Genomic DNA, 131,735 nt, shown 5'->3' with positions numbered 1-131,735 from the left:
GAAGCCAAGCTGGCATCACATTTGAAGGCTTCAACTGTCACCACCAAGCCCCTCTCTGTGGACTCCTTCCTGGATTTCAGGCAACAAGCTTTATCTTTTCTCTCTTGTTGCTTGACTCTCCAGAGTGTTATGAGAAACGTGAAGGGTACTTGTCAATGTTCTGTTTGGGTGACTAGGACCCCTTAAGTAAACAATTTGCCTCTGTAAGCCATGCACGACGTGGTTTAGTTTTTAACAGAGGCAGCTATGCACCGCAAGGTATTAGGCAAGGACGATAAGAATATATGACATTTTAATTACAAGTAGGAAATAATGTGTTTTACTATAGCAGACTGGACGAATTTAGGGTTATAAAAAAGGATGTGAGGTTTATATTTTTAAAAATTACTAAAAATGCCTTTGATATGCTACTGTATTTTTAATTCTTCCCTGCTTTTATTTATGATTTTACTTCTAATTTTATAATGTCGTGTTCCAAGTTTAACCAAAGCAAAGCAACCTCTTTATTTAACATCTCTGATGAGTCATGAATCACGAGCAGAAGATGAACCAAAACTGTTTTCCTGACCGATTCTTGCACGTGACAACAAATAGAGGCCACAGCAACTACACCTACCCAGTATTTTAAGATCAAAGTGTAATTCATAGAAAAAAAATTATTTCACATATTTTTCTTTTGAATGATGTTTTTAAGATTTCTCTCAAAACTACTTTGACAGAATCAGAAAAAGTGAAAGACATAAAAGAGGTCTGTTTATTTCACTGAAAGCAATAAAGCAACTTCCCAAAGGATCAGATGTAGAGCAGCTGGCAGGAATTTACTTTTTCCTCAAGGACACTTCAGCGGGGTAGATGATTGCCAACAAGAGTGCCTGAATGCTGGTGTTCTAGTTGCAGTCGCACTGATGTCACGAAGCCAAACCAAACATTATCACAAAGACATCAAATAACAGCAGAGCTCTCACAGTCTTACAAGATCTGAACCCTATTTTTTGCAAAGACTAAGGGGGCCCTCTCAAGAGCTTCATACTTTTTCATTTGCATGCTTCCTGCAGTCACAGCAAGCGGATATTTAAACAAGGCAGCAGTCAGGCTTTAAAAAAATCTCCTGTAAATATTCATTTTCCTTCCCAAACAGATGCCGCCTTGTGTTAATCTGAGATTAGTTGATTCAAGCTGAATTTAGAGTGAATTTCAAAGCAGCATCAAGCTGAAAACTGAGCTGGTAATAACTGTGTCTATCATTGTCTTACATATGTGCTGTCTCACAAGAGTCAAGACATGAAATTTGAGCTACTCATACACGCACACATGCATACCAGAATGCCAAGAAAAACTGGAAAGCTGGAAAGGCGGGTTATGTTTCTGCCAAATCCATCAATATACAACAACGAAAAAAAGGAAAAAGTGTATTTTAAAGGAGGTAATTTGTTCGAAATATAATTTAATAAAGTATTAGTACCTCTGCTTTTCTGTTCTTAAAGGCATCATTTATATAGAAACATGTTCTTCTGCCATGAATCAACAAGTAAAAGTACTTTGTGTGCATAATGATCTTGTCTTTGCTTCACTGTTGCATGACCTGAGCTCAAAGGGGATCAGTTATGCTTTTTCTAATTTTGTTACGCAGTGTTGTGACTAAGTATTTGCACCCTTCCTGATTTCTTATTTTTCTTGCATATTTGTCACACTTGCATGTTTCAGATCATCAAATACATTTTAGGTTAGACAAAGATAACCAGAGTAAATATAAAAAGCGGTTTTTAAATCATGATTTCATTTATTAAGGGAAAATAAATAACCAAACCTACCTTTCTCCCTAAATCTAAGAAGTGGTGATGATGACTGGCAATGACTCTTTTGCATCACTGTGGAGAAATTTTGGCCCACTCTTCTTTACGGAATTGTTTTAACTGAGCCACATTGGAGGGTTTTCAAGCAGGAATGGCCTATCTAAGGTCATGCCAAGGCATCTCAATCAGATCTAAGTCCAAACATTGACTTGGCCACTCCCAGACCTTATTTATTTATTAATATTCAGAGGTGGACTTGCTCGTATGTTTTTGAATCATTGACCTGCTGCATAACTTGAGCTTCAGGATGCAAGCTGGACCAGGTAGGTTTGGATAGTTGTTTTCCATTAATAAATCATCATTTAAAAACTGCATTTTGTATTAAGGTTATCTTTGTCTAATATTAAAATTTGTTAGCTGATCTGAAACATGTAAGTCTGACAAATATGCAAAAAGGTAAGAAATTAGCACTGTATGTACCAAAATGGATTTGGTATCTGTCAAAGAAGGCCAAACATTCAAATAATGAAGTTAGAATATTTAGTTATTCCTGTGCCAAAAGCTCAGGCTTTCATATGCCTCTGACTATGTGTGATGTCAGTAAGAAGACATATCCTTTATATGGGCATCTTGGACACATATCAGGGGCTGTGAGCACCGCTGCCCCAGCCTCTGGCTGTCCAAAGGTTCTGTTTGCAAGGAGCAGCCAATCAGAAGAAGGTTGACTCAAAGGAGAGGAGCCAAATGAGCTTCAGATAAAGAATGAACTGTGGCGCTACACATGAATAGAAAAAGTGAATCAGTCATGTGCTGAAATCTCTGGAAGAAGAAAAAAAATTCACTGGATAAACAGAAACTTGATTCAAACAAATGTTACACAATTAGTCAATGAATGGAAATAGGTGTGTATTTAAACCCACAAACTCTTTTTTCCTCATAATCAACAGGACGGCATTAATTGGTTTGTGGCCTTGCTGTTTGTTTTAACAGAACAGCACATGAACAAAGAATTCCAACAGTGTGACTGTGCCTGACAATATGTTCACATTTACTCTGATTGCTGTGGAAAAACACTGGGATAGCTTCCAGTATGTTTGATAAGATAAAACACATTGCCCCCTACAGTTAGTTTCCATGCATGCATGCACTTTCTATTCCCTTCACTGCACCCTCTTTCAGTCTCTGACTTCCTCTGTATCATTGAGCTCCAGTGATCCTGGACACCATGAAAGTTGGGAAGCATCTGAGGGAGTCTCCTGGGGTCAACAGTATTCCAATCAGAAATGCACACTTCACAGGAACAGAACAGAATATGGGTAAAAATGGTTAATTCCCCCTGCTCTTAGAACCTTTGTACTCTACTTGAGCACTCAAAGCGCTTTATACGGCATACCTCGTTTACCCATTCATGTGAGCACTTTTTTTCTACATCTAAGTGCTTTCTATCTAACATTCCCACTCCGATGAACGCATCAGAGTTCATCGGAGGGGTTCAGTATCTTGCCCAAGGATATTTTGGTAGGCAGAGTGGAGCAGCCAGTGATCAAACCACCAGCCTTCCTATTAGCAGGTGATCTGCTCTACCTCCTGAGCTACAGCCACCCCTACATTTCTGCATACTGGCAGGAGGGGTCTTTAATACTTGAATGCACTGTTAGGATACATTTACAGTCTTGTTTGTTTGTGCTGATATTTTCAGTCAATATTGGCTGAAAAAAAAAATCCCCACTTGTATTTGATTGGGCCCTATTCATTTTTTGAGCTGAAGTTTTGTTTATATAAATCTGCTTCACTTTGATAGTTGGTTTTCTCTTATGTCTTATTTCATCTTTTACTCCCTGTCTGTCTATCTTCACCTGTATAGAGTAAATGCACTTCCTCTTCCCTTCCTGTTTGTAATCCCCAATTAGTCCTCAGTGATATATAGTCCATTTTACCCTTTAATCTTTGTTGTTGCTCTTCTCATGTGCTCCCTTGGGGCTCTGATTTCCCTGGTTCCTGGTGCTTGTTCTTGGATCCCTGATTGTTTCCTTTATGACTCCTATTTACAGCCTAATAAAAAGGCTTTTCTTTCATCTTTGAATCTGCCTGCATCCTGCATTTGAGTCCTCAGCACATCAACTCTGGACAGCTACCTATGTGTCACAATTTTCAAAAAAAAAAAAATGTTGCTAGCTTTTTGAATAAATAGCAGATATCAGCCCACTATTGATTTTTAAACTTTAAAATATAGATATCAGTATCAGCCTTAAAAGTACATTATTACCCTAGATATGGTGTAATTATACATGGACAATAATTCTCTCCATTATTAATTTAATGTTAACATAATGTTTTCAACACATTACTGCTTAGACTCAAACTGCTCAGTATTGGGTGATCAGAGTTAAAAGTTACTTTGACCTCACAAAAAGAACCCAAATATTTTTGGCCATAATTCAAGACTAGTCATTATCACACATGATAATTGAGAAAAATGTTTAAAAGGATAAAAAGAATGTAACTTGCAGCATTGGGTGGCACAGACATGCTGGTAATTCAAGTTTGCCATGTAGAGTGGCCACCGGGTTCCTGTGTGCTGCTCTGTCTGTTTGAAACAAGTCTTTAGGCCATGTAATTTGGTACAACCGCAGTGAGAGCTTGGTCTGTATAGCTGGTAATAAGTCGGATTTGTTTCCTGTGGGTGTTGGACTCCGTCAGGGCTGCCCTTTGTCACCGATTCTGTTCATACTCTTTATGGACAGAATTTCTAGGCGTAGCCAGGTGGCGGAAGGCTTCTTCCTTGGTGGCCTCAGAGTCTCATCTCTGCTCTTTGCAGATGATGCGGTCCTGTTGGCTTCATCAGGGGGTGGCCTCCAGCTCGCAGTGGAACGGTTCGCAGCTGAGTGTGAAGCGGCCCGGCATGAGAATCAGCACCTCTAAGTCTGAGGCCATGGTCCTCAGCTGGAAAAGGGTGGAGTGCCCTCTCCGGCTCAGGAACAAGTTCTTGCCCCAAGTGGAGGAGTTCAAGTATCTCGGGGTCTGGTTCACGAGTGATGGGAGAAGGGAGCGGGAGATCGACAGACGGATCGGGGCTGCTTCTGCAGTGATGCGGACACTCCACCGGTCTGTCGTGGTGAAGATGGAGCTTAGTGTAAAAGCGAAGCTCTCGATTTACCGGTCGATCTACGTTCCTACCCTCACCTATGGTCACGAGCTTTGGGTAGTGATCGAAAGAATATGAGTTTCCTTCGAAGGGTGGCTGGCCTCTCCCTTAGAGATAAGGTGAGGAGTGTGGCCATCCGGGAGGGGCTCAGAGTAGAGCCGCTGCTCCTCCACATCGAAAGGAGCCAGTTGAGGTGGCTCAGGCATCTGATTAGGATGCCTCCTGGCCGCCTCTTGGGTGAGGTGTTCCGGGCATGTCCCACCGGGAGGAGGCCCCGTGGTAGACCCAGGACACGCTGGAGAGATTATATCTCTCGGCTGGCCTGGGAACGCCTTGGGGTCCCTCCGGATGAGCTGGAGGAGGTGGCTGGGGAAAGGGAAGCCTGGGCTTCTCTGCTTAGGCTCCTGCCCCCGCGACCCGGCCCCGGATAAGTGGAAGAGAATGGATGGATTAATGGATGAAAATATGTTTGTTATGTGCTCATCACTATAAAAATGCATCTACTCAAAATGTAATATGTAGACAGAGGTGTTTGTTTGTTTGTTTGTTTGTTTGTTTGTTTGTTTGTTTGTTTGTTTGTTTGTTTGCTTGTTTGTTTGTTTGTTTGCTTGGTTGGTTGGTTGTCCAAGTGTCATGAAGCATTTGAGGCTACTATGCAAGTAAAAAAGAATCCCAATAAATATGTTATGAGTTATTTTATTTATTTATTTTTTAAAAAGCGAAAGACAATAAACAAAAAACAAAAACAAAAAGAATTTTTCAATTTTACTATTTTGGGGGGGTTGTTATTATTACTTAATCTCCATATACTGCTGAGTTTTCAGGTCTTGTTTTTTCATATAAAAACTAATGTGCTTTATTACCAGTAAACAATATTCATATTTATCATGATGGACCAAAACAAATATACTAAATACCCCAGAGAAACCTGTGCAGATATCTATTCAGCTAGGTGTTAAGAAAAAAAAATACAATATCATAGAGACCGACAAGGCCCAGGAAAATTAATACAATTAACTTGACAGATGAGTCATTTATTATGGTAAGTCTATATTAACCTGGTAACCCCGTTAGCTCCTTCTTGTTTCATAGAGACACTTTCCCTTCATTAATCGCATCATATAATTCATCAGTGACAGGCTCATAACGTCCAGCACGACTGTTCAGAAAATAAATCTCTTCACTTGTGTTTTGTGGCTTGTATCCTTCCCTCTGCAGCCGTGTCTTTTGAATTTTGAAAGTACCTGAGAAAAAAACAAAATAAATTTTTGTGTAACTTTATGAAATCACATTTCTCTTTCAACGTTTTTTCATTGTTGTTCACCTGTAGTATCAACAGACGGCATGAGTCGAAGGAAGACGGGGCGTGCGTAGGAGGGCAAAGCTTTTTGCACAGCAATCAAAAATGCATCAAGGTCCAACTGGTTTCCTGCATGAGCTACTGCCGCCATGCCAGCCTTTCCTTCTACACCTGAACACAATGAGATACAAAGTACTTATTTCTAGTCTTTGAGTCTGTGCATTTGCATGAAATGTGCAAATGAAATGACTGTCTAAATTCATCTATACCTGGCACACACACTCCATAGACGGCTACATCAGTGTGTCTCAGCAGTTTGCTGAGGACTCCTTCCACTTCTGTTGTGGAAACGTTCTCTCCTCGCCAGCGAAAAGTGTCCCCACTACGGTCCATGAAATACATGTATCCATATTCATCCATCACCAGTATGTCACCTAAAGAACAAAAAAACAGAACAACAAAATGATCATCATTCTGATCCCTGGAAATTAATATACAGTCATGAAAAAGAACATTTTCACAGCACTCTATCTAGTGAAACACTAAATGCCCGGAACACCTCACCCAAGAGGCAGATGCCTGAACCACCTCCACTGGCTCCTTTTGATGTGGAGGAGTAGCAGCTCTACTCTGATCCCTTCTGGAATGACTGCAGTCTTTGCCCTATCTCTAAGGGAGAGGCCAGCCACCCTTCGGAGGATGCTCATTTCTGCTGCTAGTATCTGCGATCTCATCATTTCTGTCACCACCCAAAGTGAGGGTAGGGATGTAAATCGCCAGGATGAGCAAATACCAACACATACTTGAACATCTTCGAAAGGCTAAAGAGCTGTTCCAGCGTTTCACGACCAGGACAAAAATAACATTGTTCCTCTTAAATCCGAGTTTTGACTAACAGAAGAACTCTCCTTTCCAGCACTCTGGCATGGACCTTCCCAGGGAGGCTGAGGGCTGTGATCCCCTGATAGTTGGAGTGCACCCTCTGGTCCTCCTTCTTGAAGATGGGGACCACCACCCCAGTCTGTCAGTCCAATGGCATGCCACCAGATCTCCATGCAATGTTGCAGAGACATTACAACCAAGATAGCCCTACAACAACTCCGCCTGCTCTGTGTCATATCACGTATGACAGACAGACTCTTTTTAATATCAGAATACAGCACTCTGGCTGTATTCTGACACCTTTTTCTCCCGACCCGACTTGGCCTCGGGAGATACTGCGTTTCCAGTGGGCCAGCTCAAACAAAGGACCCAGGTCACGGACAAGGCCCCGAGGGAAAAGAGCCGGCGTAAGAGAGAGGCTGAGGCGCAGAGCGCACCAAACGCCACTGCCGAGCATCCTGTTGGCTAATGTCCAGTCACTGGATAACAAGCTAGGCGAACTCAGGGCCAGGATACAGTTTCAGAGGGACATAAGGGACTGCAACATCATCTGTCTCACGGAGACATGGCTGACTCCCCTCATACCGGACCACGCCGTACAGCCGTCGGAGTTCTTCAGTGTTCATCGCACGGACAGAACGAGTGAGTCTGGAAAATCAAGAGGAGGAGGTGTGTGCCTAATGATTAATAACAACTGGTGTGACAGTAGGAATGTTGTCCTTCTGAAACAATCATGTTCACCTAACCTGGAGCTCCTAACCCTGAAATGCCGTCCCCACTACCTGCCCCGCGAGTTTACTTCGGTCATCTTCAGCGCCGTCTATATTCCACCTCAGGCGGACACAAACACTGCACTATCCGAGCTACATGAGGCAGTGACGTGCAGTCAGGGGAGGCAGGTGAGGCACGGCCTCACCTGTCATCGTGGAAATATAAAATTAAAAAATAAATTAAATGGTTATATTCATTCAGTGATTTGTATTTTAAAGTTCTTTTCCATTTAACTACACCATTTTTAGATTAGTTTTTTCAAAATCGCTGAATTTTCGCATTTGCCGGTCAAATACTAAGAGACGAACGGTGAGGCACCAGCCCGGCGAGCCGCACCACGGATTGCGCAATCCGTGGTGCGGCTCAGTATAGTCATTGCCAATGACTACTAACTGTGCTGGCATGCTATGCAGTGAGACCGGATTACTTTCCGGTCTCACTGCACTTTTACTATATGAACTAAATTTCCATATTTTAGCTGGTGTATATAATGCACAGTTTATTTTTTGTTTTTTTCATTAACAACTGTATGTGTGTGTAATGCATTCTTGTGTTGAGCGATCATGAAACTGCTGCGAAGAGACACTAGGTGAGGCACGCAGTTCTCGTGCCTCATGGTAGGGGGCGCTGGTGATCCCAGGGACTCTACGACTCCTCGGCGGCAAGCTACCATAAACAGTTAGCAAGGCCAGTTAGTTTTTCCTGTTGCTTGGCCTTATGTTCAACATGGAAGATTACATAACTCAACTGAAAGAATTTTCTAAACTGGACTTTCAATCGAAGCAGAAGATAATAATTAAAGGAAGACCAACACCGGAGCTAAAAGGTTTGCTTCAGACTATGTTAATGTTAAACAAAACAACTGTTGCCAATCAAATGGTGAATAAGCTATATGTTTGTAAATCTGATGTGATGACGTCAGTGCCTCACCAGTCACGACAGGAACCCCCTGCTGTGAGAGAAGTGACACGGTGGTCTGATCAAACAGAGGCCGCTCTGCAGGGTGCGTTGGATTCAACCGACTGGGACATGTTTCGCAGCAGCGCGGGCGGAGACATCGAGGAGTATACGGAAACTGTTGTGGGATTTATTGGGAAAGTTGTTGAAGACACTTCACTTAGGAGGACCATCAGGACTTTTCCCAACCAGAAGCCGTGGGTGGATAAATCTGTCCGCGACGCCCTGAGGTCCCGCACCGTTGCCTACAACTCCGGCCTCGCCTCTGGGAACATGGAGGACTACAAGGTTGCATCATACAACGTCCGCAGAGCGGTGAAAGAGGCAAAACATCGCTACGGCTGCAGACTGGAACAGCAACTACAACAGTCTGACCCCAGGGGACTGTGGCAGGGACTACGCACCATCACACTACAAAGCACCACACACACACCCGGTGAGTGCCGACGCTTCTCTGGCTGATGAACTCAACATCTTCTTTGCGCGCTTTGAGTCGGGAAGCCGACAGCCCGCTGCGCTCCCGGCCGGAGGGGCGGAGACACTCACTGTGACGGAGCGCGACGTGAGGAGGGCGTTTAGACGTGTAAACACCAGGAAAGCGGCTGGACCAGACGGTATTAGTGGACGTGTCCTTAAGACCTGCGCTGACCAGCTGGCACCTGTGTTTACAGTGATATTCAACCTCTCACTGAAACTGTGTGTGATTCCCACCTGCTTTAAAAAGTCCATCATAGTCCCTGTCCCAAAGAAACCACACCCCAGCAGCCCCAATGACTTCAGGCCCATAGCACTCACCTCTGTGGTGATGAAGTGTTTTGAGAGACTCATCAAGACATTCATCACCTCCTCACTGCCCACCACCCTCGACCCACTACAGTTTGCATACTGGCCAGACAGATCCACAGATGACGCCATATCCTTCCTCCTCCACAAGACCCTTTCACACATAGACACTGGTAAGGGGAACTATGTGAGAGTGCTGTTTGTAGATTACAGCTCAGCATTCAACACCATAGTTCCCTCCAGGCTGGTCTCTAAGCTGCTGGACCTGGGCCTGGGCCCATCCCTGTGCAGGTGGGTTCACAGCTTCCTGACCAGCAGACCACAGGTGGTACGAGTGGGTCACCTCACCTCATCCTCCCTCACCCTCAACACTGGATCCCCCCAAGGCTGTGTGCTCAGCCCTCTGCTGTACTCACTGTACACCCATGACTGCGAGGCCACATCAGAGTCCAGCGTCATCATCAAGTTTGCTGACGACACTGCTGTTGTGGGACTAATCTCTCACAATGAGGAGACAGCCTACAGGAGAGAGGTCTCCCGCCTGGAGAACTGGTGCCAGGAGAACCACCTCCTGCTCAATGTCAGCAAAACAAAGGAACTGATCGTGGACTTCAGCAGGAAGCAGCAGAGGGACTACCATCCACTTGTCATCAGTGGTGCTGAGGTGGAAAGAGTGGACACCTTCAAATACCTGGGAGTGACCATCTCACAGGACCTGTCCTGGACTCATCACATAAACATCACTGTGAAGAAGGCCAGACAGCGTCTCTACCTCCTCAGGCGGCTGAGAGACTTCAAGCTCCCACTCAAGGTGCTCAGGAACTTTTACACCTGCACCATCGAGAGCATCATGCGTGGGAGCATCACCACCTGGATGGGAAACTGCACCAAGCAGGACTTCATGGCCCTAAAAAGGGTGGTTCGTTCAGCTGAACGGACCATCAGAACCACCCTCCCCAACCTGCAGGACATTTACACCAAGCAGTGCAGGCTGAGGGCCATGAAGATCCTAAAACAGCCCAGCCACCCCGGACACTCTCTCTTCTCCCTGCTCCCATCAGGCCGGCGTTACCGCTGCCTGAGGGCTAAGACTGAAAGGTTGAAGAAGAGTTTTTACCCACAAGCCATCCGTCTGCTCAACTCTGAGCCCTAACTGGACCATTATTGCACAGTGTAAATATTATAATTTAAAAAGTGTGTATAGTGTATAGTATATAGAGTATAGTGTATAGTGTGAATTACTTTTTTTTATTTTTATTCTTCTTATTTATATGTGTGTGTATATAAGGTTGCAGGTACAAAATACATTTCACTGTGCATTGTACTGTGTATAACTGTGCATGTGACAAATAAACACTATCTTATCTTATCTTATCAACATTCAGAGCCTTCAGGAACTCAGAGTGAATCTCATCCACCCCAGGGGCTCTGCCACCAATGAGTTGTTTAACTGATGGGCGAGTACTCCCCCTTGTCCCCAGACTCTGCTTCTGCTACAGAAGACGTGTCAGTGGGATTGAGGAGGTCCTTGAAAAATTACTGCTTTCCCCTCCCAAGTTGCCTGATGGTTTGCCAGAATTGCTTCTATGTAGTTCAAAAGTCTTTTTCCATGGCCTCACCAAAGTCCTTCCACACCTGAGTATTTGCTGCATCCATAGCCTGAGCCACATTCCACTTGGCCTGTCAGCTGCTTCCAGAGTCCCACAGGCTAACCACACTTGATAGGATTCCTTCTTCAGATTGATGGCTCCCTTCATTTCTGGTGTCCACCATATGGTTTGGGAATTACTACCACGACAGGCATCAACCACCTTGCAGCCGCAGCTCCATGCAGCAGCAGCAGCAATAGAGGTGTGGAGCATGGTCCATTCTCGAAAGTTCTGCTGGAGGTGGGAGTTGAAGATCTTGCAGACTGGGGCCTCTGTCAGGCATTCTCAGCGCACCCTCACAATATGTTTAGGTGTCTCAGACCTGTCCAGCATCTTTCCCTGCCACCTGATCCAACTCACCACCAGGTGGTGATAAGTTGACAGCTCAGCTCCTCTCTTCACCCAAATGAACATATGGCTGCATATCTGATGAAACAATTACAAACTCGATCACTGACCTGCAACCTAGGGTGTATTAGTACTACATGCACTTATAGACATTCTTATGTTTGAACATGGTGTTTGTTATGGGCAAACTGTGGTTTGCACAAAAGTCCAGTAATAGACCACCATCCTCCTCCAAAGCATCTACAAAGAATATGGCAGCACACCTTAGGTTTGCAAAGTTGCATCTGAACAAACCACAATACTTCTGGAATAATGTCATTTAAACAGATGAGACCAAAGTAGAGATGTTTGGCTATAATGCACAGCACCACATTTTGGCAAAACCAACTGTCAAGCACCTTGGTGGAGAGGTGATTTGGGATTTTTTTTGGCAGCCTGGGCACCTTACAATGACAAAGTCTTGAAAACTGTGGACTCTTCAGCTAAAAACTGCTGTTTGGTCTGTAGGTCTTAGCCAGGGATCAAACTTTCAATACGATTAATAATCCTTGACACTGAAGTTGATGAACATCTATGGTGAAATTACAGATGCACAAGTGAAAGTGTTCAGAAAAGGACTTAAACTGCTGAAAAAAAAATAGCAGCAGTACTGGAAGCTGTCCAGTGGTGCATAATGAGGTGAAGCTGAAGGGGAATATAAATCAAGTATTGTTTTTGATTTTCATGGATGTCCTTTAACTTTATAACTGCACCTCATAAATAGTGTGATTGTTACTTTTCACTGTTTTTGCCACTTACAAAGACTGAAGCCAATTAAAATGTGAGCTGCATGTAGTAAAACCAGTAAAGAAAATGGAAAAGTTCACATGTACACCCACTGGCAATTTAAAGTTTGCAGCTTTCTTATTCTGGGTACCTTTAGACTGTGAGATGAAGCATAAAATAGCTGGAAATCAAATGCAGTCTGTCATTATTATTCTGACTACTGTTAAAGAGAATAAAACATGCCTGAGACATAAGCAGAGTCTCCCATCTTGAGTACATTGTGAGCTATTTTCTTGTTGGTGGCATCCTGATCAGCGTAGCCGTCAAATCTTCTGAGCGGATCATTGTGGTTGATGAGTCCGACTAACATACCTGGCTCTCCTGCAAAGATGAAAGTTTTTTGTCTTATGATAACATTTTATCTAACCTTTTTGTGGCTTTATGTGTGTGTGTGTGCACAGTGTTACCTGGCTGACAAGGTATACAGAGGCCTTGTGAATCCCTGAGTAGCTCTTTGCCATCCTGCTGCACCCTGACCAGTCTGATGGGATAAACGTTTGGCAGTATGCAGCTTTTGAAGCCACACGCCCCAACCTGGATTTGTAAATACAGGTAGATACATACATACATAAAGGATATTGTCTTTGAAATCATTTAGCCTCCCAAGATATTAGTCAAACAATGTGTATGCAAACATACCTTTCCATCTATGTTAATCAGGCTACAGTTGCACTCTGTGGCACCATAAAACTCTCCAATTCTTTGGATTCTGAATCTCTTGACAAACTCTTCCCACACAGAGGGACGGAGTCCATTACCGATGGCAACACGGACCCGGTGTTGAGCCTCTGATTTACCAACAGGCTGGGCCAACAGATAACGGCAGGTCTCACCTATATACTGGATTACCTGTGTATGCACACAGACATAGAGGAACAATTACACACTAAAACAGAACCGCTCATCTTGTTTATAGAACTGTCTCAAGAAAATCAATAAGACATCTGGCCTGTGGCTAGGCATGCTTATTGTAGCAGTGTGTACTCACAGTGCAGTTGTATTTGACACAGTCATCCCAAAAGCGACTGGCTGAGAATTTCCTCCTGATCACAACAGTCAAACCAAAGAGCAAACCTTGTCCTAAACTCATGATATTACCTGTAAACATCCACATCAACCCATGAGCACATACAACAAAAATTTCTGCAAAACAAAAAAATATACTAGTAAACTTATCCTTTTTTTTAATGTATTCTCAGAAGGAATGTCCCCACCCAGTCAACTTTACCAGACATTCAAACAATGTTAAGATTTGTTTAAAGAGTGAAAAGTGAAAAGCTTGTCAGAAATTTAAAGACATCTAGAAAAAAGATTTCTCTTTATGCCTACATTAGGAGGCAGAGAAATCATTTCAGAAAGTCGACCCAGAGCAGCATGTAGCTGTGTGTCTCAGGTAAAATTGTATTATTTTACTGTTTGCACATCACTGTGTATTCAGTGTATCAGTGTGCATTTTGTGCCATAAGCGCATGTTGCTAAATGCACTGCTCTGATTGGTCAGATCTGTTTGTTCGCTTGCTAAAGTCAGAAAAATCGAATTTAATTCGAAAAAATAAATGCCACAAATTCGTCCTGTGAAAGGACGCGGTCGGTGTTATCGGCTCCATTAAGAACAGGCAAGTCTGAAAAATATTTTTAACACATGAAACATTGGCAGGAAATTTACCATCCGGTGTGTAAAGGCCTTGAAGGCCTTTAGTCTTCATGTTTTATTTATACATTTCTCATTTCACTTCCTGCTTTTGTTTCTGTTCCTCCTATGTCATTATCTACCTGCCCTCATTTGTAGCACCTGTGTTTATTATTTCCACCTGTACCTCCTTCACACCTGTGTCTTACCGCCAGTCACCCTATTGTCCATTTGTTCAATGTGTCTTCATGTTGTTCCTTATGGCTCAGTCAAACTACAGTAAAAATAGGACAGCCTTTTTATTTATTTGCCTACCTGCAGAATGATAGAGAGGTAAGCAGTTGTACATGATGTCATCACGATGCAAACCAAAGGAATGAAAACCAAAGGCTGCGATGCGGTAATACCTGACAAAAAATGAACAGCAAACTGACAGAACTCATTACCATTCCTCAGCGCATTGTTTAAACAGTTTTCTTATAAGTGCAATTTGGTGATTCAGATGTTGTAGTGACAACTTAGAACCTAAATCTTTCTAGATTTAGTGTAAGTGTTATTAACTGTTGTGGACTGCATCACCTTTGCTGATATGCCCACAGATAAACCTACCGACTGTGCACCACTACAGCTGCCTTTGGCATTCCTGTTGTACCAGAAGTGTAGATGTAGAAAAGCCTGTCTGCACAGAGAAAGACAAGAAATTTTGATACTGCATGCTCAAAACTTTCTGACAGTATTTCCACATGGGTGGCATGCACGATGACTCTCCCGCCATTCTTTAAATATTTTTGTCCCTCCATCCTTTTCTTCCCAGTGTCATACAGGCTAATCAAGTAAAGACATGAAAAGTCTCAACACAGGAATGTCATGCAATAACAAAGTCAAATACAATATCTTTTTTAAAAGATAAGGAAGTCAATAAGGACACAAATGTACAAAGATATAAATTATTAAATCAAACACGGCCAAAGTTTAATGTAAATGCACTATATCAAATAAAAGACAAATATTGTTCACAGTGTTGAACTTTGAAGTTGATTGTTTTTTTTCCCCCCTTTTTTGATGATGTGTGCACATGGGCTACTTTGAAAAAAAAAAAGAGTCAAATTTCGCCGTCAGCCATTCACTCTAGCAGGTAAAAACTTGCTAAGGACAAGAATGTGGTGCACTGAAAACCTAGTAAAATGTAACATAAGAAGATAACATGGGAATACGGTCTTACCCCTACCCACATGCACAAACACTGCAGAACCTCACCGTTAAATTCTTTCCTTAGCTTGTAGGGCGGTGGCTGTGTGGGTGAATGGGCCAGCTGAGAGTCCAAACTCTGAACCTGAAGCTTCTCCTTATCTTCCTGCATACCTGTGCTGAATAAAACCATGCTGGGCTGCAACATGCCACTGACTTCTGACACAGCTGGAAAACAATCGAAAGTGTGAAAAATGTAAAGCAGGCAAACCAGTACATGTGTTATTATCTCAAAACAGATGATTCCATTTGTAAGCAAATAAGATGAACTCTGTATTTATCTTTAAAATACATTTGGTTCCCACCTCCAGTCATCTCCGATCCAAACACCATCGCTCGAGCTCCAGAAACACAGAGACAGTGCAGCAATGACTGCTGTCTAAGGTTGTAGTTGATAAGAGCAGCCTCTACACCTATCATAGCAAGACCCAGCCATAAAGCCACCATTAAAGGCTGACTTTCCATGTACAAAGCCACTACATCACCCTCAGTCCAGCCCTGAGCCAGTGCCCAGTGAGCCACAGCATGGCATCTCTCCTGTAGCTCTCTAAAACTCCAAACCTGAAATGAAAGGAAAATGTAAAATCAGTAAGCTTAATTCAGCTTGTTCTCCATTTTAATTAAGGTGCCAATATAGTTTATGCTATATTTCTTTCTATTTGTTATTCTTAATTAGAACTCACCTCTCCTGTGGCCTCATATATCAAGGCAGGTTTGTCTGGGTGCAGTGTCACTACCTGGGCAAACAGGGCAGGGATGGTTCTTCTGTTTCGCTGATTATGATACATGGAAAGTCTCACTTTAAGTATAACGACTAAACACCTTTAAGACAGAAAGAAGGGGAAAGGAGACCAGTGAAGGGCATTTGCAAACAGGAGTGGACCAGCATAGAAGATAAGTGAGTGACAAATGGGGGACAGTCGCATATAAATTATCTACTTACATTAGGTCTCTTTTGATGGTATGTAAAGCTATATGAATGTTTTTCCAAGATCCCACGTGGGCCAAGCAGAGCCCCAGCCCCACCCACAGGCTGCAGAGCCATGGGAAGGAACAGAACCACACAGCACCCAAACCAATGATGCTTAATATGACACAGATCTTTTGCTCCATTATCTTATCTCTGAGGATACAAACAATGACTTCAGATACAAAAAATAAATAAATAAATAAAAACACACAACTAAAATTTGGTGCAATGAGGCTTACCTCTAAAAGAATCTTAATTATGGTGCTCCAAAAAACCAAACTAAAACAAACAAACAAAAAGGATTCAGTAGCAATGGGCCCTAAAGAGCTCCTCCACAAGTCCAAAGAAATGTTAGCTTAACTGTTGAGTTGAGTCACAGCATTAGAAGCAGCTCAAAGAGCTGTCAGATGTTTGCAGAGGCAGCAGTGAAATGCCTGATAAGAGGCAACACTCAGCAGAGAGTTACGCAGGTTACAACCCATACTGCTCCTGCGTCACTGCGCAGCCAGGATGATTCATTACTCCTGAGGCAAAATGCTGCGAGCCTGATTTATAAAATTATACATGTACGATTTCATGGGGGAAATGACTTAATGGCCTCCATAGAATATAAACCATATTCTGTGTTGGCATGAGGCCACCACAATGGAAAAATTACTCAAAATTACTCAATTACAATCAAAGAATAGTCTAATCAGTACTTATTACTTCAAAGGCACCCCAGAAAGGCAAATCATCACTGAGATTTTAAAAGCAGGGTGAAGTTTATTTTTATCAACTGCATAAAAGTTTTACAGTTGTGCAGATAGAGTTCATCTTATGTTGGTGTATTTCTAATATTTAAATCCATAAAGTACAATAGTTGCTAAATCAATGCATTTTTTTTTAAACTTTTTTTTTTAACCCATTTCTGCATGTGTTGCATTTCCCATGTATTGGAAATGTCACAGCATCTTGTTACAGTCTAGGCTTTCTTTTATTCCCTACAGAAATATAATATAATATAATATAATATAATATAATATAATATAATATAATATAATATAATATAATATAATATAATATAATATAATATAATATAATATAATATAATATGACTGTTTATTTTGTCTTAATATCAGCAGGTTACTTCTTGATCAAAGCGTTATTGACTAATGCTAATAAACCACCCATTTCTTTTCAGATAAAGTATAAACTTTAATACACTTTATGGTGCATATTCTTCAAAGAAAACAGTACCAAATATAAACAAAAAATGTAAAAAAAAAAAAATATGTTCATATAACAGAGATTCTTACATTCACAATACAACACAAAATGCATGTAGCTATTTTCACATTAAAATCCATAGCAATGTATGAACAAAAGAGTTTTGATGGCCATAAAAAAGTGCAATCACACTTACAAACCAAAGAACAGTTTAGTTGTCAAAAGCAACATAAAGGTGGCGTTTGACTGTGTTGTAACACCAATCACTTAAAAACACTCTTTGAAATCTAAATGTTTCCTTATAATAATAACCAAGACACTTCTGATGAAATTCTATATAACTGGAAATATTAAAAAATATATTTTGTTACTGTTCAGGGTCTGTAAGTGAGCCCGTGCACTGTGCAAGTGAAGAGGTGCTGAATCATCATATTTATGATGGAAAAGTGCAACAAATTAAGCAAATTCAGGTCTGTACAGGTCCCATCACTGCTGAAGCTTTCATTTCAAGGATATGACTTTAGCCTTACAGTAAATAAGAGTCCATAAAGGCGCACTGAGACACCGTACAAGCTTGAACACAGTGTGTTTGCAGGAAGCTGCAGGCTTATCAGTAGGGTGGGTCTATTTTTGTGAATTGCCCAGTTATTTTGGGCCAGATTTGGAAGTTCAAGTCCACAATTTCAAGAGCAAAACAAAACCCTTGAAATATGTTCTTATGGGGAAAAGGGCATAGCTCAGCTGTTAATCAAGGGAGATTCTTTAAAAATAGCCACAAGTGATTTTTTTAAACAGTCACTCATTTTGTTTGTAATCAAAGAAACAGACATAAAATCCTTGCAGGAACCCGCATGGGAGCGAGGGGAAAAGCACTTCATGGGTAATTTGCATCATTGGTCAGTTGTTTCCGTTACAGCATACTGGTAAATACAGTACATGGAAACAAATATCCCATTAACAAAAAGCATAGCCAACTTTATATACAAACAGCCATTTATGCAAAAATTTATGTAAAATATTTATGTAAAATAGAGCGCAAAAAGTTTGCTCATGCTCATTTTTTCTTGTAGTCTACATAACATAGAATTTAGCATCTGCACTGAAAATAAATATATCTATATTAATCTCATTCTTTATCGCTTTGACAGGAATACAGCTTATATTATTAATGTGATATGTTCTGGATGGACCAATTAGCCAGTCAAGCAGCTTTACTTTCACTTACCGAGCTCCTGAATAAACACTTTTTATAGCTGGCTTCTTCCAGCCTCCGACATTAATGACATGTTTTTGCACTCAGTGATGAGAATGAGTCATTACCAGTACACCTTGCTCTATAAAAAGTGCTACAGCACACAAACAATGAGGAAAACAACCTAACCCAGGTGGTAAATCAGACCGAATGATCCTGTGAGTACCAGGGCTACTGGACTGAGTTGAAATTTGGTCCCATTAACATTACTTAGGGCTGAAAGGCCTCAGAGTTACCTAAGAGGAATAATCTGTGCTTAATGCGAGGTCACTATTTTATTTCTAACTGCTCTATTATGTGACACTTTTAAAGACAAATCATAAATGCTTGCAGCTCAGTACCAAAGAGTCATATTTCCTTTAGAAATGAAGGATTTTAAGAGGATTTGAATAAACTAAGACAGTATAACTTAATTGTATTAGAAATCCATTTTCTTTTTCTTCTTTCCCAAGTCGCCAAACGCCGGTGAATCAATCAACAACCCCTGAGATTTTGTAACCATTTGATGAGTCACTGCTTTTACAATTAATTGGAATCGGGTCTGAATTAGCCTGTACTGTAGGTGACAATATAAATGACTTAAATGATTCAAACATTTAAAAGTCTGGGCTAAATTAGCCCAAATAGGCTGAAAGTGTGGTGGTCATTAAGTCTTTGTAAGAACATGTAAGCTTCAGTTCTTCATATCTGCGATTCTCCTGTTTGCTGCCCACTCCGTGAACCCTAAAGGAAGACAAAACATGTTATTATAAACAGAGTAATTTTAATCTGAAAAGGTAATAATTACATGTCACTAGTGATATAAAAATAAAGTCTCTGGAGCTTGAAAAAAGGCGACTGGACTTCTTTTTGTTTCTTGAAGACGTTTCACCTCTCATCCGAAAGGCTTGAGAGGTGAGAGGTGACACATATGGGATTGTCATCCCATATGTGTCAGGCTTGTCAGAGAAACTCAGAAGAATTTTCTCCAAGCATGACATCTCAGTATACTTCAAACCAAGTCACACCCTAAGACAAAAACTGGTTCATCCCAAGGACAAACCCGCCAAACACAAGATCAGCGATGTAGTGTATGCTGTTCAGTGCAGTGAAGAATGCTCGGACCTCTACATTGGTGAAACCAAACAGCCTCTTCACAAACGAATGGCACAACATAGAAGAGCCACCTCGACAGGACAAGATTCAGCAGTACATCTGCATCTGAAGGAAAAAGGGCACTCTTTTGAGGATGCCAATGTCCACATTTTGGACAGGGAAAACAGATGGTTTGAAAGAGGAGTGAAAGAAGCCATCTATGTCCACTGTGAACAACCATCATTGAACAGAGGAGGTGGATTACGTCACCAACTTTCCCCCGCTTACAGTGCTGTCCTGAGCTCCCTTCCCAGACGTCTCAACCCCCATTCACACCTTTGTTCCAGTGACCTCAATAGGCCACAGGAAACAATGGAGCGGAGTCCTAAATTGGTTTCAACTGAAACCACTGATTAAATATGACCCACGCCCCCTTCACACCTGGGCACATGTGTTCAAGCACATGATCAATAGAGGGTCATAACCACCTCCAGGGGACTACGCCCACAGGGGTTTAAATACCTGGGTCTCTCCACCATTTGGTTGAGAACTGAAGAAGCCTTTCGGATGAGAGGTGAAACGTCTTCAAGAAACAAAAAGAAGTCCAGTCGCCTTTTTCAAGCTCCAGAGACTACTATGACCTGGATAACTGAGAATCTACACAGACATAAAAATAAAGTGTTACAAATGGGAAAATGCATTTCCATCATAAGGTGTGCTTGTGACAGATAAATATATGCAGTCGTATTGCTGCGTGCTTACTTGTGATTGACTGCTGGAGGGATTTGTGCTGCTCAGGTCTGAATATCTCTTCTTCTGTTGCGTGCAGACGCAGGAGAGGAAATGTGCGTATTCCTCTCTCACCTGCAGAGGGCAGCAGAACATCAGGATAAAAAGAGCTCAATGTCAGCTCTCATAACATTACAAAGACTTCTGCCCTTCTAATGGATTTTTAAAATATATATTTCTATATGCTGTGTTAATGTCTGTCTTAGCACCATGTTCACACCAGAATTCACACACACCTGTTTAGACAGCAAGCAGTGCATGATGAAGACCAGTGCGCCCTGCAGGCTGTTGAAGATAGTGAAAATATACGAGACCTCAATAGGAGGATCCTCTTGGAACAAGAAGACCCCAGACACCCACATCAGACCCAGAATACACATCTGGGCTATAGCTGTCACTGTGAAAGCTCTGCAGAGAGAACAGAAGGATGGGGCAAAGAGTAAGTCAATAAAAGAGAAACAGAGAATGATAAAGATTACACATGGATGACTCAGTTACTTTGACAGTATTTGGAAAGCCCCATGAAGAGTGAAAGAATACAACAAGAGATGTGTGCTCAGCAAAGCAGCTACAGAACAGATATTTTTTCATTAGTTTCCTGTCTACTGGAAGCATGTGGAAGAAGAAAAGCCTAAGGCTAGTGATAAATATAAAAGAGAGATTTCAACAGGCACTCTATTTTAAAAATATTTCCATCAATTTACTCTGCAGGGGTCCTTTGTTCTATTCACTGATCTAATCTAGCTGTTTTTATGAATAAGGAAATCAGTGATTTCAATTCCACAGAATTTTTTTTTTCTTGAGTTACCAACTTAGCCAAGCTTAATCAAACAAAAAGATCTGAAATTTGAAAAAGATAGACATTTTTTCCACTGACAGAAAGCGCCGAATTATACATTAATGCTTTCTGACTTTTTCTCGACTGAAAAAAAAAACAAAAAACATCTCACTCATCTGTTCCTGGCACAAGAAGTTCACTTTCCCAAGTCCTTGGATTAAACTACACATCATTCACTGATGGACTGGGGAAAGACAGGAGGGATTCTTTTTCATTTTAACTCTAATGCTTTTTGCAGCTATGAGTGGAGGGTCTGTGCACTAGGGATGAGCATACTGTAGGTAGACAGGCAAGAAAAGTCTATTAGTAGCAGCCCAGAACTATGAAAACATTCTCTCCATTCTTTCCCTCTCACAAAACTTAGTCTTTCAGTGAAAGCAATTCCTAATCCCAAAGCTGCCTTATTGAATGTATATACAGTAAGTTTTATAGTGTTTGGCCAGCCGGCGGAAAAGGTTTAACACATTACAGCAGCCACAGAAAAACCCAAAGCATTACACATTCAAATAATACACAGACTGACTTGATTTTGTGAAGTTTGGAGAGGTCTGGGTTGAGGCTGGTGAACTTCTGGGCAAGTTTCCATACGGTGATGATAAAGAAGAAAACGTTCACAAGGATGACTAAGCACACAGGCCCAAAGAAGCTCCAGATGAAGCCGTCATCCGTGGATAGCCAGCAGCTACGTTTGGAAGCAAGAAAACACACGTTCACAACAGGATGTTCTTTGCTTCACTGAGACTGTTAACAGCAAGTTTATGTAATCTAATGATGTCATTACTATGAAGTAAGTGAGCATGTAGAAACACATGTACAGACATCACTTTTCTCTTTATAACAAACTGACTATTTGAATTTTCATTTACTTTCTTAGAAGACTTACTATTTTTTAGTGCCGTATCCATTTGGTCTAACGCAGGCGGATAAAACAACAATAAGAAGAGGTGTCCCATAGCCCATAGCATATAGGTAGAGTGGCCGAATGGTGGCATTGAACACCAGGACAACCATGCGGTACAACTGCACTCCTTCTAACAGCATCCATGTGAACACCGCCAAGAAGAAGAAGTGGAGCATTGCTGCAACAAACTTGCAGCCACCCTGTGATGTAAAAGGACATGAAAATGAACACATCAGAGAAGATGGAGCACTGCTCTGTCACTGAGTTTACAGCAGTAAGCTACAGCACAATGCACAATAGCAACAGCACAATAAGAACTGTTCTCGCAAACATTTTTGATTCTCCAAATTTCAGATTGCAGCCATATTAATGAAATTAAGACCACCTCTTTAGGTAGAAGTTGTATCCTCTACTTAAACTTTAAGTTGCATTGTTATATATTGTCATATTTTATATATATATACTGTAAGTCTCTTTACTGCCAGTGTGTGAATGATTGAAGTTATAACCGAAATGTCAATGACACAGTAGCTCATCCGGCTTGTGATCCATTTCAATTCACAGGTTAATGCCTGTAAAAGCCTGTAGCATGTGTATAACGGCTGCATGACCGCAGACACCTGTCGCCCCTGTTTGGATGGGTGCTCTGGAATGTACTTTCCGCTTTATACTTTTGTACAATGATTATAAAGTTGAATCTAATCTAATCTAAAATTACCTTGAGTACAGTTTCAGTGAGTGAGACTGTGCGTAAGTTTCATTAAGTTCTGAGGGGCAGCAGTTCTTGTGAACTGTGAACAGACTGATTGCTCCTTCAGTCATATGAGTTAAAGATGAAACCTCTCACAGCCCAGAAACTACAAACTGACATTTGACATTTGTGAAAGGCACAATGTGTGACAAATTATGTCAAGAGCAACACTTCCATGATTCTGTGGCCACACTTGGCTGTTGTGTAACTTTGCTGCTGCTAGAGTTAATTAAGGCTTATGCCTCCGTGCCTCTCTGCTGCTGAACTTCCAGCACTCGGCTCAAATTTGCAGTAAAAATCAAAAGGATGTTTATATTTGCTCCCAAGTTCCTTGCGGTGTGTTCGCAGTACGACTGGAAAAGCAACCCGCCACAAGCCATTTTTAATAGAGACTGATATGAAGCCACAAACGGACACCTGACAGTTGTTGCTGTATGATAACACAGCGGTTGAGTGTTTTATAACTTTGTTGCCGTTAAGAGTTAACTAAGGATTATTCCTCAGTGCATCTTTTAGGCTGAATCCCAACATTGATCAATAAATTATTATGGAGAAAACTAAAATCTAGCATCATCAAATGTGCAAAACAAACCTCAATACAAGCATAAGGATAAAAAAAAAAAAAAACTTGTTCACATATTCTCTGGCAATGTTGAAAATTAAGGTTAGCCAGCTAGCCACTACTTTGCCTGCATTATCAGGTATGTGATTCCACTTGCCATAATTACCACAGTCTGTTATCCATGCATCAGCTCAAGGACACCCTGTATCAGAGCTGGCAGCTTGCTCCTGGCAAGGTTGAAATGTTGTCTGTTCATGGTTTCTTAAGCTCAGCACTGTTTACAATTAGTGCTTATTAATACCATATGAGCACAGAAAACAATCTAACTGCTAATGAGAAGATTCATTTTTGTACTTTTGAAGCATTAAAATGTACATATAAGGGCATTTTACACTTGCTAGCTAGCCTCTGCACTACTGTAACTTGTTCTCTGGTAGTATTCTGAGCTGCCCCCCTGCCTGACCAATACTTTTTCTGTTCTTATCCACATACATCTTTCCTAATTATAACATTTGTTACATTATTAGGGAGCATTAAACATTGCAGGTTCATGAGATTTTGGTTTATGAGGTTCTGTGTTTGAGCAGCTGTGACAACCCAGTCTGCTTGATCAAAACATATCCTGTTCTTAATCAGATCAATAAACAGCAGCATTAAAAGATAAACAAGCTTTTCTTTTTTTCTTTTTTTTTTTTTTTACAGAGAGCAGGGGTTGTGTGAACCACCAAATTCTAACAAAGTGTAATCGATCGTGATTGCATAAGCTAACAGAAGCCAACATTATTTCAAACAAAAATCAGCCCTCACTTTTAGCGTCATTGTTAGAGGCAAGTAATTACAAAGTAATTACAGTATGAAATGTATTGAATATCATTAACTACCACTAAATAAGCAAAGTACAAATTCCCCAAAACCATGTCTCTGTTTAAGACATATGAGGCAGGCCTAATATAGTTTTGATTCACTCTGGAGTTTTCTTTGCTACAAACTTCCCTACCCTCATGTTGTGATTCTCTGCTCCATTCAAAGCCTACTCCAACAATGTGAAGTAATTACATCTTAACTATGGTTTGATCCACATTCACAGGTACAGGCTACACCTGGTACAAGATGTACAAGCTGTGAGCATGCGAGCTTCTAACAAATACGGAACCACAGTAATCTTAACATTTTAAGATGGACAAGAATTACTAAAATGTGTAGAATTCGTAAACTTGTAAAATATTATATTCTTCTTAAGAAATGCAAACCATGTAACTGTTTCTTTTACAAACGTACCACAGGTTCGGTTTGAGAAATGCCAGCCAGGAAGATAAGATCAGCCATGAAGAGGCAGATGCAGAGGTGTAGGTGGATGGTGGTGCGGGTCCCTTGTATGGAACGGCAGAACTTGAATGTCAGGATGCACAGTGTGAGACACAGCAGGGAGATGATCAGTCCTATTTTAGTCACCAGCTCGAGTCCGTAAGTGTGCTAAAAGAGAAGATGTTAATTCTGGATGTGAGCACTACTGGTTACCAGTGAATAGCACTTTGTTGCATTGAGTGTTTTTTTCCCCCCAAGATTATAAAGTTACTTTTAGTGAACTTATAAGCTAGCAATATTCTAAGAGTAAATAATTTGCTCAGTATAAGACTCCCAACCCTATGTATTTATAAACAATTTCATATTTGTTCTCACATGTCTTGGTAATCAGGAGACTAAAAATGCCAAACTGACACACATCAAAAAACTTTCCCAAAAAAAGGCTTTTTTGGTTCTCTCCAAAATATAGGGTTAGGTTTAGGGTCAGGGTTAAGTTTTTATTTAGCTTACCTCAATGGGGTGAAGGGCCATGAGCACAGCAAAGCTGCTCAGATGGTCACATGCACAAACAGTGTGAGTGGCATTGGATTGCTGCTTAGAGCAACCGTCTGTGGACCAGGCCCCTTTCTCATTCCAGTATGCACAGATGTAGCTCATGTTAGGGAATTCCTCCATATCCTAAAACCAAAACCAGCATGTCAATGACAGAATGTATATTTTATTTACATCTCTAGATTATTTTACTCCTCATGTTTGTGATTGTAATGATCAAAAGAAGTAAATGACTGATTAAGTGAAGTGGATGTAGCACAGGTGGGACAACCTCAAGACGTCTGAAGATGATGTTGACAGAGCGGCTCAGTTTCTGAGTGGATGGATTTGAGACCACAACAGACACAACTTTAGAGACAACCTGGCAGGAGGAGTCCGCTCCATTTTTTTCACACTCTTTGACCTTCTCGAAAGATGTGTTCAAAGAGCTTTCAAGGTTCTTGTAGCTCAGCAACGCAGCCAAAGCAAAACCTGTAAAAGACACTCAGCGTATTAATATTATAAACTTATTATGACTTGAGATGGACAGAAGAGAACAGACACATACCAGGATATGGTCCCGTCCCGGCTGCTGTTGTCCAGTCCGTTTCAAGAAAAACATTTTCACTAGTCAAATGAATCTGTCCAGTTGGTCGGCTTGTTCCTCTTTGAACAGCAATCTCTGCATCTATTCAAGCAAATTATTCATTTTAACTCCATCTGCATCCTAACCATTAGCTCCCAAAACATGAATCAGCCTCATTGTCGTCTAGGGGACAGGTTTATTTTTCAATTTTTTTTTTCAGAAGAAATCAAAAGTGTTACCTATCTTATTGTTCTCCATCCTAGTATGGCTGTTTTTTAGCTGAGGTCCAATGAATAAAATAGAGTCCTCCACTGTAGTGAGCAGCCCACTCACACCTTCACTGCTGTCCAGGGTGGCAGGGGACAGGATCTTGTCAGTCTCTGTGAAAAGTTTCTGTCAAAGATACACAGAGAGGGCGTTGGGAATACTGTGTATATATTTGCATGTGGCATGAATATATGCATACTTGTATCTTTCTCTGACCTCCAGTAGCGCATCTCCATCAAGCTTTACTTTACTGCCAGCTCCAGACAGAGCCAAACAGCTGTTTTTCATCATGGACAAGATGTCTGCCAGGCCCCCGAGCAACTGGAAGACACAGAGAGAGAATAAAAACACTATTCAGCTTGCTCTATGCTGAAGTTCATGTATATTGAACCCTGCAGGGCCATAGGGTTGTCTAGAAGAGTGGTTCCAAATTGGTGTGTCAAAGCAAACTGGTGTTACTGTGTGCAAATCCAGGTGTGCTATGATATTTTTTTTGACAGCCATATATTGTTACTGCATAAAAATTTGTGAATGAATCATGACACTTTGTTTACAGTCATTTCCAAAGATAAAAACCTGCTTCCATTCATGGAGTTTCTGATGGGAATTGTGAGACAGTATCACGTCAAAGTCCCTGATAGGCAGCAACAGGGTTTCTTGTGTGAAGTAGACTGTATAACAAAAGCTAAGCTAAGTCTTATCACTTCAGCTGTCAATGCTCCTGAACTCCTCTGAGTATAGCATCTGTCGGGATAAGTTGGATGATGCCATAAGGGTCCCGAGCACATGGAAGCAAACCTTTGCCTCCTTATTTTGAAGTATCAAGAGAACATGAGCAAGATACTATTTATTTTTGGACTACAGCTGGCCGTACTCTTTATATCCTCTCTCTTTATGCAACACATCATATTTATTGTATGTATGATTGTTCGATTATGTTCATAATACTCATAATTTTATTTCCAAACTTACCTGTGTCGACTTTTTGTCAGCACTGAAGTTATCACAGTCGAGCTCTAGACAAAACAAAGCATTAGATTATCACCATACCAGCTGACTGGGATTCTTGGCTCCAGCACGCACTCAAAGAAGTGTGTGATAAAATCTTCACAGCAAAGCAGCAAGACCAAACAGAAACCTTACATTGTGTTGGAAAACATAAACCACAATTCCTTTAGAATTGGATTACCTCATACAGAAAGTACAGTAACGCTCGAGCGAGCCCTTTTTGGGAAAGAGGTCACTGAGGCCCAAAGGATAAGAGAAAGCAAAACCACATGCCATAAGACTAACGAGATTTAAAAAAAAAAAAAAAAAGTAGTGCGTTCTGGAAAGGCAGTAGATGAAATCTGATCTCTTTACTGCTTTAATAAATATGATTTAGCAAGAAAGTGTGAGAACATTTGCATCAGGAAAACTGCAAAAATGCAACGAGGGTGTGTTGCCTAATATGAGGAATATGAAGCTGTGAAATGCACTTTTTTATGCAAAACAAGTAAAAATGATGGGAGGTCACAGTTGTACACTTACTTAAGCACGGTGTCTTTTCGGTGCTGTAATTGCTGTATCCAGTTGAGCAATTGCACCAGTAACTCCCAATATTATTAACACAGTTTCCATTGTTTCCACAGAGTGCTTCTTTATTGTCACTGTCCGTGCATTCATTAAAATCTGCATAGGGATAGAAAGCAGAGGCAATACGTAATGACTCGCATTCCTCAAAAATAATGACTTTGATAAGGCAGACAGAAAGAACTCTGAATATAGAAGGTATTATTCCGGCCCATAAATAAATAAACATCTCTGAAATGTGAGTTTTGCAGTGCTGGTGAAAGGATCTGAAAGACAGATCTGAAGTTTCCCTGCAAGCAGTGTTGTGAGATGTGGTCTTGCATTTCGATATCGCCAAGACCTACAATTAGAACTCACAGGAGGCAGAAGATTGCTTTGGTTTAGCTCAGAGTACACTGTGCTATCATTTAAAAGGCATCTATGACCTTTTTTTTTTTCCTTTTTTTTCGGCACAGGCAGAGTTTTTGTAAGCTTTAATTTTCTCTTGCTGGCTGCACGCTACTGCAAGTCTGATCTCTCTCTCCAAGAATTCTGTCTTGTGTGTTTTTGTTATTGGAAATATACCGAATTCCCTTCTCTGCTTTTTGGTGTTGAGCTTGGTTTTACACAATGAGTGTACAGACAAATGCACCTGTGAAAATCTAAACTGTGAAAATCAAGGATTTGACACGGATGTTCAAACCCTTCTTTCTTTTATTTGCTCACACTTCGGGCCAATCATTCAATCAGGCCCCATTTATTACCAAATTTGGTGGGACCTAATTTTACCTTTCTTAGAACAGCACCACGCACACACACACACACACACACACACACAAAAAAAACACCTTTCACCTTCACAGCATTAGACACTGCTACTTATGCTGAAGTAGACAAAGTGGCAGGTGGCAAGTTTGTAGTTTATGAGAGCAGATACTGGCATAACTGTTACTCACTGATATCAAAAACTCGCTGTAAACAATGGTAAGAACAGACTGGGGGAATGCATGCCTCGCAAAGACTTACCTTGGCACTGTCCATCTGTGAAGCTAATGTTGGTGAATCCAGGCTTGCACTCACAGAAGTAGCTGCCAAATGTGTTGATGCAGTTTGAATACTTCCCACATATTTCATCGTTGCACTCATTTGTATCTGTAGATTTCAATGCAAAATCAAAAAGCCTGCTCATCAACAGATAATAAAATACAATATTTGAGTTTTTTTTTTTTGTTAGTTTATTTGTTTGTTTGTTCTTTATGTAGAAATGGAAATTATTGTTTAAATTTAAAGGAAACTTATGAGCTACTAGCTATCTTAGTGGTTAATTTTCTTTGTGCTCCTCTGAGACCACAGCTGTCAGTGTCTTATATTTCTTTAACTAGCTGCTATGACTTGTAGTGATCTAACAATTTGAACCTCCTCTACTGTTGTTTCCACTGTAATATGCTCTGGACATGAGCTAAAAGTCCTAAAATGGAAAAAACAAAGGCGACTGTCATTAAGAAATGCTACTTTTCCTGGTAAACTCTGCTAAGAGGCATTGCATAATAGTAGTAATAATCAGCCCTGTCTGAGTGTCTGAGAGTGCTTGCCTTGAGTGATGGAGGACAGAAACAGAAGAATGTAAAAGAACAGTCAAAATGATAGGTAAAGGCAGATTTACCAACACAATTCCCTTTCTGTGACTCGTAGCCTAGGGAACAATCAGAGAAACATTTTCCCATCACACACATTAATCCTGGGTAAACGACAGAGAGGAAAAAAAGAAAAAATTATTTAAATTACAAATTTTACAAGAAATACATCAAATAAATACATCCCATAATATGATATTTGATACGGAAAAAATAAAGGAAAAAGTTCAACTTAACCTCAAACCCCTCCACACAGTGAGGGTTCACCTATCCCTTAGTGCAGCTGAAACTATATAATGTCATCTGAAATACATATTGAGTTTTTAAATGATTGATTCTACTTTGCATAATTTTGGAGGCTACAGTTTTTGGTGTTAGACTTGATTTGTTTTTTCATGGCTTACAGTCATACTGTCCTGAATATGCCCGATCTCATCTAATCTCTAAAGTTAAGCAGAGCCAGGTTTAGTTAGTACTTCTTCGGGAACACCAGGTGCTCTAAGACTTTTTTTGGAATACCGTGGGCTGTGCAGTAGCACTGCCTCTGGGGCCTCTCTGTGCAGATTCACATGTTCTCCTTGTGCATGCGTGGGTTCTCTCTGGATAAACCAGCTTCCTCCCATAGTTCAAATACATGTTGGACTAATAAGTGATTCTAAATTGGTTGTAGGTGCGACTGTGAGCATGAATGCTTGTCTGGCTCTCTGTATTAACCCTGCAACAGATTGATGACACCGTGTATCTGGCCTCTCGCCCCATGGCAGTTGGGATAGGCTCCAGCATCTCCGAGACCCTGAAGGGACGAATCACTGTTTTTTTTTTTTTCATATATCAAAAGGTACCTGGCAGCTTTAGTCAGCTTTTATTTGCAATAGATAGATTGAGTCCATTCAGATCATATCAAAATATCTCAAAAACAACCTAAATAATATGGCAGTCATTTTTATTGCATCTAATGTCAGCTATATTTCAAAGCTCTGAAATGCATCTCTCAATGTGCACTAACACTTCCATATTTAATTATTTGTGAAATGTGAAATATTTGTGAAATATCAGCAGATAATATGTAAATTATGGACACTAGGCGCTGTCTCTGTTTTATGCTCACATGTACAAATATGTCTCATTTGTACTCTGTGATCTTCCGTAAATGCTGACATGCTATCAAATGCTGTCAACTAAGCAAACAGTATTATTTGCTTAACTCACAGTCTTAGGGAAGTGATTATGTATTTGTCCTCAGTCACATTTTTCTGACTAATGAGTCAGCGATAAGGCAAAAAGAAGCAACTCATGTGCGTGGTGTTTAATATTCCCAGATCCTTCCTCTGTGTTTTCCTCCTTCCATCACAATGAGCCTTCTGTCGTTTCACGATGTGGCTGAAAGGTCCCAAAGTAATGCCACAGGAAACACACAGTGGCATTAACAGTGTGAAAGAGGCTGACTTGTTCGTATTGTATGATGATAGAAACAAGACCTGAATTAATTCAGAGTAACTGTATGCTCAACGCTCAGCTGACTCCACTGACCAGTAAGAGCAGTGGCAAATGAAAATGTGTCACACACACTTTCCTAACTGCGAGTCTCTGCTGCCTCTTCTGTCATCTTCTATAAATTGGATTTTGATGATTTTTTTTCTTCTCTATTCCTGTGGCAGCATATTTCATTGACAAGAAGCGTTTCCCTCTGTGAGCTTTTTCAGCTTTGTAAACACCGGGACTTCTCTCTTTTTTTAACTCCATGTGACCTGAAGGACTGATTTACTGTGAAAAGTTACTAGTAGGTGTTGTTCAGTCACATGTTTACCATTCATTTTTGTGTTTCAAAAGGATGGGGATTTTTGAGTTTGCTGGAAAAAGTTCTGTTTTTTGTTTGATTTTTGTTGCAATAATAGCATGTGAACAGAGACGTGGGAATTAATCATGCAGAGCTAATTCAAGACAATTCAAAACACTGAACATAGCAGCATCCTTTATTAGAAATATTAGTCATTTAAAAATATTTGATGAAAAAACAGTACCTCACATTATGTTCAAAATGGTAATGTTTTAGTGCTAAACTGAACTATTTGACATTTGGTGCTATCATTCCTTCAGTTATTTAGACATTAGCTCCACTTTTATTGTTAGATGGGTTTTCTGCAGGCCAGAAATATAAAGTAGTCAATTTCTACTTTAAATCCATATTTGTCTGTCTTCTATATATTTTATTTTTGCTACATTGCAAACAGCAAACCACACTTTCACATGTGCAGTGGTTTTGTCTGACAGACACCAAGCAGTATTGGCATTTATAATTAGTCCTGTCACAAGAGGCGCGTTGAAAAGGTTGTAGTGTAAATAAACAATGTGTAAATTTAAGTTGCCATAGGTACAAGAATCGGTTACCATAACAGGATGTTAAACACACGTTTCCATGTTAAAAAAAATGCTAAATGTTGACTAAACTGTTGACTAAAAGAAGCAAAAATGCTAAATCTGCTGTATCAGGTGGTAATACCTAATGGGTTTGTTCTGACACAAGCAGCTTTATTAAGCCATGTTATATTAAATATTGACCAAACAAATTTGACTGGGCCAAGGAAAGCAAATTGAGACATGAGCAATAAATAAATCTGGAAATATATAGTAGTGTATAGCTTTATACAAGTGTATACAGGACATATTCATAAAGTGTATATAAAAGACAGATGCAGCCACTGTGAAGTCACCCATTGGTTTGTCAAGTCCTGTTTTGAAGCCTTGAGCTGAGCAGTTTGTCTGTGGCCGCCTTGGTCTTCAGAAAAGCTGAGTGACTCTTAACTTTGACGAAGCGGCGACTTGTCGATCACAGGGTAGCCTCATGCTAAAGTGTACCCTGCTCTATTATTTAACTGGCTTTAATGGGGACCAAAATTTTGAAAATGTGAACATCACACTGTATCAGTAAGACCTGAAACCACCAATATAGACACTCAAGGAAAGTCTTCACTGGGGTTATAGATTAAGTGCGCAGTACAAATAGTCATTTTCTCATAAACGTCTTTAAAGTCTGATGTCTTTCTGCAGCCAGAGGAGTCACCCTGTTACAAAGGTTTAAGGTGCTTTTGCATTGTCTTCGCTTTTCAAATGAGGAGTCTACATCCATATTTTATACACACTCTATGGCTATATTAAATTTGTGGCATGGTGTTACATGAATGTTTAGTTTAAACAATTGTGTTCTGGACATGTTTGTATTAATATTGTACAGCATCTGTATGAAGATGACGTGAAATACAGTCTATAATGTAAGTTTTACCCATTATATACAAATTTCACTCATGTGAGCTTGCGAAATCTGCCTAGAATAAATTAGCCATCAGTTCAGGTGTACCAACAGACAAACCAGAATAACCAACAGTAACGTTCTACTCTGATATCTCTGTGGTTTATTCGAAAGGAACTAGAAGATTCTTCTTCCTGTGAGTCACTTTGCCTGTGACATTTGCATATTTCAGTTATACTGAATTTTGGTTCAGTGTTTCTGAGGATGTGACAGAAACCACTCAAGAAAACCAAATTCCATGTAGAATGATTTACTTACAGTTTAGCTCAGTTTTATTTTCTATAAACAGTTGCCTCAAGGTGATTTATAGTATAAGCTTAAACCCCCAAAAAGAAAATCCCAACAAACTGACAATATGACCAAGCACTTAATAACTGTAGGGAGCAAGAACTCCTTTTTTTACACAAAGACCTCTGATAGAACCGGTGACGCACAGCCATCTGCTGCAACCAGCTGGGGTTAAGAGGAAAGGACCACAGAGACCACAAACAATAAACATGGTAAAACAGAAACTATGGGTGAAAAACGCATCAGAAAGGTGCCACTCACAGTTTGATGGGGTTACTGTTACCAGTGTAAGCTGGAATTAACTGAACTAGCTTCTAAAAAGAAAAAATTAATCATTTATTTTAAAATACATTATCACTTACACACACACACACACACACACACACACACACACACACACACACACACACACACACACACACACACACAAACACATTGGAAACTCGTTGATGAACTTACCGAGCAAAAGTAGCTCCTTCCCATACCCCATGTTGAACGTGTTGAATAATCCCACACAGAAGCTGATTTCAGAACTACCACGACTATGAATGAACTGCAAATCTGGTAGCTGCCCTCTCACAAAGGCTCAAAAAAGATTTTTCCAGTCCCAAAAAAAACTCAACAAAGTAGTTGAGTGAAAAACAAACATTAATCACCGAAAAGATTTGTCCTTTTGTGGAAGTTGTTTATATGTGAGCCAGGAAAAACAAGAATGAACCTTCACCAGCTTTCTTCCTCTCTTAGATTCAGACTCTACCCGAGCATGGCTCACACCCGCCTTGATTCCCCGCCCCTCCCTCTCTCTCTCTTTCGCGCTCGCTCTCTGTCTCTCTCTCTCTGTCCTTCTTTTCCTTTCTGTTTTCCACCCTTTTCACTTTATCAGTGTGGCCTTGTCTCCCTCGCTCTGCTCTTTCTTGCACTTTTCTTTCACTTTGTGTCTTTCCACATGAATGCTTTGCTCACACTGGCACATATCACATTGCTTGCACACACAACTCCCCCTCTGTCTACACCAGCTTTCACATTTCCCCCTACGCTCCAGTGGCCTCTATTTCAGGAGCTATTCACAACACTCTCATGAGAGACAGAGAAAGAGGAAAGAGAGGAGGGGGGAAACAGAGATTGAGGAGGGGGTGATGACTAACACTCAGCCTAAACAGCTGCTGCTATACTTGAGTTTTGCCTGTAAGTAATCTTATATCAGTTTTCATTCTCCACCAAGTCCTATTCTACACTTCCTCCTACTTTTCCTATTTGCCTCTTCAGCATTCAGCCCTTCACCCAGTTCTACTGGCAAACCTTCTGCATTTTCTCAAAACCCCCCAGACAGCAAGAAAACAGACTGGAGACAGATCCAGGGTGACCTCTATTAAAATGAAATCCACCATAAGACCATAATGGCGTGGTTCACAGAAAACAGGAGTTTGACAACAGCGTCACATCTGATAAAAAAAATCCTGTTGTTGTGAAGGCAGTCTCTTCCAGCTTGCAAAGGTTATGCTGTTTCTCTCCTGTGCTGACTTTGAGAAAGTAATTCATGCCTTCATTTCCTCCAGGCTTGATTATTGCAATTTATTTATTTGGACACCAGCCAAGCTCGACTTTCTCATCTGCAACTTCTCCGAAATACAGTAATTCGACTCCTGACAGGCAAATGCTGGCGAGACCATATTTCCCTTGTTTAGGCTTTTCTGTATCCCAGTGCATTTTAGAATTGATTTTAAGAATTTTATTGTTTGTTTTTTAATCCTTTAAAAGGGTTAGCCCCTTCTTAGCATTCTGATCTGTTAACCATGCACACTCCCAAAAGATCAGTGAAGTCAGCTCACCAGACGCTTCTGCTTATACTGACAAGTAGATTAAAGCACAGCGGAGGTCGAGCTTTTGCTGTAGCTGCCCTTAAACTTTTTAACAGCCAGGCCCTTCACATCAGGATCTCACCAGCACTCGACATCTTCAAAACCCATTTAAAAACTAATTTTTATTCCTTGGAATTTAAACCAGATTGAGTCTCAAATTTGTTTATTTTTTTTCTGTTTGTGCTGTTTCTGTTACTTTTATTGTAACATGCTTATAAATAAACTGACGTCACATTAAAAATGTATTATGTCAAGAAATAATTTCTTGACCTAGAAAATAAGTGAGGGCTTTTTGTTTAAAATCTTTTGTTGTCTTGTTTTGATGAGTGCTCTGTATCTTTACTAGCAGCTAGGTCAGTTATGTCATGTTTGGTTTGAACCCAGAAAGCAGTCTCAGACAGCAGTGCTTTGAGTGTTTATTTACAAGGAAGTGTGGGTGAAAAACTAAGGGGGGGGGCAGGGCCGGTGTACGGGAGTTCTGTGGAAGAGGATAAAGGGAATTAGTGATGGCAGGGACAGCAATGAGTATTTGAGGAATTGGCTGTGGAGAAGAGAATCTGTCTTACTTAGGTGAAGAATTGCTGGGCTCAGAGAGGTGGCTTGGAGTGGTAGGTGCGAGACCAGAGATGGAGCGGCGGAGAAGGTGGAGAGTGGGCAGGCAGGTGAGTGGGTGCGTCTTTTCTGTTGAGTTCCAGGTACACATAAGGCTGATGGAAATCCCCTTCCAAATCTGGAGGTCCAAAAACACAGAGGTATAGTTATCGCGTGTATCTGAGTACTGGAAAAGACAGAGAGAACAGGGGTTAACAGGCAGGCGACAGCAGCCAAAACAAGAAACAAGGTGGACCCAATCTTCACCATGATGGAGTGGAACGATCTGGCAAAGAGCTGCAGCAACCTTCAGACCTTAAATACCCATAATTAAGTGCAGGTGTGGAAGGGATGAGCCAAACAGGCTAACATTATTAGGTTTACTGGAGTGTAACATCTCAAACCAGCTTCCAGACACGTCACTGATCATGAAATTAATCTTTGTTAAATTAACCTGCAACTGCACAAACATATGCAGGTAACACTGTGCAACTTTAAACACTATCAGAAACTATTGCTCTAATGTTTGCAGTTTTGGAAATACTGAAAATAATGCACTTTCTTTCTTAGATCTAAACTATTGCTCTTCACACTGCTTAACCAACACATTCTTACTCCCAGCACATTACATACTGACACTCAGTCAGGAAAGCTTTCTTAGCTTCATTTTCCAGTGCATGGGGACAAAATGTTTCAGAAATCCACCTTAGGTGGCAGGTAGGTGGCAAACAGCAGACCACAAGGTTGTCCAACCAGTTTGACTTCTTTTTTTTTTTCCCATTTCCATTTCCTTTTGTTTTGGTTTTTGGTTTTTGACTCTACTGTTGCTGTATGATTAGGCTTAGGCTTTAAATTAGACATTAAAAAAATAGGCATTGAATTACATAATTCAGTGCCTTAGAACACCTGCATTACAGTTTGACAGGTGTACTGCCCCAGTCAAACTCCCCACCTGCCACTGTCCCCCAGAGCAGGTCATGCCCAGTGGGTGCCTGGTGCCCAGCGGGGCTCACCTCCCTGCCTCCCCAGGTAAATGAACAAAACAACAAAAACACTGTGCTGTGAAAAGGTATTCACCCCTCCTGAGTTATTTTTTTTATTATTATTTTGTATTTTTATCATGCTTCCATGTTTCAGATCATCAAACAAATTTTAAAGAAATTTTAAAGAAAACCTGAGTAAATACAAAATGCAGTTTTTAAGCAATGATTTCATTCATTAAGGGGAAAGAAATCACTCCAAACGTACCTGAGCCTGTGTGAAAAAGTAATTGCAGTAATTAATTGCAGTAATTGCAAAATGAATGTATTTGTTTGATGATCTGAAACATGAAATCAGGAAGGGGCAAATACTTTTTCACAGCACTGTACGTGGCTAGGTTCAAGGGGGAAAAACCATTCAAGCACACCCTTTCACAATGTAAACTGCAGCAGACTTCTCCCATCTGGAACACGCTTCTCTGATATTTCCTTGGTTACCTCAGGTACATGTCCTGCAACATCTGCAGAGCACATTTGCCCACAGTGTCACTGTATGTCTTTCAGCTCTACTCTACTAGTGACAAAGGGTTATCCAGTGCTTTATGTGACGCTTGTGGGTCATGACCGAGCCTTACAGAGTGAGGAGTTAGGAGTGAGAACAGGTTGTTTTAGCACGTAAACATGTCTGTAGTTTCCTACGACCCTCAGTTACAGTTGCTAAACTATTAGACAGTCACAGTTTGGCAGGGCATTGGTACAAACTGTCAGATAAAGTTCATTGTACTTCTTATTAAAAAATAAACTACTAGAGTCTATTACATATAATAATCTAATATATAATAACATAGTATATTATAATTATATACTGTGTAATTGCATAAGTACTCAGTACTCATGGCGTGGACCATAGCTACAGCTTTGTTTTGACAACAAAGTAAATTAACAGTGAACTCCATTTATTTATCAGTATCACTTTTTTCTAGACTTACGGAGCCACATTCACTGATTCACACTAACACAAAGTTTGTTGCTCTTGCTGTTTGTCTGGTTTGGTTTCACACATGTAGCTCGGTCTATGACGCACACACTCACTCAAAAAGATACATGCAAGCATGTTTTTGAGGTTCAGTATCTTTCCCAAGCACACTTGGCAAGCAGACCAGAGAAGCTGTTGCTCAAACTACATACACTTCCTCCTTAACCAAAGCTGAAACTTTAAAATTCTCTACAGTTTTGACTGCATCTTCCACAGCAACACTATTGTCTCGACAAAAAAAAAAAAAAAAAAGAGACAACCAGACAGATCAAAAGACATCTTATGCAAACATATGCCAATACAGGGTATAGGTCATGACAACACACACACACACACACACACACAGAAGAGGTGAGAAACACACAGTTGAAAGGGAGAAGGAAACACTGAGTAACTGTGAGTAGGAGGAGAGTGATTAGGGCAGTAAGAGTAACAGTATACTGACAAACTGTAGTAGATTTAGATTTGTACTGCAAATTATTTAGAGATAATTTTCATGGTTACTGTGCAGTTTACAAAAACAATCTCTGCTACTGATGTAATATCTGAGATGTAAGACTGAGTTCTTGGTCTCTTAAGTGTAAGGCACAGAGAGCAGTTGTTGATTGCGGGTTGTCTCTTCCTGCTGCATGCGCTGACCTACAGCTCAATTTCATGACAAGATGTGACATTTTTTTCCTCCCTTTCATCTCTTGTCTTCTCTCTCTCTGTCACAATCTTCTGAAGCATCATCTTGACTCTACGTCTTATATTTCCTCATATTCTCACAGACAAATGAAGAGACACATGGAGACAGACAAATCACGCACACATGTAGGCAGGAAAAGGATGAGAGAATTCAAGTTCATGTCCCTTCAGCATCTTTAGTAAATAAAAGCTTAAGTAGAAGCAGATGCAATGTGTGTTTGTGTGTGTATATAGGCTGGATGTGTGTAGGTGGGTTGCAATGGCCTATTTAACAGCTGTCTGTTTGTTCATGTCTGTGTCTCACAGACATGAACAAACAATGTCAGCCTATAGAAACTAACTGCAACTTTATCTGCAACTGCATTATTATTATATACTCTAGTGCTCCCATATGGAAGGACCCAGTCAATGTGTGTGTGTGTGTGTGTGTGTGGTTGTGAGCATGCGCTTGGAAACCACCAAACATTAATCCCACATGCACTTAATGGATGTCTGCCCATTGTGGCCATCAGTCATCCAAAAGGAGAAACTGTATGGGAAAAATGCAATCTGTCAGAGGGAGAGTGTTATTTATAAAAGAGAAGCAAGTAGCAATGATCAAATTACAATTTTGAGTAAGCTATGTGGTTACAGTAATCTCTCAGTGGGCCTTTTAGTCACATTTAGTGTGTGGCACATTTTCATTCGATCAAAAGAGTGGAAACTTAAACAGTCCCAACTACCTATGTGTACTGGTAGTATTTATGCAAGTTTAAAAACTGCTGATTCATGTGCTAATTTAAATGTATCTAAATGTGGGCAACTACGTCACGTTACACATGTGCAGAAGCATCTGTCTGGGACTACATAACTAGGAGGTTAGTTGCATTTGTGTGCTTTTCATGTATTTTGAAAAGAAGTTGCACACTTTAGTATGCTAATGCTAGTGACAGTGTTAGTTCACAAGCTGAGAATAAGTTGGCCTTAGGTTTTCACTAACATTATAAAACACGAAGGTTTTGATATTTAAAAAGTTTCAAGTAATAGAACAATATGACATCATAGCTCCAAAAATAACTTGTAATCGGCTGGAGAAGTGAGATTTGTAGACAGTAAACATGCCAGCGTTAATTTAACACCCACAGTGTTCATTTCAACAACCAACAAAGTGTCTATCTGTGTCCACACTAGCCGGTGTTAAAATAACACTTGTTCAAAAGTGTTCAAAGATTGACACCCATATTTTTGTTAGATTAACACGAGACATCGTTTAATATTCAACAATACCGGGTGTCAGCTGAAAACCTGTTTGTATATATTTGGCTGATAATATATCAGATCAGAGATGCAGATAACAGCAAACACATTATCCGAAAGATTTATTCTGAAAGCATTCAGATGATCATCAAAATACTAAATAAATAAGTAATAGAGTAAACATTTCTTTTGACTTTAGCAGTCAAAAGAAATGTTTCATCATCCTTTACTTTTTTGAAAAACAGGCATTTCATTTTCGGTACTTGTACAGACAATCATTCCAATGTGGTGTTCTGTTCCAAAGTTTCCCCCCATGAAGCTGTGGATACACAAGGCACATTCAATCTGGGGCAAGACCTTAAGACCTCACTGCAATCTAGTTCACTTATTGGTTAATCTTTAAGATGACCAAACTGAAACCTTTGAAAGTAAAAATTCACCCAATGAAAAGCCAGCTGCCTCTGGTGCTTCTTCTCAGTGTTAAGGTGTGTGAATGGATTTTCTATGTTCTCAAAACAGTCTCTGACTTTGTTTAAGGTTTGTTCATTCACCTCAGATGAAAGACACTTAAGAATGGCATCCTGCCTTTGAATATGGACATCATCAATAACCTCCTCCATTGAGCAAGTTAAAGACTGCACAATATTTTCAGAACCTCCAGCTGCTTGAATTTGGGCAATAACAGAGATACACATATCCATTAACTGCCTCTTTTTAGGAAGACTTTGTTGACCAACAAAAGTGCTACTCGATGGGTCATCAGCACAAACGTCATCTGTCTCAGCACTATCTGTACCAACATTATCCATATAAACAGAATATGTGGCAAAAGTGTCTCCATGTGCTTTCAGCAAGTGCTTCTTGAACCCAGAATACGTGTAAAAAAACAGATGAACAGCCATGTTCCCCACATTTCAAATGCGACGTGTGCCCTGGATACAAAGCATGACTAAATTTCAAATGCTGGAAAAGAGTTGAACAATTTCTGCGCTGAACCTTACAAATGTAACATGTTAGCATATTCAAGTGTTTGTTAATCCTCACTCTGATTTCCTTGACTGTGGGGCTCTCTTTTGTTGTTGTCATATCAATGCCACAAACTGTTGTTTGGATGAATGCGTAGAAGTTGAGGAGGATTGCATCATAGGACACAGCAAACACAAAGTGCGCCGTAAACAGTTCGCCAAAGGAAGTCACTGCAGTCTGTGCCATACAGGGAATGGGTTTCCTCCCTGAACCTGGTTCTGCTGGAGGTTTCTTCCTGTTAAAAGGGAGTTTTTCCTTCCCACTGTCGCCAAATGCTTGCTCATAGCGGGTCGTTTTGGGAGTAAGAATGCTCCATTTTGTTAAATGCCTGTTGTTTCAACTCTTCTCTGCTCATGTCTTCTTCACCTCCTCTCTTAAGAGGCTAGTAGAGGAAGCAAGAAAAGTAATTAAGGAAGTGCAATCTAAGAAATGAGAAGAGGGGACTCCCAGACAGGGTTATAGTAGTTTTGGATTTTTTTTTCCAGATTTCTCTTTTTTTTTTATTAAATTTTTCCAAATTGACACACATTAATTAACATAACAGATCAAATTCCCACCCATCCCTTACCCACACAAATTGGCACATCATAAAACTCTTACACAGTCAAGACAACATGGTCAATACATCACAAATTGATATACAAGATAGTAAGCAGTGGCGGGTCTGTCACTAAGTAGTTTTGGATTTTACATTATAGTTTAGTTTTAATTAGTTTTCAGTGGTTTTGCTCATTTTTATTAGTTTTTATTTTTGTTTAATGCTCAGTTTTAGTTAGTTTCAGTATTAGTTTTAGTATTTTCATACTTAATCAGGTGCAAGATTCAAGGCGCAAAAGTGATATATTCAACAACCAACTGTTCACAAAACAGCAGCACTACATGCTAAATGTGTGTACTATTAAGGACACACATGAACATCAACAGGGAGAAACAAAGAAAAATATGAACTCCAAAACTCAATAAATCCTACAATAAACTCCCAATAAATTTCAGCGTCAGTGCAGCAGATTAACAACAAATACATGTGGTGTTCAGAGGTGGGAAGTAACGAAGTACAAATACTTTGTTACTGTACTTAAGTAGATTTTTCAGGTATCTGTACTTTACTTAAGTATTTATTTTTCTGACTACTTTTTACTTTTACTCCCTACATTTTTACGCAAGTATCTGTACTTTCTACTTCTTACATTTTCAAACAGACTCGTTACTTTTTAACGTCAGAGAGAAGTTTGCATTTCCGGTCAGTGCGCCTTCAAACATAAAACGATCTGAGCCTAAATGGAGGAATAATAACATATAAGAGACAATCGTATCCTCCATCATCGGGGCTTATCTCGTACAAAGGGATTAAATACGCAAACCCATATAATTAATGTATCATTTATAGCGCTATAATCGGGCCGGACCGAGTCCGTAAGTTGCGCTGCGGCACATAAACAGCTTAGCTAGCGCTACTGAAGAGGAGCGAGCATAAAGGGAGTAACGTGTGGCAGGAAATGCAACGTTTCTAAATGCTCAACAAATATCAGCAAACACACAAAGTGTGTGCAGTTTGTCACACAGTGTGTCTGCTAGCTAAAAGAAGAGCTGCTGTATTTCAGGGAGAGCAAAGAGAGAAGTTCACTCAGAGATGGAGAAAGAGGACAGGAGAGGAAGAAGAGAGGTTAGATTTAAAGGTAAGGACTGGAAAACAAACTGAAGTATGCTGACTTTGTGTAATTCAAAGATTCTATGAAAATGCTGCAGTTTAGTGTGTAATAAATAGGTTAGTTTGTTGTACTGTATTTACAGTAAAGCTCTGTGTTGGACTGGAGCACAGTGTTTGTGTTCATGGTCAGAGTTACAGGTTACATCAGTGCAGCAGAGATGAGTTTGAATCAAAGCTGCTGATGCTGAGATTCATTCACTGAATCCAACATTTCTACAGCCTGTATGCTGTCAGTGTAGGGGATGGAGATCAGCTCAGATAGCTGTGAAATACTGGGTTACATCTTTGTGAGTTTAGTTCATCCACACAGAGCAGTAAACCTCAGAGCAGCAGCAGGTCAGCTGATCACAGCCTGCACACCAACATCATTTACTGCAGCTCACAATAGAAAGCTGTGATTCTTCTCCCCATGCAGAGCCACTACAGCTGATCCACCTTCTGAATCCCACTGTAACCCCTGAGTATCCTCATGTTTGTGTTTAGGTGGAGACACAGTCACCCTCTACTATGGAGGCCACAGAGAACAGAGCTGTGTTTAAATTCCCTTTCACAGTTTGTGTCCTACAGAACAGATTCAAGCTGAGTACATTCATTAGAATTAAAATTTAGATTGGAATAACATTTGTATTCTCATGTACTATTTTATATTATTACAATAATATATAATGAGATTCGGTTTGTTTTACACAAAAATAGCAGGTAGAAACATCCTCCAAAGAACTACTTTTACTTTCTTACTTTGAGTACATTTCAGAGCCTGTACTTTTTTACTTTTACTTAAGTAGAGAAGTTGAACCAGTACTTCGACTTTTACTAAAGTATTTTTTAACATAAGTACTTGTACTTCTACTTAAGTACAGAATGTCAGTACTTTTGCCACCTCTGGTGGTGTTTGACAAAAACGAACTTTTTGAAGGAGTCAAAGCTCAAATCGAGCTGCATCCTGATGTTCTCCACCACCTGCTGCTGCTTCTGTTTTGGAGCTAGCTTGGTTAGATGTGCGCCAATTACACTTGCAGGGTCTCTCCATCCTCTGTACACAACCTACGTAAGTGGCCGACCTTATGTCCGCATTTATGCTTGTGTAGCTGGATTGTGTGTGTTAATTACCTTGTGGTCGTGCTGGTGTTTTATATGCGGTGCCGGCTGGGACTTTTTTTTTCTTTTTGGTCCTTGCTCTTTGTGCTCAGTTTTTTTGGCTGCAAACATAAGTGTTTTTTCAATTTCTTCATACCTTCACGTCCATTCCGACAGTTTCAGCAGTCTCCCTCCAGGAATTTGCTGACATTTGTGAGTCCTTAAATTGATGCTTTGATTATTATTCCTGATTGTTATTCTCTCACTGATAAAGTAGCCGGCGAAAAGCAGCCGGAAACGCACAAGGACTGAACAGGTTAATCACAACATTGCGGGCTGCGTGGACCCGAAAAGTAGTCACGTTTCTCCAGAGGTGCATGCCAGGTTACCTCAGTTTGTAGCTGCCTTGTGTGCGCTTCTCAGGTGGACTTTGATGTTGGTGGTTTTTTTCCAGACTGAGACGTGTTCCGCACATTTTTCATCATCTACAACAAGACACTGGCTTATATCTGTGCTATTGTAGTCAAAGAAACTCCATATGGGTCTCTGCTGCTTTCTCTTCAGACCTGCCATTACTTTTCGGACAGCGCGGTGAGCACGCGCACGCAGGCACACAGTTGCCCGGTGGTGCTCCCAGCTTAAACTCTGAAAAAATGATTTCTCATATTTGCTATTTCAAGATGAGCTCTATAGGTTCTCAATAGGCTCTTCTTGTTGATGTTTTAACCCTTTATTTTATTTATCTGAGTTATTTTTAACATACAATGTAACAGCCAGAGCTGACAGGCTGAAGAAAAGGAAAATAAAGAAAAGAAAAAGGGAGAGAGAAAGAGAGCAAAAAAAGGAGAATAGAAAGAAAAAAAAAGAGGAAAGAGCACAAGTAAATTAATCAAATAGTTCATCACTTTAACATTAAAAATACTATCAATACTTGCAAAAATAAATTTGTGTGTGAAAAACAAAACTAACAAAGCATGTTACGTACACCAACAATTTTGTTGAGTTGTGATTGAGTGGGTGTTTGTGTCTGTGTCATGTTTGTGTCTGTGTCATGGAACGTACTTACCAATGAGGGCAAAACGCTGCAGCTCCACCCATCAGAAGCTAGAGGCAGGCAGAAAAGCCTCAGGAAACCCAGGCCACCAGCAGCCCACCAAGAGCCAGGAAGACCCGTGGCTACTCAATCCAAAGACAACCGCACACCCACCCCAGCAGACGGGAGAGGGTGGTCTCAGACGGAGCCCCCCCAGTCGAGGAGCAAGGGCCCCAGGGAACCCAAGGCGATGAGAAGCCAGTCCCCCCCCAGCGGCCAGCCCCCTGCACTGGCCGGCGGCAGGGCCCCAGGGCCCACGGCACCCAAGGACCGCCCGACCCTCCACAGAGCCCCCCCCCACGCCGAAGAAGCCAACGCAGCCCCGCACCGCACCCCCAAGGGGGACAGGCCAGCACCCACGCCAGAACGTCCAGCCCCACCCAGGAGCCCTGAGGCACCCCCACCCCAGGGGGGCAGGGGGGAGGAGGTACCCAGCAAGGAGCGGCCAGGAGGCAAGGCACAAGGCCCAGACCCAGGTCCAGCCATACATACAAACACACCCACACACCCGTGTACACATTTATGCACAGATACTCATACATGCCCATACATACTTACCCACATACAGATACGCCATATATACACATTCACTCACCCACCCATACTCACGGAGACAATGACAAATACACAAAGACACACATTCATCCATAGCTACCCACCCTCTGAAGACGGGGCAAGTGGAAACCACCCCAGGGCCAACAGCGACCCCAGGACGCCACCAGCCCGGTCCCCAAGGAACCACCCGACCCCTACCCTGGGCGAGGTGTAAGAAATCGGGGTGTGAGATGACCCATCCACCCCTCCTCCTCCCCAACTTGTAAGTGTATGTGTTAATGTTTGTGAGTGAATGAGGTGTATAGGGTGCAGTTAAAATTGAGGAGACAGTTGTGCCACAAGCACCAACTGTTGGTCGCCCACACTGTCCCCCCAAAACCCTCCATGTCTAAAGTGCAAATAAAATTTGGGGACAGATAATGACGAGGATCCGAGTGGGGCTACTTCAGCGGCCCAGGAAGAATCCTGGAAGAAGAGAGCCAGCTGTCCGCTGGCTCAATAGGCACCCCGACCCCCCACACCTCAGCACAGGGCAGGGGGAGGTGAGCCCGGGGCCGTGGTGACAGCATCCCGGAGCACTGCAGCACCTGAGGTTGGCGCCCCCGCCCCCACTGCAGAGGGCGGCCCGCTCCCCCTAGATGTCTATTCACTCAACAATAGACACAAACAAGCTTAAACTCGGAGAGCGGAAAAAATGATTTCTCATCAGTCCACAATGCTTTAAAAAAAATGACAAACAAGAAAATGAAAATCAGTTTATCTATAATTTCAGTTAGTTTTAGTTAGTTTTGTAAACTCAATTTTAGTTAGTTATCGTTTTTTCTTTTTAATTATAGTTTTTATTTATTTCAGTTAACAACAATGTTTTTTCAACTTCAGTTTTCATTTTTTCGTTCGTTTTCGTTAACTATAATAACCCTGCTCCCACATTTGGTGAGTGTGTCAGGAGTGTTATCTGTCAGCAGTGATGTGTGATGTGTATCATGTGATAGCTGTAACCAAGTTCTGTGAAAGTGGTTAGAACCAAAACCATAAAAGAGTGAACTAAAACCATAAGCTGCAAGAAGCTAACATTTTCTATAGCAGTGAAAGAAGCTGCAGTAAGAAGCTGGGTAATATTTTTTAATGAGTTAATATACTTTTCACTACAAGCAACTGCCTTAATTAATTATTTTAAAGTCATTTGACCAGAGCAGCTTTAATAGCCATAGTTATGGATAAATGATCAATATGAGCAATAAATAGAAGCCATTGACTAAACTTTATATTAAATATATGGCAGTTTATACTTTTTTGCAGGATATATGCATAGGGGTATATAAAAGATGGAAGTAGCCACAGAATCTCAAAAACATAATGACTATCATGTCAGCTTGTGTGTCAACAAGTCCTTCTCCATGACAACTGCACAAACATAGCAAGTGTGGTTTATAGATGGATAGAAAGACAGATAGGTCATAAGAAGATAATGTTTTCATTTATTTCATTTTTTTTGTCAGGAAATCCTGGCACAAAGGAGAAACTTGAAATTTTAGTCCACGCTACAGAAGGTATTTTCAATTTTAAAGTGGTTTGAAAGTTAATGCAACACACACGGGTCATGGGAATGTTTAATTTTCAAAGGGGAAACATACCTCAGAAGTGTATCTTTTGTACATTCCCCTAATGACCACAACTTTTAGAAGAAAGGGTCAGGATGCATTCAAAAAGAATGCAGCCAGAGAGTCTGAAAGTAAAAGCTGCTTCACTCTTACATCACCGTGGTGAGGTGGAAAGTTTCCTGTGGAAATGCAATGGTGTTCACTTGCTGCCACACACACACACACACACACACACAGAGGATCTTTCCATATTGAAGTAGAGCAAATAGATCATAATCACATAGCTGCAGTTGCTGTTTACATCCTAACCTACATCCCCATGTTTGTTTGTTTTTTATTTTCCACCAGTTCAGTAGGACAGCTAAAACTACCATATAGACTGATAACTATCAATATCCTCACAGTTAACACATTTTTTTCTGCCCTTCTCGTGACCTCTTTTCTGCACTCATTTTTTTCAGTCTCTTCAGTGTTGTAAGTTCTCCATCAATATTTTTGTCTCTGATTTGCCTTCATATATTTATTTAGCTTCCTGTAGTAAATTGTAACAAAAGTGGCTGCATAGTGTTTATACATTTACCAAACAAGCTAGAGATCACTGGTTTTTTTTGGTGACAGCAGCTTTTTTGTTGACAGCGTAGAGACAGGAAATAGAGTAAAGACACATGGGCAAATCGGCAACAGGCCAGGACCCGAACCCGCACTGCCTGCACCGCGAGGCAGCATATGCACGTGTTCGCCTGCTCCACCACTGAGCCACCCGGGCACCCAAAGAGCACCAGTTTGACACCAGAAGGAGACACAAACCTCTTTAGGGCTGTGTAAGGAAGGGCTTCTGGCATTAAAAAAAATCTGTCACATTAAATACACAAAGCTACGCACTGTAGCAACCCTTTGAGAATAAGGCAGCAGCAAAGAGTAGCTTTAGGAATAAAACAAATACTGTTGCATAAAACTTGAGTAAAGGCAAGTATCTGTTAAAGCAAAGATGAGCCAAAGATTAGGGGTATCAGAGTGTGCAAGTTGTTGCACATTGTAAAAAGTTTGGTTTAAATACTGTAAATGACCTGTTATGGGCAAATAAAAATGTTTTTTCAGGTGTCAGTGTTGTAGATGGTGGTTTAGAGCGAAGCCATTATTATAAGGATAAATATTCTGATAATAGCAGTAAAAGTGATTGCAAAGAAAATAGCAGATTCCATTCAGTTCTGATTTTAATGTTGGATTGCACTTGATAATCAAGGCAAATTATTTTAAATAGGTTTATTTCTGTCTTAAACACACAAACATCTATAACTGCGTGTTGTTTGGTTTAACAAATAGAAGTATGACAGTATGTCATGTACTGTACACGTTGTTCCAAACGCTCTGCATGTGAGAACTCCACTTCTTCTGCTTTTATACTCTGTATTTTTAACCAGAAGCGAAACTCAAGCTTTGTTCAAAGCTGTGGTTTCCTTTAAATGCCGCAAACACAAGTGGAAGGTTGCTAGGTATACTGATACATAACCACACATACACACAATCGTGGTGAAAATTTTGCACAATTGTTTGCCTTCGGTTGCTTGCAAAGATTTAGAAGTAACACGTTTTTGCAATGCGTAAAGAAAGGCAGTGTTGGGAAACTTTGAGATTCAGAAGACCTGGTATATGTTTAGAGTTTCAAATGAAGAGGTGAACGTATGATCACAGGTTTGCCTCGACACCGGTTTGTATTTATAGCAAGACCATCTTTACAGCCGCACGAAGCTGACTATGCTTTAATTTAAACTACCGCTGGCAGCTGCTGACAGCAGGCTTCTCATTTTGTGTTATCCCTATCTATAGATGCCATAGCATTAAAACTGTTCCACAGATATAATCTAAAAGAAAACTAGGATTATAATAAATTTTCACTGAACCAATATAGATATGAGGGCACCACAGTGGGTTGATGGTTAGCAGTGTTGCTTCATAGCAAGAAGGTTCTGGGTTAAAATCCGCTGGCTGCGACCTTTCTGTGTGAAGTTTGCATGTTCTCTCTGGGTACACTGGCTTCCTCTCACAGGCCAAAGAAATGTGGTTAGGTTAATTGGTGATTCTGAATTGCCCACAGACATGAATGTGAGTACGAATGGTTGTCAGTCACTCTGTGATAGACTGGCAACCTGTCCAGCCACCACCCCCGCAACCCTGAATTGGACAAGCGGAAGAAGATGGATGAACTGATAATACAGACCTGTTTTCTGTGTTATTGCACAATATCTGCTGCAGTCGGTCCACTGACTAAGCCGATAAGTGGGGTGATTATTTGTTTTACTCTTTATGAGTAAACAGAGTGAAACCACGTCATGGTTGGGCTTGAACAATCCTCAGTGCCATTTACTTTACTGTTACTCAGACGTGTGCTTGTAAGTCATGTCAAGTTTGAATTTGTGGTGAAGTGTAAAAGCAAACACCTTCAAAGAAAAAGAGAACAAAAAGCGCTAAAACCTGATGGTGACATTCTGGATGGAACCACTGCACATGCAAATTGTGATACAAACTAAAAAAGAAAAAAAAAACGAAAACTAGGTTTTGCAGAGACCTCAGCCTTCATCGAGGAGTCTACATTTATCAGTGTTTAGCAAAAACATCATTATTCAAAGTAACAGAATTACACTATACAGTATTTTGCAGCTACTGTACAGCCAGTTAATAAAAGCCTTTACCCCCCTAAAAACAATTGTGTAATGTAACACTGTGTGGCAGGCAGGATTGGACCACAACACAGGTGTGCAGAAACAGGACTTGAACTCAGAATTCAAAGCTTTATTTGCGAGATCTTACAGGGGAAGGCAAAAAAACATAAACTGCGCTTGCTGCGGGTCAGAGCAACATAAATTAGGACTCCTGGAAGAAACTTTAAATGCACAACACACACAGAGGGAACCAACAATAAAGAACTAAAATATACACCAGGTAATTAGGGAAGTGGAGATAGCTGGGGTGAACAGGTCACAGGTTCAGTTCAATTCAATTCAATTTTATTTATATAGCGCCAAATCACAACAAACAGTCGCCTCAAGGCGCTTTGTATTGTGGGTAAAGACCCTACAATAATACAGAGAAAACCCAACAGTCAAAAACGACCCCCTATGAGCAGCACTTGGCAACAGTGGGAAGGAAAAACTCCCTTTTAACAGGAAGAAACTTCCAGCAGAACCAGGCTCAGGGAGGGCGGCCATCTGCCGCAACCGGTTGGGGCTGAGGGGAGAGAGACAGGACAAAAGACATGCTGTAGGAGAGAGCCAGAGATTAATAATAATTAATGATTAAATGCAGAGTGGAGTATAAACAAAGAAAATAAAGTGAATGAAAAGAAACAGTGCATTATGGGAACCCCCCCCCCCCCCCCCAGCAGCCTAGGCCTATAGCAGCATAACTAAGGGCTGGTTCAGGGTCACCTGATCCAGCCCTAACTATAAGTTTGATCAAAAAGGAAAGTTTTAAGCCTAATCTTAAAAATAGAGAGGGTGTCTGTCTCCCGAATCCAAGCTGGGAGCTGGTTCCACAGAAGAGGGGCCTGAAAGCTGAAGGCTCTGCCTCCCATTATACTCTTAAGTATCCTAGGAACCACAAGTAAGCCAGCAGTCTGAGAGCGAAGTGCTCTATTAGGGTGATATGGTACTATGAGGTCTTTGAGATAAGATGGTGCCTGATTATTCAAGACCTTGTATGTGAGGAGAAGGATTTTAAATTCTATTCTAGATTTAACAGGGAGCCAATGAAGAGAAGCCAATATGGGAGAAATCTGCTCTCTCTTTCTAGTCCCTGTCAGTACTCTAGCTGCAGCATTTTGGATCAGCTGAAAGCTTTTCAGGTAGCTTTTAGGACAGCCTGATAATAATGAATTACAATAGTCCACCCTAGAAGTAATAAATGCATGAATTAGCTTTTCAGCATCACTCTGAGAAAGGATGTTTCTAATTTTAGAAATATTGCGCAAATGCAAAAAAAAAAAAAAAAAGGTGAACAGAATGAGACTAACAAGACAAGGGGAGCAAAACTAAACACAATGCACACACACTGCAAAAGACTGGCAAAATAAAACAGGAAATGACACACTGAGGAAATAATTAGGAAAATTAGAAAGGAAAATATTATACAGGTTTCAGCAGGTTTCCTTCCATGATCCGTTTAACTCACGTTCAGTGTAGCCCACTCTCTGAACAGAGATTGCTCATTTCTCCCCAGCAAACATTTCAGTTCATTTAAACAAGAAGATTTAGTATGATTTAGTTAGTAGATTTAGTAGCATATGTGATATATTGTTGCAACACCCTGTAGTACAAACAGGAATGTTTTATTGACATAGAGTGAGATCAGACAGCATTTGTTAGTCTGGTATTCAGCCCGACTCTGTAGCCAGCACAATACAGGAACTTTATCACCGAATAAGCCGGCCTTCCTACGTCCTGAAGAAATGTTTTTTTCTTTTTTTTCCCCTTTCCTACAAACTGCAGCCACGCCACAGCTTGTCCACATTCACCAGGTGGAAACCCTAGCAACAGACTTGACGGGCGCCCCTTTTCCACCTATCATTTCCTGGGGAAGCTCATTGGTTCCTTCCTGAATGAGTGGGTTTTACTGCTGCAACATTACATTGCTCTTTTTCCAAAACCAGAAACAGTTCTCATTATTATAAGGAAAATTAACATTTGGAAGTATTTTCTTCTCCTTATGGATTAATATATCACCTTATAGTTTTATCCTCTCCTTGGCTCTTAAGCTTAACATAAGCAATGTGTGGTCCAGCACAGATGTAGCACTGCTGTTCACTGCTCTTCTAATATAAACTATTCTGATGCTCCTTAAATCGTGACAAACTGTCTGTTTGAGTGTGTGCGCACAACCTTTTTCTGGGACGTCAGCTGGAGTCCTATGAACTTATCTGTTTATATCAGGCTCTATTAGGAAGCATACATCTATGTCTACATATCATCTGTACAAAAAAAAAAATGTACAGAGAAAGAGAGGGATCAGATTTTACACCTTTTTGTCCTCTTTTCCAACCAAATTGATCTTTATCATCCTCTATTTAAAAAAAAATCTTCTGCTATCATATTTAGTGCTTTCTATTTTGTCTTCATCATCATCCTTCCCTTCCTTGGCCTGTTTGTGAAGTGAGTGGGTGGAATGAGGTGACAAAGGGCAGATGTTTCCTCCCTAGCTTTGAAGATGCTTGTAAAGACCAAGAGAGAAATCACTGATGGGGTAAAGCCTGTGGGCGTGGAGGCTTGGAGGCTTGGTGTTTTACGAGGGAGCCCACAATCGCATGCAGCAGATACAGAGTTGGTTCTGGCAACAGTTTTGGAAATGGTAGCTCACTGCTCAATCTTCTGGTACAGCTGCAAACCCTAAATGTCGATCTAACACCTCATTAAGCCAGACCTGCTTTAACATTTTTGCAAAAGCAAAACCACTGATGTATCCCTTTGCAACACGTGTTTGAACACACTACACTGTGTTCAGGAGGGAGTGGCAGTACATCCGTACACAAAGAGCTGCCGCGATAAGGCTGTGGTTCCTGCCTTCTTGTAGCCAAATGGAAATTAATACTGTGATGTGCAGTGACCCTCCACTGGATAAGGGTTTGAGGCCTCAAATTGCTCTTGGTTCGCCTGAAGAGAATGCACGTGTGTGTGCTACAAACCTACATATTGCCACCATGTGGTAAAGGACCAAAACATATACAAGAGTGAAACTACAGACATTAAGGGAAATAGGCCCCAAACCCAGAACACTAAAACCACTAGCACACATTCAAAAAGCGGAAACACAGGCAAAAAGAAAAAAAAAGCACTTTCCTGGAAGTTCCATGATGAAAAACAATTTGACCTTGTGGCAACATGGATAGAAACTCTTGATAAAGGCTACTGTGCTGAGGTAAACTAATCTTAACTCAAAGGGTCAAATACAAAAATACAAATCAAAAAATGATTTTGTAATTGACAGTATATATAAAACATAAAGGCAAGCTAGTAGTGTCCCCCAGCGCGCAGGTCTTCACTAGTTCAGACTTAGAAATGGACACATTTTTTAACAGCTTTGTGTTAAAAATGTACGTTGAAGCTCTAAATGTTTACTTTCTTATATCAGTCTCAAAAGTTAATACAATGGCAAAGGAGCCATCTTAAAAAAAATAACATTGTGCCTCCATATTATTATTGGCATCCATATTAAGCATCATTCCCCCAGAGGTCCCAGAGGAAGGGATGTGGTAACAACGTTGCTGCATATTTATGGCTTCACGCCACAAATATGCAGCGACAGTCATGGATGACAGCATTATTTTTTTTTTTAGCAGTCTGTTTATTCTTTCCATCTTCATTAACATGGCATCTGTGGAACAACTGTGGGAAGCACTTTACATCTGTTTGCAAATCTGAACTGATGGGAATTGAGTAGTCAAAGGTCAAGAACATGTGACATTACAAAATATGCTTTTGCCCATTACTCATGAGAATTATGACAAATGTGTGGCAGTGGTCAAGTGGCTAAAAGGGTAAATAGTGATGTGAGGACTTTTTATATCCGAAAGGTCACAAGTCGGATTCTCTGTGATGTGATAATACTGTGAAAAAAAAAAAAAAAAACTTTTCTGTTCATTATTAAATGTCTTAACTCATTAACAGAAGGAATTGTGATCAGATTTAATATTTGGTCGGATATGAATTGGTGACATTTTTGGTGCCCACCTAGGAAATTTCTTCCGCATATATTGGTATGAGTCTGTACACACATAGACTGCATGACTGCTGGACCACAATTTTTATAATTTTTTAATGTTTTCTGTGTATTTGGGTAGTTTTGACATTTCTGGCTCTGGATCTGAAGTATGTTTCCTCCCATGTTTTTCTTTAGAAGCAACCCTAATGTCTACAAAGTCTTTTTTTTCCAAGAAATTTGTAAAAATTTACATAGCAAATGAGCATCATTCATATCTTCATACCTGTGGATTATGGTTGCATTGTTATAACCCATGATCCATCTGCTTTTGTTTTTTGTTTTTTCTCTCTTTCCTCTCCACAGTCTTCTTCCATCCTTTAATCAAACCCGATACACACTGTACATCCGTTGCACATAGTAAAGTACACCTTTATGGACCATAAGACACAATCCCAATTTCAGTGCACTTTAGAACAAACATTTTAAAACATTTTAATAACATTTTTTAGTCCAGATTTTGTTTAATTCTGTATACAGTGATTTGATTTTTAACAAAGGCTTTTATAATATTTCCAACATTGCATCAGGAACCTGTTATCTTGGATCGTTTAATTTCAATAGTGTAAACTAAGCAGATGACAAGAAGGGAGGAGGACAGTGTGCAGATGCATTCCACTGGGGAAAAAAAAAAAAACTCCCACATACATGCTGTTTGCTGTCAGTCGACGCAGATTTCCAGTAAAACCTTCCCGGAGGCCAATATGAGACAATGATAATAGCAAGCATAGTAATTTTTTTATAAAAGCACAAAATTTGCCCAATGTGTCCAGTAATACCAAACATTCAAACATCAGCATTGATTTGTTTAATCTTCAGGCATCAAAGTAAATGAATATTAAGTATTTTCTCTGCCTTCTTTGAATTAAACTCTTGGGCATCATCAGCATTGTAATCCAGGCTTGCAGAAGGTGTCAGCACTGCATAGATGTTTTATCAGTGAGATGCATCGGGTTGGCTTAAGCTGTAAAAAAATAAACAAAGAAAAATGGATAAGATTAGAATTTAAAAGAAAGAGATCATTTGTAGTGATGAAATTGCTCAACTTAAATCCAGCTCACGTCTTATGACGACTCTGGTCGTAGCCTCACTGGAGCCAATGTGGTTAGTGGCGACACATTTGTATGTTCCACTGTCACTTTGTTTAACTTTGGTTATCAGCAGCTTTCCACCCTTTGTGGTCTCTGTTCCCGGGGGTAGGCTCGGCCGACCCACCCGGCTCCATGTGAGGTCAATGGGATGAGTGCCGTGGGCAAGGCACTGCAATTGCAGGGCATCTCCAGGTTGGAGTCTCACCTGATCGGGCAGGATGGTGGTGTATGGAGGGGCTGCATGAAAAAGAAAAAGACAACATTTTTCTTACTATGAGCACTGACAAAGAATCTGGATGTACAGGATCTGTGTTTAAATATCTTTTTTTTCACTCACTCTCCACCTCCATGTCCGCGTAAGCCTCACTATAGCCGTGTATGTTAGTGGCATTACAGATGTACTGTCCTGAGTCTTGGCGCCCCACGCTGGACAGTGTCAACACTCCACCAACAACTGTGTGTTTCCATGGCAGTGGAGCTCGAAGCTTGGACCAGGTGATGACAGGAGGAGGGGAACCTAAAGGGAAGACCAGATATGAAGGGCAATGTGAAAACTGAGAAGCAAAACTATGAGCTATCTAAAATATAATCATTATAGGCATCTTACCACTGGCCTGACACTCTATAGTGACTATGTGCCCCTCCACTGCTGTGATTTCTGTAGGGCTCACTGAAGCCACTGGTGCTCCAAGCTCCCTCTCGACAATGATCTCAATTTTGGCCTCTGTCATCCCCTCAGTGTTCTCAGCCAGGCAAATATAAACTCCAGAGTCCTCTGGGCGTACTGCAGGCCACTGAAAAAACAGATTATTTTCTTTTATTTTGCTATGCTAAATATGACAATAAATATAAGTAAAACTTCAGCACATGTTTGTATTTCACCGTTATGGTGTTGACATCATTTGCCTCCGTGGTAACCAGCTGCAGGGTGGAGCCTTGGCGTTTCCAGGTCAGCGTGGGCTGTGGCCTGCCTTGGGCACGGCACTCCACTGATACAGGGTCACCTATCCTGACTCTCAGGGGCCCCGAAGGTGTCAGCCGTACTTTAGGTGCATCTAAAAGCAAAAGAGGCATATACTGAACACTGTAAACATGGCATATTTTTTATTAGGAAAAATGGTTGCTTGTGTATGCCCATATTTTAACATAGTGTTGCATAGCATTAAGTAGCAGAAGTTGAAGTAATTTCCATTGGATGAAGATCATGGCGGATTTGTGGGCTGTCTCTGTAATATGATCGGAGAATTTATGGAAGTAGCCACACCCATAACCCCTGTTTCCAACATTGGGCCTCACCATTTTGTGTTGGCACCAGTGTTGGTCTTTTTGTGGTTAAAACTGAATCATTTTATTGTTAACAGTAAACTATTTCCTAACATCTTTTTAACTCTCAATTTACCCTTCATCAACAATAGTTCTTATAAAATGTTACTGGGTTTTCTCTCATTAAAGACATCTGCAGCATGTATAAAAACAACATGTATGTATGTGTTTCCAGGGGACCCACACTTTCTGGTTTTGCCATCGTACATGCACACTTGAGGAAAAACTGCACTGTGAATACAAGCTCACATTTGACAGTCAACATAACGTTGGCAGTGCCTCGGCCGGCAGAGCTGGATGCCACACAGCGGTACTGGCCATGGTTTCCAGGGACAGCATTAGCAATCGTGAGCACAGACCCATCAGGACCAACTTTTACATTGTCTACAAGAAAACAGGAGGCTTTAGTGAGACCTTACAGATGTTGTACAACAATATTAATTTTTACATGTTGTCACTCCTGACCTGGTAATGCTTGGTTGTTGGCTTTCTTCCACTGTACCTCGAGTGGCCGTGAGTTAGAGGAGTCTGTCAGTTTTACGCTGCATCTAAAACTGACAGATTCTCCTTTGCGCACAGTAGCAGCCCGGGGCTCCACCGAGACGACAGGAGCCTGACCAGCCACTGCACAGAAAAACAGAACCATCAGCACACACTGCAAATGCAAAGCCTTTACTTAAATTAGTGCATTCAACTTGATATGTACAGACTTACACTATTTGTTTCTTTGCTTCTTTTACTTTGTGGCCATCAAGATATAAATTTAGTAGCACTTTGATTGTTAATTCAGTTATATTCTGTCTAGACATTTAATATAGTTTCCACTGTTTGTGTGGCTTTAAGGTCATATTAGCTAAAGGTCAGTGAGGTTGCTTTAGTGTTTCACGACTCATTAAGTGTTCATGTTCAGAGTTGCTGTCAAATTTTAATTAAACTGGTGTTCCTGTAGCTGTATTGAGTGTTTCTTGATGCGGTGCCAATTTATTGAACAAATATTCTCAATTTAAAAAAAATAAATAAATAAAAAATAAGTTATTTAAATTCACTTTGTATGAGTTGATTAATTATTAAGTCATCTTAACTAGTACAAAATGCATTTACTTTAAAATCAAGCAGAGCTCATTTACAGTACTTTGCCACACTGTATAAAATTCATGGTACTTATCCTTCATGTTAGTTTTACTGCTCAACTTAAGTGATGAGTTATTTCAGTTCACCATGTTAGGGTTTTCTAGGAACTGAGTTTGCACTCTTTAATTTTTTTTTTTTTATGTAAAGAAAAATTCTTGAGTTTCACAGTGCGTGCGAGAATACACGTACGTCTCTGTGAACCTTTTGACAGATCTGGGTAAAATACAGTGTAAACACCACCCCAAAGCAAACAAGCCAAGCAAATACACAGACTGAACAGACAGGCGAGTTGATGATGAAACCAAAATGTGCAAAAGATGAGACTTTTAACAATGAAAACGTTGCTCAAAAACAGCAAAACTATTAGATTTGTTTCATTTACCTAAATCACGTGTTGGGTTTGATATGTCCGGAGTCTGAGATAGCTGTAGCTTCTATTTCAGTCTCCATCACAGCTAAATGTAAGGGGATGTTAATGTGTAGGGGAAAACAAGTCTATTTAAAGAAACAATGCCCTTTTCAATATTTTGCTTAGGAAGTACTTTTATCATAGAGAACAGCCCCAGTGAGAGCAGTGCATTCTATGAATAATTCCCAGTAACCGGAAAACAGCAGAGACTGTTTCTTAATTTATTTTTTTAGTGCAACGGGTTCAAGCTTGTTTCAGCCAGGTATTTAAAGGATTTAAACAGAAAATAGCACAAGCTAACAAAGAAACTATCGAGAAACATCTGCACACAGTGTGTTACCGTCTTCCAACAGATGCTATTCTCATTTTTTGCTAAATCAAATTAACTGACTTACCTGAACATAATAGAGAGAACAGGATCAGAACCCCATGTGATAAATCCATGATGAACACAGAGCAGAGTGACTCACTCAGCTGTGCAACCTCTCTGTCTGCGTGTCCGTCTGTCTGTCTGTCTCTCTTATCACTTTCAACCTTTAACCCCTTACCAAACCCTTACCCTATTCAAATATCCTCTACTAATCTCAGTCAGGTATGAAATGGTTATTTTTTGCAGTCTTTTCGAGTTAATTATTTTCTGATTCTGGTGGCCTGAATGATATCACTTCTGAGCTGAGACCACAGCAACTAAAATAACTAATTTCACAAAGTTTACATGCACTTAACTTGCAGGAGATGTCTGGTGAAAAGCACAGAAATTAGATTTAGTGACGTAACAATCATTTACAAGTGTGCTGACCTATAGGATGACTGTGATTTTACTTCTTTCCTTCAGAGGATCGTTCCGCTTTCCAAGAAAATGACATCCCTGCAGTGAAAACCCCTCCATGTGTCTTTATTGATTGGTGAACCTGGTGATAGTGGCTGGTGAAACTGAATTTTGAGGACTGTGAAAGTGCAGCTGTCCTTGTTTTTGTACTGTCTGCAGATAAAGACAATCATTTTTTGTATAAAGATGGAAAAACTGTGCAAAAACATTAAGAATGTAAAGAACCAAAGCCACCGGAAATCATTCATAAGAACATTATTGTTTCTTGTATTAGGTAAGCTTTTAAATTTAATGTAGAACCCTGTCTCAGTGCATAAAATTTAAAATGCAATGTAGCAAAGAAAAAGGTACACATTTGCAGATAAACAAAATAAAATCATTACTGCAAAAACAACACTCCACTGAATTAACATGGAAATTTATCACACTAATTAATGATTACATTGTTACACTCACTCCACTACCAGATGCTCTGCAGCAAGAGTTCACCCTTGCAGCGCTCACTCATATCCCTGAGTACTCACTCTCAAATGTCTCACAGTTTAAGTACTGAGTTGTTAGTCCTGGTTGAAGAAATCTTAGTTAATTTTCTGCTCCTGATTTGAAATAAAGTAAAATGAGCCAGACATTAAAACCATGATTTCTCAGTTAATTCAGTCCTGCAGTTAATCATTCAGTATGCTTTATTTTGGCACCAAGTCAGGATTTCTTTTATACTAACTTGCATGTGTACAGTAATTTTACCCCTTCCAAAACCAAACTTTATTCAGTGTCCTCTGTAGTGGACAGCAGGACTTACTGCCTCACATTTTCAACCTATGTCCATACATCAAGAAGCAGAGGGCAGAAATGATTTTACTCAAAACTGTGGAAGGGGAGTCAGTCTTACTGCTGTCAGGAAGGCCAAACATTAGAACAGAGGTGAAAGCTCAGAGGAAGACATATCCGCTTTTGAGCAGCCTGAGCAGGAACAATGTGACGGCACCTCCCATCCATAATAAGAATTATTGTTTAATGTAGGGTGCTGAAGTTTTTAGGCATCATAAAATCTAGAAGGGGAAATAAGAACCTTTTCAGGTAAATTCACACACACACACACACACACACACACACACACACACATACATGTGGTACCGCTCCTGTCTTGTACAGGGAAACAATGTTTCTTTACTGTGCATATGACAATAAAGCACTGAAATCTGAAATCTTGAAATCTTTATCAATTAAATTTGAATGAGACTGAAATTGGGTTGAAGTTGTTTTTTTAGGATAAAACAGAAAACAGGACAAGGCTGCCCACAACCACAGAGACAGCGGGTCCTCTGATTTCATCAAATACAAAACAGGCAAACAGGTTTTAGAAAAAAATTTAATTATCTTTAAAAAGTAAATATCAAAACATTTTTTTCAGACCATTGGCTTTGGGTTTGTTTGGTTTGGTTTGGTTTTTGTTGGGGGGGGGGGGGGGGGGGGGGGGGGGGGGGGGGGGGGATGTTGTTTGGTTTTTGTTGGGGGGGTGTTGTTTGTTTTTTGTGGGGCTTTTAAAAAAATCCATGTACAAAGAATTCAAGGATTCTTTATTGTCATCCTTGAATCCTTGAACGGATCTCTGTTATCACATCTCATGATTTTTTTGATATTCACTACAATGACTGACTTAAAAAAAAAGATGTAAATGACAAAAAAAGAGGCACTGGGATACAATTTTGTGGAGTGCACATTTCTTGGCCTGGTTTGGGGGTTAAAAAAAGTTTCAAAGTCCGTGGAAGCCAGTTTAGATGCAGTAACACCACTCCACACTAGATGGCACATGTGAATGCCCTCTAGTGGTGTGGATGATGGGTTGAGCACATGAACCGCACTGAATGTTCTGGAATGAAATTTAATCATTCCGGCAACCTGATCGCGTTTCTTCAGAAGGGTCAAGTAAAAGTGATTATCCGTTTAAAGAATACTGAATTTGCATTTATTTAAATGATATTAAACCACGCTTGTGTCTGAAGCAACTCCACAGAATACAGAATTACTAAGTGACAATATCTTTATTTGTTTTGTGATGTTTGTAAAAAGAAAGAAAGAAATATACAATCATAGTTTCAAAACTTAAAAAGAACAACATGCATCTTTTGGTATTTTTTTTTTATATAGAGAGATAAATTGATGAATCCACATCTGGTTTAACAACACATGCAGGCTTCTAGTCCTTTTTTTTTTTTTTTTCCATAATTTATTTATGTATTTCAATCTTTTCATCGTTAAAAAAATAGTGGGGTCAGAATATTTGTTAAAATGCAAAAGGTTAAAAAGGAATCCCAGAAAAAGCTAAACAGAATAAAAGTTTTTGGGCCAATCCTGGTGTTTCCATTTGTGACTCCATTTATCACTGGCCTCGATAGGTTTCCTTTGTATTAGTCCAAGGAGGAAGACTGGTAGTGGGGAAGGGATAGTATGGGGGAAATTATTTGATCCCCTGCTGAATTTGTAAGTTTCCTCACAAAGAAAAGAAGACTCTAATTTTTATGGTAGTTTCATTTTAATGGAGAGAGACAGAATAGCAAGCAAAAATCCAGAAAAAAAAAAAAAAACTGATTTGCATGCCACTGACTGAAGTAAGTATTTTATCCTCTACAACCCAGCTAGAATTCTGGATCGCACAGATTGGCTATGCCCCCATGGGGCACACAGATTACAATCAGTGACAACGACCCAAACCGTACTGCCAAGGTAACAAAGGAGTGGCTAAAAAAGAAGCACATTAAGGTCATGGAGTGGTCTAACCAGTCTCCAGACCTCAGTCTTATAGGAAATCTTTGGAGGGTGCAAAGCCTCAGCCAATAAACCTAAAGGATTTAGAGAGTTTCTGTAAAGAGGAATGGGCCAAAATCCCTCCTGAGATGTGACCAAACCTGGTGACTAACAATAAGAAACATCTAACCATTGTGCTTGCCAACAAGGGTTTCTCTCCATTACTAAGTCATGTTTTGCTTGGGGAGCAAATACTTATTTCACTCAATGGCATGCAAATCAATTTATAACTTTTATGTAAAGTGTTTTTTTCTGAATTTTTGATTGATATTCTGCTGCTCTCCATGAAACTACCATAAAAATTAGAGATTGTTCATTTCTTTGTAAGTGAGCAAACTTACAAATTCAGCAGGAGATCAAATAATTATTTACCCCCACTGTACTATCAGTTGAGATGACAGAGCACAAGCTGCCTGAAGGTCTGGATGAAGAGTGTGAGCGCCACTGTATTTTCAGGCTCCATCAACCTAAAAAGGACAGTCAGAGTGAGTCAGGATGTCAGCTGTGAAAACACACGTTTTCCTAAATCAGTCTGTGAATATCACAGCATTATCATGTTGTTCCATCTACTTTCACTTCCATAAACACAGTAGCTCATCAGGATCACGATCCATCACACACATATCACATTTGTTGTTGCCCAAAGCACAACAAGGTCACATTTGTTGTGCTTTGGGCAACAACAAATGTGACCTTGAGCACAATTTAGGTGAAGGCGCATAAATCATGATCATTGTGTGAAAGTTTGATTAAACACTGAGCAATACTGTAGGAGGAGTAATGACAGAGAGATGGAAGGACGACTCTCCGTGACATAAGCTCATCGATGATCTAAACACCTCTCTCTACACGTTCAATAAATCTGATACTAATACATCAACAAGCCATGACTACTGTATGTCCGTAAACACCATTAGTTCACAGTTAAATCTACACATTTAGTGTTAAACTATGACATGTTTTTTTTTGTAATTTTGCCTCTTTATACTACCACAGTGGAGTTTAACATATACAGTCAGGATGTCACTGAGTGCAGACTTTCAACTTTAAGGAGGTTTAACAAACCCCAGGAATTACAGCCATTTTTATACGCAGTCCAAAAAGCAGCAAAGGTGGTCAGAATCACCACCGCTGCAAGAAGGACACTCAAGATTAGTGTCAGCAATTGATTATTAATTATTGAAATAATCTCACCTTCTCCTCCAAAGTCATGGGGATGAATAAATGTGCGGGGTTTGGAGTTTTTCTTTTTGTTTGCTTTTTTCCCCAGCGCATTAATGATGTCAAAGTGAAGACATTTGACGTGTGTAAACTTTTGCGTCTCAGTGACCTCCAGAATCATTCATACTCAAATCAAAGTGAATGTTTGTGCCAGGTGTAGTGAAATTTCCTGAAGGCATTCCTTATATTTCACACCAAAATTGAATCAGTTCATCTTTGATTCCAAGTAAATGTTTCCATTAAATCTGAAATTTCCCTCATGGACTGGACATCTGGTTTGGGTTTCTTCTTATACTTTATCACTTGTTAAACTTTTATTAAATAAATGCTCTGACTCTTGATCCAGTTGTAGCAGTAAAATGCAGCACTGTTGTAAATAAGACGAGATTAATGCTGCAGAAAATTATTAATCTTGGGATTTAAACACTTTAATTCAAGTTAATTGTTTTATCGCTGAGTGCGCTCTCAGTGCTGCCATTTGTTTCTAACATGACGGCTACAAAGTTTAAACTGGATACTTTTAAGCATTAAATGCTAAATAAAAGACGCAGTGAAAACGTGGTGTTCCCAGATGATTTTAAACTGATACTCAGAACATAACCTGCTCCCAACCGAGTTATGTGTTCAGCATAAACTTCCATGGTGATCCAGCCAGGATAAAAACAGCCACTTTGACGACACAGAAACTCTGACTTTAGGCTCAAGATAGCTCGCTAAGCTATTAATCTCACTTTGTGGTGCATCCCTCAGGCCACAGTGGCTATACTGATTTAGTTTTGGATCATTAAGTTGAAGATATTTCATTATTTTTATTTTGTCATCTAGTTAAATTGTTTTCCTAGCTTGGTTTTCTTAAGTCGGGCCAACTAATCCGTATTGTAAATATGGCACATTAATAATGTACTGTTGTGAAGAAAAGGGGAATAAAGAGAGACTGGACTGTCAACCTGTTCAAAAATCTCTTATTTCTGCCTCCATCACTCAGCCATCCTTCACACATCTACTAAACAATAAATAAAAAAATTAATCAACAACCAAAAATGAAGGTGCAATATAAATACCTAATTCCTTTGTAACAAATGAAATTTCTGCTTGAATGATTTTTCAGTCTTGAACAATAATTTCGTGTTGTTATTCAGGAGGTGAGTTATTCAGGTGTGCAGAATAATTATTTTAAATATATCAGCAGTGGCTACAGGACCGGGTCAACGTACCACACGTCTCTGCAGAAAGTGACTGGTTGTTCCTCCACGTTGTTCCTTATGCTACACCCAGCAGTTGAGGAACTTATTCGTACCACACGTTAACACAAGGGAAGAGTGTTGACCTTATACTCAGTTGCAGAGTGTGTAGCTAGAACAGCAATGTATAAAACTGACCACTCACATGGAGACAGGAGAGGATGAACGATAGCACCTCCAGTGACTCCTCAAAACCTCCCATCAGGTGTGTTACATATTGCAGGGTACCCTCCTGTTGGCAGGCAGAGGGACACATTAAAAAAAAGTTTTACAAGCACACACGCATGCATCCACACTTTTGTTTTTTGTTTTCCAACTGGCTCTACTTGAGCCTAAAAAGTTGAGGGCTTCCATATTATTATTTAGAAGAAGGTAACGTAAAACACAGCATGGTGATGGAACTGCTTCTCCTATTTGTTCTGACGACATAAATCACCTGTGTGTGTGTATTAGCAGCTGCATACCTGAGTTTGGTGTAGCTGGGGAGTTGGCTTGGCTGGAAAGTGAAGACACGCTTGCGGCTGTCTTCATAGTATAAACGTTAGCCTCCTCTTGCAACTTTGCAATATTCTTCTTATAGCGAATCCTCTTGTTTCCAAACCAGTTGGCCACCTGAGGGAATTAATGAAGGAGCAAGCCAAAAAAATTCACCTGGCTTCTTTACATTAAACCAAGTACCATCTCTGGTCTTTCTAACTTTGTTATGTTTGAAATGTTCTTTTTCTTTGACATCCTAACCTGAGCAACAGTAATGCTGCACTTCTTGGCCAGTTCCTCCTTAACTTCCTCATTAGGGTAAGGGTTGGCCAGATGGGAGTAAAAATATTCATTCAAAATCTCTGTTGCCTGTTTGCTGAAGTTTCTTCGTTTCCGCCTGACACAAAAAAAGTTCCACAAATTAAATGTCAGAAGACAGCAAATACAACATTATAAAAAAAAATAAATACAATTTAAGAAAACAATAACCAAATGCTGGCACAAGATTAACGTTAAGGAAGAGGAGGCAACAAAACAGATGTGAAAACCAACCTGGCATCCAGGAACCTGGAACGTAGGATCATGACAGCTTCACACGTGCTCTGCTTTAACTGCGTCTGGATAGCGCCAAACTTACGGTGGATGATTGAAACCATTCGTTCAATCTCTTTGGGTGAGACGGGTCGCGTGCGGGACTGCTCCCTCAGCAAGTTAATCACATGGTTGGTGAATTCATTGCAAGCCTGATCGCGATGAGGGCGGAGTTCAGGTAAAAATGGGACCAAGAGGGACAAAGAAAGAATTCAAGCCTTTTTTACTACAGTGTACCACAGTAGCTTAAAGCTGACAGCTTTGCCTGTTCACTGCAAAGGCTCTTATTTTTATATATTTATTTTTAATTATTTCCATGAATAACACACCTGTTCATATTTATCTAGTTCTGCGTGGTAAATCTGTCGTATCTGACCGAGCTTCTCTTTGTAATCTGCATGTTCTAAGCTCCCATCATCAGGCGTCCCTCCGGCTGCTGCAGCCACTGCTGCTGCAGAGGCTCCACCCTTCTCCGGACCAGCAACCCCCTCTGCTAACAGCATGGTGTCCAGTCGCATAATCTGAGGGTCTACAGGGTCTTCTTGTTGGACACCTTGGATGCTCAGGGCTGTGGAGCAGGACAGAAACTGTTATGGCCACATCAGATCAAAAACCACCCGATCACATTCAAGATATGCAGTATGGCAAACATTTAGATTCTGCTCCCTTCTTTTTAATTTTTCATATTCTTCCACATTTTTGCATAGTTTTCCAGGGGGTACTGAAATTAAAAACTACTTGGAATTTTCAGAGCTCATATCTTTATCCATGGAATGGCATAATCCATGGCAAAAAGAAATGGAAAAAAAAATGAAAAGTAGACACAATGGGTCAAAAGGAGCTGACATAATTGGAAGAATAACACTGCATATCCTGCTTATGCAATACTGCTCATTGAGAATTTATGCCTCCACCATGTAGAACAGCCCCAAAGACATTTAAGTTTTTAAGCATCATCTGAATAATGTAGTCTGACTAGGCCCAGACAAAGTCACACGGCTTTAAGGTTCAGTTTAGTTTCATTCATCTAGCACCCGTTCACAGCAGTCTTTACTTTGTATGAGAAAGACCGTACAATATTAGATCGATAACCCCAACAATCTGACAATCGATCACCTGTGAGCAAGCACAGCGACAGTGGGTCATGGACTCAGCGAGGCACAGCAACCGGTTGGCAAGTAGAGGGAAGGAATTACATGGGAAAACTAGTTTAATAATTGAGGAAGAGTCCACAATGTAAACACTGGTTGACACGAGAAAGCTCAGTTCTAGCTGTTTTTGTGTACATATTTCCTGAAGGCAGTAAAGTGATCTAAGTAAAGTGGCTGCTATTTTCTACACTGAAGCAGCAAGAAACAAGAAATATGACAAGACTGACAACACAGACCGACAGGAGGATGAGCTATATTAAAAAAATAACAGTGGCTGTTGCTATGGTAGTAATGTCAGCTTTCCTTATCAAGCTCAAGCTGGAAAAAAGAAAAAAAAAAACTTGTGCAACACACACGCACGCGCGCGCGCGCACACACACACACACACACACACACTCTTTCCCACAGGTAGTTCATTAATTAATGCCAGCTCTTAAGGAGCAACAAAACACTCAGTGAAAATTGAAAGCTCATTTGAGAGGTTGTTAATTTGCACAGTTATGCAAATCAGATGGTAATTACAAAACAGTTTCAGGTAGCATCTCACATTCATAATGTCTAACAAGTGCTATGACAGCCTCCACATCCAGCTTAACCTCTGCAGGAATCAAACAAACACACCTCAGAACACCAACGCTTTGATCAGCTTCATCAGACACACCAGTGAAAGATATATTACTGTAGCACAAGTACTAGGTGCCGTTTACACGAAGCCGTTTTCACTGGAAACGGTGTCGTTTTGATGCGTTTCAGCCTTTCGTTTACACGATGGCGTTTCAGAAACGATCCGCGTTTACACGAGGACATGTGAAACGATGAAAACGATGTAGTTCCCATGCCAGGCCACAAGTTGGCGTTGGTTTTCTCTTTGCAAAGTTTGTTTACGCAAGACGCGCATGCGTGGAGTGACACAGTAGGTAGTGCGGCAAATTGCGGCAAATTGTTCATTATGATATAAACGGCCAATGTGAGAGGTTTTGTGTGGACCGATGATGAGGTTGGATCGCTGCTGCACACAACGCTGAATTACAAAACGGTAAAAACACAGGAAAAGCATAAGAAGCACTCGTGAATCCGCGAGTACTGTTTATCAGTTTGCGCGTGCGCGAAAAACTGGCCGTCGCAACCATAGTGCGCATGTGCGAGTCGAGCGTTTTCAAATCACCCCGGTTTCAAGTGTTTACACGAAAACGCAAGCCGGTGCGTTTCTGAAACGCTCCACTCTGGACCCCGTTTCTGAAACACATCGTTTTCACTCTGTTGTCGTGTAAACAGAAGGGCGAAACGCATCAAAACGACACCGTTGTCGTGTAAACCCAAGGCCGAAACGCATCAAAACGACACCGTTTCAAAATGAAAACGGTCTCGTGTAAACGGCACCCTAAACTCGGCTCAGCCAATAATAGTTTTAAGATTTTCAATATTGCATAATTAAAGTGCACAGCATCAAACACTGATGTTCCAGATTAGCAACTACAACAGATATAACATAATCCATAAACTCACTATGTAACACATTTCTAATATAGCCCCCCAAACTGATCACAAACTATAAAGATGATCAGCACATGTTCACCTTTAGCCAGACCCAGCATCTACATTAGATGACCTCTGTGGCTGCGCTGCTGGATTATGGCCCTCTGTGATACTCCCTGATCTTATTATATTACTACTATGATCCAAAGAAACAAGATTAGGAATTCATACAGTATAACTGGTTGGTTATTAGTCTAAGCCACTGTTATTCTGTCCATATATAAAACAGCCATAAACACACATACTGTAGACAAGTATCTTATAGGGAGCTTGAGTATGAATATTTAATAGCACAATTCAAAGTACAAATTTTCTGTGCCTGCCCCGAAAACATCTTTTTGTTTCCTAACAACCCTGCTGCTAGGTCTGAACTCAAACCCACCGTTTTCCTCGCATATTTTTTTGAGTTTCACTTTCATTCCACGTTCCACTTGTGTAAAAGAGAACATTACAGATAACAGAATAAAATATAAGTAAAAAAAAATAAGTAAATAAAAGCTGAAAATAATTCACTTATGGTTCCAAGAGGAGCTGACAGGAAAGCCAAATGCATCTGATCACTCTTCCATTTTTACCATTTTCCAGTTTCTTCCAAACTATTTTTGTTTATATAAATTACACATCTTCCTTTACGTCATCTTTTCTAGCCTTCTGTTTTCCCCTCATGTCCAACTTTGTAAATTTGGGCAGCTAGGATGGAAAAAAGCAGGTGAGACAATCACTTACCTCGGAAACTCTGAATCCCTCCTGCTGCCAACCTTAAGCTTCCTGTTTCCAAGCTAAGTGAGGTAATACCAAGTGTGAGTTACAGCGTAACTCACACTTCTTTGTACTTTGTGTAAAAGCAGTTCTCAACTGAATTTAATTTAGGAAGCTTTACTGCCAAGTTAAATACAGGTTTTGTTCACTTACTACAAATTCAAAATCAGAGCCGTTAACTAAAGAGGTGGGAATAAATGAAGGATATGTAAGGCAGGAGTATTATGCGAGTCTAAAGTCACTAAATCAACCTTCCTGCTTCCATATAAATGACAAAAAATTAGACCTATTTAAACATTACATCACCTCAACCGCTGGCACAGATTCCTAATGTTAATCACCCAGATTAGACGATCCTGTTGCTCCCTTGAATTTCTCAGTCAAAAGCGTCTGTTGTTATGACGCTCCTCCTGCAGTAGTGCTTCTAGCTCTTTCACCATCTGAGCATTTGGAGGAAAGCATCACCAAAATTCATCAAGGCAGCCAGCAGAGAATCAATTTTAGAAAAGTCCCGTCACAAACTGTCAGAGTTAGTGTGACACACTGAGCACAAGACTAAGAGAGAGAGAAAGAGAGATGTATTAATGACAAGTTTCATGAGTCTGGGATGAACTAATGTGCATTCTGTATATGTGTCTCCAATCTCTCTCTCAGTCTCTGGCACAGATGTGTCATCATGTCACTATTTAAGATATGAATAGTAAATTAAATCTTCAAAAATCAAACAGTTAATTTCCATTCCTCTTAAAATCCCTTATCCTTATACCCTCAGACTGACTAAGAGTCATTGAAAGGTTAATTAAAATAACTAGTTAATTAACTTTAACTACAATCATAAATAAAATAGTAACAGTCTTGCATTAGCATGCAACACGTCAAGTTACATAATGCATCATACCTGTCTTTTCTTTGATCTCACACAGGACACTGAAGAGGGCGGGCTTCATTCTGTGGCAATTTAAAGCATGTTTCCTATCATGGAAAATCAGAGAACGAGACAGAGAGACACAGACTGTGCATTAAAAACAATTCTTTGGTAGACTCAGTCATTTACCCATGAACAACAGCTCTTACAGATAAAACCATTTCTCACAAATGAACTGCAATCCTGGAGTTTTCTAAGCATTACTCGTCAGACGTGAGAACGCAAACATTCTTTGTGCTGCAAAGTCTTTGTGATTTCTAATTGCAGACATGTGACCATAACAGTGATGATCATTTTTCAACAAATTCACAGTGAAACAGTGGACTTTTTGTGTCCTGGCTCTTGCTTGCTGCTCCCAGACATCAAAACAACAGTATTTCTGGTAGCGTTGACTCCAGTGTCCTTGATTCTCCTGATATTGCGGAGAGTTCATTTGTGAAAATAGTTATAAAGAGCAGACAGTTACACATTTTTGTTCTGAGGGCACTGCCCTAACAGAATAATAAAATATCAGATGTTACATTAAAATATCAAGTCTCAATTTTAATTTGGGAAAGTTTACATCAACACTATGGTGTCCAAAGTTCAGGCGTTCAAACACGATTCATATACATGAATTAAAACAAACTATACACATTGCACATTCACCCCAGTGGGGGCCGGGGTCACACTGTTGTGTACCAAGTTGTTTGTTTGAGGGATTTTTTTTTTTTTTGCTAGAAAATGGTAAGTCTTTAGAAGCTACTCATGGGAGAGGAGCTAAAACGGCTTGTTTCAGATGGCAGAAGAATGAAGAGCCTGCTCTGAGGTCCAGTATGGCCTGCATATAGATTGTTTTGAGCTGTGAATAATGAAAGACTACTCTGGAAAATTAGCACAGCAGGTCCGCTTTAAACTGTGACAAAGGGAAGACAGCACAGAAGGGGCGATTAGGGGAAGTGGAGACACGGCTGAACTGAATCACAGAGGATGAGACAAGAAGGGCGCAAAACTAAAAACAAAGCACAAGGAACAAGTAACTCACAAAACAGGAAGTGCAAAACTAAACAGGGTAAACACAGACCTGTGAATGAACTCAATACAGAACACTTGAATGGAACACTGAGGGAGGAACTAAACTGGGAACTTGGAGCAAAACTAAATAAGCTACGAGGAAAAAACACATGAAACAATATAAACATTAAACAAACCCAGAATCAAAGAGAATCTTTAAATAAACAACACTAGAAAGTCCAGAAACTCTGAATCACTGGGTCAAATGACTCAGTATCGTGACAGTATTATACAATCTGAAAAATAACAATTAATGATAATTTCCATATCAATGCATGTAGCACTAATGCAAAGAGAAGCAAAATATGTGAGTTAAAAGGAGCGTTGGAACAAACTGCTTGAGACCGTAGACTAAGTTCGTCTGAGTTCATTAGGATTACAAGCCTAATGCTAACTATTGCACTCAAAACTACAGAGCACTAACCTACAGGTCAGTATTTACTATATGGGAGCTAATATATGCCATAAAAAATGAACCTTTCTAATACAGACTTATGAACAGTCCTGTGTCACAGCAGTCCTATGAGCAATTTACAGCTGATACACAGTGAATACACTTGTATGACAAATACAGAATTTCAGATCAAGTGCCCCTCACTTAGTTCAAACCCTTTATTTTTCTCTGGTGTAATTAGTCATTATTTAGCATTACTGGTATGTTGGTCAATGAATCACAGGTGGTTTGCAAACTAATAGCTTTTTATTTATAGTGAGGTGATGGCTGCTGTTGGTCTGCTCTATGGGATAAAGATGGAAATATTTTGGAGGTGCAACAAGGTTCTGCAGTATTGGGGGTTGGCAGTGTTTCAGCCATGCAGGTAGGGATACCGAATCCCTCCAATGCAATGTCGCAAATCGATTTCACACTTTGTACCTCTGGTTATTACCTGGCCTGGGCCTCATCCAGACTCTCATCTGTGATGGCCATGATCTGCTGGAGGATTTCACCCATGTCTTGCAGCGGCTGGCAATGATTGTTGTGTTTCCTATTATCGTCTGGAGCACCCACATCCTCTCCAGTTAAACCATTATGACCCGCTAGCTGGTGGGCCCCGTTCTCCATACCTCCAATGTGGCACTAATGTGTGAGGGAGAGGTGGGAGGAGGGTAGCTAGAAAGGAGGCTCCTTCTCCAACTTTCTGCGCTTTCAGCAAACTGGAAAGTTTCCCACAAAAACGGAATACTAAGAGCGGCGTTCCCTCAGCAGCGCAGAAGACTCACTATTTACTAATGCAGGAAAAAATGAAGGGGAAAAAAAGCAAAAGGTCTTAACTAAAGGTCTTTGGCACGGGAGGACACAGTTCACTAAATATTTTTGCTGTTATTTTAATGAGCGGTGTGGCGCGCATAGGCTCGTTTTCTGTTCCCATCAAAAAGATAAAAGAAGGAGATTCTGGAGGTTGAAAAGCTCCAGGAGAAAGAAAGCAGTGTGTCTACACGGAGAGCGGTCTTTGCAACAAAATGACAACAATTGCCAAACTGGCTAACACACTGCTGCTTTAGAAGACTCGGTCCCTTTAAAAGAAAAAAAAATCGCTGTGTCCCGAAACGACAAAGAAATAATAAAGAAAACGAAAGAGATCGGCCAAAGGCTTTCCTTTGGTGTTAAACAGTGGTCTTTATTATGTTACAGCTTACTGTCTCGTAACCTGAGAGTCTGGCTTACGCCGTTGTCTCCGCCTGCTCTCCTTTTATCCCCAAACGCCTGCTCGGTCATTAAAAGTGCAAACCTACAGGGTCACCTAAAACACGACCATTCGCGATAAACTTCATCCATCTGGTTCAGTCCAAGATCCCCAGAGCCACGCTTGTATCATTTGTTGTTGGTAATTTCTGCTTTCTTTCCCCACACGGCTGTCTGCGCGTATCACCCGTCCAAGACAAACACTACGGAGCGGCACTGCCCACTGTCAAGTTAGACAGCAAGGATAAAGACGATTTCCGCTTGTAGCGCAGATAACATTTACTGTATTTAATCACTTTCAGTGCATCAGCTTCACGTGGCCTTGGGGCATTTATTTCTTCTGTTTATCGCCTGACAATGAAGCATTAGTATCATAACTTCAGCATAAACAGCGTATGCATATACTTGACCCCCAGAGCAGCTCGCAGAGCCGTATCTTAAGTTGCCATCCGCAGCACTGAATGATCGCATGTCACCTTTAAATCAGGACATTTTTAATGCATATTTCTTCACTGGTTGAAAAATGGTATTGTATTGCTGTGAAGCGCAGACCAAGTAAAAAGATAAATTGTTTTCAACCATCTTTTATATTATCTCATAATCTGAAAAAAAAATTAATTAATTAAAACGTAAAGATAGTTAGCCCACATAGAAAAGGGCTGCACAAGAAGTTCTGTGCTGCAAAACTTAAAGTCTTAAAAGTTTTCATTTGAATTCGATTATCTTCCGGACTCGTGCTGGCTCCCTGTGGCTGCCTTTACGCAGCTCTCCATCAGTATGTCGCGGGCTCCGGGGGAGTGCTGCTCTTTGATCTGAAACCGCAAAGAGGCCATCATTTCGTTTTGGAAACCTGGCTGGCACTGGTGGTGCTTAAGATAATGATGCTTCTATGGCTAATATCAACTAGTTTTGTAGCGCTTTGATTTTGGAATCAGTAAGTCATCGTGCAGCCTACTTTTACTGGCAGCAACACTACATATTTTTGTACTCTGCTTTTGTATACAACCAATAATATATTTAATAAAGGTAAATATGTTATTGATTATTGGAGGTCAGAACTTTGTGTGTGTGTGGGGGGGGTAAAGAGTGGACATACCACCCTTTACCACCCTTGAACTCACTCAGTCCATCATTCTAATATTTAGGTGGCTGCATGGACCCCCAGCATGCATACACGCAAATGTGCCAATGAAACACACACACGCACACACAGATGCAGTTTACGTCATCTCCCACTTGTTTAACTCTCAGCAGATTACAGCTGGCTCCTTCTCATTAATTAACTGGCCAATCAACCAATAAAGCTAAGTGCTCTGGCTAAACACTGACTACCTTCCTCATCCACAATCCACCTGACACCCCCCCCCCCCCCCCCCCCCCCCCCCCCACACACACACACATATACACAACTGCCGATGGTTTGTTCTGCATGTTGCCATGCCAACAGGGACTTAAGCCCCTCTGGTTGTTGCAATCAAGGGTCTTTTTCTCATTTTCACACATACACACACACACACACACACACATTACTTTAAAGTTGATCAAGAGGAGTGTCTGGCAGTTTTATCATTTAATTATTTATCTACTAGGTTAGTCACAGTTTGAGCTGCTCACTCACTGCTCAAACCATGAAAAAAAAAATCACAGAAACATTTTGGAGGAGGAAGAAGACCAGGGACCACCATAAAATATCTTGGAAGGAAATACAGCTTCTCTGGTTTTGATGCCTGCTGTTGAAAAAATTATTTAATGTCAAGCACTAACATTACAGAGGTACTTGATGACATTGGCTGCAATATATATTTTGTTATATTTTGTTTTGTTGAACATCAAAAGTGGTTTGGCCAGTCTATCAGTGTTTTCAGTTTTCCCTTCTCCCCATTATCCTTAATACAGAAATATTTTTAAAGGGTAAAAGATTTGATTTTCTTTCTTTAAAATGTTGATCAATTCCATTTAAAAACTGACAACACCAAATATGTCAGACCAGCTCTGTCAGGTGGTACTGCATATCTTCAACCTGAGCCTGAATCTGGAGAGGGTTCCTGAACTGTGGAAGACTTCCTGCATAGTTCCAGTGCCAAAGATCGCACAGCCCAGGGAGTCCAAGCACTACAGACCTGTGGCCCTGACTTCTCACCTGATGAAGACCATGGAGAGGCTCATCCTTCATCACCTCCGCCCACTGGTGAGCTCAGTGCTGGACCCCCTGCAGTTCGCCTACCAGCCCGGCATTGGGGTGGACGATGCCGTCATCTACCTGCTGCACAGATCCCTCTCTCACCTAGAGCAGGCAGGAAACACTGTGAGGGTCATGTTCTTTGACTTCTCCAGTGCTTTCAACACCATCCAGCCTGCACTACTGAGAGGGAAGATGGAGGGAGCCGGAGTAGACAGTCAGCTGATGGCATGGACCATCGACTACCTCACCAACAGACCACAGTATGTGAGGTGCCATGACTGTATGTCTGATGTGGTAGTCTGCAGCACGGGGGCGCCACAGGGCACGGTCTTCTCACCCTTTCTGTTCAGTCTGTACACCTCAGACTTCAGGTACAACTCGGACCACTGCCACCTACAGAAGTTCTCAGATGATACGGCCATCATTGGATGTGTATCAGATGGGAACGACCAGGAATACAGGGGTGTCATCAGTGACTTTGTCGGCTGGTGTGAGAACAACGCACTCCAAATCAACACCAGCAAGACGAAGGAGATGATCATAGACTTCAGGAGGAAGCCACCCCCTACAGCACCGGTGAACATCCAGGGAAAGCATATTGAGACAGTGGTCTCCTACAAATACCTGGGTGTTCATCTCAATAACAAGTTGGACTGGACTACAAACACAGATGTCCTGTATAAGAAGGGCCAGAGTCGACTCCACCTGCTGAGGAGACTGAGGTCCTTTGGTGTCTGCAGGACTCTGTTAAAGACCTTTTATGACACAGTGGTAGCATCTGCCCTTTTCTATGCAGTGGCCTGCTGGGGGGGTGGATGCACCGAAAGGGACAGGAGCAGGATCGACAAACTGGTGCGGAGGTCTAGCTCTGTGTTGGGATGTCCTCTGGAGTCTGTGATGGTGATGGGTGAGAGGAGGATGTTAGCAAAGCTGACATCCATCATGAACAACCCCCATCACCCTCTGCATGAGACCGTGGGTGAGCTGAGCAGCTCCTTCAGTCAGAGACTGAAACATCCTCGCTGCAGGAAGGAGCGCTTTCGCAGGTCATTCATCCCAACAGCAGTTAGACTGTACAACACTTCATAATGTCTTGAGTCACTTGGACACTTTACCTCCTCTGCCATCACTTTATCCTTACAGTCCAGATACATTTTATTTATTACACTCACCCATATAATGCATACCGTGTATGCTGTGTACCTTACCGGCTACAAATGTATATAATATTTTGATATCTTTATATAGTGTTTTGATGTGTTTGTATATGTGTGTATATGTACATGTGTGTATTGACTATATATTTTCTGTATATAGTGCTTATGTATATGTGTATAGTGTTTTTCTATTTTATTTTATTCTATTCTATTTTTAGTTTTCTGTACTGAGCTGCTGTAATGCGCAAATTTCCCCGTCGTGGGATCATTAAAGTTTTATCTTATCTTATCTTATCTTATCTTATCTTATCTGAATACATACTGTAATATTACAAAGTATTTTTGATACTGGTTGATACTGGTGGCGCTGTCACTTGGTGTTGGCTCTCACTGCGGTATTGTATCACTTCCTGTTCCTGTTTCGGAGCACAGTGTTTTGCTGTCTGTTAGCTGTTATATCTGTATAACTAGATTTATCTGGATAATAACATATTTTAGTGTAATCTTCACCTACTTTAAATAGCATACTCTTTGCTGAATCACCTGTATTCACATTACTCACTTTATTTGTTTTTAGAAATTCGCTAGCTTAGCTTAGCTAGTAGCTTAGCCCTTAGCCGACTCACTACCAGCATGGCTTCTTCTCCTGTCTCTCCTGCACTTTCCTGCTCTGGGTGTCACATGTTTAGTTACTCCTCGGCCTCCTTTAGCAGTAACGGTACTTGTAATAAATGTAGTCTGTTTGTAGCTCTGGAGGCCAGGCTTTCTGAACTGGAGACTCGGCTCCGCACCCTGGAAAATCCTACATCTAGCCAGGCCCCTGTAGCGGGTGCGGACCATGGTAGCTTAGCCGCCGTTAGCTCCCCCCCAGCAGATCCCGAGCAGCAGGGAAAACAGGCCAGCTGGGTGACGGTGAGGAGGAAGCGTAGTCCTAAGCAGAAGCCCCGGGTACACCACCAACCTATTCACGTCTCTAACCGTTTTTCTCCACTCGGCGACACACCCGCCGAGGAACAAACTCTGGTTATTGGTGACTCTGTTTTGAGAAACGTGAAGCTAGAGACACCGGCGACCATAGTCAAATGTCTTCCAGGGGCCAGAGCAGGCGACATTCATGGAAATTTGAAACTGCTGGCTAAGGCTAATCGTAGATTTGGTAAGATCGTTATTCACGTCGGCAGTAATGACACCCGGTTACGCCAATCGGAGGTCACTAAAATTAATATTGACTCGGTGTGTAACTTTGCAAGAACGATGTCGGACTCTGTAGTTTTCTCTGGGCCCCTCCCCAATCAGACCAGGAGCGACATGTTTAGCCGCATGTTCTCCTTGAATCGCTGGCTGTCTGAGTGGTGTCCAAAAAACGACGTGGGCTTCATAGATAATTGGCAAAGTTTCTGGGGAAAACCTGGTCTTGTTAGGAGAGACGGCATCCATCCCACTTTGGATGGAGCAGCTCTCATTTCTAGAAATCTGGCCAAATTTATTAACCCTCCTAAAAACTGACTACCCAGGGTTGAGACCAGGAAGCAGAGTTGCAGTCTTACACGCCTCTCTGCAGCTTCTCTCCTCCTGCCATCCCCCCAAAACCCCATCCCCATAGAGTCGGTGCCTGCTCCCAGACCACCAAAAACCAAAGCTAAAATCAGCAAAAAACTATTTAAGCATAAAAATTCAAAAACAATAAATAATACAGCTTCATCAACTGCACCAAAGAATAAAACAATTAAATGTGGATTGTTAAACATTAGGTCTCTCTCTTCCAAGTCCCTATTAGTAAATGATTTAATAATTGATCAACGTATTGATTTATTCTGCCTTACAGAAACCTGGTTACAGCAGGATGAATATGTTAGTTTAAATGAATCAACACCCCCGAGTCACAGTAACTGTCAGAATGCTCGAAGTACAGGTCGAGGAGGAGGATTAGCTGCAATCTTCAATTCCAGCTTATTAATTAATCAGAGACCCAGACAAAGTTTTCATTCTTTTGAAAGCCTGACTCTTAGTCTTGTCCATCCTAATTGGGAAAATCAAAAACATGTTTTATTTGTTATTATCTATCGTCCACCTGGTCCTTACTCAGAGTTTCTGTCTGATTTCTCAGACTTTTTATCTGATTTAGTGCTCAGTTCAGATAAAATAATTATAGTGGGTGATTTCAACATCCATGTAGATGCTGAGAATGACAGCCTCAACACTGCATTTAATCTATTGTTAGATTCAATTGGCTTCTCTCAAAATGTAAAGGAGCCCACCCACCACTTTAATCATACTCTGGATCTTGTCCTAACATATGGCATAGAAACTGAAGACTTAACAGTATTCCCTGAAAGCCCCCTCCTGTCTGATCATTTCTTAGTAACATTTACATTTACTTTAATGGATTACACAGCAGTGGGGAATAAGTTTAATTACAGTAGAAGTCTTTCTGAAAGTGCTGTAACTAAGTTTAAGGATCTAATTCCTTCATTGTTATGCTCTTCAGTGCCATGTGCCAACACAGTGCAGAGCAGCTACCTAAACTCTGCTCCCAGTGAGGTTGATTATCTCGTCAATAGTTTTACATCCTCACTGCGTATAACTTTGGATACTGTGGCTCCTCTGAAAAGGAAAGCTTCAAATCAGAAGTGCCTGACTCCGTGGTATAATTCACAAACGCACAGCTTAAAGCAGATAACCCGAAAGCTGGAGAGGGAATGGCGTCTCACTAAATTAGAAGATGCTCATTTAGCCTGGAAAAAGAGTTTGTTGCTCTATAAAAAAGCCCTCCGTAAAGCTAGGACATCTTACTATTCATCATTAATTGAAGAAAATAAGAACAACCCCAGGTTTGTTTTCAGCACTGTAGCCAGGCTGACAAAGAGTCAGAGCTCTGTAGAGCCGAGTATTCCTTTCACGTTAACTAGTAGTGACTTCATGGATTTCTTTACAAATAAAATTTTAGACATTCGAGAAAAAATTATTCATAACCATCTCAAAGATTATTCTTCATGTTCGGCTGCTTTCAGCACTGCTGGTATTTGTTTAGACTCTTTTGCTCCAGTTGATCTTTCAGAGTTAACTTCAATAGTTACTTCCTCCAAACCAGCAACATGTTTGTTAGATCCCATTCCTACTAGACTGTTCAAAGAAGTCTTTCCAATTATTGATGCTTCAATCTTAAAAATGATCAATCAGTCTTTATTAGTTGGCTATGTACCACAGACCTTCAAGGTGGCTGTAATTAAACCTCTGCTTAAAAAGCCATCACTTGACCCAGCTGTCTTAGCTAATTATAGGCCAATCTCCAACCTTCCTTTTCTCTCAAAGATTCTTGAAAGAGTAGTTGTAAAACAGCTAACTGATCATCTGCAGAGGAACGGTTTATTTGAAGAGTTTCAGTCAGGTTTCAGAATTCATCACAGTACAGAAACAGCATTAGTGAAGGTTACAAATGATCTTCTTAGAGCCTCTGACAGTGGACTCATCTCTGTTCTTGTCCTGTTGGACCTCAGTGCAGCTTTTGATACTGTTGACCATAACATTTTATTACAGAGATTAGAGCTTGCTATAGGTATTAAAGGTACTGCACTGCAGTGGTTTGAATCATATTTATCTCATAGACTCCAATTTGTTCATGTAAATGGGGAGTCTTCTTCAGACAGTAAGGTTAATTATGGAGTTCCACAGGGTTCTGTGCTAGGACCAATTTTATTTACATTATACATGCTTCCCTTAGGCAGTATTATTAGAAAGCACTGCATCAATTTTCATTGTTATGCAGATGATACTCAGCTTTACCTATCAATGAAGCCAGATGACACACATCAATTAGTTAAACTGCAGGAATGTCTTAAAGACATTAAGGCCTGGATGACCTCTAATTTCCTGCTTCTAAATTCAGATAAAACTGAAATTCTTGTTCTCGGCCCCACAAATCTTAGAAACACGGTGTCTAACCAGATACTTACTCTGGATGGCATTACTTTGGCCTCCAGTAACACTGTGAGAAATCTTGGAGTCATTTTTGACCAGGATATGTCCTTCAATGCACATATTAAACAAATATGTAGGACCGCTTTTTTGCATTTGCGCAATATTTCTAAAATTAGAAACATCCTTTCTCAGAGTGATGCTGAAAAGCTCATTCATGCATTTATTACTTCTAGGCTGGATTATTGTAATTCATTATTATCAGGCTGTCCTAAAAGCTTTCTGAAAAGCCTTCAGCTGATCCAAAATGCTGCAGCTAGAGTACTGACAGGGACTAGAAAGAGAGAGCATATTTCTCCCATATTGGCTTCTCTTCATTGGCTCCCTGTTAAATCTAGAATAGAATTTAAAATTCTTCTCCTCACATACAAGGTCTTGAATAATCAGGCACCATCTTATCTCAAAGACCTCATAGTACCATATCACCCCAACAGAGCACTTCGCTCTCAGACTGCTGGCTTACTTGTGGTTCCTAGGATACTTAAGAGTAGAATGGGAGGCAGAGCTTTCAGCTTTCAGGCCCCTCTTCTGTGGAACCAGCTTCCAGCTTGGATTCGGGAGACAGACACCCTCTCTATTTTTAAGATTAGGCTTAAAACTTTCCTTTATGATAAAGCTTATAGTTAGGGCTGGATCAGGTGACCCTGAACCATCCCTTAGTTATGCTGCTATAGGCCTAGTCTGCTGGGGGGGTTCACATAATGCACTGTTTCTCATTCACCTTATTTACTTTGTTTATACTCCACTCTGCATTTAATCATTAATTGATATTAATCTCTGGCTCTCTTCCACAGTTCTCTTCCCTCAGCCCAACCGGTCGCGGCAGATGACTGCCCCTCCCTGAGCCTGGTTCTGCTGGAGGTTTCTTCCTGTTAAAAGGGAGTTTTTCCTTTCCACTGTCGCCAAGTGCTTGCTCATAGGGGGTCGTTTTGACTGTTGGGTTTTCTCTGTATTATTGTAGGGTCTTTACCCACAATACAAAGCGCCTTGAGGCGACAGTTTGTTGTGATTTGGCGCTATATAAATAAAATTGAATTGAATTATTTTTCAACTAGTTAGTATTTTGGAGACCATTCATTCATTCATTCAGGCTTGTTTGTGCATAGAGGTTTGTAGCACAAAAAAATAAACAATATCAGGATTTGGCAGTGATACAACACTGCACTTGTTTATTGTTTGTCTTGCTCATGGGAGTTCCCTTTTCATCCCCCTTCACCTCTTCCCATTTGATCCATCTCCTGCCATTGGGACCACAATGGAAACAAGTGTTCACACTTTTTTGTGTAATACTGTTTTTTTATGCCATGTTTATATTATATTAAGTTGTGTTAAGTTATGTTAAACCTAATAAATCAAATATTTCCGTTATCCTCCTTTCCTCAGGCTCTGCCTGTCTGCCCCTCGTGTTCAAGTAAATGAGAAATGTTCTATCTATCCGTCTATGACGGACAGTGTTTCTTCTACTGTTAGCTGCAATACATTTTTTTAAAAAGGCAGCTATTTCAGTGAACGCTGTTGAAATTTGAGCTGTATTCCCATGCAACTGCTGCCATCTCGCGTTCAGAAAGTGAGTTTGTTTTTAACGGTGACGTCAAACGTCAAACACTGATGGGAGTTGGAGTTGGAACGGAGTCAGTACTTCCTGCTCCTTCGAGGACGAGCAAGAAAATTTCGGTTGATACCAAAAAGTTTTTCTTTTACCTCGCGAAGGACACCATTTCGAAGAGCCAAAAGGGAATACATATACAGAGTAAGTGCGTATGTCTTTTAGAATTATATGAGTGAGCTCACGAAGCAGTAACTATGTGGCCAATTTTAACAAAGAAGCAGTGAAGTTTTGTCAACGGAACAATCGCTAACTAATGCCAGAGATAAGCTAGTCTTGACAGGAATATGACTCAGCTACTGGCCTTCAGGTGTTGTTATTAATAACTATTTCAATAAACGTATGTCATGAAAGGCAGAAGTGTGGTAATGTAGGTTTTAACGTTGTTGAAAGAGAATTAAAGCAATTGTTTAAGCTACCTGCGTCTGGCTGGTATTGATTTCCCACCCTGTTACCAAAATAGATCTCAGGTTATAAAAATAGCAAGTATTATGTTATGAAGTTTTGCAAAGTAAATATGAGTTAGTGCCAAAAAAGTCATTTGTTAAATCATTAGTCGCTGAAACTTTTTTTTTTTTTTTCATTTAAAATATTTTTATGCTCGTTTGTTTCATTGTGAGTTGGTTTTATACAGTTTTAAATAATCAAAATTTGCAACGCAAATGCAGGGGAAGTACATACTTCTGCTGTTCAGGATGAATTCTTGCAATGAATAGTTTCATTCCCTACTTGAATATCTATGGACATCATCACTATTTAGCCTGAATAGGATCTTTCTGTTCTAAAGATCAGTTTGGGCCTGCTTTAGTTTCCACTTAGAGTCACATGGATGCAACAATTTGGTTGTGACAATGCCTCAGTTTTAGAGAGAACATGTTCTTGTACACACATTCAGATTGACAGATAAGGTTTGAGAAAGTTTGTATTAGAATGACATTGTAAAAACCTCCTTGAGCAATAAGAAGACTGGCAACATTTTATTTATATTATTTGGATATACAGTGTAATTTATGTTAGGATAAACGATTAAAATGATTTTGTACCTTCTGTACCTTCCTTGTTTATTGTACTTTTTGTTCGTCTCATCCTCAGATGTCTTTGATGGAACATGGAAACGTCCGGCCAGTGACTGCAGTGGCCTGGACCTCCAACACTGGCACCTGCCCCAAAGATTTCACTCTAGTAAGAACAAAGAAAAAGATCATATATGTACAAAATGAAACACTGTCAGATATAGGAACCAGATTTCATTTTACTCAACAGCAACCACAAACAGTTTGCATGAGAATTACAATAAATTTTCCCGTCCTTGTTTTGGGGTCACATAGGCCTAGAGACTGGCTAGCGACAGCCTGGTGACCACCAGTTGTTAGGAAAAAATTAGCAGTCCCCAATTGGGTGCAAGTACTTGATGGAAGCAGGGATCTAGCTGGGAAAAAAACAAACAAAAAAAACAGCCTGGCTGCATAAGTGTGAGAATCGTTTGATACTGCTAATAGTAGCCGTGCCCGCATGCTAATTGTAGTAACAGCAAACCTGTGAAATTCTCAAACCCAGCGCAGCGCCGGGCGATCAACCACTGGTTGCAACCCTGGGAGGTTGCTTGCAGTTGCTGTAAAATCAGTTGCTAAGCCCCAGTCATGCAGGCAATCATCCAGTCTGTTAGTGATAATACAGCAATTATCTGTGATGAATTGGTGAAAACGATGAATCTGTTGCTGTCTGCATACATAAGTAATTACATTCAGAGTCCAGCCAGAACCTTGTAGATTTGAAACAAATTCAGAAATTAATCCACAAATAGTGATGTGGTTGCTTTTTAACTACAAAATGACATAGGTGCTCACCAGCCTTGTTTTTAAATCAGAATATAACTAGAATGCAAACCAGTTGAATTGAGTCCTTTAGACACATCGCATACAAGTTGCGCTCAGTGCCACAAACTAACTCAGATTGTCAGTCAGTGTCTTTGGTGCAAACTATTGGCGAATGTGGTAATCACTAGGTTTTTCGTGACGCACCCTTTTTGTAACCGTTTTCACGTAATGACAGCCAGCAACCCCTAGGAATCACTTACCAACTAGTCAGGGAATACACATTATTCCCTATCAATGGGAGGTTGCAAAGGGGTTGATGACTGTCTCGAGGCGAATGAGGCCTTACTAACTGATAAGCTCAGAGACCCTCCCTTCTCTCTGTACGTGATCTACTGAGGTACCAGACACCAGTATAATAGGGTTGGATCATAGTAAGTAATTGCCTGGGGAGTGGGGTATTCAGAGAATGGAGTTTCTGCATTGCTCACCCTAGAACATGCAACATGACATATTTACATCCTGATACAAAAACAGCTTTGGTCTCTGTAGATCATAACAACTTGAGTGATGTTAATAACTTACATGTTAAAAATGTGTATTAAGGCTTAAAGTTCCAATGTTAGGGGTAGTTTGAGTGACAAGTAGATGCAGACTCAGCAGCTAGCCATCTGGCAGACTACACCTAAGATAATTTTTATTGTGCATGCCTTCTGGAGCACTTTTAATGCAGTTATTCTGGCACATAATATGACTTTCTCTATGGTAATTGTACATCAGCCCATAAGGAGAACTAGTGAAATTCCAGTATTTTATTTTTATTTTATTTATTTAGCAGGTATCTAAATGAATACACTATATTGCCAAAGGTATTCACTCACCCATTCAAATAATTGAATTCAGGTGTTCCAATCATTTCCATGGTCACAGGTGTATAAAATCAAGCACCTATGCATGCAGACTGCTTCTACAAACATTTGTGAAAGAATGGATCCCTTTCAGGAGCTCAGTGAAGTCCAGTCTGGAAATTTCCTCCCTAACAATCAATCAATCAAAGATCTTTATTATCCCCTAAGGGCAATTGTTTCCACAGCCAGTAGTACATTAATCCTAAAAACAGTTATACCATGAAAACATACATAAAAACAAACATTAAATCAGAACAGATCATTTAAAAACCTAATCGCTGTTGGGACAAAAGATTCCCTCAATCTATTTGTCTTACAACCTGGTACCCGATATCTGCGTCCAGAAGGAAGCAACTTAAACCCCTGGTGCAGTGGATGGTCTAAATCTCCATTCGCTTCCGCTTATCCTGTTCAGGGTTGCAGGGGGGCTGGAGCCTATCCCAGCTGTCATAGGGCGAGAGGCAGGGTACACCCTGAACAGGTCGCCAGCCTGTCACAGGGCCAACACAGAAAGACGAACAACCTTTCACACTCTCATTCACACCTATGGGCAATTTAGAGTAGCCAATTAACCTAACCCCAGTCTGGTCTAAATCTGCTAGGATAAATCTTGCCTTTTTCACCTTTTGTAGGTCAGTGAGGTTGCTTAGGGCTGTGCCAGCAATTGTTCCGCAAACCTTTACAACTCCTAGCAGTTTATTTCTATTCTTAACATTTAAAAAACCAAACCAGCAGATGAGATTAAAAGTGATAACCAACTCAATAAAACAAGAGTAAAACATTTTCATAAAAGTTGAATCCACATTAAAACCACGGAGCTTCCGATAAAAATACATCCTCTGATGGGCCTTTTTACAAAGTGAGTCTACGTGGGCTTCAAAAGTCAGCCTGTTGTCAAGGATCGTTCCCAGATACTTATACTGGTCCACGACCTCAACATTTTCCCCAGAAATAACCACAGGCACAATGACTGCACTGTGTTTTCTAAAATCAATGACCATCTCCTTTGTTTTAGAGACATTTATCTTTAAAAGGAGGACTCACACCAGTCAGTGAAATCCCTGACCACTGGTCCATGATCTGGGTCATCACTGCTGAGGAGGGACAGGATCACAGAGTCATCAGCAAATTTTAAAATGTGGCACTGTGGATACTGGCTGCGACAATCATTAGTATACAGAATAAATAAAAGGGGTGAAAGAACACAGCCCTGAGGAGACCCAGTAGAAGAAAAGAGGACATCGGAAAGAACGCCGTTGACCCTCACCCTCTGAGAACGTACAGTTAAAAAGTCAATCAATCAACATATGAGGCCAGAATCAATACCATAAAAAAACACTGTAATTTCTTAGCCAAAATGTGTGGTTGAATGCAGTTAAAAGCAGATGAGAAATCAACAAAAAGCAGCCTTGCAAACGTTTTTGTGCCCTCCAGATGTCTTAAAATCACGTTTAAAAGGGTTCCCGTTGCATCCTCCACTCCACTGCCTGACCGGTAAGTCAAATTGAAGTGGGTCCAGATGTTCTCTAACTCTAGATAAAAGAATTCCCTTAATAATCTTTTCAAATGTCTTCATTGCTAATGAGGTGAGGGCAACAGGCCTAAAATCATTCAAGGACTGAGTGTCCTTACTTTTGGGGACAGGAACAATGGTTGAGTCTTTCCAAAGCTGAGGGACCCTGTGAGTATTAAGAGACATGTTAAAAAGAAAACTAAAGATATCTGCCAGCTGCAGGGCACAGTTTTTAAGAATACGGCCTCCAATGCCATCAGGACCTGAGCTTTTTCTCTCCTTAGTCTTCCGAAAGAGATTAAAAACAGTTCCACTATCAATGTGTACTGTGACTGTGACATCTGAGGGCACACTCTTAAAACCAGGAAGCTCCTCTGTAAAATCATAAATATTAAAACGATTGTAAAAACTATTAAAATCATTAGACAACTTAAAAGCAGGCAAGGAATTAAAATTAATCCAAGTCCTTTTGGTTGGGATCCCCATCATAGATTTAACCCCATCCCAAGCCAGTCGAGAATTATTGAACCTAAACATATTCTCCACCCTCTCCTTATAATTCACCCTGGCTATTTTCAGTTCCTTCCTCACTTGTTTTTTGAGTAACTGATATTGAGCCATATCCCCATTATTAAAACTTATATTTTGCAAGTTAATTAAACTTTTTACTAATTTGGAAATCCATGGTTTATTATTAAGATGAGATGGTGTCTGTGAGCTCATCAAGGTCAGTGCATGCACTTTTAAACATTTCCCAGTCAGTGCCGCTGAAACAGTCCCGAAGACAGCGGATAGACTCCTCCAACCACACCGGAACCAAACGTCGCTCCGGCTTGTGTTTCTTCAGGACAGGTTTGTAGGACGGAACCAAATAAACAACACTGTGGTCCGATGAGCCGAGCGGGGCTCTGCTTAAGGATTTATAAGTGTCTTTCACCGTCCCATAACACAAATCCAAGGACTTCATAAGTCGAGTGGGGCACGTCACATACTGATAAAAGTTACCAAGTGACTTCCCAAGCCTGCAGTGATTAAAATCCCCCATAATAAAGTTCGGAGCATCTGGGGAAATTCCCTGAAGGCGATACACAGTCTTCCCAATAGCCTGAGAAGCTAAATCCACATTGGCCTTAGGATGAATGTAAACAAGGGTAATAAAAAGCTGTGGAAATTCCCTGGGCAGATAAAAACCACGCAATGACACATCAAGAAGTTCAATATCGGGAGTACAGTGCGTCTCCCTGATGACAATTGTGTTGCACCATTTTTTTATTCACATAAAGACACAAGCCTCCACCGAGTGATTTACCTGTCACCGTGGAGTCTCTGTCCAACTGAATGGGCTCTCCGAACCCCTCAATCTCTAATTCGGACTGCAAGTCATGGTCCTTTAGCCATGTTTCTGTCAGTGCCAAGACACAAGCACTTTTGTACTCTGCCAGATACCTGACATTTGCCTGAAGCTCCTCAGTTTTCCCACAGAGTGACTGGACATTTGCCAACATAATGGTAGGAAGTGGTATCCGACGGTGGCCCTGCCGCTTCAGCCTCTGACGCACACCACCACGTCTCCCCCGTTTTCTGACCCCAGACAACCTGTGCTCCCAACGTTGATCCTCCATGGAGTTTACAATCCGGAGAATATCCGTGGGAAAAACTGCAGAGGGTTCCACAAAGCCCACACCTGAGTCTCGCAGGAAGAGGAGGAAATCCCGGCTATACTGCCGACATTCTTGGTTCACACAGAGTCTGCCCAAAAAGTGACACAAAAGTGTCAAAACGATAAAAAAGTGCACTAAGCAAGCGTAAGTCATCATGATTGTTGCTTTTCTACCATTTGCCCTATAACAAAAATAAATAAAATAAGAAATGGTATAAAATACGAATACACAACACGCACACAACGCGCTCAACTACTGCTGCCTGTCGCCATTACCAGCGCCGTGAAATGACAGGCCACATAAAATGACAGAGCAGAGTCAACAGATGCTAAGACACATAGTGCACAGAGTTCACCAACGTTTTGCAGAATCAATTGCTACAGACCTCCAAACTTCATGTGGTCTTCAGATTAGCTCAAGAACAGTGCATAGAGAGCTTCATGGAATGGGTTTTCATGGCCGACAAGTTGCATCCAAGGGATGCAGTGTCAGATGCAGTAGTGCAGGGATCCTCAAATCCAGGCCTCGAGGTCCAGTGTCCTGCAGGTTTTAGATTTGTCCCTGATCCAACATACCTGAATTAAATGGCTGAATTACCTCCTCAGTATGCAGTCAAGTTCTCCGGTGTCCTGCTAATGACTTCTATATTTGACTCAGGTGTGTTGAAGCAGAGACATCTAAAATCTGCAGGACACCGGACCTCGAGGCCTGGATTTGAGGATCCCTGCAGTAGTGTAAAGCATGCCACCACTGGACTCTAGAGCAGTGGAGACGTGTTCTGTGGAGTGATGAATCACACTTCTCAGTTTGGCAGTCCAATGGATGAGTCTGGGTTTGGCGGTTCCCAGGAGAACAGTACTTGTCTGACTGTATTGTACCAAGTGTAAAGTTTGGTGGAGGGGGGATTATGGTGTGGGGTTGTTTTTCAGGAGTTGGTCTCAGCCCTTTAGTTCAGTGAAAGGAATTCTTAATGCTTCAGCATGCCAAGACATTTTGGACAATTTCATGCTCCCAACTTTCCAACATGTTCCAACATGACGGCGCGCCAGTACACAAAGCAAGGTTGATAAAGAAATTGATAAGCGAGTTTGGCGGCGAGTCCTGATCTCAACCCAATACATCACCTTTGGGATGAATTAGAGTGGAGACTGTGAGCCAGGCCTTCTCATGCAACATCAGTTCGTGACTTCACAAATGCACTTCTGGGACAATGGTCAAAAATTCCCATAAACACGCTCATAAACCTTGTGGAAAGCCGTCGCAGAAGAGGTGAAACTGTTATACCTACAAAGGGTGGGCCGACATCATATTAAAACCTATGAATTAAGAATAGGATGTCACTCAAATTCATATGCCCGTGAAGGTAGACGAGCAAATAGTTTTGACAATAAAGTGTACATTTCTCTGGATGTACCTTAAAAACCAAGCACTCTACCTTTTCATCCAAATATGGTTACGTCTAGCTTCAAAAGACCAAAATGGCATAATTCAGAATTTGAGTCTTCTGAATGAAAGGCCACAAATGAGTGGCTGGTGTCACAGTGGCTATCTCCATTTTTATATACAGTCTATGGTCTGTACAGTCTGCTGGCCAGAGACCCTATAGGAGAATAGTTAAATGAATATGTAAGGGTTCCTTTCTGCTCAAGCCAAAAGGCCAACTTTTAAATTTCTACTGACATACCTCTATTTGTCATGTTCCTTGCTTATTTTGAAATAAATCAGACACTTTTTTAAAACTGTGGCTGTCTAACTGTATCCCCTTTGTATCTCCCTGTTTTCTGCAGATCAACCTCACAGAAGACGGAGCATCAGCAAACTTTACACGCAGCTTTGCAATGAAGTCTGGATATTACCTCTGTTATAACAAGGTGAACAACAAGTGAATGAGAGAAATGCTTCCCTTAACCTATAAATGTGTTACAGTTACATTACCACAATATATCATGTATTTTTCTCACTCTTCCATAAATGCAGGACTCGACAGGTGGTATGGTAGTGTCAGACATTCGGATTATTTCTGATAAGGACTCACTTCCTCATGGTTACTGCTATATAGCGGAGCATCTTGAACCAAGTGAGCACATGCATATTTTACAAAGATTTTAGCAGTATTGCATCATATTCATTCAAATCTGGTTGTTTGTCCAGAGGCCACCGTTTCCAAGAAAAAACGCGTGTGTGTACGCATCGTCCCAGTGGGCAGTGTGGACACAGCTGTGTTGGATATTAAACTGACAGCCAAAAGCAAAATGATGTTGCAGCATTACACATTTGTGGGGTTGGTACCATTCAGATACATGGACATTTGTATTGCACCTGTTTTCTCAAATCATTTTATGACCTCTGTAAACACATTGGTGTTTAATGAGAAAGGATTCTTCAAACACTTTGTGGTATGTTGCATTCAGTATTTTATAAATATTATATAGCTCATAATTTGTGATTACATGCATCTTTTCCCCAGAGACATCCATGGATATGTGCTGTGGTACAGAAAGGGTTACTTTGCTAAACCCACGCCTCAAGCCAAACCCCGCAGTCTCAGCCTCGACGTCCACAGACTCTTCTTGGATGAGCCGTCTCCTCCTCTGCCCCTCAGACCCAGGTACAATGCTTATGTATATCTAAAATGGAAAGGTTATTATCATTATATCACATATGTCTCTCTTTAGAAGCATATAGTTAAAAATGAGGGAGTGTGATTTTGTGTTTTAACCCCACAGCACAGCTTGTCTCTTGGAGGTATTTTACTCTTGCAGTCAACATCTTATTTGTTTCTGCAGCAACCTTCCTCCTCCATTGCCATCTGGCAGACTTAGTCAAAGACGCTGTAGTCTCCAAAGGAAGGATAACGTGGACAAACCTGCTGATGGTAGCATCCAGGGAATTACAGGTACTCCAGGTCTCTCCTCACACTCAGGGATTCTTATTTGTTTCTTACCACTCACCTATTATATGCACTCTTACTCTCTGCAGCTCTAGATGGAGTTCCCTTTAGCCTCCACCCTAAATTTGAGATCCAGGCAAATGGGACGGTATGTTTAAAGTTTTCAGTATTCAAGGGATGGACTCCAAAGCAAAATACCATTATTTTTTTTTTCCTTTGTCAACCTAAGTCTCATACAAATGTGTTTTAATATTTCTGTCTTAGAACTCTCATTTGAATATTCTCATAAAGTCTCTCCAAGACATTGAAAATGAGGTAGGTTCTCATCTGATCCTTAACTTAAGGCATGCCAGTCTTTCTTCAGATTGGGTACATAAATCGAGAATATGCCCACCTTGTTTTGTCTGGAGCTTAAAAAAGGCGGCTGGTAAGTTTCTTGAAGATGTTTTAACTCTCATCCAAAAGGCTTCTTCAGTTCTCAAACCAAAAGGTGGAGAGAGCCAGGTATTTAAACTCCAGTGGGGGTTGTTCATCCATGGATGGTTGAGACCCACTATTGTTTATGTACATAATCACATGCACTAAGGTGTGAGAAAAAGGCGTGGGTCATTACAGTCAGTGGTTTTGGGTGAAACCAATGTGGGAAACCGCTCCATTCTATCAAGTGACCTATCGAGGTCACCTAAAGAAAGGTGTGAATGGGGGTTGAGAAATTTGGTGACGTAATGATTGTAATGACCCATGCCTTTTTTCACACCTTGGGTCACAACCACCTCCAGGGTCCCACTGGGGTTTAAATACCTGGGTCTCTCCACCTTTTGGTTTGAGAACTGAAGAAGCCTTTCGGATGAGAGTTAAAACATCTTCAAGAAACTTACCAGCCGCCTTTTTCAAGCTCCAGAGACTACTATGACCTAGATGACCACGAACCTACACACATACCCACATTGTTGTGATTTTTTTTTTTTTTTCCTTCCTAGTATAACTACACATTCAACGTGGAGGAAAATGCTGCCAAGAGGATCAGACCATCAGTACAAACAGGAGGGACCCTGTCAACTCAGTGATGCTTGCACTTTGTCAAAGTGACAAAATTAAACATTCTCTTATTTCTGTCCAGAGGGCGCTTATAAGATAACTGCCAAACATGTTACCAGTGAAAGATAATCATGCCTGCATTTAGGTTTACATTTTCAGGCTTTAAAAGGTCAAATTTGGACACCACTGTATTTAAGACTGACTTCAAAGCCATTCGTCTTGAAGGCAGTTTAGTTTTGATCCAGGATTGCTATCTTGAAGCATTTTAAGTTTCTGTCTGCCAACGAAAAGGCCTATTTGAGCAAGGTCCTGTAACAGCATAAAGATGTTGTGACTGAATGGATTCAGCCCAGTCTTTTCTTTTAGATGCTTAATTTCCAAATGTAGAATACTTCAATACTGACAAATGAAGATGCACTTTGACATTTAAGATGTTTTTCTTCTTTGATTGCTCTGTTTTGTGTTATCTGATACAGCTAGCTGTTACATATCTTTGTTTGAAGAATTGTAATATCAGGACGTTTTGGATGAATTTCTTCAAATGATGACTCATTACATACACTAACATATATAAATATAGAGTATAGTGCATTTCTTGTATGAAGAATACCATCAGTTTTTTTTTAATATATATATATAAATATCTTATTTAAAGGTGAATATTAGGGAAATGGGTAATTATTCAAACACGTTCCCTGTATGTTAGTTACAGGGAAAGTGTAACTAACATACAGTTAGTTAGTAAGGCTGAGTTAGGACCAAATATTTATCTATGTATAATGTTTTACCGTGTCTTTAAAATGTACTACATGGGGAAAATAAAAACCTGAGAAACAGTAAGGCATGTGTGTTGCTTTTATGTACTGTAACATAAAAGATGTCCTGAGGTATATGTGACAAGTTAGGCTTACAGACTTGAATATATGCTGTTTTTAGATGACATACATTGCCGTGGCTTTGCCTTAAAATTGTTCAAATGTAACGTACTTTAAGCAAAAGGCAACAGTCATCGGTGCATTTTCATTTATAAGCATTATATTATAGACTTTAACTAGACAACTATTAGGAATTTAGTGTGCAACTCAATCATGTTAATGGTCATTTCCACATTTTTTCCATGTAAATAAAACACCAGCTGTTGTGGTTGGGTGACTGTTACCTAGTGTAATACTGCCATCTGTTGTTCTAAGCTGGAGTTTTTATGCTGAGGCTCTGTCAGTAATCATTAGCAATCTGTATGAAGATTTTACTCAGTTCATCAGCTGTAAATTCTCGTTTTACTTTTCACTTTGCGTCCTTTGGGACCGTAGCAGACTGCAAAACTTTGTTTTCAAGGCAATAACTGAATATTAGTTAATAAAAGTTCTCAATTAGAACCCAGTTTTTAATAAAATAAATGTAGAAGTAAAATACATTAAATGTCCTTTATTTCATCAATTAAAAAAAATGGACTGATTATTTCTACAGTACTTTTTACTCAGATCCACTCTTTAGAAATGGATACAACTGCCAGTTTTGACAGTGATGGTGACTTTGTGAGCTAATTTATTTTGAGGGTTTTTTTTTTAATACTTTAGTCACTAGAAAATATTTTTTATGGCATAAGAAAAGTTTGAATGCCCTCCCGGTGCCTCCCTCCAGTCCCCCACCGGATTAGAATACTAGATGGATAGGACCAATAGGAATGGTTTAGGCTTAATGTACTTTAAGTATTCCTATTTTATGCTACATTATATGGACAAATGTACTGGGTTACCTGCACATAGGAGCTGGCGTACAGTTTTTGAGTTGATGTTAAAGCCAGTTACTGAGTCAGTTTTGGGCAATTTTTATGCACTATGCACCTCAGCACTGTAATTTTACATGGTTTACCACTTCGTGGCTGAGTTGCTGTGGTTCCTAAACACTTCCACTTTGCAATAATACCACTTACAGCTGATTTTGGAATAGCTAGGAGGGGAAAAAAGTTCACAAATTGACTTGTTGCAATGGTGGTATCCTCCAACAGTACCACACTCAAATGCACTGAACTCTTTAGAACGACCCCTTCTTTCACACATTTGTAAAGGCAAATTGTATGGCTAGGCAGTTGATTTTATACAGTTACTTATTTTGTGGATAAATTGTGTGATGGAGGCAGATGATCCATTGTGGTGACCCTTAAAAAGGGGAAGGCCAAAAGAAGAAGACAGATCAAGCTTCCCTGCAATATATAAGTAGCCTAATCCGATCTGATCATATATATGATTCTGAAAAGTGTCAGTCTACCTAATGAAACTGTTTGAAAGCTACTTTCAGCTGTTCCCTTGTTCACAAGGAGTTACCACAACAGGTAGTTCTACATTTTTGATTTGGCAGATTGTTATGCTGGTTGCCCTTCCTTCCTCAGAGGGATATATATCTCCTCCCAGGATCACATGAGCCTTAAACTCACCCCCAGTGTTTTATCTACTACGCTGATTAAATATCCTGATTTCCAGTCATTGTCATGTTGATCCTGTGTTAAATAAAACTGAAATGAACTGTAGGGCAGCTGAGAGAGAGAACTGTACAAAAGCTTACAAAATGACAAATATTTTAATTATCATAAACATGATATTGAGATTTCATTTTTATATGCCACAGTTATTGGCAATACCAACACTCGACAGTCAGTCGCTGAACTTGAAAAACAAGATGCAAACAGCTGCAGTTTAAAGTTACCTTTAACCCTGCTGATTGCTGTGTTATAGTTTGCCGTAGTTGAGAGTTTAAAGTCGGTATTTGGTTCCCTACTCGGACATTTGCAGCACTGCAGTCAGATTCTTACTGGTCTGTTTGTTCTGCTTTCCGGAAAACGAGCTCTGATTCCAACCAGCTGTTTCCCGCCTCACATGGATCAGCTGCACACACACACATTTGTAGTAGGCGGAGGCAAGAAGCCACACACACACACACACACACACACACGCGCGCGCGCTGGAGGTAGCCCCATCAGCTGGGGAAAGCAACACAGCTTGAATTATTATTTTTCTAACACTATTCCTCAGTCTAACCGAAGTTAAAGCGGTATTTTAGATGTAAGCTATTGGACAGTACAGTAGGAGCTCTGCGGGGGAAAATCAACCGAACATTTATTTATTTTAACAAGGAGCGCAGGGGAGGGAGAAGAAAGCAGCAATCACGGACTGAAGGTGGCTTTGAAAGCATGGAATATTTCATGATGCCGACAGAGAAGATACCGTCCTTACAACAGTTCAAGAAAACGGAGAAGGATGTCATTGGAGGTCTCTGCAGGTGCGTAAAAATGATAACTATCCGTGTTGATACCACACTGCGTGAATAAATAACCTTTCGTGCAGCGTGTGTATGTGTGCGCGCTGCAGTCTGCCTTCATGTAGCATGCTGTTAGCTTCGCTGCCATGTCTTGGCAGCAGGAGCGTGGTTTGGGGAATTAGCTGCCAGTGCTTGTGCCAGTTGATGTTGTTAGGGACGATAATATGTGGGTTTTTTTTTCCTGCCTTGTGTCTTTAAATATGCTGGCTGAACTGTTTGTAATAACTTATTATTAAGCTTGTTTGTAACCCCCTGGCTGAGGAATATGTAAATCAGTAAGGTGAAATCGATACATTGGCGTCCAGAGCACGTGGTAGTTAACCCGCCGCTTTGGTGCTACACAACAAATCACGTCAATTACCCCCAAAACTCGCCGTTTTAGCTAGATTACTCGTATTTATTATCTCTGTGTAGCTGTAATAAAGTAGGAAGTGTAAAACTGTGTTTCGGGTATAAAAAATGCGTGTTTAAATACTGCTCCGCGACGCGGTCGTCGTTGCGTCTTGTGCTAAATTAGCCTAGCGTGGCTAACTAGTTAGCTCACACTGCGCACTCTTTCTAGCCGTATGAAATGTGCACAGAAGCCTGTTGACTCGTATTTACTGACTCGTTTAGTTGAAACACACCATTTAATGTGTGATGCGACAGTTACAAGTGGTTATCCGTTAAAGGTAGATCAATAACTTAAGTTCTAGCTTCATGCTAATAGAGGAAAGCATTGTTCTCTATGATGCCAGGGGGGGCCTGCGGCTTCTGGCGGAGTCACGTTTCACGGCTGCTACCGTCCAGACGCGCCCCCCGGCGGCCGTGCTGGAGGCCCGCAGCTCCCGGCAGCGACAGCCGACAACAGCTGGTCTCTGAACTGCAAACCCCGGCGCGTTCAAGTTTGTGGGATAAATGTGGTTCCCTTTTCTCAGTCGTTTCAGATCAAACGCGCCAGTGATTTGTGTTTTCTTAATAGGAAGTTGAATGTGTAGAAATCATACCTGTATGAAACATGTCTATCAAATTACAGGTAACAAGCACATAATTATTTTTAATAATTAGCATAATAATTACATTATTTTTTTTATTAGACTTTAAATAGTTCACTTATTTGTATAGTTGGGTTTGTTTCAGTGGCACCTAAATAACAACAAAAATGAATGGGCAAAGAAAAGCCTCTGTCAGCTAAACATTGGTATAGATATCAGCACAGAATGTCTGAATGGTTTGCACCATTGTACAGACCAAACTATATATTTAACACAAAAATGACAGGCATATAGACAGTTTTCATAAATCGGTTCCTTGAAAAATGTCTTCCTCATGTCTAAATTTATAAAAGTGAAAATAAGTAATACATAATTAGCATATTTCACCCTAAAACCCCAGGAAAAGTCTAATACAATAATTTGTATTTTACTAATTAAGGAAGTTTACTTGTGAAAGGTTAGTTAATGTTCACCATAAAACTGTTCACTAACTACTGTTAGTGGCTTCTAAACGTAAACGTCTAAACATTTAAAACCTTACAATTTAATTGGAGCATGACTGCTATTCAGTCATGTTACAACCACATGAGCCGTGTTTTCTGACCTTTAGGCCCAGTAAAGACATTACAAATCTGGTTCTTCAGGTTTGTGGTGGCCAGCTTTGTCTTTAATGGTTCACTTATTTCTCCCTCTGAGTCAATATGCCAGAAGGTTTTGCCACCATGATATTCATACTCATGCTTTAAAGATGCTTTATAGGGCAATGAGTTCATCTCTATCAAACCCAAAGCCTCAGTGGAGTCAGTAAATGCCCTGGAAAGCTCCAGGTTGAAGGTTTAAAGAGATTCTCAGCGATTGCAGCCAGTTAGAAATCTTATTGTTCGAATATGTCTTTTTTTTTTTTTTTTTTTTTTAACTCACAATTGCAGATTTGTCTCAGACCTAACCTGAACCAAGACTTGAAGGATAAAATCTGTTTTTTGGGGCATGGGACTTAAACCTTCTCAGTAACTTCAGCACACAATCATGATGATCTTCTTTCAGCCTGGCCAACATCCCCCTCAGTCCGGAGACTGCCCAGGACCAAGAGAGGCGACTTCGTCGGGAAATCGCCAATAGCAACGAACGCCGACGTATGCAGAGCATCAATGCAGGATTCCAGTCCCTGAAAACACTCCTGCCACACACTGATGGGGAGAAACTCAGCAAGGTGCTGCAAGTACACAAACATTGAACTGCAGGCAATGTTTTTCAGATCCAGTGAACCAAACACTGGCATAGTGAGGAATATACAGTGACTCAGCACAAATGCATAAAGCAGTCAATAACATTTTAATTTGTACCTAAATGTGGACTTCTGTGAATGTCATGTGTCCAAAATTTGTTCCCAAGTTCAGCTTTTGATGTTTTTTTTTTTTTTGTTTTTTGTTTTTTTTTTTTCCCCTTCCAGGCGGCCATCCTGCAGCAGACAGCAGACTACATCTTCACCTTGGAGCAGGAAAAGACGCAGCTTCTAGCACAGAACAACCAGCTAAAGCGCTTCATCCAGGTAATGGCATGTGTTACTGTTTTTCACCATAAATTTGTGTCAAAAATCAGGTTGAATAAATGGTAGTGTTATACATATCATATACCTTACACGAGTACTGACAGTTCGTTTTAGAGCCAACACATTAATCCATATGGTGTCAGGTTCTTCCCTGGCTCAAATACGAAAATTAGAGAAGACTTAATCACAGTTAAGCATTCTTTTAGTTACAGCATTGTCTGGTTTGGAGTACAGTTAGTTTTGAGTTCTGTCAAATGATTTATTACATCACAGTGACATGTTTGTTCAAAGCGTATACCTTTGGAAAACATTGCTTGTTGTCCTGCAGGGTCGTCTTCATGTTCCTCAGTACTCCTTCAGTTAGAAACATGCACTCCTTTTTGCATTAAACTGACACAGAGAAGCTCTCTTAGTGTGTAAGCAATGTGAGTTGTATGTAACCATAAATTCCATCGTGGCCTGAATATAAATAATAGTTGATTAATCAGGGACTATTTAATTATGTGTTCACAGCATCAAATACTTTTGTAAGTAGTGAATACCAGTATGGCAGTATTATGCACCTTCTTTAATGCTCAATGTGTGGCCCAAACTGTAACTGGTTAACAGAAGTGTATAGACAGCTAAATGTCTTTTTTTTTTTTTTTTTTTTTTTCTGGCCACAGCAGCTTTTATGGGCAGTGGAGAGACAGGAAATGGGGGAAAGATACAGGGGAAGACACGCGGGCAAATTGGCGACAGGCCGGGACTCGAACCCGCGCCACCTGCACTGCAACGCGGCATATGTATGTGGTCACTGGCTTCACCACTAAGCCACCCAGGCGCCCTAAATGTCTCGATATTTTAATTTCTTACATTAGACCTGTAGTTCTACTAGGGACTATATCGTCCAATTTTTTTTTTTTTTTGCTTCTCTTCATTTTTTTTTTTTGGGGGGGGGGGGGGGTGTCACCTGTCTCTCCTGGGCTCTGCTCTGTACCCTCCTGAATTTTTCACTGACAAAAACAGAAGGTTGGAAAAAAAAGTTAGGCAGGATAGAAAAGCGTCTGCAGATGCAGTCACATTACGGTCCAATTTAAAGATCAGTCCAGCGGTCAGAAATATCCGCCTTCTGTTTATGTCATTTAATGATGTATCAGTGTGGCTGCCACACATTAATTTCAAAGCATGCAGAAGTCCCTAATGTCTGGCAGCTACACTGTGAACTTGTGTGTGGGCACCCATGTATATCCAGACATGTGTGTGGCTATGTGACAATGCAACATCAAACTATAACAAGGCAGACTCACTTCATTATTCTGATAAGTGATGATAATCTAATGCATCAAAGGGGAAATGAGCAATCATTGATCTGTAACATAATCGTCCATCAGCACAATCCTAGACTGCTCATTTTCTTCAAAGATATTAGTGTTTTTATTGTATGGTGTATCAGTACTATAAGGTCTTGGAACAGTATCAACATGGAAAAAAAAAATAGAGTCTAGCTAAATCTCTAAAGATCAATTAGTATCAGAAAATTTATTAGAATGTAGAGGTGAGAGGTGCTGTAAGTTGATTCCCTCCACCAGTTTCACTTACTTGAGTCACTATTTATGTCATGACAATATTCTGATTAGTTGTTAAGTCTTCCATCTTATGCACTTACCAATACAAACTTTAGTTTCATGTTAGGTCAGCTTGCAGGTGTTGCCAAACTCAGTAGATAATTTTTCATTCTTGGAATGTTAATGGTATGTTTACTGATGTGGTGTTTGTTTGTTTGTTTGTTTGTTTGTTTGTTTTTAGTCTTGCTGTTTTTTCACCTGGCAGATTGCCTGTTCGTTCAAGTCAGCATAGGCGCCATGTGTTGTTTTAAATGGAGAAGAATTTAACTGAATGTGGTTTCCATATCATTACAGGAGCTGAGTGGCTCATCGCCTAAAAGGAGGCGAGCAGAGGAGAAGGACGAAGGGATCGGGTCTCCAGATATGATGGAGGAAGAGAAGGTCGAAGAGCTGAGGAGGGAGATGTTAGAGCTACGGCAGCAACTGGACAAGGAGCGCTCAGCTCGCATGCAGCTGGAGGATCAGGTGAGGTTAAAAAAGGAATTTGGGAAAAATACCCCTTTCCTTCTATGTTAAGGCCTTTACACAGCAGATGCATAAAATTTGTGCGAGTGTTTTGTACTGTGTGAATCTATATTGAAATGTTTTTATCATAGTCTTTGTGCCTTTTGCCTTCATTCACAATGGGCAGAGGACGAACTGAAGATTTTGCCTGAAAATAAAATATTATTTATTAAAAAGTAGGTAAATTACTATATTTACATTTTTGAAAAAAAGGCATCTCACCATTGCCTGTGAAATGAAATTACTAAAATTTACCATAAGATCCAGATTAAAAAAAAAGAAAAATGCTCTGAACTCTTCATGTTCCTATATTCATTTTAAAAAATCAACAACAAAATGCCTTCTGAAAAGTATATTGTGCATAAACTCGTTGCTCTCATGTAACATATTATTTCCCGTGCTCATTATATCTATAGTGAGCACAACTGCAGTGTCTCCATAACAAAAGTTAACATAACAGAAAAGAACATGTTAAGTGCAAGACTTGCATATCATATCATAGTATCATAGTATAAATTTGAAAGGGAAATTTATATATCAAATGATTATATATTACTTAGGATACTACATAAATTCTGTTTTACTTTACAAGAGCATCTGGCCCTCACACTGTCTGTCGAGAAAAATTCCGGCCCTTGGACAAATGTAGTTGTGGACCCCGGCATATAGGTTACACAACAAGTTTGCATCCGAAAGATTCGGAATTTGAGGGGGGTGGGGTGGTTTGCCAACGCGTCTGGTTTGTAAAGGCCTTTACTCTACAGATATAACTCCTATTTCACTAGTATAGGAGTCATGTTATTGTTTGAAAACTTGTCTGCTGTCATTATATATAAGAGACAACATTTAATCCAAAAGAAAAAGTGCAAAAGAAGACCGTTCAGCTATCCAGATAATATAAATGATTTCATTTACACCTCAAAATGGTCTCAACTGCTGGTCATAATATCAAATTAGAAAATACCCAACTTGTGGTGCCAACAGATCTTCCAGTTTCTCATAAGCTCACATCCTGGATCAACCTGAAGAGCAGGTTAAGGCAAGAGAGATGGGACCAGTGGAAAAGACAAACAGGACCTTAATCAGGTTGTTTAAGTGGAAAGTAAACATCAATGAAATGCATGGCAGTTATATTTCTAAAGAGTCTAAATAAGACTTCCACTAATTCCATACTGTTTTTTTTTTTTTTTAATGTCTGCTAATAAAATGTAGTGAACACATCAGCAAATACAACTTCTGAGCCAAGTTTTCAAGAGACTTTAACCACATTTTCTTTTTCAGACATTCATCATCTGTGTTTTCAATAGAAACACTGTTATTATAGGGTTAAATTGAAATTACCTTTACAGTATTTATTTAACAAATAATCTGAAATATATTTCGTGTTGCTCTGAAATTGGTTGTGCGTCTTTGCTTGGTGTAATTAGTGCTCTGTGTGTATTGTGTAGGTGCGCTCTCTGGACACCCAGCTGCATCCAGAGCGTCTGAAGGTGATCACCCAGCAGGTGGAGGAGGAGCATGCACTCATCCAGACCCAGACGCTGTTACGACTGCAGCAGATCCACGCTGCAGACAGACAAACACATAGCCCACAGGTTAGAAACCAACATGCTCAAAAGCTAATGTATACCTGTGCTACAGTTTCCAAACCAAAGAGGCAGAAGATTGCTCAAACAACCTCTAAAGGGGCCAATAATGTATGTCGCTCAGCAGTAATGTGGACGTGTGTGTATCTACATCATGGAAAACACACTTGGATTTCTGTTTTATAAATAGTTTGTCTGTTCCTCTAGGTGTTGGCTTCTCCTACTCCCCCTGCCCCAACTCAACACCCCACGGTGATAGTCCCAGCTCCAACACTAACCCAGTTTCCCCACCATCACGTCACGGTGGTCACCATGAGCCCGTCAGCACACACCAGCACGGTGTCCACATCCAGACAGAACCTGGACACCATTGTGCAGGTTTGAACTTGTTTTACTTTAGAGGATCTTTGTTGAGTAGGCACTGACAGTAGGCCATTTTACACTGCAGGACTTCCTAGGTCTTAATGTGTGTTCCCAATGGAGAACCTCCCCTTTCAGACTTCTTTCAGGCCTTTTTTCAATGAAGAAAGAAGTTCTTGTTCTTATGAGCGGCCTGAAATACTCCTGTGTGGTGCTCAATGTTAATTGGGTAAACTCTTATGGCAGCCAAAACAAGTGTTAAAACAAGCGCTGTTGTTTTACAGCACTTTCTTTCTAATGGCTCAAATAATGTTTCTGCAGTGGTCCTATGGACAAGTTTGAAGATTGTTTACTATCACCAGGGGGCAGTGTCACAAACAACTGGTCTGTGGTAGGGATGGGTGCCGAAACACCAGGTTTTACATGAGCAAATTATTAAAGACTGGAGTATCAGTAAGTTCCAACATTATTGGAACTGGTTTAGGTACTGGAGAAATTATGAAAATAGAATTGTTATTGGGCAGCACGGTGGCGCGGTGGTTAGCACTGCTGCCTCACAGTTAGAATACCATCTGGAAGGCCTGGGTTCGATTCCACCTTGGCCCAGGCCCTTCCCTCTCTCTCTGTGTGGAGTTTGCATGTTCTCCCCATGTTTGCGTGGGTTTTCTCCGGGTACTCCGTTTCCCTCCCACATTCCAAAGACATGCACTTACTGGGGTTAGGTTAATCGGCCACTCTAAATAGGTGTGAGTGTGAATGATTGTCTGTCTCTCTCTGTGTTGGCCCTGCTGAAAGTTTGTCCCATTCAGATGGAGAAGTGCAGAGTTTTTGATTACTTACCTTGTAGTTCATCTGTCATGGCTCCAGGTATGTTATGCTAGCACCCTGGAGCATGCACACGGTTATCTAAATTATTAGTTATCATCTCTAAAATATGAAAATGGTTTAATGATTCAAAGTAATTATTAGCAAGTTGACTTTGGGTGCATGAATTCAGTCTGAGATGGTCAACATCTGGACTGTTGCTTTCAATTCCCAATTTCAGTTTCCGATCACTTAGCGATTTGGAGGCTGCAGTTAAGCTAACATTACAGCACAGTAAATGTCAGAAAAAGTCCTCAACATCTGTTCAAGGTGAAGGTTTTAATTCAGTATATATGGACTTCATTTGCAGTGCATGATTTAATGAATAATGTATCATGTTTTATATTTTGAACATTCTAGACAGATCATACATGACAAAAATCATGTATGCACTGATTTGAGTTCAATTCTGTTTGGAATTTGATTCTTTTCTTCTCCAAAATGTAACAGTAAGAATACTGTTAAAGTACCAGACCAGTAAGCAGTACCGCTGAGCAGTATTGTCTAGTCTGTGGACAGCTCTTGTTTGTGCTGTTGTTGATCTGTGCCCGCCATGGAGAAGAACGAAGTTATCCAAAAAGCTGAAGTGAAACTGACCATCTAAAAACAATGAAAAGTGTCCACTGCAGTCACCATCTGTACTTTCCCTGTTTGTGGTCAACTGGGCCATCACTACATTCCCTGTTCCAACCCACTTTTCCACTAGTCAGCCTTCGATCTACACATAGCATCATGCACGTCGAGCTACGTGCTGTTAGGTCCTTGGAGGATTGCCCCATAAAACCAGCATTAGCCTGATTCCCAATGTTAAGTTAAGCGAAGCCAGATTATTGAAAGATATCCTGGCTGAATTTTGGTGTTAGTACACAGCCCAGTTCTCTGCGATTTCCTTCATATGTTTAAAAAAAAGTTCAAGCAGACTAATTTGCCCCATCTTCATGGGACTTCAGTGAAATGGAAATGCAGGCAGTGTGAAGGAAGCTCCTTTAAAAAGTTCTGGGTACTTTGGATGGAAAATGGCTTTTATTGTTAATAATGTCAAGATTATTGTTTCATAACTTAAACATATACCTTTTTTTTCTTCTTCTTCTTTTTTAACCTTGTTCTCCAAGGCCATCCAGCACATTGAACGCAATCAGGAGAGGAGAGCCAGCGCTGAGGAGGAGCAGAGAAGAGCAGTCATCGTAAGCCCCGCCCACGTCGCCATGGACACCGCCTGCTCGGACACAGACACTGACACAGAGGGGGAGGACAGTTCAATGAATTGATCCACCCAGTGAACTCTCACACACACACACACATATACACACACACACACTTACACACTTATACCTTTTCACTGTAAGATTCCCTCCAGGAGGTTGACTGCTTTTTGACAAAAAAAAAAAAAAAAAAAAGTTAAAAAATCTTTGGCATTATCCAAACTCCTAAAATCCAATGGTTAAGCTCTTTGTCAGTCTTGTACTGTAAAATCTCTTAATTTTAGATAGGATGGTCAGCGTGCAGAGGAGGCTGATTTTCAATGGCAGAGTCGGTGTGCGACTAATTTAAAACTTGAGGGTCTTCTCATGTAAAACGCTATCAGCATCAGTCCACCCTTCATTTGTGTTTACGTGTTGCAGTTATCCATCATCACTGGCACATTAACAGTATTAATTGTGCTTCAAACTGATGGAGGCAGTGTAATGTAGAGCTGAATGTATCGACACAAAAAGCACGCGGCTCTTGATTCTGAAACTCTTAACTGCAACTAAAGCCTTTTTGAAATATCAGAATTTGGAATAAAATCAACCTAATTGCAAGTTTAATTTGAGGTTTAAAGAAATGTCTGATTTACTTGAAAAAAAAAATGCGTTTGATGTCTAATTACGCCCTTAAAATAAGCTCTTGATCAATTTACTTTGGTCGTCTTTTGGTTATGTTTTTGTTAACTTTGTCAGGTTACTGAATGCAGAAGGTGAACAATTTCTTAAATTGAAATTAACAAATTGGAGGTTTATCAGGTTTTCACAGGGAACCGGCGTCCCTGAGGGGAATTTCATAAAGGTCTGATTTCAGTTTTGAGTCGACCACCAACAATGTTGGTTCATCAAATGTTTACCAGCATTTTTTTTTTTTTTTTTTTTTTTTTTTTTTTTTTTTAAATGTCTGGTGTTAATTAATGATCGTTCCCAGACAATTTGACTGAATCAGATTTTTAGCTGATGGGATTTGGATCATTCATGTGCTTGTATTTCATGCAGGCTTCTGGTGTTCCTCCAAAGACTAAAGTCTATCTTTTAGTCCTGGTTTGTTGATTTCAGTGACTATGCACTAACGTTTTTTGGTATTTATGCAATTCCATCTTCATTACATTTGTTGGTGTGATTTATACATGAGGTGAAGATCTCTATGCACCGTTGATAGGTGTGTGTGTGTGTGTGTGTGTACACGCCTACGCTATATGTATGAAACTTGACGAGCTTGTGTCAAAGAATGTAGTCTCTACTTGCAAGGTGCTCTTTGTCAACCCTGGTGCTCTGCTGTTGAGCTGTGAGCTGAGGCCAAAACCTGACATGTAATCGTTAATCACATTTCCTACATGTCCTGTTTTTGATTTTTCTTTTTTTTTTAATATTTTTCATTTACACACTTTGTGGATGCTCAGAGTATAGAGCAGGATTGAGTTGTGAGGCTTGCTCACATGCAAAAATAACTAGGGAGAAAACTCTGTGATGGCAGTTGATTATGAGCAGCTTTAGATGGGAACACTGAGCATGTAATGAGATCAGTGTATGTTTTCAGAGCATCAAAATTTGCCATAAAAAGGGCAAAAACTGTTTGGTAAAATTTGCAGATCACCCGGCTACAATCCCTCCATTTGTCTGTCTCTATAAAATGCACCAAGTCTGTCCACCTCATGTTACATTGTTCATATTTTTTGGGAATTTGACTGGAAACCCCTGCTACGAGCCTCTCTCCTGTCATATTCGATTTGATACGCTGACTTGATGCTGTAAACATTCCTCTCTTTTTTTGGATTTGTATCAGTCTTTTGATCTCTTGTATGTTGTGCTGCCAACTGAATGCATATTACTAATTGCCGTTCTCTCTTGTCTAAAGCAATCTTTTGTTATGACATTTTGTTTATTTCTTGTGGTTTTCTTTTTCCCCCTTTCTTCTTTTCTTTTCTTCAACTTTTTTTTTTCTGAATCCATGAACACATGACTGATGCGTTCAGTGACACTTTCTTGCGTAGGATGTGTGGACACTAGTCACTCCCAGGCATCAGGTTAGGTTAGACCTGCATTTTCATGTCAAATGTGGGGTATTTTTCATATTTTGTTTGTGAAGCTTTGTTAAAGGATTTGGTGTTGTGCTGACACATGTTAAACCACAGCCTGATTTTAATCTGTGGTTTATTAGTCAGAGAAACACTTTTGCCCCCAAATGTTTCTGTATATTGTGTTGCAGCACTGCTGTCTTTTGGTGGAATTTGACATATTTGATATGAAGCACTTGCTGTTCTTTACTGCCTGAATCAGCTTTGAGGAAGGGTTTCTTTTTTTTTATTATTTTCTCTAAGCTCTTTGCCGTGACAGTTTAAAATTTTTAATTTGTCTTGCTTTTCATTTTTCAGTGACAAGCCTTTTATATTGTGATTTTAAGTTTTTCTTTTGGGGGGGGGTTTGTTCTCCATCAGTCCAGGTCGATGAGAAGCTGTTATATTTTGTTTATAAAAAAAAAAACTTGGGTAAACAGGCCTTTGTAAAGACGAAAAAAATAAAAATTTGTACTTTTTTATTACACTTCCTCTGTTTGTTTGACTTTAATTATACACATGACCCTTTCCGTCCACCAGGTGGTGATAATGAGTGACTACTGCTGCACAGTTCACATTGGTGATGGAAGAGGTGGCACATAAATGTGTGCACTGCAACCAATTGATGTAAACATTCATAAAAGATTTCACAGTAATGTGCTATTCATGTTGAACACTATATATTGATGCCTTTTGAGTGAAAACATTTTAGCACCAAGCTACAGTACGTTTTTATGATTGTGTTATTAAATTAACAACTGTCCATTGTGACAGAGCTCCGACCTGCATTCATCTTTTGGTTTTTAAAATGCATTTTAGAATACATAGAATACATTATTTTAGAATACAGCATCGTAGCATTATGGGTGCACGCCAGTAAGTACAAGAATCTTGTTGAGAAATTGAAGATTAAGCTTAAAACTTAGGGCTGGATCAGGTGACCCTGAACCCTCCCTTAGTTATGCTGCAATAGGCCTAGGCTGCTGGGGCGGGGGGGTTCCCATCATGCCCTGCTTCTTTTCATTCACCTCTTTTCACTCTGTTTATACACCACTCTGCATTTAATCATTAGTTGTTATTATTCATCTCTGGTTCTGCCTGGAGGTTTCTTCCTGTTAAAAAGGAGTTGTTTTTTTTTCTTCCAAGTGCTTGCTTAGAGGGGGTTGTTTTGATTGTTGGGTTTTCTCTAATTATTGTATGGTCTTTACCTTACAATATAAAGCACCTTAAGGTGACTGTTGTGATTTGGTGCTATATAAATAAAATGTAATTGAATGCAATTGTTCAGTTGCTCGTTAATGTGAATATCTAATAAGCTAGTGACATGGCAGTAACTCAGCTGCATTTGGGCATGTAGACATGGTCATGACACCCATGTCTACATGCAACTTGAGCATCAGAGGGGGAGGGACTTTAAGTAACTTTAAAAGTGGCATGGTTCTTGGTGCCAGACGGCCTGGTCTGAGTATTTCAGAAATTGCTGATCTACTGGGATTTTCCCACACAACTATCTCTTGTGTTTACAGAGACCGGTCTGAAAAAGGGGGAAAATCCAGTGAGCGGTAATTCTCTGAAAGAATATGCATTGTTGAGGTCAGAGGAGAATGGCCAGACTTTCTAACTGATAGGAAGGCACCAGTAACTCAAATAAATAACTTGTTACAACTAAGGTATGCAGAAGAGCATCTCTGAACACAAAACACATTGAACTTTGAAGTAGATGGGCCACAGCAGCGAAAGACCACAACTGGGTGCCACTCCTGTCAGCTAAGAACAGGAAACTGAGGCTACAATTCACACAGGCTCACCAAAATTGGGTAATAGAAGATTGGGAAAATGTTGCCAGTTCTGATCTGATCATTTAGATGATAGGATCAGAATTTGGTGTAAACAACATGAATGCATGAATCCATCCTGCCTTTCATCAACAGTTCAGGCTGGTGGTGATGTAAGGGTGTGGGGGAGGTCTTCTTGGCACACTTTGGGCTCCTAGTACCAAATGAGTATCATCAACACCACAGTCCACCTCAGTGTTGATGCTGACCCTGTCCATCCCTTTATGAACACAGCGTATCCATCTTCTGATTACTGTTTCCAGCAGGATAATGTGTCATGCCGCAAAGCTCATATGATCTCAAACTGGTTTCTTGAACATGACCGCGAGTTCACTGTATACAAATGGCCTCAACAGTCACCAGCTGTCTGTCCAATAGAGCACTTTTGGGATGTGTGTATGCTGCTATCATGTCAATATGAACCAAAATCTCTGAAGAATGTATGCCACCGAGAATTAAGGTAGTTCTGAAGGTAAAAGGGGTCCAAACCAGTACTAGCAACCTGTATTTAATAAAGTGACCAGTGAGTGTATGTTCAGAATCCCATGGCAATCCATTCTGTAGTTTCTAAGAAGTTTTATTCTGGACTAAAGCAATACAGCAAATGAAAGGTATTATTGCTGTGCAGTAAGTTTGACTAAAAACTTGCCTCATCAAAATCTACAGCTTCTGATTTTTATTTGCCAAGATCCTTATAAACACTCTTTAAACCAGAACACGGCACGATCATTTAGTCTCTCCCTCTTCTCTCAACGTTCCCGATTAGAACCAGCAGCTGCTCTGACACACAATGGCCGATATGGGTGCATATCACTGGCATGCCCTCTGACCTTCAGCTAGAGCAGTATATATAGTTGGGGTAGATGAGCAGCAGGTCCCTGGCAGCCAAAATGAAGTCTCTGGTGTCTGTGTGCTGCTTGCTGTCTCTTCTGGCCGTGTCTGCTGCAGGTACGTTGGAGGATTGAAGCTGGGGTTTTGGTGAAATGTTTAAGATTTGTAGAACTGCTTGCTGGGTGCGTTCACAGAGTAATTCAAGCAGGCGTGATGTGTGAAATGGACATGCTGATCCAATGCAATTAGATGACTGTGTGTATATTTTGCCTGTGCCTTTAGTCATGCAGGTTTTTGCACATCTTGCTGAAAGTTGGAATGACAATGAACAATGACTGGACAGTTAAACCTATATATATATTTTAACAGTCTTTTATTTATTTAGTAACTAAATACTACTTGAGATTTCTGCCACGAAAATGTAATGGAGTCATTGCCAGCTGAATGCATCCTCAGGTTTGTGTCTTTAAAATATGCAGGAATATAACAAGAATTCTGGTTTTATCTTTTAGCCATGTCATAGCCATGAGTATGCAGAAACCCACATGGCAGGACAAGAAAGGTTATCTATACTATATGTTTCCGTGGTGCAACGCAGAATTTTTGGTTGTGCAAGTGGAAATGTCAGGGCTGAGGTGTGACTCCAGCTGATGGAAACCGTCCTGCCTACTGTTTATTCTCAGTGCCCTCCAGAGAAACACAGTGACAGCACTGAGAGACAGTTGGATGCACTCCAAAGAATCACATTCTCATCTGGACCCAAAGGAAACGCAGCAATTGCAATTGCAAATACAAATGATCTGTATTAACGGCACCAGGTGGTGCTCAAGTAAGGATTTAGGCATTTTACAGTTGATATTTTGCTTGCTCACCTTTCACATATGGCCATGACACATTCACTGGGACACATTTGTTGCTGAGGTTGTTTCCACAAGTTGAAGCGGCTATTAATTGATTTCTTTATTAAAGTCGAGACCAAGAATATTTTGGTCTGTCCTTGCACTGCTTCATTTTGTCCCCTTCAAGCTGCTGCAGTCAAGTGTCATGAAGTTGTCACCAGATACTGTGGTCACCAGTGACAGGAATTGATATGTATCTCTTTAAGGCTTTCGGGAATGCACACATATTTGCACTATATACATATTCACATACAATGACTTGCTCAGATATGTCAAGTCCCACATGAGTACAAATAGTCATTACTTCATTTAATATCTCAGTAAAGCTTTGCCGCTCCCACTTTACAAAGCTGCTAATCTGTCAGCACTGTCCAGTCAGGATGTTCCTTCTAAAACAGGCACGAGAAGCTCAGCACAGGGAATATAGGACCTGAGCACAGAAGCCCAACAGCTGGGCTGTTTAACATTACATAATGGAGTAGTATTAAAAGTTGAGGTGAATGGAAATAAACTGAAGTGGTGATAGAGCTGCTAACAGAAAGCACACCGCCTTTGGAGGGCTAAATGACTGTATTATATTAACTGTCTAAAAATTATGTTGAATATATTTAAGTGAACGCAGGGGTACATAAAGCCTTGTTAACTGCTGTTGCTCTATTGGCATATAAGATGACATTTACCAGTGGCAGCAGTCGAATAAATAAGAACAAAAGAAAAACAAGTGTTGGCCCAAAATTTCACAGTCTGTTCATCATGTATGTGAACACTTCTTTATCTTGATCTCAGTATTGATGGATTTATTGTTCTTTAAAAAGAGCCACGTGCAGTTGCAGGGACTGCGAGCAATAGTGCAGCAGAGATGCAGGCCTGCCTCATGACAATCACATGGAGGAGAAGAGCGTCACATTTCCTGAAAATAGAAGTGGAATTATCCCGCCTTCTTTTCACCCTCTGACTCATTGTGTCACTATTTCTGTCTCAAAGATGTACTATGCAGCACCCAGGCACCTGTCCCACTCTATCCCCACCTCACTGCTCTCTGCCCAGGCTCCACTGCTGCAGACGTGTGGTACTGGGATTGCTAGGCCATCAGAGAGCCATGTTGCATTTTGATTTTGATGGCTCTGCGCACTGTACTTGAAGCATTGATACTGCCAGGGCATATCTGCAATCAAGCTTTGTGAGGCTGCACCTAAACTAAATATGAATGTCATTATACTAATATACTAACATTAATAAAGATCATCAGCCGGTTTCCCAGTCATGGATTAAGCATGGTCCTAGACTAAAAGGAAAACGTCAATGAAGACCACAATAGGAAAAAGTATGGTAACACTTTCTTTTAAGGCCCGCCCTTAGGCCGTAACTATCCTGTAAGTAAATTTTAGTTATGTGGAATTACGCCGTAATTATTTTTAATTACACCGTAGTAAAAATAATTACGGCGGAATTAAAAATAATTGCGGCGGAATTAAAAAATAATTACGGCGGAATTAAAAATAATTCAGCCTTAGTAAAAATAATTACAGTGGAATTAAAAATAATTATGGCGGAATTAAAAATAATTATGGCGGAATTAAAAATAATTACGGCGGAATTAAAAAATAATTCAGCCTTAGTAAAAATAATTTCAGTGGAATTAAAAATAATTATGGCGGAATTAAAAATAACTACGGCGTAATTCCACATAACTAAAATTTACTTACAGGATAGTTACGGCCTAAGGGCGGGCCTTAAAAGAAAGCGTTACCAAAAGTATTTAGTCCAGGATTAGACATAATCCCTGTATGGGAAACTGGGCCAAAATGTTCAGTATATTCACTTTTAGCTTAGCATGTTAGCTTGCTAAGATTCAATTGGATTAAATTTTTTTTTATATAGTGTCAAATCACAGCAAACAGTTGCCTCAAGGCACTTTATATTGTAAGGTAAAGACCCTACAATAATTACAGAGAAAACCCAACAGCCCTAACTATAAGCTTTATCAAAAAGCAAAGTTTTAAGCCGAATCTTAAAAATAGAGAGGGTGTCTGTCTCCCAAATCCAAATTGGGAGCTGGTTCCACAGAAGAGGGTCCTGAAAGCTGAAGACTTGACCTCCTATTCTACTGTTAAGTATCCTAGGAACCACAAGCAAGCCAGCAGTCTGAGATTGAAGTGCTCTATTAGGGTGATATGGTACAGAGTCAGGCACTTCTGATCAGCACCAAATGAGCTTTATTTGTATATTACATGAATTTTGGTGCGGGATAGACTAAATACTATTATATGACCATATGATGACAGTAGATGAACAGAAAAGGGACAGTCAACATATTTCTATCCTTCTGTACAAAATTTCATGGCAATGCATCCATTAGCTGTTAAGATACAAAAGAGATGAACGGGCCATGGACTGTATTTGAAAGATGGTCTGAAAAAGGCCTTAAACCTGTATTATTACTAAAGGTCAACATGAGACAACTTCTCTGGTTGCAAAAAGAAATCTGATTACACAGAAAAAGCCCCTACTGCTCACAGGCACAAATGCATATAGATCAGTCTCCAAGGAAAAATGTGAATTCCCAGACCAGTTGGCAAATGGTTGCTAGAGGTTGCTGGCAGTCACTTGGTGAAGCTGGTTTCAAAGAGGTATCCAGTGCTGTACACAAAACCTCCTTGCTATTGCCTTGGTCTCTAACAGATTTCTCTGGCTGCCTGTAGTTTGTGTGGGAGATGTTGGCTCGTCTACAAACACTTGCAGAGTGGTAGTTAAACTGTGAAAAGTGTGATACTAACTGGAAACAGAGACCGCTCACCTTCAGAGTAAAAGTTGCACCTATTGAAATGTGTTGGCCACAGTACGACGGGACAACCATGAGGTGAACTTTCTCCATTTCCAGCGTGCACTTTTACTCATTCAAATTTTACAGTCACTCTGCTAGTTTGTACTTAGCAAGTGTTTGCAGACAAGTCAGCATCTTCCATGCAAACTACAGGGAATCTGCTAGAAACCAGAACTATCACAAGAAAGTCTTTTGTGCAGCACTCTCTTTGTGACTGGTTTCTGTACGCGTTTCTCTAGCAGATGATTGCAAACCAGTCTCTAGGCCTGTGTGACTGAGGCTTAAACATTTTTCTAACAGGTTTATGGTCTGAACTGATAAATTTAAGTCTTTTTTTTTTTTTTTTTTAAATGTCGTGATGTTCACTTTGTATATCACGATCCCATCTAGAGTAAAATAGATAGTAAACCAGTGTATCTTGTAGATCACAGCGACCCTGTATAGTGAGCTCATATTAGTGCCTGATCCAGCTCTTGATCATCAAGCCTGGTTTCAGAAACTCAAGATGGTGACAGCCAAAATGCTCTGATTGAGGCCTCAACACAGGACTTCACAAAACCATGGGTAACATTACAGTGGCTACGTCCATCTAACATGTACCGTGTACCAGCAGCAGTAGAACCTCATTACCATTCTTACAGCTATGTTGCTATTGTTATAAAAATCAGAAAAAACACTTATTTGGCTTTCCTCTTAATGATTTTTATATTGGCAGGCTGTGTCTCTGAAACCCCACTGAATTATTTTCACGCCTATTATGTCTCACATATTTTTTCCTTTCCCGCTGGCACATCATTTTCATGTTCCTAATTATGTTAGCTTTAATTTAATTTGGCCACTGCTGGCATCTAGCACAGCAGAAAATGATATCCCTGCTTGAGATGATCTTGAGACCTACAATTTGGAGAAAAGCCTGTACATGAAATTCAGGCACTATCATTGCAGTGGTTGTGAGTTTACATAGTACATGTGAATCTGTTTTATATAACATTTTATTTTATTTTTTTAAGAAATGACCTTGCTGTGAAATGTCACTTAACTCTGGAAACCCACATTCACTAACTAAATTCAGCTCCTGCTGCTGTTCATGTTGCAATACAGTCGCTGCTGTAACACCTTGTCTAGGACAGCATCCAAATCTCTCTCATGGCTTGATCAGAATCTCCAAACCAAACACCCTCCTCACTTTACCTCTCAATAATCCCCTTCTCTTTCATTCACTCAATTACTGACACCTATGGTGCACTAAATTCTAGCCAAGATGTGCTTTATGAGCCCCATTATACCCAAAATGGCAGAAGCTGGACAAGCAGGCCTTAACCTCCCCCAATAACAGCAAGGAAGCATCTTTGCAGCTGATCACTGTCCCTCTCATGCTAACCAAATTGCACTCAGGAAGCTTGATAAATACCACTTTATGCTTCAAATGGATTTGTTTATGGGATTTTCTGTCTACATTGTCACTGTGATCAGTGATGACTCAGGGAAATACAGGAAATCTGTTGTTTTCACTTCTATGAACTGACTGAGTTCCAGCCCACAGTGAATTGACCACTGGCTTTACTTGGCCAAAATCCAACACACTGTAGATTAAAGTCTAAATTCACCTTTATAGTTGGGACACAGTAAGGATGCTTTTGGAATTATAAACGTGATAAGCGAATGAAGCTTCTGAGAGTTGACAATCAGCATCATGAGAGTAAAAATTGGTGTGAGGTGTGTGATTTGGTGCCTTAAAACGGGGGAAAGAAAGCATCAGTCGAAGCCCAAAATCCAAATATATCTGACTAAGCAGGAGCTAATTTTGGTTTCAGAACTATGGTAGCTTCCAGGTTTTACGCTGTTACTTTCACATCCACCTTTAAAACAAAAAGTAGCTGATAGCCATACTACTCTTTGTCCACAGAGACTCCATGGAAAGCCATTTGTTCTTGTAACGCCATTGATACTGACTGATTCAGCATCTGTATTCTCTTTGCTGAACTAATCTTAGATGTGGATGCTGATTCAGAGGTTTGGAACTAGCCAGTCTTGATACAGCAAAACAAAGAAAACCATCAAAGATGATTCATGTGTTGCAGATTTTATGCTATTCCTGTAGAGTTTTTCCTAAGAAGGATTTGACTTGTCAAAGCAGAAACAGTACAAGTGAAACCAATTTTGGTGATGATTTAGTTCCCAGAAAGCCAGTGAGCAAGCATGCACAATAGCAGACCCCTTTTTAATGCTATCCACAACTGCATTGTTCTTCTAATGCGACATTTTCGGCATTTAATTAGCTCTGCCTAACGTGAGTGGATGCATAATTAGCCAGAGTAAATCAGAAGTTGTGTTGATGTAATTTATTGTTATACTCCATTTAATTATAAATATTATAATTTATTATAAATCATTCACTTATTCAATGAGAATTATGTAAGTTATATTAATGTTATCAGCCAAAAAGTCATGATACAAGAAATAAATTTTATTCTGTAGGGTAATAAATGTTAAAAAAAATGAGAAATGAGGCTCCAGATTGAGAGTCTAATTAAAAAAAGTTTAATAAGCACATAAATGGACTGGTTCTTATGTAGCACTTTTCTACTCAAAGCAATTTATACAACATGCCTCATTCATATGCATTCATACAAGCACTTTTTTTTCCTACACCTAATATCTTATGTTCACACACAGATGAATGCATCAGAGAGCAACTTGCGGTTCAGTATTTGCCCAAGGATATTTGCAGACTGGAGCAGCCAAGGATCAAACCACCAATCTTTCAATTATTGGTGGCCTGCTCTACCTCCTTAGCTACAGCCACCCCACATCACACAACAATTCCTGTACTGTATTAGGTGCAATAATGGTCAGCTATCTTTCAGACGTTTTCTGCCTAGCAGATAAAATATACAGTTTCTTGTGGATTTTTGATGTACTCAATCCAAATATGACAAATGAAACAGTAGTCTGGCTACCATTTCCATGATATATAATTTTTTTACATTTCAAACCCATCTACATTGTTTAGATAGTTGAGTTTTAAGCTTACCCACCAAACATGTCCCCTTGGGGCCTGGGAAATGGGCAGAACTGCAACACCCACCATGGGTCCCAGTATCAGCGTGAAATGTAGGGTGCATCTAGGCGCCGCACTGTGGGGCACAGTAGTTTTGTTTCCCTATATGGTGTTTCCTTATTAGAAATTCTATGCCAGCAAATTATGCCCATGTGGGCCAACAGTGGGTAAGGGTGAACTGTGGGACTGTGTGGGCAAAGCAAACCCACATTTATCTCACATGCCCCCCAAGTGGGTGTCCCCACAGCAGTTTCTCCATTTGGGGCCCCTGTATGGGTTTTCTGTATGCAAGCCCACTATGGATCACACACAGAAAACCATTGTGGGAACCCACAAGGGCAGCACTACTATGGCCCCCACATGGGTTTTCTGTAAGCAAGCCCACTACAACCTCACAGATCGCTCACAGGTACCCACTCTGGGCCTGCACAGGCATGTTTGCTGGGTATGTCTCCTTGTTTGTTTATGGTCACTTTATATGATAATATTTCTTCACTATGTAACTATTTAAAAATCACATTAAGACCTATTTAGAGAAGGGTTAATATGAAACAATATATTAGAAGGTGTAGGAGGCTTGTATTATTCCCTTCCCAATTTATTTAGAGCCCCATCTGCCAGGCCAGGTCAAGATGTTGTGTTTAGGTGGAATGTTGAAACACGGAGAAATGTCGCTTTCACTAGTTACTTATTTTTATTTATTTATTTACACATAGATGTGCTGCTTGTTTGCTTTAAAAAAAAATTAATTTGCAGCAGGTTAAATCCAAAGTCAGAGTAAAGGTCAAAATGTCAACTTGAGATAATATCATCCATCCATCCAATTTCTTCTCTTGAGATAATATAAGATTTTAAATTTGACAATTGCATTTCATACTTGAGTTTATACGAGCCGAATTATATCAAAATTGAATGAAAAGTGACCATCTGAGAAAGAGCACCTACGCCCACTTGAGCCATTTTTGCCAAAATTCAGGGGTCAAAAAGTATTTTGGTGTTTTCTGGTTTTGATAAGAACTTGTGGTATTTGAAGTGACCCTGCAAGATATCTTGAAAACAAGACCCAAAGCATAGTTTTCAGTTTTACTGACCCAAAATCATTAGAATTTTAACACGTTTGTTGGAAGCATTTTGGCTGCAGACCAGTGTAATAAAATTATGACAAATTACTTATCAGTGTAGGACAATCTAATGCCCATAACAGCTGCCTGTGGTTATTAGCCTTCAATTACACTAACCCCATCTTGTAACATGAACTGTAGACATCTATTTAACTCTCTCACATCGCACTTTGTACCACTGTGCATTCCTCCTCACAGGCAGTTAAAATTAAACAGAGGTCATGGCCTTGTACTCTTTGGTCACCGTGGTAGTGAAGTTTATCTACTGCACATGTATGTACTGTAGCAGAGCGGGAGAACCCTGTTTATAGATATGATTGTTTAGAAGCCACAGTAACTGTAACCAGCTGTATGATGCTGAACAGTGCTGATTTCTGTTTACCTGAATGGGTGCAAGCCACTTTGTTTGTTAATGTCATATTGACCTGTGAGAAACAATAAAACCATCTTTGGCTTTGCTCTTAAGAAAACATTATTTTGTGGAGAAAGGAAATGTACAGAATAAGGATTAAACAGCATTTAAAGGCCTTAAATGTTTCTTAGTCTCTTCTACAGTGGCAAATATTTCTTATTTATCTCATACTGGGCCTTGGTGCAGCCCCTCAGGTCATCCTTGGTCTGAAACAAGTTTTTTTAACCCCTTTGCTACCGCTTTCTTCTCTTGGCTCCCCCTCCTAAATAGAGGGTTTGAATAGCATACATTACAGTTCTACATTCAGTGCTAATTAAGTGATATTACTAGATAAATTTTTCTTTGTTAATGAAAAGAGATAAAATTTGTTTGAAATTCCGAAAGTATGGGAAGTTATTATTCATTCACCCTTTCAGTGTGTGTGTGTGTGTGTGTGTGTGTGTGTGTGTGTGTGTGTGTGTGTGTGTGTTTAGGCCAGAGATTTCATGTTAATTAAACCACCACAACAGTAATCAGTTTGTACCCTGACATAAATTCATTTCTGTTTGGGGTTCTCTATCACTGGCCACTGTTTGTAGCCTTAAATAGTCCATTCCTCAGTACCACCATTCAAGGACCTGAAATCTGAGTCTGAAATCCAGGAGGTGATGAACATGTGATCTGCTCTGTTCAAGCATAGTGCAGGTCAAATGCTGATGTAGCAAACAAAGGTGACTTGTCTGTAGATGTCTACTTGAAGTAAATTGCCTAAGAGTGATCTTTATCTCTGAAATGTGGCATTTCATTGCATCTGTTTAATATTTTGGTGACTTTTAGCTTTACCCACCACCGGAGCAAAGAATCTCCAGTTGAACATTAGCATGCAGAGTCTGAGACTACCTTGACTTCAGAAACAATCACTGTTTCTTAAAAAATTGATAATGATAACTGGTCCATGTTCCTACCAGAGATCCATTTCACAGGTTTGTGCCATGACATAAAATTGAGAAAGAGAAGAGTCAAATTATATGAATAAGCTAAAAATATTTTGTGAAATCATATTTCTCTTTTCTTTCACCCTCTTGTTAAATCTCCAGATCTGCCAGACTCCCCTGTCCAAGATGAGGAGCCTCTAATGCGTCTGCAGCTCCAGCAGCCAGATGGAGATCTCTTTTCCTGTGGGTGTGACGCAGCAGAAGAGCATGCCAGCCAGAGCTCCTCAAACGACACCCCTGCCCCAGAGAGGGCCGTGTGCCAGCCCTGCAAGCCCCCATCAACTTTAGATACTGAAAAAGACCCATCCTCCTCAAAGCCTGAAGAGGAAGAGGAAGCACCTGAAGATGATTCTTCTGCTGAGGCGGTAGCAAGTGAAGAAGAGCGGGAAGAGGTGGTAAAAGAGGAAGAAGTGACATCAGAAGAAAAGGCTGAGGAGACAGGTGATGATCAAGCTATTCCTGAAGAAGAGGAGGAAACTTCAGCTGTGGCTGAGGAAGGTGAAGAAGAAGCCAAAAATGAAATATCCCAGAAAGATGAAGAAGTGATCAAACACAAGGATGCTGATGCAGAAAAAGCAGTTAAAGACATTATTGTGGAATCAGAAGATGAAGATCCACAGGAAAAAACAGAGGCAGCGTCTGAGGGAAATAGAGCTGTGGAAACTGTCCTGCAAGAGGATACAGATGCTGAGGATGCAGCTGAGGAGGAGGAGGTCAAAATGGACAAATCAGAATCAAAAGAAGAACCAGCGGTGCTTACTGAAACCGATGCTGAACCTGAAGAAACAGAACTGACAGAAGAACCAAAATCAGTATCAGACGCTCTGCCAGAAGGTACTTCAGAGACTGAACCTGAACCAGAGGCTGGAGTGATTTTAGACAAACATCCAGAGCCAGGAGTCACTCAACAGGCGCAGCCAGAAGCTGTTATGGAGGAGGTCACACCACAATCTGTTGAGGAAGTATCAGTGGAGGATGTAACAGAGGAAATTACAGTAGAGGCAGTGGAGGAGGTGACTTCAGTGGAGCCTGGACAGTCTCGATCCAAAGGTACAAAAACATAATGCCACTCAGATTTGTATGTCTAATGTATATGTTTAACTTTTATATAAAGACTATTTATGTTCCTTTCATGTGGAACTGGAGCAGAGTGAAGTGTCTTTTTGAAATCTTTTTGCTGAAACCAGAGCTAAATGTCTTGTCTTCATTCTAAGCTACAAGTAGACTGAGGGATCCTGTTACAGTGAATCTGTCCCCTTCCAGCTGGTGCTTCTGTAATTAAGGAAGCATGTCATTATCTGATATCCGGGTGTTGACACCTTCTATAAAAGCGGATGGCAAAGTCCTAAAGAGATTCCAATCTTTTACTCTGATCCCACTTCATTAATTTGTTCATTCATCATGCCTGATGGGGCATGTGCTGTCTTTTTTTTTTTTTTTTATGAGGGCAAAAAACTGCTTCTTTGCCTTCCTTTAAATAATTAGACATGAACCCTGACAAAACTTTCATATTTGCAGACTAAATATAAAGGTGTGGCCAGTTGGTAGGGAAAACTGAACCCAATGCAAACAAAAACATGTAATTTCTACACTTTGTTTGCAAATGTGGTGCAAATTATATGTAGTGATTTAGTTAGTGAGCCTTTCAGACCTTAAACTGTATGTAGAAGATGACTATAACTACAATGGTATCAGTCATTGGTTTGTGGAGTAATTCTTTGAGTAATTCAGTACCAAAAATGACCATAGGGTGGAGTGATAAGTTGTGAAGAGTGAGTAGAGGTTTCTCATGTGACATCGTTACACAATGGTTGAGAGTTGTCTTCCATATTGGAAGTCATACAATCACCAGTTGTTAGTGGCTGCGGGAGGTTGCTGGCTGTCGCTAGATGAAATCAGTCACAAAGAAGATGCTGCACCAAAAACATCCTTGTGATTGCTTTGGTCGCCAACCCATAGTGACCAAAGATGCCATCTTGTCTGCAAAAACTCACTAACTACTAGTTGAGCTGTAGTAAAACTTTAAAAAGTCAGACTGGAAACAAGAATGTTAACCTTCAAAGTAAAAGTTGCACTACAGCCAACACATTCCAAAAGCTGTAACTTTTATTTTGAAGGCAACTTGTTTCTGTTTCCAGTTTGTGTCACACTTTTCAGTTTCACTGTTGCTCAGATTAGTTGGTGAGTGCTTGCAGACAAGTTGGCATCTTCCATGCAAACTATGGGCAACAGTGGCAATCTGCTAGTGGTTTACACGAACCCATCAGGATATACACATTTTTCCCTCATGACCAGTGGCTGCCTGATGATCATGAACCAACTAGTTGCACAGCTAACCTGCTCAGATAATTACATTAAAAATGCATTAAAACATTCTGGCTTCAACCAAAAGAATTCACCTGTCAGTCAAAGCTGCCAGTTGCACCAGTGGGCTTTTTTAGTTTGCTGGGTAGAATAGCAGACCCACATTCTGAGAGGGTAATACAGAGGGTTTGGGTTTGAATCCACACTGAGGCACGTGTTCCCCAGGTCTTTCGCCCAGCTTTCCTGTCTTCTCTCCACTGTCCTATTGCAATAAAAGCCCAAAAACATATTTTAAGAAATAGATGAGAAAAAATAAATAAATCATCCCCCTTACATTTGTTATGAAGGGGTAAATTGTCTAAAATGCTATAACATTTTTAAACATTTGTAAATGTGTTACTTTCATTGCTGAAGTTGGCCTTTTTTTAACTTTGGCTCAGTTTTGGAGTCAGACTCAAGGAGCCACTCAAGGAACTGCCATTTTTGGCACTCACACTGTGGCTTCATTTTTCAGCCTTGAAGGTTGTCTCTGGGTACAGACATCAGTGTGACATGCCTACTGATTTTCTCATCTAGCTTTTGGCAAGAAATAAATAAAAAACATATATGCCAAAATGTCAAATTAGTCCCCTAATTTGGAAGAGCCCTTCTCTGGAACATTTAGTGCTTACCCGTTGAAAATGTTTGGTGGTGCGCACAGACAAGAATCCATCAATAAATTACTTAAACATATCACTAAAAAACAACCCAAGCTTGAGGGGATCCAAGGATTTTTCAGAAACATGGCAATATGCAATTTGCTTATTAGGTGGCTTATTAGTATAAAAAGCTGCGACAAATTTAGTAAAGCTATCATGTTCACTGTATAAACCTTATATAAAGTGTACCTTATGATGAAAATTCTCTTTGGAAATGTGATATTTGTGTCACTGGGCATTTTACTGAGATTTGTCATGAAATGACAGCAAAGCTCTATCTTCTTCGCCTTCTCTCGTTCCTTCGTGCACACGCAAAATCCCCAGAATATGACACTATGCATAGCTAAGGAATTAGCAACAACCTCTGGTACAGAAATAGACAGACTAGAGAAGCAGTGGAAAGGAATAGACGGGTAGATGGACAGCATGATATAACATTTATTTTGCAGCCATGTCCGCAGTTCTTTGTTGTGTGTGTGTGGTCAACAGCTGTAATAGATAAGAATATAGCGTTCGTTTCACAGATAAAATGGAATTACTTACTCTCACTGTGTGCCTGTTTTTTCATGTTAATTGTTAGTAATTCCCTGCAGCCACAGGTAACAGGTGATAGTATGTGTTGACCTAAACAGTTGGCTTACAGTTGGTTCTTCCACTTAAAATTCACAGAAGGGGAGGCATTAAGCGCGGCGCTCAGGAACCCTTCCCACATTGAGGACACGCTGCGACTATCGTCTGCTGAACCCTCAGCAGAGTTCTCAGGTGAGGCACAAACAACGCAGTTAAGAATTCTCCTCTTTAAAAGTCCCGTAAACTCCTCAGTCAAAAACTGGTTCTTCATTAACCGCATTGCTGTGCTGCACACTGTTTCAAATATCTTTCAGTCCTTTGCTGCAGAAATAATCCCTGAAGTCATGTACTGAAAAAATGCAGGAGAATGTTTACAGCTACTTTGTCAGTGGAAAAGAAAAACAGATGCTTTTGCACACAAATGAAAGGAAGTTTGAAACAGTTTTGGGGGGTTTTCTGCCAAAACTATTCAGAAAATTGCTTCCCGATGTCTGGGTCCTGGGGCCTTTATGTGAGCATGTGGGTACTGTATGAAAGTGCGTGTGTGTGTGTGTGTGTGTGTGTGCACACACGCGTGTGCGTATGTGTGTGTGCAGACGTCTCTTAAGGGAAGGTGATTAATCAGTGCAAATGCCTAACTCTGTCCCCAGCATAAAAAGCACCTCTGTTCTGTTGAACTAGATTGTTTCATTTCAGCGAAGCCAAAGAGCTGCGGCAAAGCCAATGCCTTAATCACCTCAGATCCATTCAGCAAACTTTAAGAAGCCCATTCATCACGTACAGCAGAAGCCATTGGTGTCATCAGTAATGGTTGCAAGAACATTTGTAATCCGCTTGTTCATAATGCTTTTTTGCCATTACATCACAATCCTTGCAGTCAAGTTTCTCTTTGCTTCATTCACTCCAGGTGCCGTGAAGACCCTGTTGAACATCTACCACAAGGCCATCAAGCCAGTAGAACAGGCCTTCAAGTACAATGAGCTCAGACAGCATGAAGTCACAGGTGATTCAGCTTCCTGTGGAGTTTAACTGCATGTACCAAGGCACTAGCAGTTTGTCTGTACAGGCACAAACAGGTTTTACAGCCCCACATTAGCATCTTGGGAAGAAACTGTTTGTCATGATCTGTTTACAGCTATTTTTAACTTCAGCTGCAGTTTCTTATGTTATAAAATGCACTCTTAATTACAGCATGTTAGAAATCAGAATTTCAAATGCTTCCCTATGACAGACATCATTTTGTTGTGAGTGTGAGTCAGACACCACAGCTCTGGCAGCTGCTCAAAAAAAACACAGAAACACGCACACACGACCTGTGTGTGTTAATACTGCAGATGCAGCTTCAACAAATTCCTTTTCCAGCCATTTACTATGGTGTATAAAACCACAGCAGCACACCCTACCAACATTCCTTTATCAGTTCACATGTACACAGGACCTGGTTTAATGAAATGGCGCAACACAGAAACATTGAAGTACAAATAAAGTCATAATTAAAAATGAACATGGAGCCAAAGACATGACAATATTCAAACCAGGCACACAGAGAAGCACAATAAGGACTCTGTCTGCTGAAATTTAAAGGGAACATTGTGTGGGCCAGGCGCCCTGCTACTTTGTTCCATAGCACTTCAGGGCATGGAGGATTATTTATGCTAAGGAGCAGGATCAAGGCTTCACACTGTGCTATGTGATTCTGGGACACCTTGCGGTGCAGAATGGAAGCACATGATTGCAATTTATTCAAAGGTAGCTTCTTCTTTTTTCTTTTTTTTTTTTAAAGTCAGTGTATATATATCACAAAATGCATCTTTAAAGTATTTTTTTATTAAGAGATTCTATACTTTGTTTATATTCTGGTATGGGGTCTGAGGGGAGCATGAATGTGCTTTGAATTCAATTTCTCCATTCATTTTGGTATTTCCTTGCTCCAAGTAGAGGTTTTAAATTAAAGCCAATGACACCACAAGAAAATAATCAGAAGGGTTTACCAAAACTTTAAGTGGTCACCTTTTAAACTTTCTGGCATTCTTGAAAGTCTTTGTTGACCTGTGTTGCTCTGAATTAGAGTGTCAGGGGTGCAGACACAGTGCATACTGACAAACCAAACAACCAGTGTGTGGTGTGGCGACACGAGCAGGAATTATGGCTGCAGCTGCGCATCGGCTCTTCAAAAAACAAAACAAACAAACATAATAATCCAGTGAACAAAATGCACGAGGACTGTCTTGAGTCTTGTGTTCAACAATAGTACAGTTGGATTTTTTTATAAAGGGGGATTAATATATTTGATGACTTTTTTTGTTTATAGCAGTTTGTTATGTTGGTTCCCTTTCTCTTCATCCTTCTTTTTCTATGTCTGACTCTCACACACTCAGATGGTGAGGTCACATCCAAGCCCATGGTCTTGTTTCTGGGACCCTGGAGTGTTGGCAAGTCCTCAATGATCAACTATCTGCTGGGTCTTCATGGCACCCCCCAAGAACTCTACACAGGTTCACACAGATAAAACACGATTATTAGTTTGTCAGTGACAGCATCAATTCTGACTTGCAGCTATCATGCAACAATGTGAATAACCAGAAAAGCAATGTACAATAATAATAATAATAATAGCTTGATGGATGCTTAAACATTAGATAAGCATTTCTTCTTTATACTAAAAGTACAAATTGGAGTTATTGCATTGATTTAGCAGTAAAACATCCACAATTAAGTCATTATTACAAGCATTTTTTAAGCATTACCATATACTAATGCACAACATTCCTTTTTCATCCCTCCATCAGGTGCTGAACCCACTACCTCCGAGTACACTGTCATAATGCATGGTGAGAAGTTTCGGACCATAGAGGGCATCGTCATGGCGGCAGACAGCTCACGGTCTTTCTCGCCTCTGGAGAAGTTCGGCCAGAGCTTTCTGGAGAAACTGGTTGGTATTGAGATGCCTCACAAGCTGCTGGAAAGGCTCACGATTGTCGACACACCAGGCATCATTGAAAACCGAAAGCAGCAGGAGAGAGGTGACAGTTGCATGTTTTCTATCAAAGCAGCAGATGATGAGATATTAATTGTGTTTGTTCCGCTGTTGTGATTAACAGAGTTCCGATTATACATGTAAAATGTAATGGCAGGGTGTTATTGGCAGGGTGACCCGTTACAATTCAACACTAGTTTATACAGAGAGTTTTGAAGGTGGAAAATCGATCAGTCAATTGCAAATAAATAGACTTCATGTGCCACTATGAGATATCTACACACACTAATACACAAATAGGTTAGTAGTTTAATAATCCTGTATGTTTTGCAGGTCATTTGTTTTTCTTTATAATGAGTTTTTAAAAAATAACCTTCTACAGAAACCAAAGAATAGTTAATAATAAAAAGCATGCTGATTGTTTAGCTTATCAGGCTGAAATGAAAGATTCTCCTGAAGTTTTGTGACCCTAAATCACATCATAAAAATTGTCCTCTTCTTCCTTCAGGGTACCCATACAATGAGGTGTGCCAGTGGTTCATTGATCGGGCTGATCTCATTTTCCTAGTCTTTGATCCCACTAAACTGGATGTGGGTGGTGAGCTGGAGATGCTCTTTCGGCAGATGAAGGGCCGCGAATCACAGATTCGCCTTATTCTCAACAAGGCTGACAGCCTCTCAACCCAGGACCTGATGAGGGTCTACGGAGCCCTGTTCTGGAGCATGGCACCATTGATCAATGTCACTGAACCCCCTCGTGTATACGTCAGCTCCTTCTGGCCTCAAGCCTATGCTCCCGACACCAGCCAAGACTTGTTCATGAAGGAGGAGATCTCTCTGTTAGAGGATCTCAACCAGGTGCAACTTCTTCACTAGTTTTTGTTGACAATATTGTAAGATCAGCAGGCAGAAACTGGAGTTAGCCTACAGGTGGATGCTGGGGTAGAAGTGGGGCGCTTGAAACACTGAAAGCACTGAAAGTGAAGTAGTGGATTTAAGTTGGGCAGTGGTGCTTAAGTTAAGCACCACTGGGTATAAATATTACAGCCTCCTTAATTGTATCATTGCAGTCAAAACACAGTTTCTCTCTAGATTTCTAGAATTCAGTGTTTCGGTTTGGTCCTTTTATCAGTTTAGCATCACGCTCTCATTCTCGCTCTGTCTCATTTCTCTTTCTTCTCCCTTGCAGGTGATTGAGAATCAGATGGAGAACAAGATTGCATTCATCCGGCAGCACGCCATCCGTGTGCGAATCCATGCTCTGTTAGTGGATCGCTACCTCCAGACCTACTATGATAAGCTGGGCTGGTTTGGTGACCCCTATGAGGTGTTCCAAGACATTGTCAATGACCCTGACAAGTATTACATCTTCAAGTCCATCCTGGCTAAGACCAATGTCAGCAAGTTCGACCTGCCTGACAAGGAGGCCTACCAGGACTTCTTTGGGGTCAACCCGATTTCCAGCTTCAAGCAGCTCTCCTATCATTGCAGTTGGACTGGCGGCTGCCTGCTGGAGAAGATAGAGAAAGCCATCTCATATGAGCTCCCAGCTTTGCTCAGCAGAGTTAGCAAGAGCACAGATGTACCTGCCCCTGCGAAAGCTGCAACAACACCGCCACCCCCCCTCCCTGGTACCTGCGAGAGTCCTGGATGCGAGGAGAAACCTAAAAACCACTGGAGGAGGCAGTGAGATGGAGGAGAAAGGTGCAAGAGGAGGCAGATGGCAGCAGCAGCCAGAGGGTTTCCTGAAATTATCCCCACTGATATGGTTTCAGGGCTGGCTATGGGAAGACTGAGAAATGAGAGAGAATGACAGAAAGAGGATAGGAAACTGGAGGAACTGGAAGACCCAAATCAGAGAGTACTTAAGAATTAGTGCTTGTTTGTATCTTTATGATGTACCAAACACAGAATATTTAACCACATGGTTTTCATTTATGTAATCGTTCAGTAATAACATCTCTTGGGTATGCATTTAATACCTAAAGGAAACAAGAATTGCAACATTTTTGCACATACTTTTTGACTATAGTTTGAAGTATAAGTAAAAATAAGTATGTCCACCTTTCTATCTGAAGTCACTGCTGTCTGCAAGATGTGCCAACCGCTTCCATCATGACAGGTTTGTATAATCTCACAAGATATTTGAATGAAATCTGGGAGACATTTAATCTCACAGCTTTCAAATCTGTACATTATTTATTCGCTGGCAGTGACTGTACTTTTGTGTGCAATGTCTGAAGATTCAGTGAGATCTGCTGTGCTGTGTTTTTCTAGTCTCAACTCACCTAGCCACCAGATTAATGTCCTAAAACCAGAATAGGTTTTTATTAGTACAGTATAAAAGAGAATGGTGCTCCTGCTGTGCTTTTAAATGTCCTCGAAACACAATTAGTTGTAATTCCACTACCCTACTGTATACTGTACTTTGTACTGTAGTATACAATGTTCAATATAGAAATATAGAATATTTTTATTTGAACATTTCTGGTGCATTGAAACTGGACTGACTGAATACAACATTGTGTCATTCTCAAAACTGAATTTTCTGTTTATGAAAGCTTTTATTCAATGCAACAAAAGAAAAATAAATGTGGCCATTTCAGCCATCTGAACTGTTACTAGTTTTACCTCAACAACGGCTGCAGACCACATGGGCATTTCCTTTAAACTGTAATCTTCTTTTCATTCTTTTAGGCCTGTTTCTAATTGTCATTGTTTTGTGTGATTTCTTTTCAGTAAACACAGAAAAATCAGGAATCTTGCCTGTTTCCTTTGTGAGGCTTCAAAGACATTACGGATTAAATCGCTCCCACTGACACAATGTATAATTCATATTGTTTGGTTGTTTAGCTGCAAAATTTAGAGAGCTTTGGGAATACACAAGGTAAAAGCATCAGTTCTCACAACCCGCTGTTTTGGACTGGACATAATGCAATTCCAGAGGTTAAAAAAAAAAAAAAAGAGCAGTCTCATTTATTCATATATAAGAGCGCTGTATGGATCTGAATCATAGCTGAAGGTGTAACAGCTGAGTGAGCTCACATCAGCCCAACTGACAGCAAAATGTAAACGCTGTGCTTATTTTTAAGCAGCTGGTTAATTAGCTTTTGCAGTGAGTAAAAACGGACACCAGGTGGCGCTTCCATTCAATGTGTTAGTCCCTGTCAACGCAAAGCACTGCATGGTAAAAGGAAAGCAGTAAGTTTAATTTCTTTTTATGAGCTGCTCAGGTTTTGAAGGAAGGAAAGATCTCAACAACGTTGTTTAACAACTATAGATACTTTGTATATTAACAGGAAGTGATGCATCGAAACCATAACAACAGACATAACCATCCTGCTGATGGTTTGTCATGAACCTTTTATTATCACTGTGTTATATTTTGCATAAAGTTCGTTCAAAGCAGTGTATTTTAATTTGGCCAAGAAAAGTTTTTCTTTCTTCTCCCTTGCAGGTGACTGAGAATCACATGTGTATATGTGTATAAGTATATATCTGTATGAAGTGAGTTTGGTATTCCTAATAAAACCACTTCTTTGGATGAATCCCCAATGCAGTCAAATGCTAGACAATGTTACAGAGCCAGCACAGTCAGAATAATTCAGAGTCCAAATACAGCAAATGTGCAGGAATTCAATCAGCATGAGATGAGTTCATATTGTAGGACAAAAATGTAGACAGTCAATTAAAAAAAAAAAAAAATCACACTCTGTAAATACAGGAAATAGTCATTTGGTAGCCCACACAATTAGCACAGCTTTTCTAAATCACTGCCCACGTCTCAGATCTGTTGAGTGGTGAATAAAATTAAACAAAGAGGCAATTCAGTCAGATTGTCATGCAAGTATACAATAGATAGAGGCCAAGTGTCTCACTGCTTCAAAAATAAACAATAAAACCTTGAAAGTGAACCAAATGAACAATGCTCTAGCCTACTTAGAAACTAGTTTATAAAGCTGACTGAAGGCATTCTGATGACAACACAGTCCAAGGTCTCTTTTAAAGCAAACACATCTTTATATAGTGGGATATATAGTTGCTTTTCATTCAGGAGCTTGTTTGGACACTGGGAAGGAATTGTACATTTTTACTTATGATTCAGTATGTTCTGAATACTACCATTTGTTTGAATTGGTAAAATAAATGATTTTGTCCCGCTAGGCGCTTGAGTGTGGTTTTACCAACACAGCAATGCTACCATACTATTGTAAAGAAGAAAAAGAAAGGCATGCTTATCATGTTTAATATTATAGTTTATTATATTAAAGTTTGCTGATTAACTCTTAACACTAAGGTTTGTGAAATACTTGACACTAACCACAGAATCAGAAAAATTAGGGTTTTGATCTGTTCAGTTCAACTCGGTTTTATTTATACACTGCCAGCTCGTAGATCCTATTAGAGCAAGAGCGCCAAGAGCCAGGCAATCCCTTATGAGCAAGGCAGCAGTGGAGAGGAAGATATCCAGTTTAACAGGAAGACCTCTGGTACTGGTTGCACTTTATGACCTTGCACTGTCTCTTCTCTGTCTTGTTTTGAGTGGTTTTGCAGTTTTCGCTTAGAAACATAATTTCTTCCCGGTGTATTTTAATATGGTTAGATTGACAAATAAAGTGCACTTGAACTCAGTAGAACCGTGGTTTCGAGGGGCAGGCATCTGCTATTTGGGGTAAAGGGAAACAAAGACAGGAAAGTGGAGCACAGACAGACCACAGTCTGATGATGATGAAGTGAAAAATCAGGGGATCACTGCATATGCAATTCACTGCAAGAGCACCACAAATTTCCTTATAAAATATCAAGATAATCTATCCAGCAGTTGTTGAGATAGACCAATGTGGTGGTATGACGCAGATTAATGGACTGAATTTGCCATGTGACAATAGTAAGGCTAAAAATGTCTTTATTACAGGCTTTTTCAAAAGTGGAATGTATTTAAGGATAAACCTTTACATCAGTGGAGTTTGCTGCTTCTCACCACATCTTTAGCATCTTGCTGTAAAGAGCCACAACAGCAACAACAATGCATTTTCGCTCTTCCTGTCCTGCAGCTGACACTGAACTCTCGCATGTTGACTGTAGTCAACATGCAAAAGCATCTATGTTTATGGTACAGTGTAAACCCATCTATGCATATCTTTCACATCCTCATTTGTGTTTGGGCTCACATTCTGTGCATAATCTGTGTTTGCTAAGTTGACAGACGGGGCCATGCGCAGTGTCAGTGCAGACTTATCAGTGTAGCTTTATCAGCTCTTCAAATAGGCCTCTCCTGTAAGCTCTCGAATACAAGCACGCACACGCCACCCACATGCTATGCACACACACTTCAGCAATGCACAGAGGGCCATTTGCTTTATTGAATTCAAAGGTAAAACATTATTGCTTCTAAAAAGATACACAAATACATTGAATAACCACAATAAACATTTATTACCTTGTTTATCAACACTTTGTTCAGTTCAGCTGTAGTGAATACAGTGAAGTGCACAATGACAAAGAACTGATGCTTGATAGCTAACATGCTTTAGATAGAAAAAAATACTTCTGAGGTTCATCTGCAAGCTTGCCAAAGACAATTGTGTCAAAATTCAAAATAGTGGAGTCAACCATGTGAGTCAAATCACTTCATTCTCTAGATATAGATATATCTATATCTAGGGTGTTCAAGTTAGGCATTTATAGCAATTTAATGAATTTATTATTATTTTCTACTATTAGACAAGATGTCTCCTGAATAAAATTCTATACTAGTATAATTCAATACTCAATACAAGTTTAGTACATCATTTCATATGTGCCCCACAATGTCAAATTCAGATTTTGGCCTATTTGAGGCTAATATTGAACTAATTAACACTTCTCTCCCAGTTTAATGCAGGGAAATAACAGGGAAAGATGCCACATTTGAACTTTTAACTTGAACACTCTGCTTATCTCAAGTTCCAGTTCACAAACACATCAGAGATATCTGAGTGTAAAGCAGGATATCCAGGCTCAGGAAATGATATTTCAAGCAAAACAAAAAAATGAACTATACTGCTGATGAATATCTGTAATTCCAACATGAGTGTATTATTGTAATTAGCACTTTATAAGCTCAAGTTGTTGATTAAGCAGCACTTTCTAATCGTGAAGAGACTGATAATCGCTCAGAAAAAAGAATGAGCAATATCAGCACAGATGTTAGTTATTTACTGTGACCAGATGCAGCAAAGATTTATATTGGAAAACCCACAACTAACAAAGTGTTAACCAGGAAGATACCAGAGTCTGCCTTTAAATTATTAAACAGCTTTTAGCATTTAAGCAATACAAATGGTAAATACTGTATAGTTTAGTTATCTATTTAATGATCATTTTAAAAAAGGTTTATTGCCTGTAACCCTTTTTGCGAGCTACTTAGTCAATTAACTGAAGACTTATAAGTTTGCTAACTTGTCTAAATAAATGAAAACTGAGTACTTATCACAAAAGTGTTACTGTAGCTATTTAATTAAATACTTACATATTTTTGTATGGTTTATTTTAACCGGGAAAATTAAAATTAGCCGAACTTGCAAACTAATAGACCAGGCAAAGACAACATAACTTTTGATAAATGATAATTGTCTTTGTAAAGAAGTGAATTGACTTTTTTAAACTGAAATCGCCACAAACACTGTACCTGCCATAAGCGTTGCATGACACACAGTCGATGTGGATTACTTTTATTTAGCTGTCAGTGCTGTGCTTTTATTGTGAAAACCTGCTGCTTTCCCCCCCCAGATTTAAACGTTTTTACTTGAACTTACAAAATACTGTTCGTGCACTTTTTAAGTTATCCTGCTGCAGGTCTGTGGCGTTTTCAGGATCACCGTCCTATACGGAGCAGCGAGGGGGAGTTTTTGGAAAAATATATTACTATCTTTGCCTTTCTTGAAAAGCAAAACCGGAAACCGTGTTTTTTAAACTGTGGTTTGCTTTACAGGCTCCTTGGTCACAACCAGCACCGCCACAACAGCTGGGGCGAGGATTTCAGTCATAGCGAAGACACTGGCAGCTGCAGGAGAGAAGATACCGCGTTTGCCTGGATAAGACTGCGAAAGCAGCCGCAACCCTCCCACCCCCCTGTATATGTTTTTAACCCCCTCCGCCAACTCCAGTAGAGAGCTTTATCGGGGGGGGGGAAAGGGTGGCACCAACGACGGACGGAAGAGGACGCACCACAGCCAGAGCGCACAGTGTTGTGTTTGTTGGACACACACATGCCAGCGAAAACTAGTGCTATCCAGACCTAAGGAATTGCTTGCGATTATAAGACACCGCTGTTTGGTGGGTGTTTCTTTTTCTTTTTTCTTTTTTTTAAAATCCCACCGAGGAGATCCAAGGGTTTTCTGTATTGCGCTGGGGATTTTCTCCTTCTTTGCTCTGAGGGAATGCGAGGGGAGGAAATCCAGCCTTAGCTCCAAATATCCAGAGACTCCTAACTGGGTCTTCTCTCCAAACGCAGGAAATACGGCCTGGGATAAAAGTTTTGGAGCTGTTGGAAACTAGAGGAGGCTTGTGGCTGACGATTTGCACAGGTTTTGCGACTTTTTAAACTAGAGGGTTTTCTGTATTTGGCGCTTCTGGTTTTCTACAGGAGCGGTAGAAGAAAAGCATTAAGATGTTACACGCCGTTGGTGTTGTTATGTGCAACAGTTTTGATCATCACTATTTATAGAAGCAGCCTATTCCGACCGAGGGTGTTCCTCATAGCTGTATGTTTTGCCAACTGCGCGCAACAAGTTGCAGACACTCCCAGCAGAGGCAAACCTACGCTAATTTGGGCCAGCGGATGGTAGCCTATTTTCTGCTCTTCTCTTTTCTGATCATGCGTCTTTGAATAGCGCATACCCCTCCCCGAGCCCCTCTTTGGAAGGCAGAGGGGAAATAAACGGTGGAGATCCGGAGAGGGAGTTCAGGAAAGGACGGGGCTGGATCTGTGGGAATAGGCCTGCCTGTCAGGCCTCTTATGATCTGGGTTTTGGACTGGACAGGACTCCGAAATAACTCGGTGTGGAATATTTGCAAAGGCCCGCTGTAAACATGAAAGGAGAATACTTGGGTAGGAAATGCAAATCGTTAGCAGACTGAGCCATGCATGTCAGTGGATGTAGTGGAAGGTAAAGCTGCATTCATTACAGATCTTTAACTTTTTTCTTTCTTTTTTTTAATTAAGGGAATTTTCCGTTTGCCCTTAGTTTAGGCGAACAGTCATTTTAATATTTAGTACTAGTTAAATTTAAAAACACATTCTGTGTAAAGGGAGAATAGGGTTTCTTATAAGGCAGTACTGATAAATTACTTTATAATGAGGGAATTCATATTGCCCACGCGTTTTTGTTTCAGCACTACTTGTCATTCATAACACAGGTTTTTTGTTGTGTTGTTATGTTTTTTAGATAGGGAAAGGGGGTGTAAGGGGATCATCTGTCCCGCATGTTGTGGAGATAAGAAGGACAGTGTAACTTTTGTAGCACAACGCCTGTTGACAGTCTAAATCTGGTATCTGCTCACACAATGAAACAGTGGGCTTGAATGCTCTTTTTTTTCCATGCAAACAGTGTTATTTTTGGAATGAGGGAAATTGTAGGGTTTTTCCCCCTAACATTATCTAACTGTAATGTCAGTAGTACCGAAATATTGCTCACACTCAGTGGAGGTAATTTCCAGTCATGTAACGTCAGGGCCGACTTGATAAAGACATAAAAAACAGATGCATCGCTAAAGGCTCCTTTCCGAGAAGGATGTTTTATTCAGGAGGCAGAAAGAGTGATGACGGTGTTTTTACCGCAGCTGGAGAGAAAGCCGGGCTCATACCCAGAGCCTC

At 40.4% G+C, this 131,735-nt stretch overlaps 8 protein-coding genes across 8 annotated transcripts; 3 read left to right on the top strand and 5 right to left on the bottom strand.

Annotated features, from left to right (window-relative positions):
• Positions 1-5,712: 5,712 nt before the first annotated feature.
• Positions 5,713-16,713, bottom strand: LOC115783164 (long-chain fatty acid transport protein 1-like). The gene is made up of 14 exons (XM_030733858.1): positions 16,541-16,713; positions 16,275-16,454; positions 16,015-16,153; positions 15,637-15,892; positions 15,341-15,499; positions 14,693-14,762; positions 14,399-14,490; positions 13,442-13,551; positions 13,093-13,302; positions 12,861-12,987; positions 12,637-12,774; positions 6,508-6,672; positions 6,263-6,409; positions 5,713-6,182 (listed from the first exon to the last, which is right to left on the bottom strand). Exons 2-14 carry the CDS (start codon positions 16,442-16,444, stop codon positions 6,025-6,027), a joined length of 1,941 nt encoding a protein of 646 aa, XP_030589718.1. The 5' UTR covers positions 16,445-16,454; positions 16,541-16,713; the 3' UTR covers positions 5,713-6,024.
• Positions 16,714-17,485: 772 nt separating this feature from the next.
• Positions 17,486-33,892, bottom strand: adgre5b.1 (adhesion G protein-coupled receptor E5b, duplicate 1). Its single transcript, XM_030739456.1, has 16 exons — positions 33,606-33,892; positions 29,581-29,655; positions 28,944-29,069; positions 27,897-28,037; positions 27,339-27,382; positions 26,583-26,687; positions 26,339-26,492; positions 26,082-26,201; positions 25,806-26,005; positions 25,493-25,660; positions 24,956-25,150; positions 22,347-22,564; positions 21,987-22,145; positions 20,862-21,033; positions 20,599-20,700; positions 17,486-19,485 (listed from the first exon to the last, which is right to left on the bottom strand). The coding sequence occupies exons 1-16, from the start codon at positions 33,634-33,636 to the stop codon at positions 19,444-19,446; spliced, it is 2,052 nt and encodes a 683-aa protein (XP_030595316.1). The 5' UTR covers positions 33,637-33,892; the 3' UTR covers positions 17,486-19,443.
• Positions 33,893-53,380: 19,488 nt separating this feature from the next.
• sid4 (secreted immunoglobulin domain 4) lies at positions 53,381-57,841 on the bottom strand. Its single transcript, XM_030737747.1, has 8 exons — positions 57,692-57,841; positions 56,222-56,380; positions 56,006-56,140; positions 55,316-55,488; positions 55,041-55,227; positions 54,771-54,950; positions 54,404-54,670; positions 53,381-54,306 (listed from the first exon to the last, which is right to left on the bottom strand). The coding sequence occupies exons 1-8, from the start codon at positions 57,738-57,740 to the stop codon at positions 54,302-54,304; spliced, it is 1,155 nt and encodes a 384-aa protein (XP_030593607.1). The 5' UTR covers positions 57,741-57,841; the 3' UTR covers positions 53,381-54,301.
• Positions 57,842-60,179: 2,338 nt separating this feature from the next.
• On the bottom strand, positions 60,180-66,164 carry LOC115778264 (pre-B-cell leukemia transcription factor 1-like). Its single transcript, XM_030726324.1, has 7 exons — positions 66,159-66,164; positions 64,790-65,047; positions 64,422-64,612; positions 64,131-64,266; positions 63,857-64,004; positions 63,538-63,624; positions 60,180-61,397 (listed from the first exon to the last, which is right to left on the bottom strand). The coding sequence occupies exons 1-6, from the start codon at positions 66,162-66,164 to the stop codon at positions 63,581-63,583; spliced, it is 783 nt and encodes a 260-aa protein (XP_030582184.1). The 3' UTR covers positions 60,180-61,397; positions 63,538-63,580.
• A 1,665-nt stretch (positions 66,165-67,829) lies between these two features.
• On the bottom strand, positions 67,830-71,764 carry LOC115781816 (homeobox protein extradenticle-like). The gene is made up of 3 exons (XM_030731686.1): positions 70,772-71,764; positions 68,805-68,878; positions 67,830-68,346 (listed from the first exon to the last, which is right to left on the bottom strand). The coding sequence occupies exons 1-3, from the start codon at positions 70,945-70,947 to the stop codon at positions 68,303-68,305; spliced, it is 294 nt and encodes a 97-aa protein (XP_030587546.1). The 5' UTR covers positions 70,948-71,764; the 3' UTR covers positions 67,830-68,302.
• Positions 71,765-80,498: 8,734 nt separating this feature from the next.
• Positions 80,499-91,152, top strand: mvb12a (multivesicular body subunit 12A). Its single transcript, XM_030737083.1, has 10 exons — positions 80,499-80,632; positions 81,581-81,670; positions 88,172-88,255; positions 88,362-88,461; positions 88,536-88,665; positions 88,852-88,992; positions 89,171-89,280; positions 89,364-89,422; positions 89,539-89,589; positions 90,255-91,152. The coding sequence occupies exons 2-10, from the start codon at positions 81,581-81,583 to the stop codon at positions 90,339-90,341; spliced, it is 852 nt and encodes a 283-aa protein (XP_030592943.1). The 5' UTR covers positions 80,499-80,632; the 3' UTR covers positions 90,342-91,152.
• A 2,111-nt stretch (positions 91,153-93,263) lies between these two features.
• Positions 93,264-103,170, top strand: LOC115784791 (transcription factor AP-4-like). Its single transcript, XM_030736144.1, has 7 exons — positions 93,264-93,588; positions 95,646-95,811; positions 96,052-96,150; positions 98,052-98,222; positions 99,710-99,856; positions 100,055-100,225; positions 102,184-103,170. The coding sequence occupies exons 1-7, from the start codon at positions 93,500-93,502 to the stop codon at positions 102,337-102,339; spliced, it is 999 nt and encodes a 332-aa protein (XP_030592004.1). The 5' UTR covers positions 93,264-93,499; the 3' UTR covers positions 102,340-103,170.
• Positions 103,171-107,070: 3,900 nt separating this feature from the next.
• LOC115784900 (sarcalumenin) lies at positions 107,071-125,638 on the top strand. Its single transcript, XM_030736305.1, has 8 exons — positions 107,071-107,155; positions 116,432-117,379; positions 120,001-120,093; positions 120,809-120,904; positions 122,280-122,396; positions 122,691-122,924; positions 123,387-123,736; positions 124,068-125,638. The coding sequence occupies exons 1-8, from the start codon at positions 107,071-107,073 to the stop codon at positions 124,566-124,568; spliced, it is 2,424 nt and encodes an 807-aa protein (XP_030592165.1). The 3' UTR covers positions 124,569-125,638.
• Positions 125,639-131,735: the final 6,097 nt, after the last annotated feature.

Source organism: Archocentrus centrarchus, chromosome 1 (assembly GCF_007364275.1).
Source record: "Archocentrus centrarchus isolate MPI-CPG fArcCen1 chromosome 1, fArcCen1, whole genome shotgun sequence".
Lineage (NCBI taxonomy): Eukaryota > Metazoa > Chordata > Actinopteri > Cichliformes > Cichlidae > Archocentrus > Archocentrus centrarchus.
Note: the sequence above shows the minus strand (reverse complement) of the source record. Positions and strands in the feature narration are given on the sequence as shown.

What these genes read in the sequence shown, in the direction of transcription:
- LOC115783164 (XM_030733858.1), bottom strand. Translation starts at nt 16,444, where the DNA reads ATGGAGCAAAAGATCTGTGTCATATTAAGCATCATTGGTTTGGGTGCT. An exon ending in GCTAAGGAAAGAATTTAACG is followed by an intron (nt 14,763 to 15,340) that starts GTGAGGTTCTGC and finishes TTCTCTGTGCAG; the next exon opens with ACAGGCTTTTCTACATCTAC. An exon ending in AGACTCTGCTTATGTCTCAG is followed by an intron (nt 6,673 to 12,636) that starts GCATGTTTTATT and finishes TTTGTTCTTTAG; the next exon opens with GTGACATACTGGTGATGGAT.
- adgre5b.1 (XM_030739456.1), bottom strand. Translation starts at nt 33,636, where the DNA reads ATGGGGTATGGGAAGGAGCTACTTTTGCTCG. An exon ending in TTTCTCAAACCGAACCTGTG is followed by an intron (nt 22,565 to 24,955) that starts GTACGTTTGTAA and finishes TTTACATCACAG; the next exon opens with GGTGGCTGCAAGTTTGTTGC. An exon ending in CCTCCAGCAGTCAATCACAA is followed by an intron (nt 19,486 to 20,598) that starts GTAAGCACGCAG and finishes GTCTTCCTTTAG; the next exon opens with GGTTCACGGAGTGGGCAGCA.
- sid4 (XM_030737747.1), bottom strand. Translation starts at nt 57,740, where the DNA reads ATGGATTTATCACATGGGGTTCTGATCCTGTTCTCTCTATTATGTTCA. An exon ending in CAACAACCAAGCATTACCAG is followed by an intron (nt 56,141 to 56,221) that starts GTCAGGAGTGAC and finishes GTTTTCTTGTAG; the next exon opens with ACAATGTAAAAGTTGGTCCT. An exon ending in TATAGAGTGTCAGGCCAGTG is followed by an intron (nt 54,951 to 55,040) that starts GTAAGATGCCTA and finishes TCTTCCCTTTAG; the next exon opens with GTTCCCCTCCTCCTGTCATC.
- LOC115778264 (XM_030726324.1), bottom strand. An exon ending in TCCAGGTTCCTGGATGCCAG is followed by an intron (nt 64,267 to 64,421) that starts GTTGGTTTTCAC and finishes TTTTTGTGTCAG; the next exon opens with GCGGAAACGAAGAAACTTCA. An exon ending in CCCAGCTACACCAAACTCAG is followed by an intron (nt 63,625 to 63,856) that starts GTATGCAGCTGC and finishes GCCTGCCAACAG; the next exon opens with GAGGGTACCCTGCAATATGT.
- LOC115781816 (XM_030731686.1), bottom strand. Translation starts at nt 70,947, where the DNA reads ATGGAGAACGGGGCCCACCAGCTAGCGGGTCATAATGGTTTAACTGGA. An exon ending in CTGGATGAGGCCCAGGCCAG is followed by an intron (nt 68,879 to 70,771) that starts GTAATAACCAGA and finishes TTTCCATGATAG; the next exon opens with GAAACATGCTTTAAATTGCC. An exon ending in TGAGATCAAAGAAAAGACAG is followed by an intron (nt 68,347 to 68,804) that starts GTATGATGCATT and finishes CCAAATGCTCAG; the next exon opens with ATGGTGAAAGAGCTAGAAGC.
- mvb12a (XM_030737083.1), top strand. Translation starts at nt 81,581, where the DNA reads ATGTCTTTGATGGAACATGGAAACGTCCGGCCAGTGACTGCAGTGGCC. An exon ending in GCCCCAAAGATTTCACTCTA is followed by an intron (nt 81,671 to 88,171) that starts GTAAGAACAAAG and finishes TGTTTTCTGCAG; the next exon opens with ATCAACCTCACAGAAGACGG. An exon ending in TCCAAGACATTGAAAATGAG is followed by an intron (nt 89,590 to 90,254) that starts GTAGGTTCTCAT and finishes TTTCCTTCCTAG; the next exon opens with TATAACTACACATTCAACGT.
- LOC115784791 (XM_030736144.1), top strand. Translation starts at nt 93,500, where the DNA reads ATGGAATATTTCATGATGCCGACAGAGAAGATACCGTCCTTACAACAG. An exon ending in AGCTAAAGCGCTTCATCCAG is followed by an intron (nt 96,151 to 98,051) that starts GTAATGGCATGT and finishes ATATCATTACAG; the next exon opens with GAGCTGAGTGGCTCATCGCC. An exon ending in GCATGCAGCTGGAGGATCAG is followed by an intron (nt 98,223 to 99,709) that starts GTGAGGTTAAAA and finishes TGTATTGTGTAG; the next exon opens with GTGCGCTCTCTGGACACCCA.
- LOC115784900 (XM_030736305.1), top strand. Translation starts at nt 107,071, where the DNA reads ATGAGCAGCAGGTCCCTGGCAGCCAAAATGAAGTCTCTGGTGTCTGTG. An exon ending in ACCCTCAGCAGAGTTCTCAG is followed by an intron (nt 120,094 to 120,808) that starts GTGAGGCACAAA and finishes CATTCACTCCAG; the next exon opens with GTGCCGTGAAGACCCTGTTG. An exon ending in TGTTAGAGGATCTCAACCAG is followed by an intron (nt 123,737 to 124,067) that starts GTGCAACTTCTT and finishes TCTCCCTTGCAG; the next exon opens with GTGATTGAGAATCAGATGGA.